General features: G+C 40.4%; 1 protein-coding gene across 1 annotated transcript; it reads left to right on the top strand.

Moving 5' to 3' along the window:
• Positions 1-28,602: 28,602 nt before the first annotated feature.
• ADAMTS18 (ADAM metallopeptidase with thrombospondin type 1 motif 18) lies at positions 28,603-114,951 on the top strand. Its single transcript, XM_081335725.1, has 23 exons — positions 28,603-28,665; positions 28,903-29,002; positions 33,658-33,974; positions 56,366-56,648; positions 59,606-59,805; positions 63,024-63,107; positions 65,190-65,349; positions 66,755-66,860; positions 73,649-73,786; positions 73,896-74,049; positions 75,000-75,095; positions 75,780-75,928; positions 80,365-80,537; positions 81,613-81,743; positions 82,631-82,754; positions 83,696-83,940; positions 92,260-92,401; positions 94,399-94,525; positions 100,661-100,865; positions 104,154-104,345; positions 105,729-105,941; positions 110,714-110,861; positions 114,734-114,951. The coding sequence occupies exons 1-23, from the start codon at positions 28,624-28,626 to the stop codon at positions 114,847-114,849; spliced, it is 3,645 nt and encodes a 1,214-aa protein (XP_081191851.1). The 5' UTR covers positions 28,603-28,623; the 3' UTR covers positions 114,850-114,951.
• The last annotated feature ends 29,228 nt before the right edge of the window (positions 114,952-144,179 follow it).

The following is a 144,179-nucleotide window of genomic DNA, read 5'->3' as shown; positions in this document are numbered from 1 at the left end:
GAAACTTAATCTACTTAGGTAATTGGTATTTCGGTCCAATTCTTTAAGATCCAGTTAATACCAATCTACAATGATATTGAGCTGATGGAGACATGCTCCATATTATTTACTTGTTATTTAAATTAATTTGTCTTTTCTTTCCCCAGCTATGTATCCAAATCAGCTAAAATAAGAATGTAAAAAAGCACAAAAGTTGAGAGATTACCACCGCATGTCAAATAGTCGATTTAGAATCATCACTCACCACCAACTGTAGAAGAAATCAGTCTATTGTCTATGCAAGTCCATTTTTGTTTAGGAAGGGAAATCCGAGGTGAAATCAATGCAAAATCACTTTTGCTTCATTCTTAATAGACATATTTCTAACACTGATAAGATCAGAGAAGGCCCTGCTCTGATGGTTAAATACCTAGAGACAGGTTTCTCTCAGATTGAAGCCGGAACTAGATGTCTTGCATCAAAAGATCCAAGGATATAAAGCTAGTTTTATTACATTAGAAAAGCTCTTAATATAGAAATCTAGCAACTGTGAAGTGTTAAAAAAACACAAAGTTACTTTCTCTTCCCTCTGCATCACATATGAAGGTTATCCTAACCTTCTTCTTAGGATAACAATAACACTTGACACCAGTGTATTTTTATTGTAATGGACCGGTCTGGTCTTTGCCTCTTTGGACCTGACTTTCCGTTATCTAGTCCTCATACTTACTTTGGTTTATATTGAAGAAAGCACTTCCATTCTTCCATAGGCTATTCTACTTCACTAGAAATTTGCCTAAAAAACAAGGAAATTGTCTTTGGTAAAGCTATTTCTTCACTGAGAACTCTACAGAAAGTTTTCAAGGCAGCAGGTCTAGTGAGATATTTCCCAATCTAAAATCTTTCTCAAGAAGTGGAAACAAGAGTAAGATGGACAACAGATTCTTTATAAAGGAAAAAAAAATTGTTCGTCATTTTGTCCAATGATATTGATCAGAACTATTCTACAATTTTGAGTTGCCCAGAAAGGATAAAGACTTAAAATGGAATTTGGACTGTATTTTCTTTTAAAAGAGCGAACCATCTTGGTTGTTTTTCTTTGATGTTTAACTTCAGGACTCAATTAATAATGAACCCTGGGACTTATGTGAACTTGGACCTTGAAGGCAGCATGTTGTTTTCTGCTCAGAACTGGAATACAAATAGGGTAGAGGTCTTTACTTAGATCATGGTTAGTTCTTGTTCTGGATTACTTGGGGCCTGATAGGTTAAAGTCAGAGTTTTTACACAGGGCTACAAGTGCAACTGCATAATTGCTTCATGAAAACATTTTATGTTCTTTTTTGGCAAAATTAGAAAGCCATCATGATGCAGATGTCAAGCTATAATTCAAATAAACAAGGAGCAGAATGACACATATAAATAGTGCTATCCTTTCCTTTTATATGTAAAATCGTGCACAAACAAATGAGTTCCCTCCTGCCCAGGGGATGGATCAGACTTGATAGATTCTGTCATCCCTATCAGAAATAAAGCACCATCAATAGTATTTGTTAAAAAAATAATGCAGTATGATCCCAATGAATAATGCAATGATGCTAGTGTTGTTAACAAAGATGGCTATTTAATTCCAACAGTGTGAGAATAAACCTTCTGAACTGAATTGTGCAGACCGTCAGTGTCTATCAAAGAGTTCTCAGACATTTCCAAAACTGATCAAGGACTGCTGTAATTTCTGTGTGAATATAGATGTCTCTACAAGGGCATGTGCATCCATTGAAACCAATGGGACTGAAACACAATTAGCTCAAAGAGCCTTGGTGGAGCAGTGGGCTAATGCCTCCTTAAGTAACACCAGCTGCCTGCAATTAGTGCAGGTTCGAGTCCCACCAGGCTCAAGGTTGACTCAGCCTTCCATCCTTCCGAGGTAGGTAAAATGAGGGCCCAGATTGTTGGGGGCAATTAAGCTGACTTTGTAATAATGCCGCTTGGGGTGTGTGTGAAAGCCCTAATAAGCAGGCATATACATAGAATGAAGGCTACTGCTAAGCTTGTAAGCCGCCCTGAGTCTTCGGAGAAGGGCGGGATATAAATGGAATTAAAATAAATAAATAAATAAATAAAATGGGACGAGAACTGTTGTCAAAAGGATCTCACCAGTCTCTTAGACTGAAGTGTTGCTGATGAAGTACTCGATACATTTATATTTAGTCTCTGCAAGAAAATGATGGGTGGGGAAAAAAAATTGCAAAAAGCTCTGAATCAGCAAAAGCTCTTCCACCCCCCCACCTTCCCAAACAAACCTTGCCCTAAATGCATTGTTTATTTAACTGTCAACAGTAGACATCTCTTTTATGTATTTGGCAAAAGGTTACTGTTTTCTAAAATTCACTTTGACTTGATTAATTAGACCACAATGAAGACATTGAAAGGAGTAGATCCGCACCGGTGGCTTGTCTCTCTTTTGTTTGAAAAATAAACATGCTCTTTGAGACCACCACATTCTTCTATGTGAGCACAAAAGATTACATTTTCATGGGCTTTGATTTTTTTAAAAAATAAATGCTAAAGGGAGGTAAAATCCAATATGGTTCTGATTAACTTTCTTGGGTTAGGATTTTCTTTTCATTAACCTATATTTTTAAATCATCACTTCTTTTCAAAGGGGTCCAGGATACGAGGGATGGTGCAGAGGTGAAGGAGAAGGAGATGGTTCTCCTCCCTCTCTGTATGTATAGGTGCCAATTGAGGAGGCAATTGAATTTGACTTCAACCGTCTCCTCCACCAGGCCAGAGGGGGAACCAGTGATTCACAACCTTTTGGGATTAAAGACTGGATTTGAACTTTGAGTAATGGTCCAGAGGCCACACTCCCCAAAGTGGGCAAAGCTAAGTAAAAGAAGGGGGAGGGGGGGAGAAAAGATCAAAACTGCATTTCATTTAAGATAAATAAATTCAATCCAGTTGCAATAATAATACGGGTTGACAGATGCTATGCAAGCGCCCTTATACTGTCTAGAACACATTTTCCCCTTCAAAACTTAAGTGCTGTACGTAAGCACTTGTATTTATTTTCCATATATTTAATTGTTTTATTTCTGATAGAACAATTATTTTAATAGCATGTTTTAGAGGTTCACATCCCTGGCTTTAGTGGGCTACATGAGGCCCTAGTCCTCATTTTATATAAAGTTAACGCATTTTCTACCTCACCCACTGTTATTCACCTCCTTGGTCTTTTTCACTTTTCTCCCTGGCTGACCTTTTCTGAGCTCAGATGCTAAGGAGGACCTGACTTTGTATAGGTGTGGAAGGCTGCCATGAAACAGTAGGATTGTGCAGGATTGTGAGAAACAGCCTGGAAACCATGAAGAAGTGGGAGAGAAACAGCCCGGGTATGAAGAACTGCGCTTTGCTTATAGAAAGATCATCAGAAAATAGTATGAGTGTTGCTAGATTGGAAAGAAAAAACTTCTATAATATGCTTCTTGTGATGAAAGCCACAGACATATTTTGAGACCCAACCTTGATTTACATGTCACATCTCACAAAATCATTTTTTTGCAATCTACATTAGCCTTCGCTTTATCGTACCACAGCTAACCACGCCACCTAAACCTCAAGTTGTGTTCTTCCAACCACAATAACCTTCTATTTCTCAGTATTCCTCTTTCATCCAAACTAAACAACAAACTGCAAATTATAACTTCAAATCAGGTAAACGCAAATATCCTTTTTGTTTAGCGTCTTGTGACATGTAACATATTTGACTTGTGATTCCCCCCCCCCCCGGCCACATAAATTTAGATATGTCTTCTTCCCATTATTTAATTGGTATTAAACTATCCAATATCAAAACTGATATTCTCAGAAGCAAAGTTGATGTTCTAGGCAAAATATTCAACTTAATCACAGAAATCACAGAATACTGCATCCAGTTTTGGTCACTGTGATGTAAAAAAGATGTTGAGACTCTAGAAAGAGTGCAGAGAAGAGCAACAAAGATGATTGGGGGACTGGAGGCTAAAACATATAGGGAACGGTTGCTGGAATTGGGAATGTCTAGTCTAATGAAGAGAAGGACGAGGGGGGACATGATAGCAGTGTTCCAATATCTCAGGGGCTGCCACAAAGAAGAGGGAGTCAACCTATTTTCCAAAGTGCCTGAAGGCACGACAAGAAGCAATGGATGGAAACTAATCAAGGAGAGAAGCAACCTGGAACTAAGGAGAAACTTCCTGACAGTTAGAACAATTAACCAGTGGAACAACCTGCCTCCAGAAGTGTTGAATGCTCCAACACTGGAAGTTTTTAAGAAGAGACTGGACAGCCATTTGTCTGAAAATGCTATAGGGTTTCCTGCCTGAGCAGGGGGTTGGACTAGATGGCCTCCAAAGTCCCTTCCAACTTGTTATTATTATTATTACCAGATTTAAGGTTCTGGTACTTACCTTTAAAGCCCTACATGGCTTAGGCCCGGGATATTTGCAGGACCATCTGCTGCCAGGAACAATCTTTCATCGCCCAGTATGCTCACACAGAGAGAGCCTCCTCAGGGTACCGTCAGCTAGACAATGTCGGCTGGCGACCCCCAGGGGGAGGGCCTTCTCTGTGGGAGTGCCAGCCCTATGGAACCAACTTCCCCTTGAGCTCTGGATGGCTCCGGATCTCCGGTCCTTTCGCCGTGGCCTTAACTTCTTTTCCATCAGGCTGACCTGGACTGACAACAGGGATTTTAAAATGTTTTTTTAATTTTTAACTCCAATTTTAATTTACTCTATTGGGGCTGTTAATTTAATTCTTTTTATCTTTTTTATTGTTGTATTTTATTGTTGTTAGCCGCCCTGAGTCCTTCGGGAGATAGGGCGGCATATACGTCCCAATAATAAATAAATAATATTAAATTCTCCTCAACAATAACGTCAGAAAACTTCTGAAGAAAATGTTAACTGCTATGAAAATTTGCAAGCATCTTGAGAAGGGGTCAACATTGCGAAAACGATGAATCCAGGCACTGAGATTATGCTCCACCCCTTTCGTTTGCATGCAACGCATACATGTTATAAAGTGATGGAGTGTTTACATCACTCAGTTGCACTTGCCAATTTGAAACTGTTCAAGCCCTTCCCCTCAAGCTTACGTAGAAGGAGCCTCCAAGTTCTGAAGGCCCATTATTGGGAGGTTTTCTCAAATTTTACCTTGTTGTTTGATTATATGGAACATAAGATTTTTGTTTAAAAAAGCTTTCTGTCTAAAGGATAAAGCATACACAGTTCAGACATTTCTCAATACTGTAAAATAAATCCAGCTTAGTTGATTTTGAAAAAGATCAGCAGAGTTGAATTTGATCAGTATCTGAATGGAGGGATCACTGGAAAAATCCTCCAACTTGAGAAGGAAGGAAGGAAGGAAGGAAGGAAGGAAGGAAGGAAGGAAGGAAGGAAGGAAGGAAGGAAGGAAGGAAGGAAGGAAGGAAGGAAGGAAGGAAGGAAGGATAAACCAACTCTAGAAGAAAGCAGTAACAAATCACTTCCATGAAATCACTAGCAGTCAAGCTCAGTTTGAGAATGTATTTACAATTTTACTGTAAGTTTTGAATTTATTAGGGTGATTTTAAAAAAAAAACAATTAAGAGCTCTTAAAGCATCTTTTTAAAAACAAAAACATATTAAGCCCTGATAATCCAGTAGTTAATTACATGAATTGTATGTTTGAGAAAATAAATCTGAGCAGGAAGGTTTCAGGAAGAAGTGCTAAACTGTCTTTCTTCTTGTTGTTTTTCTTTCTTAATTCTTAATTTGTCATGCTGATTCTCAGAGATTCCTTCATTATTCTGGCAATGGAGGCCACAAACAATAACAAGAATCTTTCTTTGTCTTGGAGATTTGCCAGATTCATAAAGTACATCTCTCATTTGCCTAGACAGTTTGAGACTCTCTTAATCTTAACTTGCAAGCTTAGCATCTCAAACTCTAGCAATTTATTGCAAATCACTATTGCAAAAGGAAAACATTAAATAAATAAAAATAAAAAGAGGCTTTCTGAGATTTATGGTAGTTTGTTGAACAAATGTGATACGAAAGGATGTCACTGATAATTCTTTTCAGATTGAAGACCTTTGGACAATTATGGATTGTCCTACTTTGGAAAACTGCAGATTTTTCTCAACATTCACCTAGTTGTCATTGTTTCTTATTTTATTTTCATCTCTCCCATAATTTTTCCTGTTCATTTGGTTGTTCTATATGAAAATAAGAAAGTAGAATATTGATTCCCCCCCAAGAGGCTTTCTCTTTTAATGTATAGAGTTGAACATTCATTGGTTGCTAGATATCCTACATTAGAGATTATGATAAGACCAGACTGTCCATATAACTGCAAATATCGTGTTTTCCCCAAAATAAGACCCAGTCTTACATATTTTATTTTCTCTGAAAGGCACATTAGGGCTTATTTGTGGGGAAACACAGTATCTGGGTGATCAGACTGGCCCAGCGCCCCATCCCCCGAGCTTATTTTGGGGGTAGGGCTATATTAGGTGCACCCTAAAAAAATCAGGCTAGTGCTTGTTTTCTGGGTGGGTCTTATATTCGGGGAAACACAGTACTGTCAAAAGATTATGTTATGGCAAAATTCCAGACTTCCTCAATTCTCTAGAAAATAAATTTCCAAATGATATCAGTTGTAGTATCTCCTTAAAAACTGAAGATTTTCTATGTTCAAAGAGGCTTACTGTGTAATTTAATAAGACCTAATAAGTACTTTCATGTTGTATCAGCCATCTGAAATCAGCCTTAACATTACATTGGTTTAGTCTTTTCATCTTTGACTCGTGTGGCTACAAGATCTGCTAAAATAGGTTTGTACACAAGGATGCAATTAAGTTAAGTACACTTAGGTGAGTATAATACTTTTGCAACTGTGCTGACATCTCTTAACTGGAATCTAATTTCTTTGCAAAAATTAAAATAATTGTAAGATGCTTCTGTTTTATTAGTGAGGCTAAGTATGTTCATCGTTCTGTCTGGTTCTTATGATGTCATGTATTTTGCATGTGGCTTCATTCATCATTTAATAGTTTAACTATGCAATTCTTTAATTTTATTATACTTCAATCAAGCTGGCTTGCTTTCATTCAGTCCTCCACCTTTTAAGAAGAAAAGGGCATCCATAATTGATCAGACCAAAAGTCTGATCAAGAATAAAAACAGCTTTCAAATTCATCTACTTCATGTTCAACTTTTAATAATGGAAAGCAAAAAAGCTTTTTTTCCCTTAAAAACATTGATTGCCATTGTGAATTGTTTTTCTCTCCTTGATTGATGAGAAAATATAGAAAATAGCAGCCTTCTTTCCTGATTTGAGGACCCTTGCTTGAATTATTCCATTACTCTTTTGGAGGAAAAAAATGAATTTAGCCATAAAGCCATATAATTTTGGCCTGGTCCATCCTAATAGTCCAACTACCCAATCAGGTAGACAAATGTTACATCTGCTTGAAGTGGTTGCGTTTCCTGAACCAAGCTGAAATTCTATTTCCCCAATATTTTGTCAATTCACACCAGCAGAGAATATGGGCTTCTTACTCCAGGCAAAAAGGCTGAGAGAAATCTAAGATCCAGATGCCTTTGTAACATAATACCTATGGCTGCTACACATATCTTAGCTGAAAAGTGAGGACATATGATTGTACTTCCTTAAAAAATGTTAGAGATGTGTGTCTCTGTGTGGGCGTCCATACCCCTGGGCATCCTCATTCCTCAAATTATTTTGTAGTCCTCAGTGTATTAAAACTGGGTGATGGTGAAGTTTATGAACAAAATGAAAGCTTTATTATTAATTTATTAAATTTACATGCCTCCCATCTTGTCCAGAGATGACTCTGGGCAGCTTACCAACATTAAAACTGATACACATTAAAATAAAGCAAACAATAACAACAGTAATAAATTCTGTTAAAAGATGGGGTGGAGGAGAACATGAAGTACATAGGGAGAAATAGGGGCAGTGGTGGGATGCAGCCAGTTCGCACCACTTTGGCAGAACCGGTAGCTAATTTTTTGTCGCCCAGGCCCACAATGGACTTCCGGAAGCAGCATCCACACAGAGAACCAGTTGTTCACATATCTGAATCCCACCACTGGATAGGGGTCCTTCCTAATCTGAATGGTGCATCTACAGTCCAACCTGTAGATCCAGTCCTTCAGGCTCTTACAGAGGGTCGAAAGAGTGAATGTAGATCTCACCTTGGAAGGTATGATGTTCCAAAAGGCAGGAGCCACAGCAGAAAAGGCTCTTCTGCTGGATCCCATCAAACCAAATTCCTTGACTGACAAGTTCCTCAGCATGCTCCCTCTGGCAGCACAGGTGGGGCAGGCCAATCCTATTGGGGTGAGATAGTTGGTTAACTCTTTAGTTACAGATGTCCATGAGAAGGAGCATCAGTGGTGGATATGGTGGACATTCTCAGAAGAATTTGCCAGAAATGATCCTCCTCTAATTTCTCAGAAGAATCCCAATTTTTGCTACATGGCTCCTCTTGCAAAAAACAAAACAAAAAACCTTTTGCTGGATGCCATCTTCTTAAATGTTAGACTCTTTAGAGCTTATTGTCCTGGAGGAGTCAAGTCTTCACACCGAAGTCTGTACTGTACTATTGAGTGAAGTTCAGGATTTCATGGCCTTGATAGCAATAACAATAACTTTATAGGGGTTGTAGAATAGAATGGAAATGCTGTTACCTGTCAGCTTCTATATCCTTAGTTGTTATAATTAGCTATCTGATCCCATGGGGATACAGAAGCACAGCAGATTTTTGTTGCGAGACTGTGAAAAAATGTATAACTAAGTTATTCTCTAATTCCTCTCAGAAAGCAAATGATAAATGCAAAATGTACCTGTGGGAACTAAATATTGTTTTATAAAGGCTGAATTGGTCTTAGCTGCTCTCATGGCAATCTCAGACATACAATCTCAGACATACAATCTGGGGATAACTTCCATGAAAGTTATACCTGCATCAATAAAATCTTGTGGAATGACTAGCAAGGAGTTAATTTTTAAGTTGTATTTATTTACTCATTTATCTTTCAAGCCCGTGCTGTGAAATCTTCAGATAAATTATTTCCTGGATCTAACGTGGCCATGTCAGGGCAACGAATGTGGTAGGAAGCTGGATCAAGAGGATGGAATCGTGTAGGTAGACAAGCCTTCAGATTCCAAACATCTTTCAGTGAAGCCTTAGCTTGAAAAAAGATGTACAACAATAAGCCATGGAAGAGGTCTCCAGACACCATAACTCAAGTAATAGAATCTGATATAAAATTGGCAGGCGTCCAAAGTCGAGGCAGGTGTTTCATTTGGCAACAGTTCAAGTGGCCTGCAGCCACCAACAAAGCTTTCAGGAAAAACCAGGAAGCTACTCACCTCAGTATGCCCTCCTCCCATTCTATTTCAGGTACGTGCGAAGGGTTCCCAGATGGCTGGCTGCTATCCAAACTAGGATGCTTTCACATCACATCATCGTTCTTCGAGAAGAATGTATCTAGGAAAAGTCTAGGACCATGGTGGCGAACCCATGGCATGGGTGCCACAGGTGGCATGCAGAGCCCTTTCTGCGGGCACGCATGTCGTCGCCCCAGTCCTAGGCCTTCAGCTGGGTTTTATAAAACCTTTTCACTTTAGGCCTCCGCCACCGTGTACAAAAAAAAGATCAATCAATCAATCAATCAATTTCAACTTCTCGCGGGGAAAAAAAGTTCTCGCAAAGTTGGAATTGATTGATTGAACTTTTTAGTCCCACCCAGTCTGCCGTTACCACTGCAGCCATGCCCACCCAATGGGCTACATCCACCCAATTGGCCACACCTGTCGGGCCGAGCGCGCCCGACATTCGGACGGGCCGCGGGGTGACCCACCAGGCTGCCAGGCTCCCGCAGAGCACCCCGTCAGGCCCCGAAGCCTCCCGCCGGCGACCGTCGTCTCCCGGAGGGCCAGGACGGCATTCGGCCCTCCCCAGCACTCCGGAAGCCGCAGCAAACCCCCAGGCCCCAAAGCCTCCCGCCGTCGCCCGTCGTCATCCGGAGGGCCGGGTCAGCACGCGGCCCTCCCCAGCGACCCGGTAACCGCCCGGAGTAACTTACCAGGCCGCAGGGCCGTTCGCAGGCCTCCTTGTCTCGTCGCCATGCTGCCGGGTTCCAGAAACGGATGGCCACGCCCACGCAACTCCAACGGATCGGGGACTGGGACAGCGAGAGGAACGGCGCAGCGGCGGGCCGCCTGTCAGCTGGGGAGGCCGCGGACCAGCCAGCCGGGCTCCAGAAGCTGCTTACAGGCCGGGAAGGGGCTGTACGAAGAACGAGGCGGTGGCTGCCCAGCGCCCGAGCCGCAGGGCAAGAATGGGTGCCTGGGTGGGTCAGGGGGTGATGGAGACAACCGGTGGGCCGGGAAGGGGTTTAGCGAGCAGCTCGCGGCGGTCTGGGGTGGTGAAGGTGGTGAAGGGAATGAAGAGTCAAGGCAGTACTCTGGGGAAAAGGAGGGAGGTTTAGGCTGGGGGGTAACTTACCGGCTGCATTGGTGGTGGGACGGGAGCCAAAAGGAGGGAACCATGGGAGGTGGGGTTTAAGTAGGGTGGGGGCGTGGTGGTGTAATTAAGGGTGTGGTGGTGGGAGTTAGCCTTGTCGGTTATTTAACAGCGTTGACTGTGCTGTAAAGTCAACGCTGACTTCATTTGTCTTTGAGCGAACGTTTATGCGGATAATAAACACAGCTTGGAAGAACCAGCTCCCGTTCCGGTTTCAATCTTTGGGTGATTCTTTGGGTGATTCGTCGGACGGGGTCTGATAGTAAGTCAGCGTTCCTTTTCCTTTCTTTGCGGGGAGCTCTTTCCTCAGAAGTTGCTATGGCAGAGGGCACGGAGGATGCTGCACCACTGGCCGAGGGGCAGGAGGAAGCTGGAGCAGCGGCTGGGCTCTTGGAGTCGGTGGAAGTGGGGGAGGAGGCGTTGCCCTCGGTGCGGCGGAAGGAAAAACCCCCTCCACTCGAAGGCCCTGGTTCGGGGCTTCAGGAGGCTGCGGTGCGGGGTCGCAGCAGTGATCGGTGGACGTATTCTGATGGGGATCATCGAGGACTCGGCCAAGGCTTGATGAACCGGCCTAAAGGTGCGTCTACTGAGTGGAGGGAGCGGTGTTTCATGGAGGACAGCGGTGAAGAATGGAGTTACTCCACCGTTCCGGGCAACCGTACTATGGAGGTTCTCAGAGAGCGGTTCGGGGAAGTGAGGGGTCGGGAGCCTGGGCTTTGGTCTGTTCCAGATGAGTCTGACCAGGGGCAGTGGTCCCTCCCAGGTGGCCTTGCTCGGCGGTCTAGCCCACCCCGCTTCCGTATGGACAGCCCAAGGTACCAGGGAGCAGCTCGCCAGCCTGAGGTTCCCAGAGGTCCCGGGGTTTCAGCTCCCACTACGGCGGTACCAAGCGGCACGACTCCCTGGGACAGCGTAACCGGAAGACCAAGACAGCAGCCGTTACGACCAGATGGGGGGGTTCCAGCCCAGGGGATGCCGTTGGGTCCCTGGGGTCAAGGGCTGGCGTGGGGTCCTCCGCCCCTGACCGTGGTCTATGATGGTCATCCAGACCGCCTGGCAATGTTTTTGGGGCAGGTGATTAATCACATGGACCAATACGGCCCGGCCTATACGTCCCAGTGGGCGATGGTGGTGGCTGTCACAGCGTGTCTACAAGGGGAGGCTGCGGCCTGGGCGGCTGACCTATACGGCGATCATGCCTGTGAGCTCGGGGACCTTGGTCTTTTCCTGGAGGCTTTACGGGCCCGTTTTGAGGATATCTCACGGGTGCTCCGTGCCGAGGCCGAAGTGTTGGATCTGCGCCAACAAGGAAGACCGGCAGTACGTTACGTTGGGGAGTTCCGGAAGGTGGCCGGGAGGCTACGGTCATGGCCTGAACGCCTTCTTGTGCACCACTTTAAGGCTGGACTGGATAGTGCTTTGCGACGAGCTTGTGTGGTAAGAGGGGTTCCGGCCCGTCTGCAGGACTGGTTCCGGGTGGCTATTGAGCTGGACATTGGCTTGCAGGATACTCGAGGAAGGTCTGAGGGGGTGACCGGGGGCCGGCGGCCGGCTGAAAAGGTGAAGGTGGAGGAGCGGCCCGGCTTGCCGGTGGCCAAGGCCAACCCTGTACCACCACCACGTCCGGGTATTAGGTGTTTCCGATGTGACCAGCCGGGTCACCGGGCGGCTGAATGCCCGCTCCCGCCAGCCCGGATGGTTCCTCCAGCAACTTCGACACGGGCTTTGCCTGCTAGGAAGACCTCGGAGCGGTCCCGAACTGCATATCAAGCCGCTGACGACAGCCGTCGGGACACGACACCTCCTTTGGCAACCGGGCCCGTTACTACCCACACCATGCCGACGGAAGACCTTGAGGATCTGGAGCTGGAGGATGATCCGATGGTAAGCGCTCCGGTGTGCCCTTTTGTGTTCCCCGTGGTGTTGGTGAGCCCCGTGTCTGGGCAAAGGCGGGCGGTTAGGGCTTTGGTCGATTCGGGGAGCACCCGGTGTCTTATCAACCGGAAAACGGTGGCTGCAGTCGGTATCCGGTTGCAACGACTGGTAACCCCTCTGCGTTTCCAACAAGTGGATGGGTCGCTCCTTGGGGGGGCTCCTATCACCCACGTCACCGAACCTGTCCGGCTGGAATTGGGGGCCCACTGGGAAGTTTTGCGTTTTGTTGTGGTGCCCTCTATGACTGAAGCTCTTATTCTGGGCCTTACGTGGCTTGATAAATGGGGCCCCACGATTTGGTGGGAGGGGGGTAGTCGTCATCTTCGGGTGGGTCTGGGCCCCGAGCCCCCTCTCCACCATTCCTTCCTGGGGCCGGAGGACACGGGGACGCGGGAGAAGGTTTGCGGGGTCACGGATGATTCGAAGGTGCACGTACCCCGGGACTACTCGGATTTAATGGACGTCTTCGATGAGCGGGAGTGCGATTCGTTACCACCCCATCGGCCGACGGATTGTGCTATTGAGTTCGAACCTGGGGCCAGACTACCTAAGCCCCGTATGTACGCCATGTCTCCAAAAGAGATGCAGGAGTTACGGCGGTACATAGATAAGAACTTGGAAAGAGGATTTATTCAACCAGCACGATCCCGGGTGGCGGCGCCAGTTCTTTTTCGTGAAAAGAAGGATGGGGGCTTGCGCTTGTGTGTGGACTACCGGGGGGTTAATGCGGTGTGCGTGGAGCACCTCTATCCCCTTCCTTTGATGAAGGACATGCTGGCCCATTTGGCGACAGGCCGGGTATTCACCAAGTTGGACCTCAGGGAAGCCTATTACCGGGTGAGGATCAAAGCCGGGGACGAATGGAAGACCACATTTAATTGTCCTCTTGGCAGTTTTCAGTTCCGCGTGATGCCATTTGGCCTACAGGGAGCTCCCGCTGTGTTCATGCAATTGATCAATCAGGTCCTGCATGAGTTCCTGTATCGGGGTGTTTTGGTATACTTAGACGACATCCTGATTTACTCGGACACATTGGAGGAGCATGTGCTCCTTGTGCGGCAGGTGTTGTCAAGACTGCTGGAAGCGCAGCTCTATGTTAAACTGTCCAAGTGTGAGTTCCATAAGGCCCAGCTGGACTACCTTGGGTATCGTATATCGGCGGCGGGGGTGGAGATGGACCCTAAAAAGGTACAGGCCATTCAACAGTGGCAGGCTCCGCAGACTCGGCGACAGTTGCAAAGTTTCCTTGGCTTTGCCAACTTCTATAGACAATTCATCCCACGTTTCGCAGCTATCGCCCTGCCGTTAACAGATCTACTGCGCACACGACAGTTGAAGACACGCCCGCGTCCGGGGTTGAAATTGGAGTGGTCCATCGCGTGTCAGCGGGCGTTCGAGGAACTGAAGTCCATCTTTGCTAAAGAGCCCGTTCTGAGACATCCTGACCCCAAGCTGGCTTATGTTGTACAGGCGGATGCGAGCGATGTTGCTCTTGGGGCCGTCCTCCTTCAGCGGAACGGTGCTGGGGTCCTGCAGCCGTGTGCTTATGCCTCTAAGAAACTGACTCCCACCGAACGGGCCTGGGCGGTGTGGGAGAAGGAGGCGTATGCGGTCCGTTGGGCTTTGGAAACCTGGCGACATCTTCTGGAGGGGGCCTCCCGTCCGTTCGAACTGTGGACGGACCATAAAAACCTGGAAGCCCTACAAACTCCTCGTCGCTTGTCGCCTAAACATGTCCGATGGGCCTTATACTTCCGTCGCTTCCGTTTTGTGCTGAAGTATGTGCCGGGGGGTCGGAACTTTCTGGCAGATGCCTTGTCGCGCATGCCTCAGTTTGACAGCAAGAGGGAGGAGGTGGTGCAGGCACTCATCCCGACACTGGCAACCGAGGGGATTGGTTCGGAGAGTGCTAGACAGGTATCGGGGGAGAATTTGAACCAGGCCATCCAAAGGACATTGCAGGAGGATGCCTGGTTGCGGAGTAACCCGGGACTATTGACTATGCGGGACGGTTTAGCGTGGCATGGAACACGACTGTATGTGCCCGAAACCGTGCGGCCACGCGTTCTGCATGGGTGTCACGACGCCAAACAGGCGGGACATTTCGGGTTTGTGAAAACCTTACATCTGGCACGTCGTCAATTCTGGTGGCCTCGCATGAAAAGTGACATCGAGCAGTACGTACGGCGGTGCCATATTTGTGCCACTACAAAGCCCCAAGTTGGGAAGCCTTTGGGGTTGTTGCAACAGGTAGCTGACCCAACCCGGCCTTGGCAGGACGTCGCCATGGACTTCGTTGTGGACCTCCCGGAGAGTAAGGGTCACACCGTTATCTGGACAGTGGTTGACCTGTTTTCTAAACAGGCACACTTTGTCCCGTGTAAGGGGTTACCATCAGCCCGTCGCTTAGCTTGGTTGTTCCTCACGCAAGTATACCGACTGCATGGAGTGCCGCGGCGTGTGATTTCGGATAGAGGGGTGCAATTCACAGCCCGGTTTTGGAGAGAGTTCCTGCGTCATATTGGCTCGTCCCAGGGATTGAGTACCGCCTATCATCCCAGCACCAACGGGGCTGCAGAACGAGCCAACGCTGCTGTTGAACGCTACTTACGGAGCTATGTTTCTTTCCGGCAGACGGACTGGGTAGACCTGATAGCGCTTGCTGAAGTCGCATACAATAACGCAGTTCACAGTAGTACTGGCTTCTCTCCATATCGGGTGGTCACTGGTCACGAGTTCGTTCCCTTCAGTGAATGCCCTCAGGAAGAGGCGTCTTCGTGCTCACCGCTTGACTGGATGCGTCAAATCACGGCTGCCTGGGGGGCGGCGAAGGAAGCGTTGGATCGGTCCGCCGTGGCGACCAAAGCACAGGCGGACAAAAAACGAAAACCCTTCGCTACACCGCGGGTGGGGGACCTGGTTTACTTGTCCACCAAGTATTTACGGTTACAGGTCCCGTGCCGTAAGCTAGGACCCAAATACCTCGGGCCGTTCCGGGTGGTGCAGGTGGTAAACCCGGTAACGGTGCGGCTGCGGTTGCCTAAGTTTTTGGGTAAGGTCCACCCGGTGTTCCATAGTAGCCTGCTGAAACCTGCTCCAGCGGCTACCGCGGCAGCAGGGGAGGGGGGTCCCGGACCGGTTCACGCCGACCAATATGAGGTGCAGGAGGTCTTGGACTCCAGAGTGCGGAGGGGCGCCCTACAATATCTCCTTCGGTGGAAGGGGTACCCGGTGGAGGAGGCGACGTGGGTGTCGCGGGAGGATGTCCATGCTCCACGTTTGATCCGGGCATTCCACCGAGCCCACCCTGGCAGGCCGGGGGGTGGGGGTCATGGGGGTGTGTGCACAGTGAATGATGCTATAACCCTGTTTTCTACATCTGCAGGAGGACCCTTGGTAGGGGGGGCGGCATGTCGGGCCGAGCGCGCCCGACATTTGGACGGGCCGCGGGGTGACCCACCAGGCTGCCAGGCTCCCGCAGAGCACCCCGTCAGGCCCCGAAGCCTCCCGCCGGCGACCGTCGTCTCCCGGAGGGCCAGGACGGCATTCGGCCCTCCCCAGCACTCCGGAAGCCGCAGCAAACCCCCAGGCCCCAAAGCCTCCCGCCGTCGCCCGTCGTCATCCGGAGGGCCGGGTCAGCACGCGGCCCTCCCCAGCGACCCGGTAACCGCCCGGAGTAACTTACCAGGCCGCAGGGCCGTTCGCAGGCCTCCTTGTCTCGTCGCCATGCTGCCGGGTTCCAGAGACGGATGGCCACGCCCACGCAACTCCAATGGATCGGGGACTGGGACAGCGAGAGGAACGGCGCAGCGGCGGGCCGCCTGTCAGCTGGGGAGGCCGCGGACCAGCCAGCCGGGCTCCAGAAGCTGCTTACAGGCCGGGAAGGGGCTGTACGAAGAACGAGGCGGTGGCTGCCCAGCGCCCGAGCCGCAGGGCAAGAATGGGTGCCTGGGTGGGTCAGGGGGTGATGGAGACAACCGGTGGGCCGGGAAGGGGTTTAGCGAGCAGCTCGCGGCGGTCTGGGGTGGTGAAGGTGGTGAAGGGAATGAAGAGTCAAGGCAGTACTCTGGGGAAAAGGAGGGAGGTTTAGGCTGGGGGGTAACTTACCGGCTGCATTGGTGGTGGGACGGGAGCCAAAAGGAGGGAACCATGGGAGGTGGGGTTTAAGTAGGGTGGGGGCGTGGTGGTGTAATTAAGGGTGTGGTGGTGGGAGTTAGCCTTGTCGGTTATTTAACAGCGTTGACTGTGCTGTAAAGTCAACGCTGACTTCATTTGTCTTTGAGCGAACGTTTATGCGGATAATAAACACAGCTTGGAAGAACCAGCTCCCGTTCCGGTTTCAATCTTTGGGTGATTCTTTGGGTGATTCGTCGGACGGGGTCTGATAACACCCACCCAAAGGGCCACACCCACCCGGCACCCGATAATACATAAGTGGGTTTTGGGTTGCAGTTTGGGCACTCGGTCTCTAAAAGGTTCGCCATCACTGGTCTAGGAAAAGAATACTTTTCGTACCACTCAATTACCTTTTTTGAGTCCGCAGAATGGTAGAATTCACACATGAATCACACACATGCTGATGTCTCCTAGTGATGGATGCTGAGATCTGGGGATAAGGAAAGAAAATACAGAGTTATTGTGGGTTATAGATGGCATATAACAGGAAGAGATAGGGAGGGTGGGTGGAGATAGTTTTCAGTCTTTGATTTTGCTTCACATAATTCATCACAGTATCAACCCAGGCGAGGGGTCTAAAGTAAATATAACATTCCCCCCCCGCCTTAATTTGGTTTACACAGCAACCACAACAGATATTTTTAAGTTCATAGGCAAATTCTGTTACATTTTCTCTTCTGCACTTTTCTAATATTTTTGTATGCCTATGCAAGCAACGTGCATTGTTTTTGCAAACTACTTCTTTTGATACAATTTATTTTCGTATGTAGTTTTCATGTTGAAGAGACTTCAGATAGTAGTATAAGCAATTGGATGCAGGCAATTAGTTGTCAGATTTCCAGCTTGCTCATTACTCTGCATTATTTCTAATTTTTCATAATATTAACACTATTTGTTTATTTATTAAATTTGTTTGCCGCCCATCTCACTGCTTGTTAATTCCACTGTTTTGAATTTAGCTCTACCCATATCACATTGACAGTGTCATGATGTTTTCTTTTAAACCAGCTGCTTAAAGGAAGTGAAGGAAGAGTTAATTCTATAACTTGCATAATATAACTAGCTGCACCTTCAGTAGTGTTACCCTTTAGTTATCCAAACCGAACTGCAGTGAACTATACACTACGATCTTCCTTTGTAATGCATAGTGTCTGTTTCTAATTTTCAGTTCTTGATTTCTCAATTAACCACACTGTTTTCCCTGTTTGGAAATAAAATTCTTTGTATGCCACAAAACTGACAACTGACTCTTTTGTGTGCAATCCCAGAGTAAAACATTTTGCCATGCTGAAGAAGTTATTTTACAAACCATTGTTTTTAGAGGCTGCTGTAACAGCACTTACTTAATTTCTTATTGTGTCTGCATTCGGTGGAATGTGTTTGGATTTGCATACCTCAGCAACTGGGAGATTTGAAATTTCACAAGCGCCAAATTTCAATCAGGAAATGAAATTATGTTCCTGTTCTGAAAACAGACTGATTATTCCAATGCAGGGATCAACCTCAGTTTTCCAGCTGCATTCAATGGCATTACAACCAAGATTTGCAAATAGGATTTAAAATGCATTTGTAAATAGTTACATTCCTCTATGGAATAATATATATACAGTATTGTAAAACAGAGCAAGGTTCCATCTGGTTCCTCCTGTCCCTCAACTGTCATTTACTGTCAGCATTTCCATCTTGTTGCAATCATGGGAGGAATGAACTAGCAGAGTTCATTCTCTAATAAAAGAGAACATCTGTAGTTCAGGGTTGAATGGTGGAGCATCTTTGGTGCTCTCTGAGCTTGGCTGTTTGTTTGCAGGAGTAACATCATCGGTCCATTATGATGCACTATTGCCTTCTGACTCTCGTTGACTCTCCACTCTCTTGATTCTCATCAATGAAGAAAGTCTACGGTAATTATTTTGTGTGGAATGAAGGAGACTAAGGGGAGACACGATCGAGCTATTACATCATACATGGCACAGATATCATGGTGCAGAAAGATGTTCTCCCTGTCTCACAGGTTCGGGTCTCAAAACTGAAAGTCAGTCATTGAATCTCAATGCAGAAAGATTCAGGACCAGCTGAAGGAAGGAAATACTTGTTCCCTGTAGGAAATGCACAGTTTGATCCCAACCACTAGAATGGTTTTAGATGTTTTAAAATTACCTGGATTTAAATGCTTTTAAAGCTCTGCTGTCCTAGATGGGAGTTGTGCTTGAAATCATCCAGAAGACATCAAGAGGACATAACTGCATGCATCAGATAGCACCATACATGTGTGCTATTCAGTCCCATTAGGAAAAAAAAGCCTTTTGAATTTCAGAAATGGTTGCCTACAGTATATCTTAGCTACTCTGAATAATCTTTTCAGCGTAAAAAGAGGATTTAAAAATGAAAAAAGGATTCAACAATAACACCTTGTATTTATTTATTTATTTGTTGATTCCAGAAGTCTTAATTGGAAAACCATGGACATTTCTGTATAGAAATAAAGTTCTGATCTCTGATCATAATTCAAGGTGTGTCATTCTAACATTCTCTCTCTCTTTTTTTTTAAAGAGAGAGTGAAATAGAGATGGGTTTTACAAATTCAAAGTTATTTTTTTTTAAAAAAAATCCTGGGCAAGCTTCCAGAAACACTTCTAAAATATAACCCTTTAAAAATATAAATTTGACCACCCACTGTCAAACTCCCTTCCTCACATTTATCTGCTAAATAATGAGAATTTTATCATGATACTCATCATTATTAATTTTTCTGTTGTGGACAAAAGGCAAAAGTCTGTCACAGCTTCTTTCTTGCTCATTTTTCTGGTGCATGACAACAGAAGATCATGATATCTGGAAACTGTCCAGATGAATTGTATGTATTTGTGCATTTTAAAGGTGTTCTGCTTTGGTTTCCATACTTGGAATTCCCCTTTCTAGTCATTTTTCCCCCCTTCAATTTCTTTAATGCCTTTTTGGTGACGCTAGGGGAGAAAAATGGTCTGTTATAAGCTCTTTTCAAATTCAAGCATTGCTTTTAGCAAAGACAGATTGAAAATGTTTCCAAGGAACAGAATACAGGTTCTAAAGCACTCAGCATGGAAATGCAGCATTTGTTTCTGTCCTGAAACCTAGATGAGGCAGCCAAGGATAATAAAATAAAAATACAATTAGATACAATGCAATACAATGCATTGTGCAGTGCAGTACAGTGCAATACAAGAAAAATAGTGATGTGTTGGAATATCCAGTTAGATTGAAGGAAGGAGTTAAAAGGGGGTTGAGCTTAGAGTACTTGTATTGCAGAAAGCACCCAGAATCCCCGAAACCTTATTGGTCCATTCCCAAATGAATGCAACAGTCTGGTGAGATTCTTGTAATATAGGTGACTAGCAATAAAACTTCTGCCTGAGGCTATTCCAAAGTGGTTCTGGCTGGTTGTGGCTGACAGCAATGTCAGCAGGAACTTCATTTGTGGTACCCCAGAGAGAGGATATTAAACAATATCTAGAGAGTAAATCTTATCAAATCAGAATGGCATTGGAAAATCACGTTAGCAGAAAATTGCTATTTAAATATCAGTAATCAAAAGCATCTCTTGCTCAGACAAGTTGGGTTTTGCTGTAGGTTTTTTTCTTCTTCTCTGAAATGGATTTTCAGTTTGGGATCCTTTGTTCCATCATGATTAAAAAGTTTTGCAAATTTTTTTCAATACTGTCATAAAACTATGGCAAACATGTGGGGGGGAAACAGTTCTACTGAGATACTCTTTTATTGCTTGGCACTTGCCAGCAATTTATGAGTCTTGGTAATGTGTAAATATTAATACTCTTCAGAGAAAACATCTCCATTCCAATTGCAAATGGTTTAATGCTTCTCAGAACGTAGAATTTAATCCAGAGACTGGGGTTTCATTTTAGCAGTTTTCTTCACTTAGAAAAAAAAACAAAAACAAGAAGAAACATTCAGGCCTTTACAGTAGTCCCTCTTTCCTATGTAATAGGAATATTTCTATCAGGTGGCACAGTGGTTAGAATGCAGTATTGCAGGCTTATTCAGCTGACTGCCAGGGGTTCGATCCTGACCGGCTCAAAGTGACTCAACCTTCCATCCTTGTGAGATTGGTAAAATAAGGAGCCAGATTGTTGGGGGCAACATGCTGACTCTGTAAACTGCTTAGAGAAGGCTATAAAGCTCTGTGAAGCAGTATATAAGTCTAAGTGCTATTGTTGTTCACCTTCCTTATTCTCTGCACCAATTTACCATTTAGATATTCCATGATTAGGAAGAATGACTGTACCTTGATATCTTATTATGATTATCATTACTCTGTTGCTGTTTCTGCACCAGAGACAAATTCCTTGGGTGTCTAGTCACACTTGACCAAATAAAGCAGTGCTTTTTTTGTAAAAGAAAAAGGTGCCGGAACTCACACATGTCATACAACCCGCCTTGCCTACCCTACAAGGTTCTATCCAAAAAAGGTGCCGGAACTCCATTCTGAGCATTCTATGAGAAAAAAAGCCCTGAAATAAAGTATTCTTCTATATAGGTCTGAAGGCATAAATCCAGCATTTGTGAACTCCTGCTCTAAGTTCCAGTCCGTTTCTTTCAAAGAAGAGAACAGTGGTGAAATTCTCACGAGTGGAGCAGGGTCTTCTTACATTTCTGTAGTTCCTAAGTGATCCAAGGAATTTTTTTTTAAAGAATGTCCTTATCTTTCAAAACACAATATTCTTTCCAGGGGTCTGTAACACATTTCCATTAAATCTCAAAGTAAGATATGAAGATGAAACTCCTCCCAAGGGCCTTTTTTCAGTACAGGCAACCTGGGAGGCTTCAGAATTATTGGAAAATATAGAAAGGGGAAAAAAATAATAACCTGGATTATGCAGCCGTCTGGATTCAAGGGGGAAAAAACTGATTTGGAAAAATGTGTGGGTGTGCACGTTTTACCTGTCAGCAGCTCCTTAAATCAAAGTTGTCTTTTCCTGGGACTGTGATGCTGTTGCTGTGCTCTGCATCACATTTTCCCTTTCTAATGTAGCCCTAGGGACGCGGTGGCTCAGCGGGTTAGGATGCTGAGCTTGTCGATCAGAAGGTCGGCAGTTTGGCGGGTCAAATCCCAAGTGCCACGTAACAGAGTGAGCGCCTGTTACTTGTCCAAGCTTCTGCCAACCTAGCAGTTTGAAAGCACGTAAAAATGCAAGTAGAAAAATAGGGACAACTACGGTGGGAAGGGAACAGCGTTCCGTGCGCCTTTGCCGTCTAGTCATGCCGGCCACATGACCACGGAGACATCCTCGGACAAGCGCTGGCTCTTCGGTTTTGAAACGGAGATGAGCACCGGCCCCTAGACTTGGAAATGACTAGCATGCATGTGCAGGGGAGCCTTTACCTTTTTTTAATGTAGCCCTAGAAATAGACCAGGAACTGACACCTCCAGCATCTCCAATAAGGAAGGGAGTGAACAGATCCACGAGTGATTTCCTAGCACTCTAATTTTAATAAGCAGCATCTCTTCTAAGCCAAATTTCTACTCATGCAGCTAAAAACCAGCGTTAAAATGGGAATGTTTTGATGATCATCTTTTAACATCTTTCCTTTCCTTTCCTTTCCTTTCCTTTCCTTTCCTTTCCTTCCTTCTTCCCTTCCCTTCCCTTTCCTTTCCTTTCCTTTCCTTTCCTTATCTCCCCATTTCTCCCATCCACCCTCCCTTCCTTGTGCTGAGTCCTAGATTAGTCCCTGCAGTTTTCTTCACTGAGAGACAAGCACTGGCCCAAGGTTACCCATCAGGTTTGTCTGCAAGATGAAAGTAGAAATAAAAGTCTCCCAGTGCCTTAACCACTGCAACAAACGTACTCCCCTAATTATTCTTAAATTAGATACATCTCAATGCAACCTTGATGCATGGACCTCAATAAGCAGGCAATATACTTAGAAGCTGAATAATTCACCCCACTCAATGCTGATGATATCACTACTCTAGGCCCCTTGTGGTGCTCAGTGGGTTAAAATTATAACAGAAGCCAAGAAAAGGACCAAAATTATCCATCACTTTTCTCCTCCATCCTGGTTTGTTTTGGTAGTTGTTTTTGTATTTGATCTTAGCCTGCTATTTCTCAAGGACATGCTATCAGATGAAGTTGCAGCTCTTGAACAATAAACATACATGTGTAAACTCAGCCTTTATTCACTTTATATAGGCTAACAAAAAAGTATCCTCAAAGTTGTATATTAGACACAAACAGAGAATAGGTGTAATTTTATGGCAGATCTCTCAGCAACCTGTGATAGATAGGGAAGAATTTCTGTCTCCTGATTTTTTGTAATAATAGTAGTAACTTCCTAGTACTGTGAATTATATTGCTAAAATGAAGCAGGCTATGATCTCCATTCATTTAAAGTAGTCCACTAAATGAATGGAGGTACTAAGTACTTTCCTGAATTGCAAATTCTCAGCTCTAAATATACATGTTTGGAACCAGACCCTGATTGGTGAATATTGGAATTGTCTTAAAAGGCAAATTCAATCCTACAAGGCTGGTATCTGCCCTGTTTGGTTTACACCAATTAATCTAAATAAAAGCTAATAATATAATCAAATCTACTGCAGATGCTAGTTCCCTAACTTTAAGCATCTTACCATCTTACCAAATAACAGGTAAAGATTAATGAGGATGCCTAGTAGATATTGGTGTTAATTCTGGTTAACACATAAAGCAACAAGACTCACAACTTTGACCCATAAAAATTTGGTTTCAGGAAATCTTTGTATGGGGAAGAATGTGCTCATGAAAATCAAGTAATCATATGAGCAGATATTTAGACAGAAGATGTGATTATTTTGATCTTTGTCAGTCCAGCCAATTTTCATATGAAAATGGCTTATGGAAAAAAAATCAGGAAGGCAGAAAAAGTGATTATGCAGCACACTTCTAAAGCCTAACTGAAGAGTCTGGAAGGAAAATGAAGTGAATTTCTTCTTTGCCTAAATATCTTGTTTATTTGATGCTTAGGTTCAGAGTCGCTAAATGATATCACCAATAGAACAAAAGAGACCAAACATGTTGGGAATTTGCAAAAACTATGTAAATTTGTATCCTGTTTTGCTGATATATTTGCTTCTCTCTCCCTCCCTCCCTCCCTCTCCCTCTCTCCCTCTCTCTCTCTCTCTCTCTCTCTCTCTCTCTCTCTCTCTCTCTCTCTCTCTCTCCCCCCCCCTCTCTCTCTCTCTCACACACACACACACACAAACAAACATCCCCTACCTGGCCATCTTATCTCAAACAGATCTCTTCTGAAGGATCTACAAAGAGAAATGACCTTTCCTCCAACAAGAATTTACTAAATGTTTATGGTCAGGAAACAGGGTGGACTGACTAAATTTGCTTGATTTGTTTCTGTAATATCCCACTGTAAACCAATTTCAGATAAACTGCAAATGGGCATTGTTTTTTTTACTCCATGAGGTTCCCCCCCCCCCCCACACACACACATCTAGGCAGAGTTGCTGGCAATTTGCTCACCTCTGCTTTAACTTTCTAGTGAGTGGAAGAGTCCATCTTCACGGCTGCCAAATTTCCCAAACTTTCTCTCTGCCAAAATAACTAGATAAAGGACATTACCCTTGAAAATTCCAAATGCAAGCTATACACCACCAAGAATATCAGAACTTTCCTAAAGTCAGCCAAAAAAAGAGACCTAACAAAGGTTTGAACTACTTTCAGTCAAATGCTTATCAGATTCATTTCACAGATCGATCTGTCTATCCATCCATCCATCCATCCATCCATCCATCCATCCAAGAAAGATTTTGGCAATATTCATTCATTTCTACAAGAAGCAGATGATGTGTGCTCTGCTAGGAGGAACTTTAGGATAGGAAGTAGGAACAATTTAAAAACAGAATCTGGGAGGATGGAGGGACTCTTGGTGTTCCAGCAGAAGCAGGAGCGCTACTTGTTTGGTGCAGTCTTTCCCCATTAAGGGAAGATGTTGCTGAGTATACACATTATCCTAAACCATCCTTGTTATGCTGTGTGAATCTACCCATTGTGTTTTCTAAGCCATAATTTATGGCTCAGCACAGTGGGCTACTGTAACTGTACAAACTCATTCATCTTCGGACTTCATTTTAAACTGAAGTAATCATTTATAGATTTTTACCTGCACAAATACCTGCAAATTTAAGGGAATATTATAGGATGACTTGTTTCCTTATTTCTGATGATTACTGATGGTCATGAAACAAAAGTGTTTGTAGCTGTCTGTGTGAGCCTGCTCATTTTTTGGGGGTAGGAAAGATTTAAGTTTTTTTTTAAAAAAAATTGTTTACCTGTATCTGTTTTTTTTTAAAAAAAAAACGTTTACCATAAAAAAAAATCAGGGTGATTTTTATGGTAAATAAACATAGGTTGAAAATGTTCTTTCTTTGTTGACTCTAGCAGTAGAGCAAGCTCTCCAGGCATGATGGCTGAAATGCATTGCTTACCACCTCGGTGAGAATTAGGCTCACCTCAGTGGTAATGTTGACAAGGACTTCTCAGATTTATGAGAAGCACATAACACTTTTTGACAATATGATCAAAGAGACATTTTCTAGCAAGGAGGACTAAGCTTAAAAGGTTATAGAAGGCATTGTTCCAAATCGACAACTCCGTTGGGAAGTAACAGGCATGCCGGCCAAGAATTGCATTTCAGACAAACTGGATCTGTGGTTCACGGGTGAATGCAAAGATGCCCACAGGGTAAAACACAGTTTGTACCCACACTTCTTTGAGTGGGCATCCTCCATTTAGAAGCCTGATGCAAACTCATCTGAGACCACAGTTTCTTTTTATTCTTTGAACAAGCACAGCACTGTATGAAATTCAGCAGAGATACAAAACTAGTGAGAAAGGACAGGGGACTGTTTGCATGGGGTGTGTGTGTGGTAAAATAATTGGAGAATATGCTTGGTTCACCTATGATTAAGCCAGGATTTTTTTTTAAGGATCATGACGTGTTGAAGAAGGACTGGTCTGGCTTCTACACCATACAAACTCCAGGGTGGTTAATTTGATTTTGTCTTAGATTTACAATTTTGGGTCCTGTGTGATCCCATCTATTTGTGTTTTTACAATAAACCAATGACAGATTATGATTTACCCAAGAGGGAGTTTTTTATTGCACAGAAAGATTGTAATCTGGGGATTCCAGTTATAATTTAGCATCATAAATATTGGAGATTGTATCATTGCTTTATATTGTTTGTTTAGTTTTGATTTTATCACACATCTTTACTGTTTCTAAAATAACCCAAGGCAGGGAACATACCCAATACCCCTTCCTCCTCCTATTTTCCCAACAACAACAACAACAACCCAGTGAGGTGGTTTGGACTGAGAGAATGACTGGCCCAAAGTCACTTTGTCGGCTTTCATTGCTAAGGCAGGACTAGAACTCACAGTCTCTTGGTTTCTAGCCTGGTGCTTTAACCACTAGGCTAAATCAGCCCACGTTTTGACCCATTGAAGGAACTGGCAACAGATAGATCAGGGAAAATGACTTTGTATCTTCTTGAATTGGTTTATCTCCATGCCTAATATTAGTTAAAGGAGTTTTCTGTCTTTCTTCTGCTTTTCTCTTCAAGATTTAGCTTAGGGTTTGGCAAAAAGAAGAAGGAGACCGTTATTAGGGCCAATTATGACTATAACTCAACCCAAATTTTTTGTTGCTAAGTGAAACATTTGTTAAGTGAGTTTTGCTTCATTTTACGACCTTTCTTGCCACAGTTGCTGTAAAGTGAATCACTGCAGTTGTTAAATTAGTAACACGTTTGTTAAGTGCATCTGGGCTTCCGTACTGACTTTGCTTGTCAGGTCACAAAAGGTGATCCTATGGCCCCGGCACAAATACGAGTCAGTTGCCAAGCGTCTGAATTTTAATCACTTGATCATGGAGATGTTGCAAGGGCCCTAAGTGTGAAAAACCGTCATAAGTGACTTTTTTCAGTGCCATTGTAACTTCAATCAGTCACTGAAAGAATTGAGGATTACCTGGATTATTCTGTATTTCGTTTTAGTCTGTTCGCCTCTCCCTCTATCTCACACATAAGCTCAATATGTAAGCAGGCTACAATTAGCGCTTGGATTTCTCACTGGTTCTTAGCAGCGACTCCACCATCCTTCCAGTAACATGAAATAATAGAATAGAATAGAATAGAATAGAATAGAATAGAATAGAATAGAATAGAATAGAATAGAATAGAATAGAATAGAATAGAATAGAATAGAATAGAATAGGCACAGGCACAGGCATAGGAGCAGATTAACAGAATAGAAAATAGAATAGAATAGAATGCAGAATAGAATAGAATAGACCAGAGTAATAGAATAGAATAGAATAGAATAGAATAGAATAGAATAGAATAGAATAAGGAATAGGAATAAGCATAGGAGCAGAGTAACATAATAGAATAGAAAATAGAATAGAATAGAAAAGAACTGGAAGGGACCATGGAGGTCATCTAGCCCAACCCCCTCCTCAGGCAGGAAACCCTACACCATTTCAGACAAATGGTTGCCCGATCTCTTCTTAAAAACCTCCAGTGTTGGAGCATTCACCCCTTCCGGAGGCAAGCGGATTAATTTTTTTTTAACTGTCTGCTGGTATCATTTTATTCTCGGCCCGCCTTGAAAGAACCCCTGGGGGGAAACGCCGGCGAGGGGGGGGCTCTCTGAATTTCTGACCTCGCCTGGTTCCTGGAGACTCCCCCCGCCCCACCTGGGAGCCGGCACTCCTTTCCAGCCACCACCTCCCGGTAGCATCGCACCTGCTGCCCCCCCCCTCGTGATTGGCTGGGGGGCTTCACCCTGGCTCACTGAGGTGGGGGGGAGAACCAAGAGAAGGAGCTCTGCTGCCAGGCGCAGACGGGGCTACAGCGGGACGAGCGGCTTGGCTTTGCCGTCCGGCCGAGCTGGCCAAGCGCGTGCCCTCTCGCCCAACCTGAGGGAAGGCACCCTTCTGAAGAGCCTTGGTGGAGCAGTGGGCTAATGCCTCCTTAAGTAACACCAGCTGCCTGCAATTAGTGCAGGTTCGCATCCCACCAGGCTCAAGGTTGACTCAGCCTTCCATCCTTCCGAGGTAGGTAAAATGAGGACCCAGATGGTTGGGGGCAATTAAGCTGACTTTGTACTAATGCCGCTTGGGGTGTGTGTGAAAAGCCCTAATAAGCAGGCATATACATAGAATGAAGGCTACTGCTAAAGCTTGTGAGCCGCCCTGAGTCTTCGGAGAAGGGCGGGATAGAAATGGAATTAAAATAATAATAATAATAATTCTCTCTCTCTCTTTTGCGCGCGGGCGCGCGCTTCCTGATTGGCGGCTCCCCCCTGCCCTCCCCTCTCCGCCTTCCCCCACCCGTGTCGCCCCCCCCAGTCGGTGCGTGTGTGCATGCGTGCGTGCGTGTGTGTGTGTGGTTGTGGTGGTGGGGGGGGGGCGGAGGCTCGGCGCGCCTCATCGCTATTCAGTCAGCCGGGCGGCAGCCGCGCCGCGCGCCTCGCCTTTTTCCCCGCGCCTTTCCGCGGGAGGGGCGCGCTGGCCAGGGCGGAGGCGGGGAAGGGGGCTGCCCCGCGCCGCGCCGCGTCTCTCTCTCTCTCTCTCTGGGTCGGGATGGGCTGCCCCGCGCCGGTGCCCGCCGCTGGGGGCGTTGCAGCGGGGGGATGCCAAGGCGGGCTGCCCCCGGCGCTGTAAGAAGCCATGTGGTGGGGAGTGGAGCTCCCGCCGCACGGCTCGGCTGCTGCTGCTGCTGGTGCTGGTGCTGCTGCTGCCGCTGCTGCCGGTGGCGGCGGCGGTGACGGAGGAGGCGGCAGGTAGAGCCGTCCTCCCCCGCCCTCCGCACCCCACCCCGATGTCCCGCGGAGACAGCCAGGCGTTGCTTCCAGCTCTCCCCGTCGGCTTGGCCCGTGGCGGTTGGCAAGAGCCCCTCCATGCACGCGCTCACCCTCCTCTGGCTGGGCAGCGTTGCGCAGGTAAGACGGGCACCTCGGCTGCCAGGTGGGGTGGGCGATCCGGCCGGGTCTCCCCGTTGTCCCTGGGCTAAGAGAGCAAAGCCCTCCTTAGGTTTTTTTTCTCTCTTTCTCTCTCTTTTGCCTCTGTGTGTGTGTGTGTGTGTGTGTGTGTGTGTGTGTTTCTTCCTTCCTTTCTTTCCCCCCCTTTCTCTCTCTCCCTCTCCCTCTCTCCCTCTCTCTCTCTCTCTCTTTCTGCAGATTCTCCCGTTGTGCTGCCTCTCTTGCAGCGTTGTGGCGGCAGCGTTGCCCGGTGACAGCGGCGGTGTTGGCGGCGGTGGTCTCGGCGCCTTCAACCAGGGTTGGTATATTTTTGTCCTTCAACTCCCAAATTTCAAAAAGAAGGGCATCCGAAGGCATCTCCCCTTCTCCCCTTGCTCTGGGCTCAGAGGGGGAATGGCAGAGGCAGAGGCAAATTCCGGCTTGGAAGCTGACAGGTGTGCCCTGGCCAAGTTTCCCATTTCAACCTGGCATGATTGAGCCAGGTGGGTCCTGGATACATGAGATCTTCAGTATAACTCATCTATTTATTATTATTTTTTTAAAAAAACGGGGCTTTTCCAGTGAAGCATTGCCTTGAGGTGCTGAAATGGAGAAGACCCACTTCTAAAAGCGCAGACCAGGCTAAACTTGGCAGACCAGGTGTGTGAAAGTGTTGCAGTACTGGGTATTATTGGGTTATGGAGTGTTCCTATCTCAAGTTATCAGATGCAGAGATTTAGCCAAGGATGGGAGGCTGCTCTTAAGGCACAATCCCTTAATCCCCCTGTCTGTCCTTCCTGAAATAAAATCTAAAGACACGTAAATGAAAGGACAATATACTCAGGTCTTTACCCCTGCTTGTATTTCCTTCCTCTCCCTCTGCTGTAAGCTCCCTGGGGTGTAAACTCTCTTCTTTATTTCCGTCAATGAGAAGAGCATTGATGCTACACTTTGAGGAATGCCCCAGAGGTGCTTTTTGCCTTGGAAAATCCAGTTGCCTTTTGGAAAAAGAAAAAAAAAAGCAATTTTGGGACAACAAGGATCTGGATGACTGAGAATCTTCATAGACGTTTTGAGTAACGAGCATTATTCTACTTGTGTGCTTCCTGGGAACAGAGAGATGCTTAGAAGCAGAGGCGTTTTGGTCTGCCTCTCTGTTGGACTCAGGATGTTACAGAAATGCAACTGTTATATTCTTAATCCTAATGGGAAAATAGCCGTGAGAACTGCAAACGTGCACCCACATCACAGGCTTACTTTATGTAGATGTGAAGGAAAGTCAGGTTAAGTGGTGTGTGAGAATGCCCTCGGGAGCCAGGAGGAAGAGCCTCAGACTGGACAGCCATGATCAGGTAAATATAGCTGAGCCCACAGAAGAGAGGAAATGGAGAAGCAGCTAGTTGTCCAGAGAGCAAAAGGAGAAGAAGGGAGAAATAACTCTAGGCTTGCAAGATTGTGTTAATTCATCTTACAGTAAACATAAAATAGAATTAGCACTCATAGCTGTGCTTCCTGTATGGACTACCTTGAACAGTCAACTACTTTGAATAGGGCCACTTGTTCCCACCCTGAGTTTCAAAGATCTCTTTGAAACAAGTGTCCTTAATCCTTGATTAAACTTTCTTCCTGGAGCTTTAAGGGGATGTACGTAACACTCCCTTTTCCGGTGTTCCCTCCACAACAAATCTGCACGGTGGGCTAAGAGAAGACACCTGGCGACTCATCTCAGACCAGATTTGAACCCAGGCCTCCCTAGTCCGTAATCCAAGACTGCAACCGCAACCGCTCTCATTACAAGGGTTATTCAGAATAGAGAGAGAGAGAAAGAAAAAGTACTTCCATAGGAACAAGAGGCAGGGGGAAATAATTATAGATCAATACGAAGACAAGATCTGTCTCAGTCCCTCCTCCTAATACGGATGTGAAGAAAGGAATACAGAGAAAGACCTTAAGAAAAAAAAAGGGGGGGGGGGAGAAAGGAAAAAAAAAAGGTTAATCTCACTTAAAAAAAAAAAAGTTAAAGCATAGCACCAGAAAGAATTACTTGAAAATCCAGCATTTCTAACCCTTCGCGTAGGTTGAGAATGAGAATTGGGCGGGGGAGGGGGAAGCTAGCGAGAAGTCGCACTCTAGGAAAACGTGTGTGAACAGGCAAAGAAGGATTCCTAGATTTCAAAGAGAGCTGGAGATGCGGGGGGGGGGGGCTGGAAGCCATCATTGATTGAAAGTGCATCTCCTTTTAATAAATAAATAAATAAATAAATAAATAAATAAATAAATAAATAAATAAATAAATATAATAAATAAATAAATAAATAAATAAATAAATAAATAAATAAATAAATAAATAAATAAATAAATAACAAAAACAAACAGGCAGAGGCTTCCAAGCGCTTGTTGCATTCCAATGCGGGCCGCAGTGAAGAATTTTAAACTGGCAGCATTATGTGCTGCTTGAAGATATCCATGCGGGGCTGCCGATAGATACCCCAGTTAGCTCAGGAAGAAAGTATGATACTTTTCACTAGGCATGCTAATGAGCCCCTTTTCGTGGAGAAAAGGCCTGCTGGTGTGCGGAGCTGTTTGCTCTGGAGCGCTGGAGCCCCTTTGCTCACTGGGGGGGAATTCCCTTCTCATGCAGCTGCTTGTATTTTTGGCTACCAGCCTTGCTTAGCATCCTGAAATTCTGATTAGCGCTGCTGGTGAAAAGTGAGATGCTCTCAACAAGAACATTTCCCCTCTCTCTCTCTCTACGAGGGGGGGGGGAAGCAAGCAAGGATGCTTCCCTTTGCAAGCTTGTGAAGATGAGGAGATAATAAAAGCTCCATTCAAAAATATCTTTGTTTCTCCATGCAAGGGTGTGTGTGTGGGGTGTGTGGGGGGGTGGAGGTGGAAGGAAAGAGTAGCTTTTCTTCCCCGGTTTATGAAATGGAGAAAAGCAGCACAGCTTTCTTGGTTGCCTTGGTTTCTTGGATTTCTTTTTCAGGGTTCAAAAAGTCCCACGCGAGGAGGAATTTAAAATCCATTGTTAATAAATGCAAACGAAGGATGGATGAATAGTTTATTAGTCTTGTAACCATATCAAAAGGAAAAAAAAAACCCAATGAAAACTGAAAAGAATCTGATAACGGCCCTCTAAAAATAGCTGACTTAAACCCCTAAGAAGCTTACAAACTTAAAATACAAGCTGTTATCAGAGATCAGAAAACCGTAGGAGGTTCTGCTGAGTGCTTCGGCGTAAGAGGTGCTTGTACCTTGAAGCTGGGATCTAGAACTTAAAAGATGTGATACCATGCCTATCTCCTGCGTGAGCAGGGAGCTGGACTAGAAGATCTCCAAGGTCCCTTCCAACGCTATTATTCTGTTATCCTTTTTTTGCTTCGGATACTGCTTCTCAAATGCTGTCTTGTTGATAACACACAACCAGTGTATCTATGGCACTATGAAAAACAAACCAGAATAACGGGACTTTCTAAGTCCTCATGGCCAGAGTTTTATGAAAGAGCAGAGGGATGTAGAAATGGAAGCAGGTGCAGTCAGAATAGAATAGAGCTGGAAGGGACCTTGGAGGTCTTCTAGTCCAGCCCTCCTATACCATCTCAGACAAGTGACTCTCTAGCCTCTTCTTAAGAATCTCCAGTGATGGAGTGCCCATGATTTCTGGAGGCAAGCTGGTCCACTGGTTAATGGTCTTCACTGTCAGGAATGTCCTCCTTAATTCTAGGTTGCTTCTCTCTTTGTTCAATTTCCAACCATTGTTTTTTGTCCTACCCTCTGGTGCTTTGGTGAACAACCTGGCCTCCTCTGCCTCGTGGCAGCCCTCAGATACTGGAAGACTGCTATCATGTTGCCCCTGTTTTTCTTTTCTTTAGACTAGCCGAACCCAAGTCCTGCAGCCGGTCTTCATATATTTTAGTCTCCAGGCCTTTGATCATCTTAGCTGTTCTTCTCTGAATTTTTTTCAAACTCTCAACGTCTTTTTTGTGATATGATGACCAAAATTGGCTGCAGTACTCCAGGTGTGGTCTTACTAGGGTTTTATAAAGTGGTACTAATACTTTGCATGATCTTGATTCTATGCCTCTGTTTACACAACCCAGGATTGTATTAGCTTTTTTGATTGCTGCTGCACACTGCTGGCTCATGGTCAAGTGATTGTCCACTAGGATGGATGACGTTTTATAGCTTGATGGCAGAATAGGAGAGCCAGCAAAAGACTCTGCAGCCAGAAATCTTGAAGCCCAAAGTGAGAGCGGTAATCTTATTATGAGTTTCATTATTTAATATATTTCCTGCAGGAGCTCAACAGGGCATATAAAGTACCCAAGCGTTTCCCACTAGAACACATTGGGGGTGGTGGAAACGAAGCTAAGAAGACTGTCTAGCAGAGTTATATAGTTGGTTTCCAATAAGGGTGATTCTTTGTCATCAAGTAAATGACAAATGGATGAGTTAAGAGTAACCAGGGAAGTTTGCAGCTGCAGTATTCTGTCTTTCCTGGAAGGACTGTTCCAAGAGTAGGAAAGGAATAAACCCAGATTTTATAATTTTTGCAATTGCCCTGGGAAGGGATGGGGGAAGGGGAGCTTGGACCCAAACTATTTATTTTACTGGCTTCAATTTATAAGCTGCTCTAATTCAAACATGAACATAAGTGACTTATAAGGTAATGCACATGGAATACCACATTAAAACCAATAGCAACCCCAAAGGACTGTGCTCCCAGGAACAGCCAGCAGCCTCCAAGCCCGTATTTTAAAAGAATCTGTGAATTGATAAGTGAAAGACTCCCAATAGCAGCCCAAGGAATGGTAGCGGCAGCCTTGTCCCTCTAAAAGTTTGGTCCCATCAATGTATCTCATTGGAAGTTAATTTTCAAAGGAAGCAGGCTAAACCCTTAGACCCAGAAAGGCACCCAAATGCTGGTAGGGAGATGAAGCCTGGTGGCTAACCCCATTCTCAACCTTCTTCCAGATTACACCTTTGTTATCCCCGTTGAGGTGGACTCCAGTGGATCCTATCTCTCGCATGACATTTTGCACAGCACGAGGAGGAAGCGGTCCACCCTAAGCGCGAATGCTTCCTTGCACTATAGGTTCGCAGCATTTGGACGGGAACTGCACCTTGAGCTGAAGCCCTCGAACTTCCTGAGCCAGGATGTGACTGTCCAAGTGCTTGGGAAAGATGGCATTGACGATTCTCAGGTTCGCGGTGTTGAACAGTGTTTCTATCAGGGATTTATAAGGAACTACAGTTCTTCCTCTGTTGCCATTTCCACGTGCGCAGGTTTGGTAAGTGTTACACCTTGTTGCCTGGTTTTCAAACTCTTCCCCTTCTACTACATTGGTTCTCATCTGTTGGCTTAAGGCTGATTTAAAGCTGCCTGCAGCTGTCCCACGATCACACAACTTTTTTTTAGTTGAGGGTAGCAGTGGGACATGTTGGAAGGGCCTTGTTTCAAAACGTGACAAAAATCAACAAAGGTTGACCAAATTAAATCTAAACATAATTCAGTCTGATGAAGGCCTGTATATTCAATACTTTGGTTTTTTCTTTCTTTCTGTGCAATTAAATCTTTTGGACAATTTCTGTAACTGCTTTCAAAGCTTTGGGTTGGCATATGATGCACCAATCCACAATCAGTCCAGTCCATCTTAGCTGATCTCTAAAAATTAGGATTGGAATCGATTAGTTCTTAGATAGGGATGAACAGGCAATCTCAGGACTATAGGTTAGATTGGAAAATTGGGGAAAAAATCAGTATAAGGTAATGTAATAATACTGTGGTGAAATGTGGTCTGGAGTCACGGGAAGGAGGGGATCCTTCCCAGAGAGCAAAGAGACAGTGAATCTTGGAATAATATCAAGTGAGCAGGAAGAGAGCAAAGATGAACCCTCCCTAGCAATTCACAGAGTTTATCTATAATTATGCAGATCACTGTTTTAATCTGGCAAGATTCTGTATGTAGATAAACAACAATAAAGTGACTACTCAGAAGTCTTCCCCCCCATGCCATTCTTGGTTCTTTGGGCCTGACAAATACTTTTGTATTGTTGCCAAGAAAATGGCATTATTTGTATTCATGGAATCAACCAATCTTGGTTTAAGGGAGGATTTACCTTTATTTAGCCTTCAGAGATCTCCTCTTTAAAGAAAAACCTACAGTTGATTGGGTTAAACAGTAAGTTCACTTGCCATGGAATAAGGATATCTCCTCTACTAGAGGAGATCCGTTTGAACTCCATCACCATCAGGCTGTAAAAAGCTCTTTGGGTAGAGAATCGCTAGTTGTTCCAATACAATTCAATGGGGTGAAGACAGCAGAAAATATAAGTGGTGAGGTAAAGCAATGTAATAAAGTGTGAATGCTCTAAGGAGGCTTTCAATATGGGCTAAAAAATTCAGACAACCACTAGGTGGCAGCAAAGGATTTCAATCCCACTTTGCTGCCCTCTATTGGTATTGGAGAGCAGATTGGTAATGTAGTAGTTAAGGCACCTGGCTGGAAACCAAAAGTCTGTGAGTTCTAGTCCTGCTTTAGGTACAAAGCCACAGTGGCGTAGCGTGGGTTGTCAGCACCCGGGTCAAGGCAAGTAATTTGCGCCCCCTAACCCGTGGATTTTAGCACTCGAGTCTCTTCCACTAGCTCAGGAATTCTGGGAGTTGAAGTCCATGAGTCATAAAAGAGCCAAGGTTGCCTACCCTTGAGTTAGGTTCAAGGCAAAAAAGGGTCTCTGGAGAAGAGGGAAAATGCTAGTTTAAAACTGAAACAAGGCAACTTTAAGGTGCCTCAGCTGTGATTTAGGATGAGACAAAGAGAGGACATGGCGTTGAAAATGGTTAATGGGGCATGTTTGTTCCACTCTTAGTGGATGTCAAGATAAACCCCACGAGAGAATGACCTTACAACAGATGTGAATAGGCTTGGACTACGTTTGTAGATTGAGTGCATACATCACATGGAGCGATGATGGGCTTCATCAAGATTTATGATCCCACAATTGGCTAGTTTTCTCCATCTTGTCCTAAACCCTGGATACCAACCACGGTTTATGGCTTAGTATGTGGTGTGGGGTGACCCAACATGTTAGGCAACAATGACTTCCAACTTACAATGCCTCAGCTTCCCAAGGTTATTCCAAAGCCGGAAAAGCCAACCAACCCACCCTGCAGCTTTGCCTGCTTAGGCTGAACCCCAGGAGTTCATACTTGCTGTGGCGCCTGACCTATTTTCTGCCCAGACGCTGCTTATCCAAGCCAAGCCGCCTCCTTCTCTTTGGCACCTCGCCCCAAAGATTCGCCGGACTGGCTGGAAACTCTCGCTGCTGGCGACGTGTGTCGGGGGGGCGTCCTGATCGCCTCCTGCAGGGGGAACCGAGTGGCCACAGAGAGTCAATACGGCAGGAGGAGGAGGAGAAGGAGGAGGAGGAGGAGCAGCAAGCAGCCGCAGGTGCGGCGGCTGCAGTTGTTACCTTTACCTCCGGGAAAGGAGGAGACGGGGGCGGGAGCTGGGTCGGGGGGGCGGGCTTGCAGGTTGAGAGCCAAGCGGAGGAGAGCCGCGGCGGGAGAAAGAGAGGGAGGCGAGACGCCGCCAAGCCTCCCCACCCCCACCCGAGAAAGGAGGCGATCCGCAGCCGCGAGAGGACGGGATCCCGCTCTAGCTGGGCGCAGCGAATGCGGTTGCTTTCTATGCTCCGCCCACTCGCTCGCTCCTCCGATCCTCGGTGAAGCAGAATCGTCCCCCTCCGGCGAGCTTAATGGGCGCCCCCCCAGATGTTGCGCCCGGTGCGGCCGGCCCCCCCTGCACCCCCCACGCTACGCCACTGCAAAGCCAGTTGGGTGGCCTTAAGCCAGTCACTTTCTCTCAGTAAACCACTTCTCTAAAACCTGCCAAGAAAACCTCAGGATCTTGTCGAGGCAGTCTCTGAGAATTTGACATGATTGAATGGAAAGAGAAAAAATGGTGGTTTAAGGTTTGTTTTTTTGGTGCATATTTGGTGATCATTGTTGCAAGATATTGTCAATGATTCTTGGATGAGGCATGAGTTTTGTGGTAGATAACGTCTTTGCATTTAGGTCTTAGGTTCCATTCTTGTACATCTGTATGCTCAAGGTTTTTGACTTGTAGGTATCCAGTCAATCATTGCTCAGTAACCAAATGAACTATACCTTGATGTGATGTGTGAAGCCAAGCTCTCATATCAATGTGGTTCCTGTAACTACCACCATCCATACCCCCTCCCTTTTCCACAATTAGGTTGCCCTTCTTTCCTATTCATTTTAGTCCTGGCAATTAAATGGACAGTTGCATTGCTCTACATGGATGGCAGCGCTAATCATTCCATTGTTCCTTTCATTAGCAGTAGCTTCCCCACAATGCAAGTGCAGTGGCCTATTCTTTCAAGCCCGAAACATCACGTTGGGATTTGGAAGCAATGGCGTTTTAATGGACTGCAGGGTTTCTTTGATCTTGCTCGCTTTGGAGTGTATGTGTGAGCAATTCAGAAAACCCAGTCTCTCGGCTGCTGCTTTGCTATTCTTGCCTGTGTAGAAAATTTATCTGGAGAGACCAAAGACAGAACACAGCTATGTAATGTCACTAGAAATGAAGAATTAAGGAATAGCAGCTTTCTTGAAATCCTACTTATGAGGTCATTACTGAGACTAAGATAGAACATCTATTTAGGACAGAGTTGTATTTGACCAACAGACAAAAAAACAAATGTTATGATGGCCATCTGTGATTCCTTGAAAAGAAAATTCCTACTGTCATCAAGAAAGACCTCATAATAATGAGATAATACGGTCACTGTAAAGTATGATCTTGGGAGACTTCAGGAGCTTAGACTGAAAAACCTGCATTTATTTAATTGGTCAGCAATATCTTAGCCTCCGTTTTTTTGGGGACTTTTATTGCCTCATTACTCCCCTACTACAGATCAAGTCAGTGCTGCTGTGTCAACATAATGAAAGTCCTTGGCCAACTAGCAGCCTGGTGTATGTGCAAATGAAGTAACAATTGTATAGATATGACCTAGTTAGAGAATCCTTGGATAAGAAATTTGCTGATGATATTACTGTCTGCCTTTCAGTGTGGAAAAGGGGTCTTGCTTCTTCCTTGCCAAATTCTTTTTTTGGCAGGCCTACTGTAGGTTTGAAGTGCACAGCAGACAAACTGTGCAGATAATCCTGACCTTGGTTTGACTAACTCTGCTCAGAACTGCTGGAAGCAAAATTAGTTTGGGTTTTAAACAGTAGGGTATGTGTTTTAAGTCATATATATGCTGCATGTATATGGAAGTCATCTGGATGTAGAACAAGTCAAATGGGAATTGCATTTGAGGTTTCAGCTGATAAGAACAAATCTCAGACTTTCATTGATGACATGGTAGAGATATATTTTCTGCCCTTATGTGATTTGTCTAGGTGATATCAGTGCTAAATATCAGTACCATTTGACAGCATTGACCTGCCTTATCTTTATAAGTGGTGCAGTGATTAGAATGCGGTACTGCAGGCTACTTCTGCTGACTCCTGGCTGCCAGCAGTTTGGCAGTTCGAGTGTCATCTGCTCAAGGTTGTCTCAGCCTCCCATCATTCTGAGGTTGGTAAAATGAGGACTCACATTGTTGGTGACAATATACTGACTGTAAACTGCTTAGAGAGGGCTGTAAAGCACTGTGAAGCAGTATATAAATCTAAGTGCTATTGCTATTATCTTGAAAAGGGTTTTGACAAGGGCTCAAAACTGCTATGAATTCTTAGCGCTCAGTATGATTTCCTTGAAATCCACCTGCATTCTTGTCCCAAAGGTGCTTTTCCTTTTTTTTATTGAAAAGTTTTACAAAATTTAAAAAACATATAAATTGAACCCCCCTCCCCATCACCCCTCCCCCCCAGACTTCCCAAAGCAGAATACAGGGTATTGTGTATAACAATCTTATACAAACATATGCTAAATATCTATTAAAACATTAACAAACCTTCCACTCTTTAACTCCCTTATAACAAAACTATAATAACTATAATAACACATCTTTTTAATTACTAAAAATTATTCATAAGCTATTTGAAACTTTTTAGTCCCATATTTATTTTGAATATAATCCATCCATCTTCTCCATTCCAAAATATATTTTTCTTGCGATTGCTCTTTCAAATATGCTGAAACTTTTGCCATTTCAGCCATGTCCATTACTTTAAATGTCCATTGTTCTATTGTAGGCAAATCTTCTTTCTTCCAATATAGCGCCACCAGAAGTCTGGCTGCCGTTATTAAATGTAACACAAATTTGGTTTCTATGGCAGAACAGTCCAAGATAATACCCAGTAGAAATAACTGTGGAGTAAATCTTAGCTTTTTCTTAAAAACTTTCTGAAGAATCCACCATATTTTTATCCAAAACCAAAGGTGCTTTTCCAAAAGGCAACTGTATTTTCTTCTTCTTTTCCTTGAAAATGTTTTGCTTCTCATCCAAGTAGCTTCTTCAAAGTCACTGCACAACACTTGCACCATTATGGTCCAAGATGTGTAATTTATTATATAATGATATATGGAAAGTTTGTTGTGCATCTTTGAACACATGTTTGGAACCGTGGAGCTTTCCTTCTTAATCCCCCACATGGACATCTCTGGTCATACAGCCATGTTTGCAATTTCTGCATTTCCCCCCCATTTTCAAAGAATGCAGCTGAATAGAATGTTGTTTCCCATGCCTTATGTTTTCAATTAGCCTAGTCCAAATAGCAGGAACTGTTTAAAGTTAATATTATAATTGAAAATGTTTCTGGAAGGTAATTTTTTTTAAAAAAAAATCACAATTGGGGGGAAGTGTGCCAATATTTGTAACAGATAAGAAGGCTTGGAAAGATTCCTTAGTTAAGAAGGCACCTGTTATGCTCAAGAAATTTCTTTTGGGGAGTTTATACAGGAGGAAAAGCAATTTTTTTCTTCAACTAACCAATACTGCTTGATAAATGGCCTTGATATTAATATATAGAACTCTTATTTTATTCTCATGAATCAACATATTTCACAATATAACCTATAACTTATATACAGTATAACTTCTTGAATTCCTCACACCTTACAAAACTGACTACATATTTCCATTGTACTATGTACCATGGTATCATGTGGTCCTTTCATGCATCTTTACTACTATTATCCATGTACTTTATGCCATACAGTAAATAACTAAATAAATACATTTCTTTTGGTGGAAAGTTAAAGATAACAGGGCAAAACAGGGCACTAAATAGTTGGTGAAGCATTAAGTAGAATTTTTACAGAGAATGGAAGATATAGAGGGATTTCTTCTTGGACTGTTGTGTTAGGAAGCTGTACAATTTAACTTCTTGCCTTTCAATCCCGCTGTGTTGGAACTATTTAAAATTGAACTATGACTTACAAAACAGATCCTGCAATTTATGGGGTGAATCTGCCAGCTGAAGCCTAAATGTTTGCATATCATTTTGCAGAGGTCAGAAATACAGCATCTGTAGCTGAGCTGCTCAAACTTTTGTAACACTTTGACTGTGGAATCTTTAATTTAACTTTATAAAAGTTACAATATATTTTGTTGCCCTTGACTGATATATTTCAAAGTTTTGAGGTTCATCAAGATGTAGATGTGTTTAATTACTTGTTGCAACAAGTCCAATATAAATAAAGAGTTGTTGATGTCTGATCTCACAATGACTCTTTAAGAAAATAAAAAGAATGAAGAAGACTACCTTTGAATGAAGAAGCCACTCAGAGATGGTTTGGATGTGGGTTGGCATCTGAATCTAATGAAATAATAATAATAATAATAATAATAATAATAATAATAATAATAATAATAATAATAATAATTTGTAAGCGATAGATTTCAACCTCACCAGAGGATTTATTCCTTTTGCCAATTGGTAAAGAAAACATATTTAATCTTTTGGGCTTTGGAGGAGTGAGAAAATAATTTATGATTATCTATCATCTCTGAACTGGTGAGATAATGTAATTTCAGGCACCCTTAAAGGCCATAGTTTATACTGCCAAAATAAATCATAATTAAGAAAGTGTGAATATGAAAACTGTCTAAACCCACCACAAGATCCAACTGATGGGAGCAATCTTGGAAGGTCAAGGAGCTGTATTAGTTCTGCTTGAAATGATTCTTTTTGATATATCATTACCACAGTTTGCATGTCTTGGATAAGTGCTGGTACTTTTCACCAATGGTTTTCAGAAAATGATCCATAGCCTATAAATGGAGCCTTACTAGAGTCTCTCCTGTACAAATGTTGCTATTAACTCTTTATCTGGCCTGATGAAAGACCTTTGTACCACAGTACAAATGTAGTACAAATGTGCCATGTTACTACTAGAAAGAGAGGACAACCTGAATTAGGAAGTTCTTGTATTCAGGTGGAATAAATCCTGCTGAAGAATACGTGTCATCAGATCTGAGCAAATGGAAGTATGAATTTCAAACTTGCCACTTGATTTTATTGAAGAAATATTCTGGGACTATTCCCTTGATTAGCTACTGTGGGGGACATGACCTTGGGTCAAATGATAGGTCTTCCATAAGGGTATGACCTTTATTTTCACCTATTTACTTTTTAGCATTGCTATGAGACTTTGGGGGCTCAAGAACATGGTTGCTATTAAAAAGATGCTACAGGTTGATCCTTGAATTAATTATCTGCTGTGGAGGAACAGAAGGCTGGGTAATATCAGCTGCTAGCTTAATCCAGCAAAGTCATTCTTATGTAATAATAATATGAACCTTACTGAACATAGATTTCTAATGTGCCTTTATGCCTTAGTTGCAGTCTTTATTAAGTCATGAATTCAATGACAAATAAAAACAGCTTGAAGAATAGACAAAATAATTTCATGCCATTAACATCATTTTCACCAAATATAGAATGTAGGTGGAAGGTCAGACCAACATACTCAAACAACCAGCTGTTGCACATATGGCACACCCATCTGGTATTGTCAGTTGTCAGTTATTTTCTTGCAAGAATCGACTGGTTTTGCTATATGTTTATAATAATATAAAATACATGGCTAGGGCCATTCTTATTGTTGAATTGTTGGATAAGAAAACAGTGTGTCCTTTGACCAAACGATGCACAAGGCAGTGAAATTCTTTGGTACCTTCTAGGTGTTTTGACATCTTATTTTTTAAAATCTCAGTAGACTTTCAAATACAATTTATCCTTTCATATAGTATGATGCCTTTGCACATGTGGACATAATTCCAACATAGAAAAGCAAAGTTGGTCTAATAAGCAATGAGACTACTGTTGTTCTCCAGATGACTGCCTAAATGTGTGGAGAGCAGGCAGAGAAAAGAGTGGGCTACCTCAATTTCTTCTGCAGGCTGTTTCTTTAGATCAGGAGAAGACATGCAACTCTGAGATCAGTGTGTGGCTCATTCCCAAAAAAATTGCCATAGTAGACTGAAAAATACTTATTTATCAGAAGGCCAAATAGATTCCAAGCTACAAGTGGAGCAATGAAATTGGTACTCACCAAAAGACAATTCTGGGAGCATATTTATACTTCTGGGTCTCACGTTTCTCTGCTTTTCTAATATTTGAGGAGAATTTCAAACTCTTGTTGCCTTCTATAACTATGCGTTGAATCCAGATAAAACATTGAAATGATGAATCCTGTAAAAAAAATACAATTTTTTTTTAGCTAGAAACAGTGGAATTCATATTAATACAGTTATGTGGTTTCTTGTACTGCAAATTCTGAAGGATTTTTATAACAAATGTTGTGGAGCTTATAACTAAGTAAGACTTTGTTTCGTTGGCCAGATATGAACGTAGGATGTTTTCTGACAAGTCTCAGACTGACAATTTTTCTTTTCCCTAGAGTGCCACTTGTTTAACTTCCACACTGTGTTGCTTATTGCAGAGAATTCCATGCTGTGACATACTCACTCAACCAGATGTCATGCTCAAATCTGCCAAATCATGGCTCTGAGTGAAATCTGTGGCTCTTCAGATGTTGCAGAACTCCCAACGGTCATAGTCAACATGATAAAGAGTGAAGGCTACTTAGTTGTACATTGACAGTATCTAGAAGACCACAGGTTAAGCTCTTTTCAGGCACACAAGGGGGCACATCTTTTAGTTCAGAGTGCCCTGTCTCCTCTGACATTCTCGTTTTGCCTGACCAAATCTGATTTAAAACCAAATAATTATAAGGAGTGAGAATAGCATTTGAAGTTCATATGAAAAATGAGCAGCTCGGCTTAACTAATTACCGAATTCTTTCCAAATCTGCATCTAATGTATATAAATAAGCAAATGTGCATTACATACAGATCTTTTTGTCCATTTTACAAATATTTCCCTACATTTTCCTATCACTTTTGAGATGGATTCCCTTTTCTCTATTTCTGATTTATAGTAGTTGTGTTTTGCTGTATGTCTGAATTGCACAAAATAACAGTAGTGTGGGTCTCAGACACAGCTGGCTGGCCACTCCTTGTCCCATAACACACCTCTCAGTTAACCTTTGACCTCATGCTTCATTATTCATATAAATTCTATTCCCATGTAGTACATCCCATATTCTTAGGTATCTTTGCACATCCTCATCATAGTTGAAGGTATGGTTAGGATAGGATTCTGCTTCGCCAGGGACCAAAACTATGAAGCAGTTTGCCACTGGAGGCAAGGTGGTCCCATTCTGTACAGTTCAGAGCTGTAATTTGTAGTTTAAATCTGTCATGAATTTAAGTTGATAAATTGATAAATTGAAAAAATACTCAGAACATCCTTAAGTGACTCTTCTTGTTGCCATGATCTTTTCTAGGCTAATGAAAGGACATGCCAGTTTATTGGTGGTCCTTGAGACCATCTTTGGGAACATGCTGTTCTAGGCAGCAAACTTTGGAGATCTTCCATTCAGCAAAGGTTTTCATCATAAGCTTGAAACCAAACAAGCAAAATCTAATACATGCCTGCCATATGGCACGAAAATGTGAACGATATTAGTTCTCTTTGCCTTTTCTTTGACTTTCCAGCCCAGGCTTGTTTATAAACATCTGAAAAAAAAGTATTTGGGGGTAGAGATGGGAGTGCTTCCTCGTTCCCATGTAACTCTTTTAATTTCCTCTATGACGGCAACCTTTAAGTTTCTGCCAGACAGCCAGTGTTGGATCTGTTTTGCAGATGACAAATGATCTCCATACAGTGAGCAGTTTGCAAGACAGCCTTCCTCAACCAGATGCATGTGCCTGTATTCACAGCATGTAGCTGATTTTATAGGAGATGCTGGAATTGGAAGCACATCACGTGCGGTGCTGAAGGGAGCATTTTTCTTTTGGGGGAAAAAAGAGTCTGGAATGCTTAAAGAAGCTGCACTTGAACAATGGAAAAGCTCATTCAGAGCAACCTCATTTATGGTCAGTACCAGATAAAAGTGCCCAGGAATAGGAAGAGAATGTATTTTCTTCAACACTGAGCGCTCATGAGAGATTTTACCCCGTATGGAATGGGCAGAGAGCATTTGCAAGTGGTAGGGCCACAGATGCTATGTCAGGCCTGAAGAATCAAGACCATACTTTAAGTTGCAGTTAAGAAGACAGACAATGAGGGGGCTGGATGGAGTCACTGAAGCAGTAGGCGTGAGCCTAAATGGACTCCAGAAGATGGTGGAGGACAGGAAGGCCTGGAGGAACGTTGTCCATGGGGTCGCGATGGGTCGGACATGACTTCGCAACTAACAACAACAACAAGAAGAAGATTTATTGCTCAAGCCTATTCACAAGAATCTAGTCAACTAACAGTCAGCACTAAATTGGGCAGCATAAAATTGGTGCTAAATAAGAGTCAACAGAATTCAAGGGAGGCTGGACTGGGAGCATTTTTGAACAGTAATGATTCTAGACTGAGTCCTCTCTTGACTCCACCCTCAGTCTCCACCTCTTCTCCTAAATTCCTCACATATTGTTTTTATAACTTGAGATAATTCATGATGTCAGAGGAAGTAATTTCATAATCTTTCAGATTTATTTGTCTAGAATAGCCTAGTATTTCTGCTGACCAGCCACTTCTCAAAACACTTTGGATTCTCCTTGATTTGTTGATACAGGGGTTGTCAGGTTCTTTTAGTAATGACATAGACTTCTCAATGTGGTGGTGGGGGAAAACAACAACTTGTAGATAAAAAAGAAATCTTGATGTTTACAGCTCTTCTGCAATTCAGAGTTGACAAAACTTGTAACTGTAGCCAAGGAGGAATTAAATTGAATGCTTTATCACCCTTTATATCAGAATGGGATTCAGATGGGTCCAAGAATTTCTTAAATGGGAAGTTGATGCTAAAGGACATTTTCTATCTCTTCCTGTGCTGACAAACTTGCCAAATAGATTTATTTTGGTGAAAGAATTGGGTGAAGGTGAAGAAGAGATGCTATAAATGTCCCCTATTTTTTTTAAAAAAAACATACAATAAGTATTTTTGGAAGGATTACAATGTTATAAGGGACAACAGAGATCACCATTTGTCTATGGCATCTATGGGGGAGCAGATTTCAGAATATCAATGCCCTTTGCGTCTGATCTGTGACTGTTGATCTGAAGATTTGAGTAGAGATCAAAAGTGGATTAACCAGTGGTGACCATGGAGTTCGCCATTTTCAAAATTTGCAAAGCATGATGAAAGAGAGGACAGAATTGCTCCTTATGGTAAAATTGAGACAGGATAGAATTGTGTCATTCTTCCCCTTGTTGTATAAGACCTTAGTGCCTGATTTCATGGTCCCCCTTGGTAGGTTCTCTGATCTTGGGAGCTCATGATTAATGCCATTCTTCACATGTGGGAAATGCAGTTCCTCGAACTTTCTGAATTAGTAGCAAAACAGAAAGATAACCAATAACCCTATGGAAGTGAAATGGAGTTTATTTCTTCTGCTGCTGAGGTTAATTTTCTTGGGCACTACCCCTTCTGTTTTCTGTTTACCTTTGCATCTCTCTCTCTGTGTGTATGTGTGTGTGTATGTGTGTGTGTGAGAGAGAGAGAGAGAAAGAGAGAGAGAAAGAGAGAGAGAGAGAGAGAGAGAGAGAGAGAGAGAGGAGGATAAATTTCTGCAAACTGTAATTTCCCCAAGCAATTCCTCTTATTACTCAACAGACTATGTCTATCAGCCTTATCATCTGTCTTCATTGTTTGAGGAAATAATATTACTGATTAAAGAGATTTCCTGCTATTTGCACTAACTTTACATTTATTTTGCAAATGACTTGATTAGCCATTTGATTTTCCTTTGTGTGACTGCCCCTCTCCCACTTCTGACAAAATTTTCCTATCACTCACCTATATTTTAACCTTTCATCAGCTACTTGTTGGTGCATGAGTTGCAGTTCAAACATAGGAAAAGTACAGCGCTGCCTTCTTTCACGGTAAAACAAGCGAAGCATTAGGGAATTCCTCTCCTAATCCCGTGGCTTCCCGTTTGCTTTGCAATGTAGGGTGAAACTGTCACTGCGAATAAAGTATTTAGACTGTTATCCTGAATTTGCAGAAATCTTGCTTGACTTGGACCGTAGATTTGATGGCCTGATGCAGAAAGGTGCATGTTTTGGGGGAAAAAAATCATACTGTCATTCCAGTGGTCATAAAAACAGCTAAAAACACATTTCTGATGAGAAGTCAGTGAAGTAACATTTCTTCTGAACTAGAACTGGACTGGACTCCTTCAGACTTTGGAAATATTCCAGTATTTTTCTTTGGAACAGTATAGAAGTGGGATTGCCATTGCTTTTTTTCTGGATGTTTTTGACTTCTTAATCTAATTTACAGCTCTGCCATTTTTTGGTGTCATCTTCTCAAGTGCTCACCAGACCCAACTATGCTTAGCTTTATTAGAACAGCCTACTTTGAGAGGATGGTTATAGTTAACATCTGGTTTTCTGTAGTGCTGTTGGTAAATCTGTAATGTGGAGAAGATGGGCAAGGGATTTTAAAAACATTTTAAAAGGAGGGAAAATATTATATGAGGAGAAACTTGAATTCTTTATTTCTGCATTTTACGTTATAATGAGATCTCATGAAATGGTGCATATCAATGATTTGGTTAAATGCTTACAAACCAATGGGAACAATGTATGCTTTAACCATTTTTTTAAAAAAAAATCCAGGTAATGAATGAAACAACTACATCATCATAGAATGAAATCAAATATTCTGGAGGTGTTTTCCAAAGATTCGCTAAATTGTCAAAACACAAAAATTCTATATAGCGTCCCTTGTACTTTCTATTGTTATCTGTGCAACTTGTAGAGGAACAAGCTGTCTTACATAATGAAATTCTATAGGAGAGGTCTTTCAAAATATGGGATATGTAATCCTGAAGAATGATTTTCATTTTCCTGACCTAGACCTTTGACACCAATCCAGTCATTGTTCATTAGCTATGGGTGGTAGAGAGAGGAGCAGCAAGTCTCATAACTGGCCTGCCAAAATCCAGACCATTAAATGGCAGCAATTCTGGTTGTCCAGATACTTGATACCTTCCCCTCTCAACCTAAAGCCATAGAAGGTCAGAGCTATAGGGCTTGCTTTTCAGTTCAGAACTATTGACATCTCTTGTCAGAGTGAGTGAGCAATTGTTGGATTTGCTCTGCTCAAGACAATTGAATGAGATGACAATGAGGCTTTCAAACATTGCTCCTGTTTCTGACAGCTTAATGTATAGGAAGTAGGAAAATAATCAGCCGGAGACTGAATACTTCCTTCCCTTTGATGATGTTCATACTTTCATCCCGGCAGTTTAAATGGCAACGCTGTTTTTTCTTCAATGAATGCAGGCATTTTAACAGAGACTAAATGTTGCTTTGCAGTTAGCTAAGCGTTCCTCTTCACCACAAAATTAATGTATAAGTGGAACCTTTTTGCAATCATGTATAAATACCATTAGGTTAAATGCCCCTATTCTAGCTTCGTGTAAGTTTTCAGTCCTGCCCTATAAACGTATTTGTGATATCTTATCAATTGATATTGCAATGTATGGCAGTGAAAGTTGGACCATAAGAAAGGCCGAGCGCCAAAGAATTGAGTCCTTAACTATGGTGCTGGAGAAGACTCCTGCAAGTCCCTTGGACTGCAAGGCGATCAAACCGGTCAGTCCTAGAGGAGATCAACCCTGACTACTCTTTAGAAGGCCAGATCCTGAAGTTGAAACTCAAATACTTTGACCACCTAATGAGAAGGAAGGACTCACTGGAGAAGAGCCTAATGCTGGGAAAGGTTGAGGGCAAGAGAAGAAGGGGACGACAGAGAATGAGGTGGCTGGATGGAGTCACTGAAGCAGTAGGTGTGAGCTTAAATGGACTCCAGAAGATGGTAGAGGACAGGAAGGCCTGGAGGTACATTGTCCATGGGGTCACGATGGGTCGGACACGACTTCGCAGCTAACAACAACAACGATTAATTGATAATTTTCCCTTAATGACTTCCCTTCCTAATGTAATTTTTAAAGCCAGTATTAACTCTTTGGAGTATAAAATATCTTTTGAGCCTATATAACACAAAAGAAATGTATTTCCTGGGCACATGAGTTTTGACCTTCAACAGTTACTGTTAAACCCTACCCACTGAGAAAAAAAAACCCCAATAGTAGCATGTAGAAGAAGCAATTTAAATGGGACAGTGATGGAACTCTGGTTTCATCCATGCAACATCCTTGATCCAGCTTGTCCCTTTAGAGCTGCTTTGAAAAATAAAGGGAACTTCAGGGTAGAACTGATTATACAACTCCCACGTTTTCTGGTTTAGTTATTGGCTTCCCTTAGGTTGGGATTTAATGCAGTTTAGGATAGATTCATTGCTAAAGCTCAAAGCTAATTATCTTGATTTGTTTAGCCTAGAGCCCACACCATTGGTCTGATTGTCTTCTTCTGTCCTGAATATGGAATTTCATCTTGTTCCAAACTGTAAGTCAGGATTTGCATCCGGATTGACCATTTCTGTTCAGTCCTAATTGCATTTTGATGAGCTGTTCCTCACAATTTTATTACTGTGCCATGAAACTAAGGCTCACAGGAATGAAATCCATGCATGCATGGTGTAATAGGGAGAGGAGTTTTTTTTTTAATGCAACGTGGGCAAGTTATTTGTTAATAAGTTATAATTTCTTATATAAGTTAATTGAGATATGAATTCTTCAGCTGCTTTCGAATATTACATACTCTAATAACAGACACACCCCTATTATACGCTCATGTAACATTGTAGTAAAAAAATATCTACCTTTGGCCAAGTTGCTCAATCTGATGGAAAGAAAATTTACTATCTTTCCAAAAAACAAGGGAATTTCAGCGAAACTCTCTTGTGTACACTATGCTTATAATTAGCATGTGACCAGATGGTTAAGAGGTGAAAGCATGTGGCTGTGCGTATATGAATGTTTTTTTTCCTTCCCTAGTACATTCCTTTTTCCAGCAATTAGCGGCTTCCCAGATGTACTCAAGGGACGCGGTGGCTCAGTGGGTTAGGACGCTGAGCTTGTCGATCAGAAGGTCGGCAGTTTGGCAGGTTGAATCCCAAGTGCCGTGTAGCAGAGTGAGCGCCTGTTACTCGTCCCAGCTTCTGCCAACCTAGCAGTTCGAAAGCACATCAAAATGCAAGTAGAAAAATAGGGACCACTACGGTGGGAAGGTAACAGCGTTCCGTGCGCCTATGGCGTCTAGTCACGCCGGCCACATGACCACGGAGATGTCCTCGGACAACCACTGGCTCTTCGGCTTTGAAACGGAGATGAGCACTGGCCCCTAGAGTTGGAAACGACTAGCACACATGTGCGGGGGAACCTTTACCTTTAGATGTACTCAGTGCTTTTTTTGTAAAAGAAAAAGGTGCCGCAACTCACACATGTCATACAACCCACCTTGCCTACCCTATATGGTTCCATCCCAAAAAGGTGCCGGAACTCCGTTCTGAGCGTTCTATGACAAAAAAAGCCCTGGATGTACTCAAGTGCAAAGTCTGTTCCAAGCTTAGTTCAACTGCTGATGACTTTATGCACACGTCCATGAAGTTCTCTTGACAAGCCTACCAAAGTGGATGGATGCTGCCTTCAAAAGTCTTAATTAGGCTTTGCAGACTAAGTGGGAGAAATATAAAGAGTTGGGGAAGGGCAATTCCTTCTCTATGTGTCCAGTAGTGTCACTGCTTGTATGCTCAATATTAGCAACAACATGTCTGTAAGTAATTAATTGTTGATGTATCAACAGAGATCAATTTCACTCAGCAAGGACAAATTTTAGAACCAGGTTTCCAGCTTTGTCAGGACTGTAATTTTGTCAAGTTAATGCAATGGTGCTAAGATTCATGTAGGACATTCATTTATTTATATTAAATGTATATCTTCCCTACTCCCAACCTAAAGACTTTGGTCATTTGTGCAGTAAAACTAATCTTAATATGCAATTAAAACTCCAAACATCTGGAGGAAGAACAATCATTTGAAAACAATGAAACCTTGGGGAAAAGCCAAATACTGGAAAATTGCAATAAGTTTAAGTTTAAGTTTAAGTTTTATTTAATTTGTATACCGCCCTTCTCCTTGGTAGGGACTCAGGGCGGTTCACAGGGCATATATAAAAAAGACAATACAAAAATTAAAAAAGATTAAACCCATGCCCAATTAAAACAGTAATACAAATCTAAAACAACAGATTAAAACCCATAATCCCCCGTCAGGCCAGACCAGCCATTTCAAATAGGTGGGTCTTCAGGCCACGACGGAAAGTTCGGAGGTCTGATGCCGCTGTATGTTAAAAAGTTTCTCCTTTTCCACATCTCAAACATGTACTTAAACTGAGCTATTGGTAATATGTAGATTATTAATAATAGGTAAATATAAATCAGCTAAACGTTTTTTTTTAAAAATTGCTGATCAGCCCTAACCAGGACAACTTTCCTAATACATTTCTGAAAATCTTTGCCTACCAATATGACTTGCGATAGCAAAATTACAGTTAAGGGTCCTCCATGGATTGATTTTTAAAAAGGAGACACAGGATATTCTTTTCCAGATGGTTCAAATCAGTGATGAAATGAATCCTATAGGAATAATTTCAGATGTTGGAAATCCTTTAAATGGCAAAATCTAAAACAGATTTATTGCTTTCTTTTTGAATGTTTTTTTATTAATCTCATTAAGACATAGGCAAATCAGTAAACAAACTGTTATTGCAAAATACTGGATACCAAGGTGAGATCCCTGTTACTGCATGTGATGGTGTCATCTTTTCCTGATGACTTAAATAACAAATACTAATACACACACACACACCCACACACACACCACAAACACATACATATATATACACATATACATATATATAAGATATTCCTATATGGGGATATCTTTGACTCTATTGTAAAATGTTGATGGTTCAAAGGCTACTGGTATATTCAGTAGTTATCTAGAAGGGGAGGTAATTATTTAGATGAGCAACATTCTTAACAGTGTCACTTGACATAACAAAATTAATCTGGAATAAAAAAAATGTGGTTGCGAGGTTTATTTGAGTTCTTCTAAAAAAGAGACATTATTTATTTGAATTTCATTAAAGAAGTGGATAACCTGCAATCTCTTATGTGGGTCTTGTTGCCCTTTTTGGCTCCCTGGTTCTTAGAGATCAGTGGCCCTAACACTGGGTGGCAAAACTTCCCAGTTTTGACCTTGTGACCCTTTCCAGTCTCAAATATGGATTAGAATGAGAAGGGGAGACTCTAGAACAGGGATGTCCAATCTTGGCAGCTGTCAGACTTGTGACCTCAACTTGGGGACTTCAACTCCCATTATTCCTCGGCCAGCCATGGTCTTAAAGTTGTCAAAGTTGGACACCCTTATTCTTGAAGATAAAATTCTCTAGTTCCTAATCTTAATGACTTTCCCAAAATCATCCAAATGTTTTCCCTTTTGAAACTATGGTGGGCATGGAAACAGGAAGCCTCAGGAAGGCAAATGTATTCATTCTCACCCTTAGATCTCTACCAAACTCATCCAAATATGTACATACTTACATACATATATACATACATACCGTATTTTCTGGCGTATAAGAGGACTTTTTAACCCATGAAAATCTTCTCAAAAGTCAGGGGTCGTCTTATACGCTGGGTGCTGAAACTTTAGGGACAGGGCTGGCTGGAAAACCCGGAGCGGATCTCCCATTTGGTCTGCGCAGGGAAAGCGGGACCAATTGGAGAAGAAGCTTCAGTCTGTGATTTTTTACAGGCTGGGGTCTGGGCGTCTTTCCTTCTAAAGTTGAATAGCAGCTGCAGTCTATCCCAACCTGAAAGGCAGGTGGGGAATGCAGCAGCCAGAGCAGCTGCTTAGCTCTAAGGACACATTTGACTCAGGAACTGGGCTGGCTGGCTGGAAAACCTGGAGCGGATCTCCCATTTGGTCTGCGCAGGGAAAGCTTTAGAGTGAATTAGGAAAAGTTTAATCCACTTGCACTGTTTTATGTTTACATGTTTGATGACAAACAGCCTTATGTTTATAAGTGACAGTTTTCCTACTAAGTACCTGCATGTCATAAGCATTTGAATTAAAATTACCATATTAAAACCAAATCTGATGTTTTTTTTAATTTTTATTTGGTGTGCGTTGGAAGAGGGGTAGTCTTATACGGCGAGTATAGCCCAAACCCTATAATTTAACAGGAAATGTAGGGGGTCGTCTTATACGCCCAGTCGTCTTATACGCCGGAAAATACGGTACATATGGTGCCCATGGTTTTATCGTCAGGGATCCCTGTTAAGCTTGCTTGGCTAAGTCACAGAGGACATAGGTGTCTGTCTTTCATTTTTTCCACAGAATTCTACCACCTTCTGCTTCAGAGGGATGGTGGTTAATTGGAAGGTTGCTAGATAGTAGCAGAGTCTCCCTGAAATAGCAAAAATAAATGAAGGAGGATTCAGGTTAGGCATCAACAGTAGATTCTTTCAGAGCACTGAGGTCTGGACCGTTGTCCAAGAACACTGTATGCTGATGCAAATTCTAACTATAGGTATCACATCATCACTCATTTAAAAATGTAAAGTCAGCCCTTTGGATGAGATTTATCCTTTATCCTATTCCAAATAGCCCTGCTTGAAAGCCTGCAGGAAAGGTCGGGTGTTGTTGTTGGCCAAGAATCTACATCAGCATAATATCTATATAAATATACCATGCTACTTTTTATTGAATCAGGCCAGTATTTTATAGAGGCCAGTATTATGTAGTTTTCCTTCCTTCCTTCCTTCCTTCCTTCCTTCCTTCCTTCCTTCCTTCCTTCCTTCCTTCCTTCCTTCCTTCCTTCCTTCCTTCCTTCCTTCCTTCTACTGGAGATGTTTAGCAGAAAACCTGGATCTTCTTCACACATCTGGTTTGAATGAAATAGCAGAATTGCAAACCAGAGAAGCTGATAAGTGATTAACAGAAGCTGACCTTGATAAAGATCATGTCAGCTCTTTGAAGTCAAGGAAGCTGGATGTACTAATACCAGTAAGGACATAGCTCTCTCTCTCTCTCCCTCCTTCTCTCTCTCTCTCTCTCTCTCTCTCTCTCTCTCTCTCTCTCTCTCTCTCTCTCTCTCTCTCTCTCTCTCTCTCTCTCTCTCTCTCTCCTCCTCCCTCTCTTTCTCTCTCTCTTTAAAAATACAAGCAATAAATGTTTATAGCTTTGATTAAATTTCAAAGAAAAGAACTGTCATTGGAATTCTTTAGAATGGGAAAGTGGGGCAGCTAGTAAGGCTTCAGAAGGATGAAAAGGTATCTACTAGAAAACCATTTCAATAGCAGGCCCTGTAGTAAAATTATGTATATCATACAACAATCATCAGCAAATTTCTCAAATTGACTGATAAACAAATACCAAGAGAAAGATGAAAACAATTTTCCAGCATTCTGAGAATAAATTAGAAAACCATTAAACTTTTGTATCAGGGGAAAAATTACATGGTACCACATTAGTCATGATGGCTGTTGTATGAGTTTAATACATGGCACTGCACAAGATCAGTATCTTCCTTTTTTAAAGAAAAAATAAATAAACAGGATTAGCAGAATGTTTGTTTAGCAATGAGAAAAACAGAAGCAACTTTAGAGCAGGAATCAAAATATTAGCATTGAAAATTTGCGAGGCACACTTTGGCACACTCATTTGCAAAAACTGGGAGTGAATATGAGAGCCAGTTCATTATTTTGGATTTATTTGCACAGAGGCTAAATCTGTTAGCTTTGTTATTCCCAGACTCAAATGCATGCACACTATTTCATTCATGCCTCTCTTCTGATCTTCCTTTATCTCTTTGGGTATGGTCTAAAAGTAGACCTTGAGAAGCTAGACCAGTGTTTCTCAGCCTTGGCAACTTTAAAACTTCAACTCCAAGAATTCCCCAGCTAGTATGATAAACCAAGAGTCTTCAGTTTCAACCCAGGAAAAGAGAATCTATTGGTTGAAGATGACCGATAAGACTTCCTTGTCAAGCTGTATGGAATGAATGAATGAATGAGGAGTTTGAAAAGGACAGTTTGGCTGGCAACTGCTTTCATTTACGGTTTTATGCAATAGACTTTCCTTTCCTCTAAGGTCTTCTAAGGGACGCGGTGGCTCAGTGGGTTAGGACGCTGAGCTTGTCGATCAGATGGTCGGCAGTTTGGCGGGTCGAATCCTGAGTGCCGTGTGGCAGAGTGAGCACCTGTTACTCGTCCCAGCTTCTGCCAACCTAGCAGTTCGAAAGCACATAAAAATGCAAGTAGAAAAACAGGGACCATTACGGTGGGAAGGTAACAGCGTTCCGTGCGCCTTTGGCGTCTAGTCATGCCGGCCACATGACCACGGAGACTGATCACTGGCCCCTAGAGTTGGAAACGACTAGCACTTGTGTGTGGGGGAACCTTTACCTTTACCTTTAAGGTCTTCTAACTAAAGGCACAAAAAGTGTGCTCTCCTACTTGAATAAAAAAAGCCAAGACTTCAGGCTTCCTTTAAACAAAAGGAGGAATATAATACTGTTGCTTGCATGCAACATTTTTTAAAATGTAGAATCTACTAGCGGCTGTGCACTTAGATGTACTAGTATGCACTAAATTATTTCAGCCTGCCTTGGTTTGGGCAGAGGTTCAAGTAGAGTTCCATTGATTTTCTATCTAAGGCAGGGTAGTTGAAACTGCAGATACTGAACGTAACGGAAGCATTTCGTATGTATAATTAAACATTTATGTTGGTGGGTGCAGTGCCTCTCAAACTGGCCTTTAGCTGTGGTTTGGCAGATGAGGCTATGTAGTAGGAACAGGGTCTTAATCAGACCTATTGGTTTGGGAGAATACTAGATGGCCCCAGATGGAAGAATGTAGATCTCATGTGGTTCTGAAGCAGAGGTGAAACTACCATCCACTAAGGACATAATGACATAGATGTGCTTCGGTTTGCTCATCTTATTGCTTCTGGAAAAAGTTGTGATGGAAACTCCTACTGACTTTTTCTGCTGCTGGTTGAAAGGCTTTCTGGTAATGTGGCTTGAAATAAACTTACAATCTGTAATGATGGTAGTCAGGTTGGAAGTCATCCTATAGATGCTGAAAAGACTCTTAAGTTGGTACCTTAAGTGTCATCCACAGCGTACATTAAAGAGGCTCTAGATTCACTATCTCCCAGGAGTGCTTTGAAATTTCCTGTGGGCATCCCAACTTGGAAGCCTTCTTCGTATGTTTTCTCTAAGAAGTCTCTCTAGCACATATTTCCATGGTTTCCTGGAGACCTGTATGGAGCCACGTGGATGTAAGATTTTTCAGCCAAGACTGCAGGACAAGTCTCCCACCCTCGTATGATAGCATAGGCTCTGCAGGAGAAAGTGTTATGAAGATTGAAGTAAAACAATATGGATCCCATCTTCAGGTTTAGAAGCTTAGAAGCCAGAATCCCATTATTGAAATCCTAACTTTCGTTGTTTGAAAGGATGCTTTGTTTGAAGCTTCATCACAATGAAGTATTTGCACATCTGTAGAACAAAGGCACAAGAGGATTCAGGTTGAGTTAACTCGAGTGAAATAGTGGTAGATTAGGATAATAAAGGCAGAATTCCTTATCAGAAAAAAATATGTATTTTCTCATGCATACAGTCTTTCTAGTAAGCAAGAACTTTCTAAAAGTATTTTAGATGGATGAAATTTCTAGACTGGGATCTAAGAGGGAGGAGGAGGAGGAGCAGCTACTTTTTCCATGCCAAGGAGAATAAATATACACATCCTATTACTTCATTTCTCTTCCAACTTACTGGCTTCTTTTGGCATTCCTTTGGAGATTTCTCCTGAAAAATGTTGGAGCCTTTTCAAATCTTCCTCCAAGTAGTCTTTAATGATACCCACTTATTTTGACTTTGAAGAGGCGTGTGCCACTTCCTAATAGGTCCATGTCTGGGAAAGCCTTCACACCTAGAGTAAGCTTGAGTAGCTATTGGAGAAACTTAGCACTGCAAAGTTGCAGACCACACACTGACTCCAGTAGTGGTTTGTGGGGTGTTTAGAGGTATTAGAGGATGGTTGTTTCATTCCCATGGACAGGTGCCTCAAAGAAGGACCAAAACTGATAATTTGTGACTGCATTTGAGAAACCTGCGTTTAGTGAAACTGTTTATAACCAATACTTTCCTTTATATTTCTGTCTTTAGTCAGGTTTGATAAGGACACAGGAGAATGACTTCCTTATATCACCATTACCTCAACACCTAGCGCAGGAACTTCACTATTTGCCACCTGCTGGACACCACCCTCATGTATTGTATAAACGGACAGCTGAAGAGAAAGTGCACCGGTACAAAGTAGATCCAAATCCTTACCACTTTTCCCCTGACCATCACAGCAATCTCACTGCCCACAACTATCATATTCCAGCTAACGATTATCACCATGGAAGGTTTCAAAAGCAGCATTTTTGTGGACGGCGCAAGAAATGTATGTAAGGAAACTTTCTCTTTCTCTCTCTCTCTCTCTCTCTCTCTCTCTTTGACCTAGTAGTCCTAAGAATATAAGGTTCTTATTGTCGTTCTCAAGGTTTACAGGCTTGATTTGGATGCCGAGGTGTCCAAAAAGCCCGTCACAGAATTTACCATCTTGGAATGGACCATTCCAAGCCCTTCAGAAGGGATCTAAATCTGAAGTGCTTCACACCCTACATGGGCCATTTGAAATAGTCCATTTTGATAGTCAGTCATTTCTGGAATATTCAGTATTCAGTCATCTTAAGAACAGGTGTCAGTGGATACATGTGAGCATCTAATGGGTACATGGAGAACTAAATAATTTGGGTTCTTTTTTTTGAGGATGCTAATGGGTTCATACACTCATAATTGGTATTATGTCAGACTTCCCAACCTAATGTGCTTGGCACATGTTGGACTCCAGTTGCCATCATTTTCCAACCAGAATGTCAGCATCTGTCTCCTATGCTGAAGAAACACTCCAAAAGTTTATGGTGTTATCACATTCAGTATCATACTTATCTTGTTCGGTCCTATTAAATATTTTTGAAGTAGTGACTTTTCTATTTCATTTTCATAAGATTGTGCTGAATTCCCTACAACACATAAAAGTTTACTACCCCTCCCCCCATGACTTTCAGCAGTAAGTTGCAAGTTGTGTAATTTTAGTTGTTCTAAAGCATGATCTGACTGCATATAATCAGATGTTTTCATACAGGCAATCTACAACTACAGAAGGCTGACATTTTCCCTGTAGAGATGCTTTCATACAGCAGCAGGTTATTTGCTTATCAGGTGTTCTATATCTTATGAATTTTTTTCTTGATGAGATTTACAGTGACATAGAGAAAAGTATATGCTTAATGTAGATTGCAACCTCAGAATTCCTCCTTATATTCCTAAAATCCCTGAGTTATTCGTGTATTCCTGTATAGAAATGAAATCATGATTCAGGGTCATATCAGTTGGTTCTACTTCAGCCTTTATTGGATAAAACTATATGGATAATCTTTTATATGTACAGTCTAGAGTTCTGGACAAATGACAGTTATGGATCAAGAATATCGGATCATATGGGTTTGGGGCACATACATGGAGGCCAAGATATGAGGCAGGATACCTAACATTTCTCTCAGTTGAATCTATAAACGGAATTTCAGTGTTTGCTTTAGGATAGAGACTGTTTTTATTGCTGCTATGAATTCCACAGATGGATGCTTCTAAAATGTGATTATGAAAACTAGGTTGTCAAATGTGAAATGAATTTCCCCAACAATTTAGTAAAGGTAGCTTTTCCTAGATGTTAAGATTCTCAGTATAAAACTAATAAAACCTTTTTATTTTCCTTCCTTCCTTCCTTCTTTCCTTCCTTCCTTCCTTCCTTCCTTCCTTCCTTCCTTCCTTCCTTCCTTCCTTCCTTCCTTCCTTCATTTCTTATATAAAACAGGCAGGTATAAAGAGATATGTTCACAGTATATGGTTTGATATTACTATTTTCTATTTTAATCATTTCTTTTTCTTTTCTTTTTTACTTCTTCATAGCAAAGACAAGTCTAATCTCAAGAGATGGTGGCCTGGAAAATTTGTTAATAAATTATTAATAAAATAATAAAATCACACCTTTTTCCTGATCTTATATATTTCCAGCTGAAGAGAGCTTTAAGCGTATGCCTTGAAAAGAAGCCATAGGGCTAGTTTTAAAAGCTGTGAGAGTAGAAGGTCACCTCTATGCTTTTTCTCCCATCATTCTTCCCTTTGCTTTTTTCTGTGCCTCCCTAGAAGACTTGGGATATGTGTGTGTGTGTGTTTAGTTTCATTTATTATATTTTTTTGTAGTTCTGTTTAGGGATATGACTGTTAATACAAATTCAATAGATGTCTGCATCTTTACATATAGAGCCCCCCTCTTGAAGAAACAGGATTTGCAAACTTTTGCAGGCTTTCAGAAATCTGTTTCACAAAAGCACTTATAGGGGTGACAGTAAAGAGCCTTGTCCTATGGAAATAAAGTCTTGTAGGTCCTACTCTGGAGCCTGATCAGATTTCTTTAGAAAAATACACAGTCTACAGGAGATTCATCCTGCAGCGTTGGTGGTTTTGATGCTGATTTAGAATATGATGTTGGATACAGGTTTGCAAAACCTGCCTCTAGACAGGGTTGTCAAACTTCCAGCCGGCGGACCAGTTGCATCATACGGAGGCTGCACCCACCCCAGCTCTGGCAATGCAAAAAAAAAAAAAAGTTACGATACGGCGTGACGTGGCGAGTTTGACACCTGAGCTCTAGAACATTAGGGTCCATTTCCATGAATGTTTTGCATTTCTATCCATTTGGCCCAGATGGGTTTTATTTTGTAGCAAAATATGTTTCCAGCATTATTCTATAACTACAGTATCTGTTGTGGAGTTGTTGCTTCTCAGGTTGGTCTGAAATCCAACTGAGAAGAAAAGGACTGGACGCACACACAACACCATCATTTGAACTGTTGTTTTTAGATACAGTAGAACAGTATTTCTCAATATCATCAACTTTAAGATATGTGGACTTCAGTTCTCAATATTCTGGCTAGAGAATTCTGGGAGTTGAAGTCCACGCATCCTAAAGTTGCTGAGATTGAAAAGCACTGCGTAGACAAAAGAGAAGGCAATGATTGGAGGTTGATGAATGCATGTTTCCTGTAGGCCAATAATAATAAAAAACCATTAGGCAAAAATACTGATTTCAAGATTGTTCACCTTTCTTTGTGTTAACAAAACTGAGCAAACATCTTGAAAAGGACTCTGAAGATAACTTTTGCTTGGCATTTAGCCTTGTTTGTAATCTCCTAGATTTATTCAAGGTTTTAGCCCCTCCACACCTTAGGACAGAACAACAGCAACAACAAAATCAGTTCTGAGTCTTTTCCAAATCTTGGCTCTGTTTCATTTCAGATAGTCCTAAGCCACCCACTGAAGACAGATTCCTCTTATCTGACGAATATGGGAGCCAAGCAAGGTTGAAAAGATCCCCCGTTAAAAATCAGAAGGGTGGAAGTTTGAATGTTGAAACGCTAGTTGTGGCAGATAGGAAAATGCTGGAGAAACACAGCAAGGAGAACGTTACCACCTATATCTTAACGGTGATGAACATGGTAAGGCAAGACTTCGACAAATAAACCGTGGCTCTTGGAGTGGGTTCGAGGTTACAAGGGTGGTGAAGTTCGGCAGCATCTGGATTGCAGGGAAATGCAGTGTACATTTTGAAATGCAATGTATTTGAATTATGTAAATGCTAGTTTAAAAATGCACACTAGGATTGTTCAGTGTTTCAAGAGAATTCTTTGCTTTGAGAAAATTTCATAGGAAACACCAGTTCTCATCTGCGTGGACCCTTCTGTTTCTAGAAACAGAGCAGAGTGTCTGTTTTACATTGCTTTAGATTGCTCAGGCTTAAATGATTCATCCAGCATTTCTTTCTTATTTTATAACCAGTCCTAGACTACTATGCACATCAAAGTAAAGTCCAAAACAATATAGTAAAGTGATATAAGAACAATATGAAAACTTGGTACCCCCCTCCCTTTAATGGAAGTACTAATCAGTCCCACGCTAATTTATGGTTAACAAAGCCAGAGTTTTGTAAGATACAAATGCAAATGCAGCCTTAGCTAGTGTTGTTTTAGACTCTTTGTCTGCCAAGAGAAGCTTCATGTAAAATTAATCTGGTCTTTGACAGAATGGCCTAATGAGGGGTGTTAGCAGCTTACTATGAGTATCTCTATGTGGGTCAATGATTCACTATTGCCAGACTGACAAGGGCAATTTCTTTCTCCATAAATTTTCTGGAATCAGTCCTTCAGTACAACTGAATGTAGAAAGGGAATAGTATGAAAGTAAGGGTTTTTCCCCCCCAAGATACAATCAATCGATCCAACCATCCAGTGCTGGCAGGAACTGCAAGAGATTTCTGTTGTTGAATATTACATGCCTAAAATCTCTTCCAGCTAATGAAAGTACTATTACTTTGAAGCCAAGCACTTAAATGAAGCAAATTGGGTTGCCCCTGTGCCTCAGCCAGGAGAATGATTTCATTCTGTGGCACAGAATGAGCATCCTGCTGAGAGGAGCCTCAGCTGCCTTGCACATCCCAATGCACTTGCAGTTGGAGATGTGCTGCCAGAAAATGGTTTGCAACTTGCACTATTGATAAGAGAATCAATACCTCTGCCCGTTTGAACAGGATAGAGCCAATCTGGCTGGGCCTAAAGACTTATTTAGTCCAGGATTCCACTCTTATGGTGATCAGGCATTCCCTAATGGAAGCTCACAACGACATAGGTATTTATGCATATGCAAATTGCAGATGAGGATGAAACTTAACAGAGATGATGGGTCTCAAGAAACTATAACATCAGAGTACTCAACAAAGGGATGCTGAGAATAATTATAGTCTTATAATGTCGATTTCTCTCTCTCTCTCTCTCTCTCTCCCTCTCTCCCTCCCTCTGTCCCTCTGTGTCTCCTTACCATCCTACCTACCTACCCATCTCACATAGTGACTATGGGTGGCAGATATAAAACAAAACACATAAAACAGAATAAAAAGACAAGGATGTAGCCATCCAACATGCTCCACTCTATCATGGGGTACATGAGCTTATTACTGGAAGGCTAACTGGGTTGGCCCAGCTTCACCTCTGGGAGAACGATGCTCATCAGGGCAGAGGTTATAGCAAGAAGATTTTCCTGCTAGAATTCTCCCCGTGAAAGTCCCAGGCTGACTGCACCTGTAACACGCCTCTTCTGCTGGACCTGATGGGATGGGTAGATGTCACTGGGGAGAGGTGGTCCCTCAAAAAAATAAATAAATCTCCCATGCCACGTAGGTCTTTAAAAGTCATAACCAGGACCTTGAATTGGATCTGGAAGCAACTTGGTAACCAGTGCAGCTTGGGAAGCAGAGGTGTAATGCATGCAGCTCTTGAAGTGCCCATGCCACTACATTTTGCATCAGATGCACCTGATCAAAAGCAGCTCATTTAAAGTGTATTACAGCAGTCCATCTCGGAGGTGACCAGGGCATAGTGCCTATGAGCATTGTTATTAATTGTAATAATAGTTATTTGTCTGTTTCAAATAGACAGCTTTTCAAGAAGGGGGGGGCGGGCTCTTTGAAAGAGGCTCAGTTAACATTTACCTGATGATCTTGCAGCAACAAAGGTGGGTAAAAGATAATGCTTAGAGCTTTCATAGGCCATTTCTTTCTGCAAGAGGACTCGACTGGGTACATGCCCAGCATTGATACAAACAAGCCACATTGTCATGTTAGATTAAATCGCACAATGCCATCAATGCTGTGGCCTTGCTTGAGTGTTTACGCTTTGCTTCAAAGTGAGGAAGGAAATGAGGTTATGAACTTGCTCCCTTTCCCCCCTCCTGACCTTTCTCCTCGCTTGTGTTAGCAGGAGTGGGAGTGCATGTTTGCTTCTTCGGCAGTAGACACAGCTACTTGTACCCTTCATTAATCAGTAGGGTGCATAAAGCCTGAAGTTCAGTACAGAAGAGATCCCAAGGTATATTATTTCCTGGCTCCTAGACTGTTTGCAGGAGGAATTTAAAGATCTGGTCTTAGGCTATAACACTCTTGCTGACTTCTGAAGGATCACTGTCTTGTCTTATGAACTTACCTGTTCAAGATCATCTTCTGCAGCTGATTCCTTCTTTTGCAGTGGCTTTCTAAGATTCAGAAACGGCATTGAGCCATATTGCTCTATGAAGCCATGACTTGTTTAATTGTCAACCACAATTGGTTAGATAATTTACATGATAACCAAAACTCTAAAGCTGGATAGTCAAATGCAATAGTTGGGGCATCCATAACATGTTAAATCAAAATCAAATGTGCAGTAGGAACCAGGCTAAGGCAATTATTTTAATTAACCACTCTAATTTGCAAAACTGAGAGGAAAGTTTTTTTGTGATTCCAGGCCCTTTTTCTCCCGTAATAGTTGTCCTGCATTGTCCATATTTACATGGTCTGTTAAAGCTTTGCTAATGTGTCAATCTTGCTTCTATTTGATTAGATTCATTAGAATATACTGTTGAGATATTTTCACATTTTCTCACTAATGCCCTCATGTTTACCAAAGTGTCTTTGAAATATACTGGTTTACCACACAATTTTTCCTGCACAATTTTTGATGGGGCCCAAACAAACAGAGGATGTGTTCCGTGTGACCCTCAAGCCTTCAGTTGTCCATTTCTATTTTAATCTCATAGTTGGGTCAGGAGTGAATTTGATCTTCCTATCAGTATTGCTTGCCAACCATTTTTCCCCCTTATCTTCTTTGCCATGCTAATCTTTTCACAGGTCTCAAGTCTTTTCAAGGATGGTACAATTGGAAGCGACATCAATATCATTGTTGTGAGCCTTCTTCTTTTGGAGCAAGAACCTGTAAGTCAGTTTTGGTCAGAATGTGTTTTACATAAAACTAAGGGTTAGGGCTTTGAGGCTCATACACAAGCCCATTATATAAGAAATTGCTCTGAAGAATTTATTTTCATGGTGATTCTCTTGAGTTTATGAACCATATGCAATAACACCGTGACTGTCAAATTCATAACAGTAACCCAGAAAACTAGTTTCTAACAAAATTTTGTTTAGCCAGAATTATTACAAGGAAAAAATTGCAAGGGATAAAGTTATAGAATGGATCTGTACATATTTTAGTTCTTCCTTTATCAGGAGTACACTAAAACGGGCCCTTCTTAATTCTCTTTCTAACACTACCTTGCTTTAAGAGGAAACTTGCCTCCCTGTTTAGAAATGGAAGGGAATATTTATGTGTATTTCCTCTATGATATTTGCAAGTGTTCTTTCTTTTTCTTAGGCTTTTTAATGGGAATCCATTGATTGTTGAGAGTATGTTCCCATGTGCTGTTGTCCCTCCTTTTCCTCATCTTCCTTTCCCCCTGGTCTTATTCCTCAAACTGAATATGAAAAATGGGGTTGTATTATGCTATGATAGGCTAATGGTCTTCCTCAAAATCAAATCAATAAAGGGTTCCAGAAAGGTAAAAGCACTTGATGTCTGAGAGAAAGATAGATAGATAGATAGATAGATAGATAGATAGATAGATAGATAGATAGACAGACAGACAGATAGATAGATAGATAGATACATACATAGACAGACAGATAGGTTCCCCCGCACATGCATGCTAGTCGTTTCCGACTCTAGGGGCCGGTGCTCATTTCCGTTTCAAAGCCGAAGAGCCAGCGCTTGTCCGAGGACGTCTCCGTGGTCATGTGGCCGGCATGACTAGACGCCAAAGGCGCACGGAACGCTGTTACCCTCCCACTGCAGTGGTCCCTATTTTTCTACTTGCATTTTTACGTGCTTTAGAACTGCTAGGTTGGCAGAAGCTGGGACGAGTAACAGGCGCTCACTCTGCTACACAGCACTCGGGATTCGACCCGCCAAACTGCCGACCTTCCGATCGACAAGCTCAGCGTCCTAACCCACTGAGCCACCGCGTCCCTTAGACAGACAGATAGACAGATAGATAAAGATGTATATAGAGAGAACTTGTTTGTTTGAGAGAGACCTTGTTTGTGTGATGTTGTTCCTTATTTAAGTAAGATATCAAATATATATTTTTCTCTGCAGTGGTTGAAGACCATGTTTCATTTAGCTTTACTCAACAATTTGCCTTTAAAGGTTACATGCCTTTAAAAAAAAGTTGCCCATGCTCTCTTATCTAAGGGCTGCTACTGGTTTCTGCTATATTTTCATAAGGTTTTTAAACTAATACTAAAAATACTAGACAGAAAAGATTTCTCATCAGAATGCTAAAGTAGCAAGCCCTTTTTCTATCTAATTTAATAAAAGAGAGATGCGTGTATGTTCTGGCTTCATGCCTTGTTATTATATACATATAATTGAATTTGACTGTCGTAATAGGTGACTGAGGTAGCAGTTGATAATTAATTTGACAGCCTTTCAAGTATGGTTTTTGATAGATAAAAAAAATGACAAGTATAAACTAAATATCAACAAATGAAAAGAGAAAATGTGGTTGAATTACAGTATTCTCCAAAGCACCAGAGAGTAGTACAAGAAATAATGGGTGGAAGCTTGTTAAAGGGAAATCCAACTTAGAAGTAAGGAGAAATTTCCTGACATTGAGATCAATTAAACAATGGAACAGCTTGCCTCCTGGATTTGTGGGTACTCCATCGCTGGAGCTTTTGAAGAAGAGATTGGACAACAATTTGTCTGGCATGGTATAAAGTCTTCTGCCTTCAGCAAGGGGTTGGACTAGATGACCTTGGAGATCCCTTCCAGCCTTATGATTCTATGTTTGAAAAAGGTGGCCTTCAGAATGCTGAATCCTCAATGGCGTTGTACTTAACAGTGAAAAGCAAGTGCAAATGCGTGCTGTTCTCTGTCTACTTTTCATTGCCTCCCTAGAATTTCTCCTTTCGCTTGTTACTGGGGTTTGAGTTTTGTGATCATCTGTAATTTTTCCATAGGGGGGACTAGTGATCAACCACCATGCAGACCAGTCCCTGAACAGTTTTTGCCAATGGCAGTCAGCTTTGGTTGGAAAGAATGGGAAGAGGCATGATCATGCTATCTTGCTTACTGGATTTGATATTTGCTCCTGGAAGAATGAGCCTTGTGACACTTTAGGTAAGAGAGAGAAAACGTCTCATGGGAACATGGGTGGCAAATGAACTGTTGATGGAAGGGAATATTTGTAGCTCACGGTTCAACTGTGGGATCCTTAGTGCTCCCTGAGCCTGGTGGTTTTTCTGCAGACATTTCATTACCAAGCTAATACATTGTTGATATTAGCTAGTTTGGTAATGAAACGTCTGCAGGAAAGCCACCAAGCTCAGAAAGCACCAAGGACCCCAAAATGATTCTCCTGCTTGAGCAGGGGGCAGGACTAGAAGACCTCTAGGGTCCCTTCCAGTCCTCTCCTCTCCTCTCCTCTCCTCTCCTCTCCTCTCCTCTCCTATCCTATCCTATCCTATCCTATCCTGTAACCTATTGGCTTCAGAATTCATCAGCCAAAATCTTGTTTTACTGAACACTGAAATATAATTGGTAGATTAACAGGAGTTGCTGTTGCAGTTAACCAATCAATACCAAACATGCATAATAGTTTGAAGAAGGAGAAATGTGATTGGCTTAGTTGGTACTAAGATTTGTTGTTCTGGATAACTTTCTGTCCATCTATTCTGGACAGTCCTTTACATCTACGCTGCTATAGATAGTCTCAAGCTCATGTTCAAAACCATACATGATATTAATGTCAATATTTTTATTAATTTTAATATTATTTTATTAATAATAATTCACTTTAATATTCGAGTTCACCTATTGTTTCAATATTTTAAATATTCTGAATATAGACAGGAGAAGGAGTATTAGACTGAGGACTACGTGAGATGGGATTATATAAATTTTTATAACTATAGTAGCATGAGGTAACATTAAACCTCTCTATGCATGTCTAATCAAAACCCTAAGGCAAACCAAGAGGAAAATACAGATGATTAAAAAAAATCAAACTGATCTCCAACTTTTATTTTTTTCCTTCGATATTAACAGTAGGATTTGGGGCAACATAAATGAGATCCCCAAAGAAGAATTATCTGAGCAAGAGAAACATCCCGTTTTAAGGGCCCTTGTGCTTAGGAAGCTTCCCAGTTCTGTTGTTTTAGATTTTGGAAATATCGCTAGCCAATCATTCTTAATTCCTCTTGGCTGACTTTCAGAAAAGACTTGGCATCTCTTTTTGAAACCGTTTTCCCAGCTGACCTAGATTGATGTTGAGTCAGCAGAGAAAATGAGCTTGTGTTAGTTTTGCAGGCCAGCTGTTGCAGACAAGATAAATTTATCTTGGATTGGCCCCCTTATTTCCATGTCTGTCGGTTGCTTTTACGCGGGGAAACGAAATATGCCGTGAATGTTCAGCCTCTAAAACGTGGCCTTAATTTCCATAAAGTTATGCAGCAGAATGCAGTGCTTTTTATAATCTCATTCTTTTCCTCCACTGTGTTTCCTATTTCCTATAATTTCTTGGCAGGCTTTGCTCCAATCAGTGGAATGTGCAGCAAATACCGCAGCTGCACCATCAATGAAGATACTGGCCTTGGTTTGGCATTCACCATTGCCCATGAATCTGGACACAAGTAAGCAATTTCTCACACGTTTTTATCCCTACCAAATGTATCAAAAATAAATGCTTTTCATTCATTGTAATCTTGGTATCTCAACATGGTGCTCTAGGCTATTAGTGCTCAGTTTGATGTAAATTTTGGTACTGAAGATCTGGTCATAGGGTTTTATTGCCTCTTATAATGACATTATAAGAGAAGGAGAAAGCAAAATCTTTAATCACCAAAGAATACAGAGAAATGTAGTAACATCACCACGGTTACAATTTTCTGCCCTTGATTGGGAGAGGATAGTTAAAACTCAAAATTGGTATCTGAAAGTCTAGCACAGGGGTAGGCAACCTCGGCTCTTTTATGACTCGTGGACTTCAACTACCAGAATTCCTGAGCCAGCCAGTTGAAGTCCACGAGTCATAAAAGAGCCGAGGTTGCCTACCCCTGGTCTAGCATAATATTTAGGTAGGGGCTGCCCAAAAGAGGCACTTTGCCTCCAAATATTGACATGACTTTGGGGGAAGCATCAACATTTGGAAAAAATATGATCTGAAAGTCATGGACATGTGTCCCCCAATTTTAAAGAAAAGTCAGTTGGGACTTTCTCACAAATGCAATGGTCTTTTCACTATGAATTTGATTCTCTAGCAGCATAGAGAATGCATTTGATATGCATTCTCTTGGTTTGCCAAGCATTTGATAAGAATAAAATTGTGAATTATAGACTTGATGATCGAAGGGACGCGGTGGCTCAGTGGGTTAGGACGCTGAACTTGTCGATCGGAAGGTCGGCAGTTTGGCGGGTCGAATCCCGAGTGCCGCGTAGCAGAGTGAGCGCCTGTTACTCGTCCCAGCTTCTGCCAACCTAGCAGTTCAAAAGCACGTAAAAATGCAAGTAGAAAAATAGGGACCACTCCGGTGGGAAGGTAACAGCGTTCTGTGCGCCTTTGGCGTCTAGTCATGCCGGCCACATGACCACGGAGACGTCCTTGGACAAGTGCTGGCTCTTCGGCTTTGAAATGGAGATGAGCACTGCCCCCTAGAGTCGGAAACAACTAGCACGCATGTGCGGGGGAACCTTTACCTTTACCTTTACCTAGACTTGATGATCAGATCTGAATTTAGCTTACAGCATACATGTTTACTGAGAGATTTGTTATATAATTCAGAATATTGGAATATTTGTTTGACTGTTTTTCTAAAAGGCTTTTCTGAATATACCCTGGTTATTTTTTTTTTTAAAAAATCTATTATCTTTGATGGTTGGAGTTGATGGAAATTTATTTAACAAAGATTAATCAATGATTATCAGTCTTATCTGAAGATGCTGGATTAAATCTTCCTTCATTGGAAGGGTTGTGTTGTAGTCCTTGCAGCTGCATGGCTATTTTGAATGCAGTTTATTACACATTTTAGATTTTAATATCTATTGTTTTCCACTTAGTGTTTATGATAAGGACTAGCAAGGGACACATTCAGACAAGTGAAGGTTCTTCATACCTTTGCATTCCCATGGGTTCTGTAGCATCTAACCATGGCTTTGAGCATGGTTTCAAGATTAAACCCAAATGTCCTTTTGTGAGGAGGCTCTATGGAAATGCCTCCCACACAGAAACTCTCCTTTGTTGCTTGACAGCTCCATTCAGCTCATCCTTTTTTTTTATCAACAGCCAAGCTGCAGTCTTCACATGCTAGGTGAATCCTCAATTCTGCATGAGCTGTTCCAAGCTATTCAGTCCTGACTGTGTAAATACAGAGTGGAAAACTGGCTCTGACCTCATGTTTGCATGAGTGGCCCTTTGACTATTTCTCTTCATATGAAAGGAAATGAGGAATTAAAAGGCTAATCCTAACCCAGTGCTAGTTTTTGCCAGGCGTGGATGGGTGGGAGGCGAACCATAAACAATGAGCGTCAGAATCCAGTCCTTCGACCTTTTGAATTGAGATGTGTGCTGTTTTGTGAGGGGGGAGGGTAGGGAGAGGGGCAGAATTATGGAGGACCCACACTCGTTATGACTGGAGCGTGTCCACAACTTTCTCCTCAGAATCATTTTTTTTCCATTTCAAAGCTCTGCTTAATCAGCGCTGATTGGTTAATCCTGTTGTGATATAATTCTACCCTTCTTTTCTCAGAGTAAGATTATGATAACAGTGATTGGTGGGTCCCTTCATGGGTCTGTGGATCAGATCACCAAGTAGATAAGTGACAAAACAAACTTGACAGGCCAAAACCATGAGACACAATCACAAAAAAGCTACAGGGTGAGAGAAACTGAAGAGAGATGTTAATCCAGAGGCAAGGTCAGAAAAAACAGGGATTATCCAGAGATTCAGTCATGTATTTCTCTATGTATCCAATTTGTACACTGTTAAAGGAATGGCCTACTTAGCAATGAGACCGGGACATTTTTATATGTATTTTTCTTTAACTCATATTCCTTTTTTATAGTTTGATTGAGCTCCAGTTTTTACACAATTGTAGTACATAAAAAGAAAGGTTAGCAATTGAATGCCTAAGGACATAACTTGCCCTAATAGAACTGGTGGGAATGTTGTTATCTCCTTAGTGGTTCTTTGATTAGTCTGTTGTTTACTCATTGTTTGTCTGGTGTTAATCCCTGCTTATATGGGTGTGAATTGCCGGAGAGGAAGTGTTCTGGTCTTTTTGTTTCCTTTTTAGACTTTTTGTTATCTATTTTGAATGTTATGTAAATGTTGTTTATTTCTATGTGCCTATAGATGGCTGATTTGTCTGTACCAAGTTCCCAGGACTTCCCTAGGTTTGTTTGTTTGTTTGTTTGTTTGTTTGTTTATTTATTTATTTATTTATTTATTTATTTATTTATTTATTTATTTATTTAGTAGGATGCTCTCAGTTTCTCAGTTGATACTATTCTTAAATCTGTCCATATGTTGTGAAATTAAGAATTTGTCTTCTGACTCTTAGCTGGTGTTCATGGATGTGCTCTGCTAGTCTTCTGTTTGTTATAGTCTTTTTGCTATATGTTTTAGATGACTCGTGTTTTTTTTTTCTTCTGGGGCTAGTGGCTCTCTTGATTTGCTTGAGGTGTTATGGAGGGCCTCAGTTGGTTTGTGTGCTTTGGTGATGTGATGGTAATAGACTGTCAGTTGTTTTTGAAATGGTTCTGCTGTCTGGCAATGTTAACATTTTCATAGCTTGTGTTAGTTGAGCTATAATGGACTGAATATTCAATGAATTTGTATGGATATCCACCTTGTTAGAAGATGTCTATGGAGATTCTCATGTCATCCAGGTCATGGTTGTCTTCAAAGGTGTTGGTTTTTCCCCCCAAAAGTCAACTGGACTTGAGGAAGAAGACATTTTGCTACTCATCTAAGAAGCTTCATCAGTTCTGATTGGATGGGGGTGGGGGCGGAAGGATTATATTCCTTTGCAGTCATGCTTCTTTGCAATCATATTTTTTGCAGATATTATATAGGTGGTCTGCTGCCTTTTTTTTGAGACATACTGTTAATGATTGCTTACACCTCACATCATTCAATTCTGTGTACAGAATGGTGCATTGTTTTTCATCCCCAGCATTGAAGTATGTTGGCTTTAAAAGATTTAAAAGCTTTCTCTAGCTTTTCTCCAGAAGATCAAGTCACTGTCCATCATATTCCCTTCTCCATTTTTCCCCTGGACTGAGGGAGAATCACTGGTCCAAAGCCATCCAGAAGGTGCCATTTTGGCCTGAGCATATAATGTTATTATCCTTCAACACCCTTATTAAAATTAATGAGAGTTACCTAGTAGACCGAGTTCAGTGAGAATAAAAAAGAATTGTGCAATAGATTTTTCATGATTTTGCATTATAATCTTCTGTTTTGATGGGTGCACTGTAAATAACATTCTTTCTGGGATTTTTGTTCTCCTTTTCCTCCTTTTCCTAAATTTCTCTTTCATATAATTGTTGATATCCGGACAGGAAGCATTTATGAAATGCCTTCCAAAAAAAAAAGTGGTTTGGAAAGACTGAAGTTCATTCATTTGCCAATAACTGCTAGGAAATTCCCCCATTGTCGTTTGTCCAAGCGTGCGCCTTTTCAGCTGAATAATATGGGAAATTGGCAACCACGCACTTCAGTTGCCTAGAGGCAGACAGTCCTTTAGAAGTGCTGCCTAATGATCCTATTAGCAGTCAGACAGTAATTATGGAGGGGAGAGAACATTTGAAACAATTATAGGTAGGTTTTTTTTTCTTTAAATAAATCATGTAAGTTTTATTAGAGCATCCTTCTTTGGAAATTCAGCCAATGAGGTTGAATTCAATTATGGAAGCCAGAGGCTTAAAAATGGAAAAACTGGAGGGAGGCACCGGTAATATTCTCTATCGAACTTGTGGGGTGGATAACAGTGATGGAGATTCCATAGTTAAAATGGTTTATTCTCTTAGAAAATGGCAGAAACTGTGGCTATATTTGTATAAACGAGGCCACCTTCCCTTCTCTTAGATCGGTATTTCTCAACCTCAACAATTTTAAGATGGCTGGACTTCAACTCTTGGAATTCCCAAACCAGCATGAAAATTTGGAGCGTTGAAGTCCACCTATCTTAAAATTGATGCAGTTGAGAAACACCAGCTTTGGTAACACTACTCCATATGCAAACCATGCATGATTGGAGATGGATGAGGCTGTCATTTCCTTCAGTCATACAAGCTGTTGTCAGGGACACAATTTTATCACCACGTCCTCTCTTTTGTTTTCATTTCTGGTGGGTCAGTGTCACTGTGGAGAGTCCTGGAAAAGAGTCATTCTATCTCCCATGACTTTGTCATGGGACGAAGTAAAAAAAGCATTTCTCCCTAGGGAGTTCCCATTTAACCAACAACAGAGAAAATATTTAGCTCAGGACTGTACTGTGGGGTTAGTGGTATTTTCTGAGTTTGGTGGTTTTCTTGCAGATGCTTCATTACCAAACTTGGCAACATCAGCATGGATGATGTTACCGTATTTTCCGGCGTATAAGACGACTGGGCGTATAAGACGACCCCCCAACTTTTGAGATGATTTTCAAGATTTTTCGTGTGCAGGACTCCTTAGGAGCCGGGGAGCGATGCTGCCTCAAGAGGGAAGAGCGTCGGGCGGGAGCCGGCAGGGCAGTCCTGCACACGCGCGCACTCCCCGGCTGCTAAGGAGTGCTTCTTAACAGCCGGGGAGCACGCGTGTGCGCAGGACTGCCCTGCCAGCTCCCGCCAGATGCCAGCCTGCCCTGCTTCCTCCACAGTGAGAGGGGAGGGCGTGCGTTCCCGGGCTCACTGATTTTCCGGTGTATAAGACGACTGGGCGTATAAGACGACCCCCCAACTTTTGAGATGATTTTCATGGGTTAAAAAGTCGTCTTATACGCCGGAAAATACAGTACCTAGTTTGGTAATGAAATGTCTGCAAGAAAACCACCAAGCTCTGAGAGCACCAAGGGCCCCACAGATCCTTCTTTTAAGTCACTGAACTATAGATGTAGCAACATTCAGAAGAAGGCAGATGATTTAAAAAAAATCAAAATCATTCATTTATTCTCCTTTTTCCAACTTTTCCATCTCTAAGACATTGAAAAGGCTGTTTGGGGGAAAAGGAGAAGATACAGAATAGCACTAAAAAAATGTGAGCATTGCATTAACAACAGTAGGACTCTAATTCTCTAAGCCAATTGATCTCAAGTCTCAAATACCTTTTGCAGCAGTGAGGTCTTGCCCTGTTAATGGCTTTAGATGGCAAAAGATTAATGGGGCAAGCAGATCTTCTTTGAAAAGACATGCTAAAGTCCAGATTCCATCCCCGAGATGGCTGTTTTGTGTCAATAGCCACCACTGGCTTTGCAAAATAATATGGAGTATTTAAAGATAAATAAATGCTTAGTCTTCTGCTCAGCATTTATTTAACTTCACACATCACTCCTCTTTCAACAAATTTGACTGTGGCTGGCACTACCCCAATATTTTTGAAACATCAAGGATGGTTGAATCGAACTTCAGTTTTTCCACAATCATTTCAAAGGCCTAACTAATAGATCATTCTGGTGCTTTAAGTAAGTAAGTTAGTTCACAAGACAGAATGTTGGTCTTAAATTATTGTGATCTTAGATCACCCAGAGAAGCTTCTAAAAGATGGTGCCCTCCAGATGTATCTGGGTTCCAACATTTAACTTACTAATACATGTTAAATTCCTTTCTCTCTACCTTGTTTTTCTAGCCATTGATAAAAGGTGTCCCATGTTCTAAAATAAACTGAATCTTCTTTCTCTTTCCTTTTCAATGCCAATCTATCCATTTCTGCACAATCTAACTTTTTTTTAATCAACTCTTCCTCCATTGGTAAATCTTCATTTTTCCAATGTTGAGCGAATACAATTCTCGCTGCAGTTAATACATGTAAAATTAGATGTATACACTCTTTCTCATAATTTCCTATAATTATGCCTAACAAAAATAGTTCTGGCTTAAAATCTATATGTTTTTAGTCATTTTCTCTAACTATGTGTGAATAGTAAGTTTTTATTACAGATTGCTGTATCTAGTGAGTGCTATCTTCTTCCAAGTTGCCCAGTTTTGTGCTACCATCCCTACAGTACTCTGCACCATTAAGTTTGAAACTTCATATAGTTGTATTTTTCTTCTGTTTATTTTATTATATCGGTTCTTAATTATTTCTTAGATCTGACTATAGTTATCTTTTTATTCAACATATATACAAGTAGGTAGTAGTTCTACTATTAAATATTCTACTGTATCTGGCCGTGGTGCTGTAATAAATTGATTTCTTTTCTTTTTTTCTGGTGTGCCCAGTTTTGGCATGATTCACGACGGAGAAGGAAACCCATGTCGAAAAGCTGAAGGTAACATCATGTCTCCCACTCTCATAGGCAACAATGGAGTGTTTTCATGGTCAGTGTGTAGCCGGCAGTACCTTAATAAGTTTCTCAGGTAAGTCCAAGCCTAGAGAATTGCATTTTTTAAATCTGAAATCTGGGACCAGTTTTTTTGGGGGGGGGGTAAGAGCAAAGGTTTAGGTGGTTGCTGCTCTTTTTCACAGCACTGCTCAGGCAGCTTGTCTAATAGATGAGCCCAAACAAGCTGGACAATACAAGTATCCTGATAAACTCCCAGGACAGATCTATGATGCCGACACACAATGCAAATGGCAATTTGGATCAAAAGCAAAACTCTGCAACTTGAGTTTCGTGAAGGTACTTATCATTGTGGTTTTTTTTTTTTTAAATTGCAGTTTCCTGACACTGTTAGAACTTGCACCGCAGAAGAACAATGAGATCTTAGCAAGAGGTTTATGAATGAATGGAGGGGTTCCAAGCAGCTCCAGGGTCTTCACTGTTTCTAAATCTTAAAATTGTTGGGCAAAGCCATAGCTTGCTTTGAAGGCATAGCTTTGGTTGGAAGTCAAGATGGTCCACTATAGCTGCAGGAAAAGGATTGGGCTTACAGGAAACAAATTGTAATTGTCGAGAATACACAATGTCTGTGTGTCCTTGTGTTGTGGAGGAAGATGAGGATTGGGGAATAGGAGTGCCTCAGTTTCCCATGGCATCTGTGAATCATGGGAATAGAGCTCAGTTTTGAGGTTAAGTAGATACAACTTGAAGGTCAAGATGAAGATCCATTCAGTCCAACGTGACTCCTGGTCAGGGCATTTGGGCAGCTTTCTTAACAAAATTACAGATGTTTGTGTCAACTCTTGGTCTAACCATCAACAGATTCTCAGGAAGTCTCTCACCCAAGGGCTAATGAGTTTTGATCCTGTTTAGCTTCTGAGATCAGCCAAGGTCAGCTAGGTGGTGCCACCTGCTGAGCCATTTTGAAAAGTTATAACCTTACAACCTATTAAAAAGAGAAGAACAAAACAGTAGAAATAGTAAAACGCTTTACAATATATATTGCATGCATACTGCATACTGCTAAGCTTGTAAGCCGCCCTGAGTCTTCGGAGAAGGGCGGGATATAAATGGAATTAAAATAAAAAATAAATAAAATAAATCATACAGTTTGTAAAAGAATGGAACTCTTGGAATGAAAATGCTGCTTTACTTTGAATATGGAAAGTAATAAGAGAATAAGAGCTCTCTCTCTCTCTCTCTGTCTCTCACTTTCTCTTTCTTTCTTTCTTTTACAAAAATATTCTCAGGATATATGCAAATCACTCTGGTGCCATAAAGTAGGTCATCGATGCGAGACAAAGTTTATGCCGGCTGCAGAAGGGACACTGTGTGGAATAAACATGGTAAGTTACAGAAACTGCAATAGAACGCACACCTCTTTTGGGCTGAAATGCATGCTTTTGGGGTAGTAGACAGTTACTTTTTTTGAACATGGAATCTAACAGATAGATCTGGTATACTTTTAAAGAATGCATTTGCATCTCAGGATCAAAGTCCAGGCTCCGGATCCTTCTTAGTGGATGTGGGAGACATATCAGATGGGGCAGAAGCAAGCAGCGCCAGCATCAGTATCACAGATAGTATATACGTAGCTGTGTTTAAGGACAGATGCCTCCATTCACTTACGGAAGTTGTGAACTCCTTTCTGATTTTAGGATGTATGCGTACAATATCTGTAATGTGAAAGTGCTCATACTTAAATATTTATGTTTAAAATCAGAGCTGACAAGCAGACCCTCCCTCCCTCCTCCTCCCCCTCCCCCTCCCCCTCCTCCTCCTCCTGGTATGGGGAATGAGTAGAGATAATGAAAGTCTGCAATTTACTACTGTGCCACTTCTCATCCTTAATTGTCATTGCCTATTTGCATCAGACACCACTGACTTGTCTTTTCCACCCCTTCCAACCCCCGCCTTCCCTTCCCCTGAAAAATGCATGCATGTCTGCTTCTAACTCAGGCTTGGATTCATTGCTAGCCATAGTCAATCCTCCTGACAAAACATGTTTTGTCTATTCTTCTTTCCTTCAGTGGTGCCGAAGGGGCCAGTGTGTACCATTTGGAGACCACGGCCCCACACCTGTGAATGGCCAGTGGTCAGCTTGGTCTATGTGGTCAGACTGTTCTCGGACTTGTGGGGGAGGAGTCACATACCAAGAGAGACATTGCAACAATCCCAAGTAAGGCTCTGCTAGGAAGAGATCTTAAGTTTCTGTCAATATTCGCAATCTGTAGGTGACAATGGAATTCTTTGCATTCGGTATGTATATATGTATATATGTATGTATGTGTTTGTGTATATATGTATGTGTACGTATATATACACACACAGTATACAGTAAGTGTTTTCTGGTGAAACCGGTCCAATAGAACACCTTGGTCTACTGCTATGATTACTTTTGCCTTTCAGTCCCAATCTAGGAGCGTTTTGCAGGCTCAAGTCGCTACTGCGATAAACTATTGTTGTAAATTTAGTTTTTGCTGACAAAGAGTTAAAGAGAGACTAGTATAGTTATTTCGAGCTGTAGCTATGGCTGGCTGATGAGAGCTAAATAGCCTGAAATAGCTATACTAGTCTCCCTTTAACTCTTTATCAACAAAATCTAAATTCACAACAGTATACAGAATATATATGTGCAATACACACACACACACACACACACACACACACAGAGAATTTTTAATAAAATTCTTTGCATTATGCACACACACACACAAACTGAATACAAAGAACTTTATTAAAAATTAATCACCCCTTTTAATAACTATGTTCTTCTAAGCATTTCTGAAAACTCATTTTTAATAAGTCATTCGTGGAAGCATGTTAAAAATAATATTAATCTTCTATTGTATAAATTTAGATTTGTGCTTTTTATACAGTTGGCTTTGATTTAAATGTGTTGCTTACAGTACGTTTAGATTTTGCCTGAGCTCAGTTGAGTTCAACCACCTGTTTCCTGCAGCAGTTCAACAGCAGCTCTTGGGAAGTCCATAATCAGTGCAGGAAACCTGCGGCCTCCACTTATATTAATTACTTGCAGAACTTTGTACTCAGTAGTGTCCTGTAACCTGGATAAACACTGAGCAAATCTTCCCTCCATAAATTATTATGAAAAATAACTGTGTGTTGTGATTCAGGGTCAGCCTGTGGGTTCGGCAGTTGGGTCGGACGAATCAGAGGAGGAGGGGGGTGTTGAAGACCTTGCTGAGGGGGTTGAAGATCTTGCTGATGATAGCCCTCAGGCAGGCCCCTCCCACTTGGTCACCATGGAGACCCAGCTGTGTGAGCCTGACAGTGTGGATGAAGATGACCCACAGCTGGCCCTGTTCAAGGATGCCCGACGCAGGAGGCAGTCAAGTAGGAGTAAACAGAGGAAGGCTGTGGGGCTTCTCGGAAGGAGGCAGAGAGAGGCCACGCCCTGAACTCTTTATAAAGGGAATGTGTGGGGAGGGCTGGTTTGCTAAAAGCAACCGCTCAGATAGTGTTTCAAAGCTCCTGTATCTTGGTTCGTGTCTTGTTTGTTTTTTGTAGTAATAAATTTGGCAGACGTCATTCCAGCCTCTTGCCGTTTATAAAGGGGTTGCCTTTTCTGCAGGGCCGGTAGCAGGCTGGTACAGAACACTGTGTTAGCCACTGCTGCAAAAGCTAGCATGCCTTGTGGCATCTTAAAATATATATTAATCACAAAAAGGGCCCTGAGGCTACATCAGGTCACGTCGATCATTTCCATCCACTGTGGTCAGCCAGGTGCGTTTGCAAAGTTCACAGCAGTTTTACTTCTCTTCTGCTGTTCTCCAACCGTTGATACGTAAAATAGGCTGGCCCCGATTCAGGATACAACCCTCAAAAACTAATTAAAACTTGTGGCTAAACCTGATTCTCCTTTTTTCTTCTTATTCTCTCTTTTCCTTCTTCTCCAACTAGTAGCTGACACCACATTTAAAGGCAGTGAATTCACAGACTAATTTTATGTTATTTAAAGAGGTGGCTCCTTTTAACCACTCCTGAATTTTCTGCATTCAGTGCATTAGAAATCAGAGAATGCCCTATTTCTAATATTGCGTCCATGTATAAAATACTTCTACCATATCTTCACTTAACTTCACTCTAACTTAAACAGCCTTAAATGTTGCTTTTATTCTAGCTACAGCTTCCTGATCAATTTGGTTGTCCTTTTCTGGTACATTTTTCAGCTATACAGTGTCTTTTTGGATATACAGTAGATTTATGACAGAAGGATATATTCTGGGATATTAGAGTCAATCTTCTTTGAATACCAGCTATAATTAACTTGTCCAGGAAGTTTAAGACTGGACTATTTAGTTGAAGATTACTGTGCTCCCAAAGAGTCCACAATTTCTACCCCAAAAAACCTAAATTCATTGTTTCAGATCACTTGTCTAGGGAAAGCATACTTTCCCAAATTCTTCAGCAATAGGAGGAAGGTTTCTTTTCTCTTGAACAAACCAGTGTTTTAGCATTAAACTCCTGGAAAACAGGGCAACAAGTTCCATCATGTTTTGCAAATAGATGGCACCTGGGTTCCTATCTTGCATATGTTAGCAAGTTATTTCCATGATGGATTTAACTGAATAGCATATTGTGAGATGATGGCAAGTGGTTTGTAATAGGCTTAGCTTCTGGTGATGACTAACAATATAAGGATTTAGGCATCATTTCTCAGATAAGTATTATGTGTCGATCTGAACGTTTCTTTATAATGTATCCGTGCAATTTTATACAAGGAAAGAAATCCTGGATCAACTCAACCAAACCTAGCCCACGGGGTAACTTCATGGCATGTACATCGAGGAGTTGTGTGCAGGTGAAAAATGACGTAGCTCTAAAATCTGAAACATTCTTATTTGCTGAATAAAGTATCAGTGATACGGGGCCATTAACCATGACTCAGTTTTGTTCAATCTAGAACCTCTTATGGGACAAGTAGAAATCCAATACAGATGCCTCATTATCATTTGTTTAATGACTTGTTGAAGTTAAAAAGGAACTTATGACTGATCCTCACACTTATGTTCATCATAGCATCCTCGTGTGATCAAAATTTGCATGTAACAAAACAGGTCATAAACTCACTCAACTGCCTTGCTTAACAATCAAAATTCTTGCCCCAATTGCTTGTAAACATCGGATTTTACAATGCCTTGTCCTTAACGAAAACTCATACAAAACACTTTTACAGCCCCCCCCTCCCTAAAAGAGCTGCTGGGCTTTCTAAATATATGCAGTAGGATGATGTACATATAGAAGTTAAATTTATCCTCAGGTGATTTTTTGGGTTAAATTAGGAGTACGACCCGGGAGATTCTCCAGGCTAGTGTATTTCATCAATAATAATAATAATAATAATAATAATAATAATAATAATAATAATAATAATAATAATAATAATAATAATAATAATAATAATCATCTCTTCCATTATATAAGTTTATTGTGCTGGGAAGAGAATTCACTTCTGAAATTTCTTTCAGAGCAGAAAAGAAACTCACTGAAATGCTTATGGGTGGAGTGTGCTGTTTTGTTGTTTGATTTTACACATTTTCACCAGTAGGTAGCCAAGGGGCATGGGGGACCCTCCTGTGCATTATTATATTAGTCATATCGCTATAAGTCTACATTCTCCTTGGTTCAACAACATCTCAACAGATGATATCAGAAAAGAGATTCCCCCATGGGGCCTTTTCTGATTTGGAAGTCTAAGCACCCAAGAAAGTTTCAGCATGATGGCAAGACTATACCTGTAGTAGCAGCTTCCATCATCTCCATTAATAAAAAATAGCAGCAAGATAAATTCGGAAGCTGTCTTTGAGTACCCTGACAATAAGTAGAAAAACATCCTAGGGGGGTAAAATATCTTTAAAAAAAGAATCTAAAGCAGTTCTGGCATAGACATTTTCCAGATATTGTTACAGGATGACTCTGGAATTGTGAGAGATGCTAAAAATGTTATCTCCTGCTGAGCTAAATTATATCCCAGTTTAAAAAAACATTATTTTTCACAACAGGTCAAATACATGATGTTCTGCCTAGCAAGGCAGCTATGGGAAAATTTTGATGGAAGACAATGACAGGCCAGGAACTCAATTTAAGCCCCGGTCAAACGGAGACCTGCCACCGGGTGATGCTTTTAAGTTAAAAAGAAAGGGAAGAGAAGGGAAGGGAAGGGAAGGAAAGGAAAGGAAAGGAAAGGAAAGGAAAGGAAAGGAAAGGAAAGGAAAGGAAAGGAAAGGAAAGGAAAGGAAAGGAGAGAGAGATGCATACATTCAATGGCCCCTTTCTATCATAGACAAAGAAGATAAGATAAATTAACCCAATGTAAAAATGCCTGATAAATGAGAATGTTTCTGGTTGATCAAGCAATTTTATTGCACAAGCAATCAGGTATTGAATAGCAGATTGTTCTTGTTATGCTACCTTAAAATATACTAGATTCATTGTGTAGGCAAATGAAACAAACCCCCATTTCATGCAAGTCACCATAGATTTTTTTAAACTTTTTAAATTTATATTTATATTAAACAATAGAAACTGCATCCAGCAGTTAATTAGCTATTCTATATTTGTTATTGCAAATGGACTTTTTTTTCTTTGCAGACCTCAGCATGGTGGAAAGTTTTGCCAAGGCTCAAGTCGCATTTATCAGCTTTGCAACACTCAGCTCTGTGCGTCAAACAGTCCAGACTTCCGAGCCCAGCAGTGTGCTGAGTATAATAGCAAACCTTTCCGCGGATGGTACTACAAATGGAAACCCTACACCAAAGTAGAAGGTGAACCAGATCAAATAAGGATCAATTTTGGCACATGTTGATTTAAAGCCATTATAACAGACCTTAATTAACAACAGGTCAATAAAATCTGCAGTAATATTCCATCACTTAAACAAAAAGAGAATACTTAACAACCATTTCTTTGGTGACTGATATTACCATAGCACTGAAAAAAGTGACTTATGACCATTTTTCACACTTACAGCCATTATAGCACACCCAAACTTAACGTGATCAAAATTCAGACATTTGGCAACCGGTTCATATTTATGATGGTTGCATGTGATCACTTTTTGTTTCAGAGCAAAATCTCATGAGCAAAATTTTGTTTCTCATGAGCAAAATCAATGGAGGAGTAAGATTCATTTAACAATCATGTTACCAACTTAACTGCTGCGATCTGCAGTTTTGACTTTTCCTTTGTATTGCTTTGTGAAGCAGCTTTTTAGGTGGGCCTTCAGATCAAAGCACCACCTTGAAAACATGCACCACTTCTAAAAGATGTTAAAAATCAGGCTGATGTCAGCTTATTGGTGATTTTGTACAGTGAATATCTGGACCAGGGGTCTTCAAACTTGGCCCTTTTATGACTTGTGGACTTCAATTCCCAGAATTCCTTAGCCAGGCATGCGTACCTGGCTGAGAAATTCTGGGAGTTGAAGTCCACAAGTCATAAAAGGGCCAAGTTTGAAGACCTCTGATCTAGACAGAAGATCTGTCCTTGATAATTTTCCTTGATAATATCTGTCCTTGATAATTGCATGCTTACCGCCCAACTTTGTAAGACAGCTGCCTCGGCCAAGTGATCTTCATCTAAGTACTTATCTTGAAAAAGATGGTCCCAGATACTCGCTTTCAATCTGGGGAGGGATAAATAAAACAAATTTGCAGTTTTGGTGGAAGTAAAAGTCAAAAAAGCTGTTTCAACCCATATTAAAAGATATTGCAGTCTACCAAGTAGTTCAAAGGAGTATGAATACAGCATAGGGCTTTTGCTTCTTCCATTGTATTGGTGTCTGGTCAGCAAGTCAAGTAAGTTCAGAATATTTTATTGGACATTTTCGTATCTTTTCAGAGGAAGATCGTTGCAAACTCTACTGTACAGCAGAAGATTTTGACTTTTTCTTTGCCATGTCGAACCGCGTAAAGGACGGGACCCTCTGCTCACTGTACAAAGAAGATGTGTGCATTGATGGGGTTTGTGAAGTAAGATGAAAGTCGGCATTCTGTTCCGTATAAATTGTTTTAGCTCAGCTGTAAAGCATATACTTTGCTTGTAAACATCATCATGTGAAAGAGTCTGTTGCAAATGTTGTTGGCCTATATAGTAAGCAATTCTCTGTTGAACATCTTATAGAGCTGCTTCTGAGTAAAGTCAGAATGATTAGCAGAATAGGAATGGCCAGCATTATAAAGGTAAAGGTAAAGGTTCCCCCGCACATGCGTGCTAGTCGCTTCCAACTCTAGGGGCCAGTGCTCATCTCCGTTTCAAAGCCGAAGAGCCAGCGCTTGTCCGAGGACGTCTCTGTGGTCATATGGCCGGCATGACTAGACGCCAAAGGCGCACGGAACGCTGTTACCTTCCCACCGTAGTGGTCCCTATTTTTCTGCTTGCATTTTTACATGCTTTCGAACTGCTAGGTTGGCAGAAGCTGGGACGAGTAACAGGCGCTCACTCTGTTACGCGGCACTCGGGATTCGACCTGCCAAACTGCCGAACTTCTGATCGACAAGCTCAGCGTCCTAACCCACTGAGCCACTGCGTCCCTTGGCCAGCATGATAGGCTCACTTAAAACAAGGTTGGGTAATTTAAGGATCATCATGTCATCATTATATATAACTCAGCCAATGTGTTAAGAAGTTGTGTGATCCAAGTCATAATGTCATGTGTGTTTTGGGGCAGTATATACTAGGTAAGATTTAAACAGCCATTATTTAGGCTGTTTAGATGTTGAATGAACCCATTAGTTTCTTTTTCAAGTAAAGGAGCAGTAGACCTTCATAAATGGATGGACAGATAGATGGACAGAAAGACAAGCAACAGCTTTCTTCTACCTGTTGCTCTTTCACTCATTCTCTGTTATTGTTGCAGCAAGTGGGGTGTGATTATCGCCTTGGATCCAAAGCTGCTTTGGATGCTTGTGGAGTTTGCAAAGGAGACAATTCTTCATGTACATTCTACTCAGGCCATTATTTAACTCAGCATAAAACTAACAGTAAGAACATAATTTCCCTGTGTAATTAAGTCAATGTTTTTCATAACTTTTCCCCTTGCATTACTGTGACAGTCTTAGTATGTTTACAACCAAATATATAATTGGAAAACCCAAGCTTGGAGGGAGACTGGCATAGTAGCTACCATCCCAGATATCCTGCAGATCAAGCAAATGTTGCCCCAATAAGTATTGTAGATGCTTGCCGGGGAAAAAAACCACACACAACCCTTTGCATGTACAGTTGAAGGTCTTAGAATGATAGAATCATAAAATTGAATGTTTAACCATGCAGTCCCTTGTACAGTGAAGGCATCAGTTTAACATTTTTCTAACTAATGCTGTTTGGCCATGCTTCTTCTAAAAGATATCCAGCAAAGGGCAATTCACTGTTTCTTTGGGAAATGGGTTCCACTATTGAACTAGCAATAGCACTTAGACTTATATACCACTCCACAGTGCTTTACAGCCCTCTCTAAGTGGTTTAGAGTCAGCATACTGCCCCCAGCAATCTGGGTCCTCATTTTACTGACCTCAGAAGGATGGAAGGCTGAGTCAATCTTGAGTCGCTGAGGATTGAACTGCTGCCAATCAGCAGAGTTAGCCTGCAATACTACATTCTTACCACTGTGCCACCACAGCTCTTATTAGAGTTGTGCCAAAATCTATTCATTCATTTCTCTGTTCTTTCTCTTCAAATAAGTGTTCTGATGTGTTACTAATTTATGCTCAGACCATTTGAAAAGGTCTTTTGAGCTGCCCATGATGGGATTTGTGAATCTTTTCGCCTGCTGCAGTAAGGGGAAGGTTAGGATACAACTCAAATTATTAACCACTATAAATATTAACATTACAGGGGTAAAATGATGATAGAAACCTGCTTTTCATTAAAAAGGAAAAGTTTCTGACACAGCTGTAACCAACCGATCTTTTTCTGTTTCTAGATTATTATCCCATTGTTACAATTCCTGCAGGAGCTCGCAGTATTGAAATTCAAGAATTGCTAATCTCTAGCAGCTACCTTGCAGTCCGCAATTTGAATAAGAAATATTACCTAACCAAGGACTGGACAGTTGACTGGCCTGGAAAATTTTACTTTGCTGGAACAATGTTTGATTATCAACGGCCTTTTAGCCATCCAGAGAAGCTGTCAGCATCTGGCCCAACTAATGAGACACTCATCTTTGAAGTAAGTGTACTACACTTTATTTTCTTCTTGACGTTTGTTTTAGAAATACCCCTGACAAATCTAGTTTGGTGTAGCCGCTGTCCACCAAAGTAAATTGTCATAAATGAAAGTGAATGTATGTGTCCCAGGATAATGTTCCAGGGTTCAATCTGGGTCAGGACCAGAAGTTTAGTTTTCTGAGCTTTCGGACTTGTGCTGGAGCCCATGCTGAGGGAACTTCTCCCTAGCAGAGTGTTAGACACACACACTGCACCCTCAACCCAGATTGTATCCTGCAGAGTAAATTGTCTGCAGAAAAAAAATCCTAATCCTCTTTTGGATGTAACAGAAAATCAAGCAGCTCTTTTTTAAAAAATTGACAATGGGCAAGCTCTATTAACTTATCTCTGATCTTGCAGGGATTTCAGATATATCAATTAAGCTTCAAAAAGATGGTTGACATCTTCTGGTTACCAGATGAAAAAAAAAAAAGATAGTACCTTGTAAGTCTTACAATTTCGGTCAAGGAGCTTTCTGAACCTGTACTGACCCTGAGATTTTGTGTCTTGGTCCTTCTCATGAAATAACAAACATGACTTGCTTTTGTTGTTGCTGTCTATTCATTTCTTTCTACCTGCCTGAGAAGTTTCATACATTGCAGGTTACCGAGAGCCATTTGGATAATTGGAGCAGCTTGTAGGTTGAGCAAATAAAATGTAATAAAATCAATCAAGTCAATTATCTCATGAAACACTGAAGAGCACTGGTATAGTTTTCTGTAGTCTTCATCCCAAGGCCTCCCTGACTTCTCTAGATTTCTCACTAGAAAAAGCCTGATGGGAGGGATTCTCTTGTGATATTTTGCTTTGAGATTAATCAAAGCATAGGAGACCTGGGAAGTATCCAACACTGGAAAATTAACTCACCTCCCAGGCTTGTTGTGTGTGGGGAAAAAATTAGGAAAGACTTCCATGCAAGCCACCTTAATCTCACAGAGGAAAAGTTGGATGTAAACAGCAATAGCACATAGACTTATATACCGCTTTATAGCACTTTACAGCCCTTTCTAAGCAGTTTACAGAGTCAGCATATTGACCTCAACAGTCTAGGTCCTCATTTTACCCACTTCAGAAGGATGAAAAGTTGAGTCAACCTCGAGCCTCTCAAAATCGAACTCCTGGAGTGAGCAGTGAGTTAGGCTGCCATACTGCATTCTAACTACTGCACCACCAAATAGAATAAATAAACCCAGGAAACAATTTTCTTGCCCATCATGCCTAAAGAGGCAAACGCGCAGACAATATGAGTTTACTAAAGATGGGAAACTGATATATAGCTTCTTTCTAAAACTCTTAAATCCATGATTATGACTGGAGGAGAAAATAGTAGTAGTAGTGTTATGGATATGTGCTAAATTATAGCAGCTATAATCTGGCACTGTAAGTAATATCAGTCTTTGGCATATGGTTTTGGTAATATAGTTGTGTCTTCTTAAGTGAAGACATGCGAAATACTTCTATTATTATTGCAATCCAGTTAAGTGCTTTTTTGGGGGGGGATTCTGGTGGTGGAAATTTAAGGTCATTTGGTTTTAATTTTTAGTACTTGTTCTAAAAATTGTGGGCTAGAGGTTGGCTGGATAGGAAGTTATTATTGTTTGTACTACAATCCAGCTTTCAAAAGTAACGTCTTAGGAAGAAGAAAAGATAATAACTCAACTTATTGAGCAGACTGTCTCACCCTGCTTTAGATGAGAACACAATCAGAGAAAGAATTATGGAAATGAAATTTATGTCAGAGCCCCTTTTGAACCATATGGTACTGCCTATATCATATGTCTTTATACTGAATATTCAATTTCTGCAGGCACTGCAGAGGTAAGAATAAGGCTGATTTACTCAAACCATCTGTTTCTATCTTTCTGGATGTTGCTACCATATGCAGAAGCAGCTGGATTGTTTTTTTTTTTAAGATGATGACATCTCACAGAATTAATATACGCATCACAGCTTCAAAAAAACCCTGTCCAATATTGAAGAAGAAAATTACAAATCCCACCATAAAATAAGTATGTTCTCTACTGTAACCTCTAAGAGATGGATGGAACACTTAAAGTGGCAATCTGTCAACAGAAAGAGAATTTACTTTCTGACTGGGAAAGGTTGGCTAATTAAAATCAATAAATCATTCTGACTGCTTCTCCTTTTGTCAAGGGAAGAAGGAAACCTGAGAGAAGGACGTTTTTGATAGTGTACCAATTACTAAGTAATATGCAATGTGGGCTTTCAAAGCTCTATTTGTATGATTAGCTACTGGTTTGACAAGTTACTTTTGATTTTCCCTAAAGAAAATGGTGAGCGCAAAAGCCTATTTATGAGATACAGATGTAAATTCATTGTAAGGGATAAAAATGTTCTGACTCACTGAAAGAGGTTAGATATGCTCCATGCCTTAAGCAAATATATTTACCACGTCCTTATAAAAAGGAAGACGGGGTGATAAATGCATTTCATGAGAATGAAAAAAGGAAACCATGGAGGGAAACTTTTAAAAAGTTTACTTTTTTCTTCACCCATTGTACAGTACAGGCTTGTGTGAATTCTCAGTTGTTCATGTTATTTTTAAAGTTTGGACCTAAAGGTCTTCCCAACAAATCAAGGAGCACAACCTCCTTCTTACTTTGAGATTTCAAGAAATCTTTTCGGATAGAAATCCTTTTAAAGCATCTGAATCTGCTTTCATAAAAAAAATATTTGATGTAGATTGGAGGGAAATATTGTACCGTTTTCTTTTCTTTTTTTCCCTTTTTTTTACTTCTGGTTAGCTGACCTCCCACTCCGCTCTAGAAACAATGATTCAGCTTTCCCGGCAAGTATTATCTGTGATTCAAATTCAGTGGATAAAAGCAAGATAACATGGGCTGATGCTGACATCCTATTTGCTACCTAACATACATACAGGTTCAGAAAGATTCTTGGCAAATTTCACTGTCGTACTGTCTGACTTCTGGAAACCATCACCATCCAAAATGTTTTCTTTTTCCTGTCACAGTGGGATGGGGTGAAGGGCCTGTCGTTTTGACTTTTTGACCTTGATCTGTTACAGCATTACCTGGGTCACTAGAAAGTATTTAAAATGCAGCAGTTCGCAGCCATCCCAGCTGTGAAAGTATAAACAGCACTAGGCCACTCAGGAAGGGGAACAGGTGACCCCCATCCCTATCACTAAGGGCCCTACAGTACCTGTTAGATGATGCAATATGCATGCTCCAGATGAGATACAGAATCCTCTCTCCCATCAGCCATCAGCAAGGAAGTGTGCATATGTATAATTTCAACTTTGTATGCCCTTAAACTTTTTTATGTGACTCCCTTACCCTCTAGCAACCTAGGTATGCATTAGAGGATAACTGGTTTTTTTTTTGTTTGGAAATAAACATTTGGAAGTTCAACCCCATAATACAACTCCAAAAAAATATGTTTCACTCTTTTTGAGTAGGCCTGAGTTCCTTATGGATGCATACTATACCTCTTTCTGCTCACTTTGCAAACAGATTCTCCTACTTTGAAGTCAGCTTGCAATTGTCCAAAATCTGCACCAAAATCAGTTTGGGCAAAACCTATAACATGTTCAGTTGTTTCTTCCCTCCGTCAACTTCCTTCCTTCCTTCCTTCCTTCCTTCCTTCCTTCCTTCCTTCCTTCCTTCCTTCCTTCCTCCCTCCCTCCCTCCCTCCCTCCCTCCCTCCCTCCCTCCCTTCCATATGCTTCAACCTGACTATAATTCTGCTATTCTCCCATCCAGTGGCTTTGTTTGTGGGATGTGAAAAATCATTCCTCATGCCCATAATTGCTCTGTAGTTTAATTCTGTATTTGCTGATGCAGCAAATCTCAAAACATGCATTCATAACATATATTCAATGTAATGCTGGCAGGTCAGATCCAGCTGCATAATTCTAACTAAAATCTCTATAAGAAGTTGACATACTAAAGAAAGTGTTGACATACGTGTTAAAAGAATTGCTCAACTGGCTTGCCAATGTACATATCTATTTGTACATTGGTAAATATTGAGGAAGAGAAAAGAAATAGATACCTATTTGGTCAAGGATATTTATGGCCTGAAGTCTCAAAACAAATCAAAATTGGCAGGAAAAGGGGAAAAGAAAGCATTTAATTAAGAGATTTTGGAGAGCTTAGAGAACATCAAGGACCTCACAGTTCAACTCTGAGCTACAAATATTCTATTGGTAAGAGATTTCAGTTTGTCCATTGTCTAAGCTTCCTGAAGCCCTGAGCAAAAGATGTATTCTTATGAACAGGTTTGGCAAATTCTTAGCTGTCAAGTCTGTGGTTTTGAATGTATAAAGCCCTGTGGTCAGAGCTGTTGAGCATTGTGCCTGAAGTCAGGTGGTGGTGTATTAAAGGTAGACATTAAACAGTTGTGTAGAAAACCTGGAAATGTTTAAAGAGATTGTTTGCCAGCTGCAAATGTAAGAACTAATGCCAGTTGGCTGGGATGTTTCTACCTGGAATCTCTCCAGGTAAGTAGATGGAAGTGCTTGGAAGCCTTTCCAAAATTGTCATTTTTTTGTCACACGGCAGTATGTGCTAACCTCTGGTATTGTATTACCAGAAAGGGGATTGTTTTGGAACTTGAACATTTCACACTGTTGTAGCCAGAGTTATTTTATCTAATGCTGTGATGAAATCGACCTTGCAACCAACAGAAGTGTTTCCTTTTTCTCCTGAGAAAGAGGCATCTGTTTCTAAAGCTTCTTCTAATTTGGAGCAATTCTTTTGCATTTTTCTTGATATTTTTTTTTTGGTAAGCTGCTTTGCTGTGTTGGAATTTTGGTTTTTCTGGGATGCATCTTCCCTTTTGAAATATTTCAGATCACCCACAATTCAGAATCTTGGAAAAAAAAGGGGAGCTTTGGGAATAGATTTCATAGATGACTTCCCTTGGGATTTAATGGATTCCTAGGAAGCCAAAGAAGCTTCAGAACCCTGGAGAGATGCTTGTATAATGAAAGACAGGATGTTTCCCTTTCTGGCCTTTGGGCACTTGGTCAGTAAATAAGTACAAGAACACTATGTTCCAGCCCTGAAAATTTCACTGAAATTCTCTTCTCCTTCAATAAATATTTCAAAAGCAAATGTGCTTGTGTCACAGTGAATGGCAACATGTGCGATGTATGCCAAGCATTAGTTTGATATATTCTGCAGTCATTCATTTCTGTTTAGAAGGCAGCTTGACGGTAGTTTTGTCTTAATAAAGGAACATGGATATGATGTGCTTTGTAGTTTCACGGCCATTCAGGCTAAAACCAGGATGAAAAAGCAATAGATGGAAACTAACAAGAAGCAACCTAGAACTAAGGAGAAATTTCCTAAGAATGGAGGACAATTAACCAATGCCTTCAGAAGCTATGAATGCTCCAACACTGGACGTTTTTAAGAAGAGATTGGACAACCACTTGTCTGAAATGGTATAGGGTTTCCTGCCTGAGCAGGGGGTTGGACTGGAAGACCTCCAAGGTCCCTTTCCAAGGCTGTTATTCTGTTATTTGTGTCATAGCCATGCAAACTTTGCCTACCTGCAACTGGGCTTTTCTGTCTTCTTGCTGAAGCTTGGAAGACTAAAAAAAATATATTGGGTTTTTAGAAGAGCTTGATAATGTGTTTCTGTGACAATCTTCAAATTAGTTTTCTATTTTTTTAATTGCTGTGACCTAAATATTGCTCAATGATATCCACCATGCTCTGAACATGAAGGGCAGATCTTAAACAATAGGACCAGCAAATAAAATCAGAACCATATGAAAATAACAGATTTCCTGAAGATGTTTTTACCAGCCAAATTAAAGGTTAGCTACTCCTAGCAGGAGACTCCCGACAGAGGTTTTCCTGCCACATTTTGAACCCACTCCCCAATGAGGAGTCTCCTACAAATCTAAATAGTGAGTAAACAATATACGGAAAAGACTTAGCCTTTAGAGACAGGGTGTAGTTGGAAATCATGTACAAATGTTTATAACTGTTCTTGGCCACCACCCCTACTCTGAGTGTTCAGGAACAGCACAGAATCTCAGATCCTTCTCATCCAGAACTCCCTTCACCAAATACTTAGATGTCTGGATTCAATTTTAATCATTTAGATTTCATTTAGATTGCAATCTAGTATCAGACAGTGACAGTCAGGGCAACGGCATGGGATGAAGATAAAAAGAGAAATCTAGTTGAATGTCATCCATATACTGTGTAACGTTTTGACCCAGCCCTGTACAATTCCTGTTCCTATCAACAATCATGCTAAGACATAGAATAACAGAATAACAGAATTGAAAGAGGTGTTGGAGTTCCTCTAGTAGTCCAATTCAAGCTTTGATACTGACATGGTTGCCCAAGATTACTGCCCTTCGGTATGCTACTATTTGAGTAATAGGAATAAAGCCAAATAATAAATAAAGTCAAACCCCAAACTCTTGGCTTTCAAAATGGATTATATTAAAAGCCACTGAGATATCCAAACTGCTTCTTCATGTTTCTATTTAATCTACCTCTATCTTTGTATCATCTAAACCTATATTCCACAATCTTGAAATATAACTAATAATCAACCATTTTTGAATGGTTTAGAGTTGGTATTGTCACGTAGGCTAACCTTTATAAGAGAGGATGTGGATGAGAAGCTGACTACATCTCTTTTAAAAAATTTTTTTTAAAAAAAACTTCATATGTTACATTACATCTGCCTGATTTCTCAATACTAAAACTTGCAATAAATCAGAAAGCCAAGCTATTAGTTTTTTTCAATGGATATACAGTATACTGTTGGACTAGGTCATGAATTTCCATGTTGGTGCACTCCCAGAATTCATGGACTGAAATAGAACTGGAAAATGTATCATTCTTCCAATTTTTCCTTTTCCTTTTACCATCCCAAACCACACAATTTGCTGTACAAGTAGTCAATAGCAAACTACTCAGATGTTATAGGTTCAGTGTCTCTGGACTTGGACACCCCCCATTTTTGAAGTAACATTTGACATTGTTTACATCATTTTCCATCCATGTGATCTCCATCTCCACCTACATACAGAAGTCTGAATGTCTTGTCCTTAAAAATGTTAATTAATCTTAATTTTTATTTTTTCCCCATGAAACATTTCCTTATTAGTTCTCTTTTACATTCTACATCCCTCCATAGATTTAGTCCAGTTGATATTGGCAGTGTACTGTGTTTCTGTCCATTGAATCCATCTTTAAAACAAAGACATAATTGGAATTCACCTTGCACAGATTAATCAAATGGGGAGGTTTAATATTAAATATATTGATATTACAGCTTTTATTTTTCTTGAAGAAGCAGCTAAGTCCTATGGCTTTATAAAGTAATTAAAAAGAAAAATAGAATATACATAAATTATATTTGCATGTAAAGCTTTACCTAGGAGTTAGGGGATTTTTTTGCCGATTAATTCATGAATAATAGAAACAAGAATTATGAACGAACATATGTGAAAGAGATATGGATGAGAAAGAGACTTGTCCCTAATTTAAAGTGATTGTGTTTACAAAATCTTTCATTGTTTGCAGGTAGATTATTATGCAGAATCTTGTTGTTGATGCTTGATGTGGCTTTTTTCTAGTCTGTTGTACCAATGCATGCCATTAAACATTCTTAATGCATTAATTTCAAACTTATTATCAACAAAATCTTGTTTTCTTCAGTTCTTCTATATCACCCGAGATGGACAAGAGTGAATAAAAAGAGGTCTTACTCTAAAGCAGGGATGTATAATACTCCATATACTGAATGAAATTATAGTAACACGTCAAGACTGAGACCACAATTTTCATTGACAGGAAAATAGTCTGCTGCAGCTCCCTATAGAGTTTATTGCAGTAATTTAATCAGAAGGCAATAAGGACAGTTTTACTGATGCCAGAGCCCGTCTCCAGGAAAAGCCACAAGTGAAAATGGATAGACCCCCTGCCCCCTATTATTTGTCCAATATGTTCACTATTGACATCTCCGTCTAATTATATGGCCATTATGAAAAGACAGATGTGTGTATTGTATCTATGAGCAGAGGGTAAGTGAGCAAAGGCAGGCAAAAGGCTGTGCTTCCTTTTTCGTTTGTACCAAATTCCTAGGATGAAAGTTCAATAGGAACCCAACCACAGGAGATGGAAGCAGTGGGTGGAAGCTCATTAAAGAGAGCCAACTAGAATTAAGAAGTAATTTCCTATCAGTGAGAACAACTAATCAGTAGAATGACTTGCCTTCAGAAGTTATGGGTGCTCCAACATTTTCTTCCTCTTATGATAATTAGGTGCTGTTACAAGGGAAAAATCCTGGCATTTCGTGGCGGTATACCTTATCTAAGGTGAATAATGAGAACAAGATATTCACAAAAAGGCATAGCTACTCATGGGTGATGGTGCAGTCAGATTGCTCAGTGACTTGTGGTGGGGGTGAGTATGTCAAATTTACCCAAAATTTGTCTTCCCTTTTTCTATTTATTTAGGACTGTCTTTAAGTTGCAGAATCTAACACTGAAATCTATTGTGTATTAATTTGAACTTAGTAAATTATTGGCACTCAATTCATTTCTTTCCAGTTAAATTCCATGTTTTCTAATGATTGATTACTTCGATAATTTTTCTTCCCGTGGAAAACTCTGTTGTTAAGGGCAGTGTCGCATCACCATTTTCTACCTCCTGCAGGTTTCCTCTTTGATTTGGTTTATTGGAAGCCAGCAGTGAAGTTTGCGAATTGTAATTATCTGAGGGTTATCTGAGGGAACACCTGCTGCCGGCATCAAGCTCCCTTCGTCCCGTGCGCTCCCACAGGGAGGGCCTTCTCAGGGTGCCGCCGGTTAGGGAATGCCGGCGGGTTATTCCTAGGGGAAGAGCATTCTCTGTGGGCGCGCCTGCCCTCTGGAATGATCTACCCGTGGAACTTAGGACCGCCCCCGATCTGCGTTCGTTTCGCCGGGACCTGAAAACCTGGTTTTTCGATCTATCAGGCCTGGACTGAAGGGGTTTTAGCTTTTTAAATGCTTTTTAAATGTTTTAATTGGGCTTAATTAATTTAATGTATTTTAATTCTATATTATTTTTATATTGTATTTTATGCTGCCCTGTAAACTGCCCTGAGTCCTTCGGGAATAGGGCGGTATAGAAATTTAATTAATTAAATAAATAAATAAATAAATGATTCTATGACTGTTGAGATGGTGCAACCATTGCAGTTGTGAACTGGACACCGAGCACTCAGACTGTGATCACACGACCATGGGGGACACTGCAATGGCTGCAAAATGAGGACTTGTTCAGCACCATCATAACGGTCTCTGAATGAGGAGACATTAAGGGCCACTTGTATTTCAGCCACACAATCCTTCCTGTATGTAGTTCAACTCTTTATACCGAGAGACAAAATTCTAATATTTCTAGTTCTGGAATTTGCAGACTGCTTCTTTTCCCCCCTTCCTGCCTCTTGGTCTTCTGTTTTTGAATTCCTTCTGACAAATCTGATTTCCTCAGTCAGTTAACTCCCCTCCTGTTAGCTCATAAAATCAGGAGTTTCAAGAATGTCTATTGTTAGTAATATTAAAAAGAGTTCCCTGTGAGAAAGCCCATAACTGTTGGCATTGGGTTTACAGCCAAAGACCACATTAAAGAAACTTTCTGGGATGGCTAGTATTGTTTTTATCTTGGAGATAGGCATTTTGTATCTTTGGCTCCGTCACTCTTTGTTCCCCATGTAACTTTTCTATTGCTTTCTTGTATTAAAAGATTATTTTAATGAAAAGGCAGGCATGCGTCAACACTTCCTCCTACTTGATGGGGAGAGACACTTTTATGACTAGATATTGGATACAATTATGAGGTCAGGTTGTGTTTCTCACAAAATGGTTATCATGTGGGAGCTTGCCTCTTCATAAAATTGATCCATGATAGATATGACCAATTACAACATCTCCATTTACAAGAAGACAAATTAATGAGATTGCTCCTCAGGGTTCCCTCTTGCCCTGTAGGATACTTGTAGCCACTCTAGCCTATCTGTATACTGTAACTTTTCTGAACAGGTAATCAGAAACCTACTATTTATAGTTTTTTTTTAAGAATGCCTCTGGGGCATCTCAGAAGCATTGCGGGAAGTGCCAGTTGGCTTGGCTTTGTACCGTGGGATCTGTGTTGGTGTAACCTTTTGATATTAGAAGAACAAAAATAAAGAGTTGAAGAAGGGACAAGAGCCTTGCAAGCTTAAGAATGGGATCCATGAGGACAATGTTATCTACCCCCTCTAAATAATGAGAGAGGGGGAAAAACTACGAAGGTGAAGAACTAGACCAATGGCATCAGAACATTATACGTCTTTATATTTTTGTGAGAATTATTTAGTATCTTCTATATTTTTTTTAATTGTCTTTTTTATATTTTTTTTACAAAATTCCTTGCAGGGCATTTGATAGCCAAAGCTGTGTGCTTACAGGATCATCAAACTCGTGTAAATTCTTCATTCTGTGGCCCAAGGACAAAACCCTTAACAGAAACAATGATGTGCAATGCAATTCCTTGCCCAGCCTAGTAAGTATAGACTTTTACTTTAGCTGATATGCCCCAAATAGGGACTAAGGATTAAGGTTGACTATGAAGGAATTCTGAAGATTTAACTGTGCTGCTTGCACAGATAAGCAGGGGAGCAAAAAGCTTGAATTCTGACTCAGATTATAAACGCTGAATCTCAGCAGGTGTAGCCTGGGCAATCTTACCTTCCTAGATTCTCAGAGTCTCTGCATTAAAGAAACTGAAGGCACAATACAATACAATGCAATGCAATGCAGTACAATACAATACAATACAAGTAAGATGTTGAGACTCTAGAAAGAGTGAAGAGAAGAGCAACAAAGATGATAAAGGTTCTGAAGACTAAAACATACGATGAATAGAATAGATTATATTTATGGTCATTGTGTATCTCACAACAAAATTAAGTGCTGTCCACAATGCACATTACACACAAGTAAAAACCACAAGTAAAAGCATAATTATATACACACAGCCTTCACATTTATCCACCATTGCAGGAACTGGGTTTGTCTAGTCCAGGGGTAGGCAACCTCGGCTCTTTTATGACTCATGGACTTCAACTCCCAGAATTCCTGAGTCAGCATAGCTGACTCAGGAATTCTGGGAGTTGAAGTCCATGAGTCATAAAAGAGCCGAGGTTGCCTACCCCTGGACTAGTCTAATGAAGAGAATGACTATGGGTGACATGATAGTAGTCTTCCAATATCTGAGATGCTGTCACAGAGACAAGGGGGTTGACCTATATTCTGAGGGCAGAGCAACATGTAACAGGTGGAAACTTATCAAGGAGAGATCCCATCTAGAACTAAAGAGAATTTTTTTAAAGTGAGAAAAATTAGCCAGTGAAGTAGCTTGCCTTCAGAAGTTGTAGACGCTCCATCCCTGGAGGTATTCGAGGAGAAACTGGTCATCCATTTGTCTGGAATGGTATAGAGTAAGAGGTTGGACTAAAAGACTTCCATGGCTCCTTCTAATGCTGTTATTCTGCATTCTGTGTTCGTAAGGGATTGTAAGCAACAAGAGGCAAACTTGAGTAGCAAAAATGCTTTTCTTGAAATTCAGTATTCCTAAAACCATAGTAATTTAGAAAGGGATCTTTGGTCTAGATAAGAGCAAGGAATTGATAACATGTTTAACTTGAGCAATAAACAGGTCCCAATCAGCAGAAATTAAGCCATATCTTATTCACAGTTGAAACTTGATATGATTAACAACGGCATGCAGAGAACAGACCTTTTTGAGGATTACATTTCTAGATAATGAGCATCTTGTGTTGATTGGTTTCAGTGAATGTGGACAATTGCAGGCCAGACAGAGAAAACTCTGAATTATTAAAGAGGTGCTTCTATATTTAAAGTTTTGAGGTGGTTTTGGAGAAAGACCCATTGCTTCAAGATACCCAACAAAGAGAAGCAAGGGAGCTAGCTGTTCTACTATTTGTAAATTTGGTGTCACTGTACAGTTTGCTGTGAAGGAATACTTTAGCTCAAGCACTCAACAGAGCAAAGCACTATGTGAAGATTTGCCCAGCCCTATTTATGTGGTAATTGTTTTGCTTCTGTGATGGATCTTCCATGACCGTTCCTTGAGAGTCTCCACCTCTGGTGGTTCTACACTGCACACAAATTCCTAGTCACAATGCTTCTTCCTGTCATCATGATCCACACTTTCTGAGCCATATTGGGCCTTTGAGTGACTTTCCAGAGGGTGTCCTCCAAAACCAATCAGAAGAAAGCAAGAATAGGTGTACAGAGTGATGGAGATTATTGTTAATACTTAACAATAACATTAAAACAAATTAATGTAATGACTTCCAATTCTGGGGCCCCAACCTAGGGCTCACTGGCATTCTTATTTTCTGTTCCTCTGTAATAAGGAGTCTGGAGCTGACACATAAGCACACATACACACACACACACACACACACACACACACATGCACTCTGCAGGAGATCCAGAGAAAACTGTAAGAGAATCACAAAAAGGCAGAGATAAGGTTTAATTAGGGTAACGTATCATGAGATAGTTTTAGCAATTGTATTGCCCTGCCATTGTCTGACAACTAATTTGAGATAATCTCCCTAGTCAAGGATGCTGTGTGGGTATGACTAATCTTCTGCCAAAGGCTTATTTCTGTACCCTGGGCTCTGCTTTCTCTAAAGAGAGAAAAGTCTTCCATTAAGGTTTCTTCAGCCTTCCTTGTAAATGTTTGTGTTTGCTTTTTAATTATGGCTGGAAGCTTCTAAAGCATAGCATTTATTTTAATTGGTGAAAGAACCACACAAGTAGCTATTGTGACATGCCTTGGATATGGTGCAAATACAAGCTGCTGCACTTTGCAGCTGGTGTATGAATCTTAAAATGGTCCATTAGAAGAAACTGTTTTCCATCTGTCATTCTTTTGGTGACAAGGCTGGGTGTCCAGTGCTGTTGGCCACAGAAAGGGAAGCAAGTCAAGGAAAAGCTTGAGTTAGAACTAAATCATTTTACAACCTTTGAAATCCATGAACTATATCTACTGCATCTCTGCCATTTGCGTTTCATAAGTTTAGAATAGAATAGAATAGAATAGAATAGAATAGAATAGAATAGAATAGAATAGAATAGAATAGAATAGAATAGAATAGAATAGAATAGAATAGAATAGAATAGAATAGAATAGAGCTGGAAGGGACCTTGGAGATCTTCTAGTCCAGCCCCCTGCTCAAACAGGAGGACCTATACCATCTCAGACAGATGATTGTCCAGTCTTTTTTAAAAAATTTACAGCGATGGAGCGCCCATGATTTCTGGAGGCAGGCTGTTCCACTGGTTGATTGTCCTCACTGTCAGGAAATTTCTCCTTAATTCCGATTGATTTTCTTCCATGTAATTAACACATCAGGGAGGCAGCTTCCCTTCCTGCTTTCAAAGGCATAATATAGCTGTGGTTCATGCTGATTGCATGCTGGTTTCTATTTGAAAAATGGTGCCAGAAAAGTTCCTGTTGGCATACATAGGACCATCAATCTCTTTTCAGTTAACTATTAATAATTTGCTAATTAAAATGGGCAGAAAGGGCTAAAGTATCTCCTCTCACCTTTGTCATGCTACAGTATGAGTGGTGTTTGCTAAATAAACATCTGCTCCACAGGGTGGCTTGATTTGCTGTTTTTAGTTTTGTTTGTTAGATTGCAATGAGTGCAAATAGATCAGTGTTATCAGAAAAAAACAAATGTGGCTTGAGAGAAGTGAGTATGGATCTGTACAGATCTGCTAAATATTGGTATTCTTATAAAAACACTTTTGCCTCTAAGTTTGGATAAGAATTTCCTGAAACAAAAACATGACAATTACTGATTTTTTTTAAAAAAAATTATATCCTAAAACTCATTATTAATTGCATGGAATCTCTTTCAGATTCCTTGGCATCCCCCAAACTATCAAGAGAGGGGAATCGTAGCTTAATTTTGCTCTGAATTTTACTTTAACTGAACTTGAGATTTATACTAAAGACTTATGTATGCTATTGAACTATTGATTAACCCAGTCATCACATTGCTTTTTAAATACCTAATTGTAAAATGAAAAAATAATAAAATATTATAAAAAAGTGCATAAGAGAATTAAATAGGCATTTTTTGATGAATCGTAGCATACTTAGTGAAATCTTAACTTCCATTTGGGAGTTCAGATATTAAACCTGACATCTGCCTTATTTTCTGCTTTCTTACCCATTTTAAATGGTACTGTATAGTGTGGTAAGGATATCAGAATTAGACTAAGGATGGTTGAAAATGGCCTGAAGCTCATAAGACATTAGCCCAAATTTTAGGCAAGCAATAGCCAAGACTGAGAAATTCCACTCACAAATTGCCAAACCATTTAGATTGTCCATCTAGACCAGGGGTAGGCAACCTCGGCTCTTTTATGAGTCATGGACTTCAACTCTCAGAATTCCTGAGTCAGCATAGCTGACTCAGGAATTCTGGGAGTTGAAGTCCATGACTCATAAAAGAGCCGAGGTTGCCTACCCGTGATCTAGACCCATGCATAATTAGATTGTCACAGATTGCCCTGCCTGGTCTAATTTATATTGTAAAATTGCTGTGGGGATTGTAAATTGAAGGGGGAAAAATGGAGATGGTGCTCAACACCTTTCGAAAGAAAGATGGAATAAAACGAGCAAAGGAAGTAATGTCCCCTTTTATGAACCTTCAGTCTCAAAGGAAAGTCCATCTGTGGAGGATGACAGTAGAGATTTCTGCAGTAGAGGCTCACTGGCTGATGGCGGGAACATGAACAAAGTTGGAACCTATTTGAACAGCCAATCATATCTTCCATCCTAAGCTGCCCTTCCCAGGACATTTTTCAAACTATGTCAGCCTAAGAATTGCTGCACGAACTTCTTTCCTATCAGATTCAGTGAAAGAGGATGGAGGTGGGGAATGGCTATAGGCCATGACTTGTAATAGGACTGAAGAAGTCATGCAGGGATGAGCAGTTTAAAGGAACTTTGGGAAGAATTTTTCCAAGGCAATCTCATTTTTAGTAGTCTCTTAATTCTGACGAATGTCAGGTTAAGCAATGTTAGTAATGTAAGGATTCAATTTTAATTGCCTTAACTTTCTTGTTTTGCCCTGGGATTAAAAAAAATCCTAACATTTTAAGCATCCATACATGAAATACTCATACCAGAATCCTTAGGCTAATATGGAACAATCAATGTCACTGTCCAAATATTTTAACTTAGCAGCCATAGAGGGAATCTCTAGTAAGAATCACAATTCATGCAAACTGAATGAAATGAGAGAGAGAGACTGTGAAGTAAAATAATACAAATAAGAATTTGAGTGGGATGGGTGCAGCCCAATTTATGTAATTACTATATTATTTGTTCTCCTAATTTGCTTTATCCTCCACTCCATTCTCAACCCACTGTTTCACAACAATTATAAAAAAATAAACAAATACAAACCATTTAGAATTGGAAATAGTTTGAATTCAAAACATTTTGCATATCTTTAAAATAGGTAATTTTTACATCGTATTTCTAATATGGTTCAAGTAAATGTTTGACTGAGAGCAAAATTCTAAAGCAGTGGAACTAAGACAACAATGATCACATTTAAAGTAAAAAAAGGCATTTCAAGTAAAACCTCAATTTAATAACCTTTTAATGGACTTTGAATGAAACAGGCCAAATTTGCATTTAAAATTTACTCCCACAAAGTAACGAAGTCCTTTGTTTCTGAAGTCTATTCAAACAATTAATGTTATTTACATCACTTCTGTAATGACCTAATTGGTGTTTTCATCATTTGCACCAATTATCTTAACTGTGTAATGACATAATTGATGTTTTATCCAATTTTCATCAGATGTTACTTCATTTGATGCAAGTGGCATAAATATATAAAAACATCAAGCGTGTCATTATGCCAATGACATGCACTGCTTGACTTACATACATTCAGATTGAAGAAGCATTTCAACTTAATGGACATTTCCTCCCCCCCCAAAAAATTGCTTGTTAAATTATAGTTAATGTGTAGTTTAATGAAGAGAAGAGTGAGGGGCAGTGTTCCAATATCTCAGGGGCTGCCACAAAGAAGAGGGAGTCAAGCTATTCTCCAAAGCACCTGAAAGCAGGACAAGAAGCAACAGATTGAAATTAATCAAGGAGAGAAGCAACCTAGAACTAAGGAGAACAATTAACCAGTGGAACAACCTGCCTCCAGAAGTGGTGAATGCTCCAACACTGGATGTTTTTAAGAAGAGACTGGCCAGCCATTTGCCTGAAATGGTATAGGGTTTCCTGCCTGAGCAGGGGGTTTGACTAGATGATCTCCAAGGTCCCTTCCAACTTTGTTGTTGTTGTTGTTGTTGTTGTTATTATTGTTGTTGTTGTTGTTGTTGTTGTTATTATTATTATTATTATTATTATTATTATTATTATTATTATTATTATTATTATTATTAACATCAAGGCTCTCTATCCAGTAACATGCAGCATTAGGAATAGTAAAGATTCTGCACGGAACCCTCAAACCTCCAGACCTCTGGCGGAGGAGCTGTGATTCAGGAAGATTTATATTGCTAATAAGGATCATAAGGGTGTCATATGTCATATATATGTCTATATATTTTTCAGTTGGTCAACAAGTGAATGGAGCATTTGCAGCCAGTCCTGTGGTGGGGGACAGCAAAGCCGTCATATCCAGTGTGTCCAGAAAAAGGCTTTTCATAAGGAAGAGGTTGTGGCCCATGCTCTCTGCCCAGTAACCACTCCAGCACAAATACAAGCATGTAATAACCAGGACTGCCCACCAGAATGGAATCCTGGGCCTTGGTCACAGGTAATTTTTTTAAAAAAAAAAAAACTTGCCATAATCTTCTATTGCAGAGGTCCCCAATCTTTTGGGCACCAGGGAGAAAGGTTTTCCCGCGAACGGAGAGTGCATGGTTTTATGTGCTGCCTGCATCCCATGGATGGGACTTCGCTTGTTTGTGAGGCCCAGTTGCCGGCATGCCACAGCCCAGTACCAGTCCACAGACCGGGTGTTGGGGACCCCTTTTCTATGGATATGGGAGCCTGAAGAAAAATTGTGGGCAGCCAGTCAGTGGTCCATCTAATCTAGCAAGAATGGACTGTCTGTTTTTGATTATGAACATCATCCTATATGTGTCTTCCATTACTTTTGGTTGGTTTGAACAGAAACATTTATTTAAATTATAAACATACTATCAGGATATTTACATCTACATATATTTACATTTCCAAAATTCCTCAGATCTCAATATATTTATATTAGAGAAATGTCCCTGTGTGTGCACACAGCTACAGAATAGCTATATAGTACCTGTCCACTGGAGTTGAAGAAATACAATAAACCGGAGGTCTTTGACAACTTGGACAGAAATGTAGAAAGTTCATCTCCAATGGTTAACTGGAGTTTGGAATTTGGGGAGTTGAAGTTCAGGTACTTGGAAAGCAGCCAGATAATTTAAGTGTACCATGAATGGTTGCAGGAACTACAGCAGGTTTGTCTAGTGTAACGAAGAGAAGAAATAGGGTTGAGATGATAGTAATCTTGTGATACTTTAGGGACTATCACAGAGAAAATGGGGTCAAGCTATTCTCCAAAGCATCTGAAGACTGGACAAGAAGTAACAAGTGAAAAATCATTAAAGAGAAATCCAACCTAGAACTTCAACCTTCTGATCTTTAAACACATGGAGATCACTGGATGGATGCAGAAATCAATTTGCTATTGGGGGCAGAATCAGTTTATACAATTTTTAATCTGTTCAGTGTACCTCGAACAAAACTTAAAAAAATAAGTGAATCTCGTTTTTCAAGATTAGTTAGTGGGTTTGTTTACTGATTTTATTGAAAGGACTTTTGGCACTTTATAGAGTGTCCGTAAAATAGTACAGTGAATTATCCATAGCCTAGTAAATTAAGACAGAATTAAAAAGGTAAAACAAATCTCAACAACCACATGCATGCACAGAGAAATAAACCATCGGTGTCCCATCATACTTCAAAGAGTCTCTAATTTGGCACAGTTTTTAATAGTGTGAGTTAACAATGTGACGCTTGATTGAAATCTGTGGTTAGGCTATTCCAGGTGCACAAAAGAGAAGCATAATTGGTGAACCTCTATCTCCCTTAATTGGTGGAAATGAGAAACCACCAGCAGGTTCTCCTGAGATACATACGTTGGGTGGCTCAAAATTAGATCAGAATGCCTCAATGTCAAACCAATAGTTTGACATCAGGGCAAAACCAGCACCCTGAATTGTACTCAGAAACCTACAGAAAGCCACTGAAGGCTTGAAGCATGTGGCCATATTCCATCTAGTTTTCAATTGGGTTGTGGCACTTTGTGGTTCCAGATGATCTTCATAGGTAGCTTCAGATGATCTTCATAGGTAGTTCCATACAGAGCTCATGCAGCAGTCCATGCAGCAGTCCAGGCAAGTGGTGATAAGAGTTTGTGCTACCTTCACAATTCCTGCATACTCCAGGTAATGGAATGGGACAACATGGTGCTGCCATCTTGCTGCAGCCAACTCCCTGTGGCCAACTCTCAGCAGCCAAACTTGCTGCAGGACAACTTATCATGGCCAACTCACCATGGGACAACTCTCTGCGGGACAATTTGACAATTCAATTTAAGTATTTTAAACAAATAATTATTTTAATTTTTGTCATTCACATTTCATTTTGTCCATGGCAAGTTGGCTGTGGCAAGTTAGCCATGCTGAGTTGTCCTAGACCAGGGGTCTGCAACCTTGACAACTTTAAGACTTGTGGACTTCAGCCAGTGCAGGCACTAGACGCCCAGGTAGGGCGACAAATGACACACCAGCTGAAGCTGGGGAAAATTAAACATTCCGTAGCAGAGTACTAAGAAGTAATACAAAAAACCCTGAATAAGGTAGAGACAGCTACTATTAATTACTTCACTAAGTACATTTAAATTCATTTTTCCAACTAGGCATTAAATGTTCAGTGATGATCAGCAGCACCAGCAAAATGAACGATGTTTTTCCCCCCCCTTTAGATAATGTATCATTTCAAGCAACCTAATATCATAATATAGTAAAAACCTGCTCTTAAAAGCATAGTTGGTAGCATAGGGCCTCAGGCAAATTCCAATATGTATACACACACCCCTTTTCTGAAAGATATGAAATGTCTAGCAGCTTTTTCACTGGAGTGAAACAAAGTCTTGCTGTTTTGTACACTTGCCAAGACAGACATATCACAGATTTCATTTAAGCGAATATGCTGTTGCAAAAATCTTTCAGCCTCTTCTGAAAGAGGAGCGGGGGGGGGGCGCTCCAGCTATGAAAGCCCCCCCTGTCAAATTCTTTCTCTTAATGAGCATTCTTTAAGACAGAGTATTATCTTACTTTTCTGAAACATATTGTTTCATCTATCATTAGCCCGAGTTAAAAAATAGGTTAGAAATGACTAGCGAAAAAAGATGATGTTTGGTGTTTGGGATACAGTAAGGCAAAGATGAAGTGGGTTTTTTTTGCAAAATGCAATCAAAAGTCAGCTTTCAGAGGGCTTAATGTATGAATCTGAGAACTTTTGGTGGCTCTAACTGAGAGCTAATTCCTGCCAAATACTGGCAGAAGCTGTCTAATTGGTGGAGTATATTAAGCGGGGCGGAAATGGTTGACACTCTCCTTGTTTCAGAAAAGCCTAAGAAATGATGACTAGGGATATATAATTTGATCCGGCCCCATAGATAACTAAATATACAATTTAAACATAGCTTTAAGGCCCGTGATGAAGTTAAAGGAGCCTGGTTTAGGTCATTGTAAACTACTACAATTGTTAAGAAACTGGAAAGCAGGATGGAAATAAAATAAATAAATAGCTGCACTTGAAATCTTTCTGGGAACCTTATATGTTGGATTTTCTCCTAGAGGGAAGGTGGGAGTTATATATTTATTTGTTTATTTAAATTAATTTGTATACCGCCCTTCTCCCGAAGGACTCAGGGTTATATGCAGTATATAACCCAGAATGGGATAGAATTTATTTGCTTTATTGTCCTATGACAGTAGAACGGGCTCAGTTTTTAAGATCACTAACACCAGACTTTTTTCCCAATCCCATAAAGTGTTCCAAAACCTGTGGACGAGGCATAATGAAACGTGAAGTTTTCTGCAAAAGTGTAGGAATATCCATCCTAAAAGTTGTGCCAGAGAGCTTGTGCAACAGTGAAACAAAGCCAGAAATGCAACAGACTTGCGTGTTGGGACGATGCCCTAAAAACGAGCGTCTTCAATGGGTGATCTCTGCTTGGAGTGAGGTAAACCAAGTCATGGAATGAGGCCTGTCAACAAAACACGACGTGAAAAATATACAATAATACATAATCTGTTGTTAAAAATGTCCCATCCACCCTTTTATATATTTAAGAACCTTGGAACTTTGCTGCTCTAACTTAAAATTAGGAGTGATCAAGAAGACCTCTGGGGTTTATTTTCCTACTTCTCATAATTCTTTCAGTAAGAAGCTTTTTACTGCCTAATAGATAAAGGCAAAGGGAAACAATATTAAATTGAGAGGAATAAAGAGCTGAAGCAAATGAATGCAAAACATGCAAAATGCAACTTGCTATCATCAGTAATCATCAGTATTATCATCAAAGGACAGGAAGGCCTGGAGGAACATTGTCCATGGGGGTCGCGATGGGTCGGACGCAACTTCGCAATTAACAACAATCATCAGTAAAGACATCAAGTAGGATGTTTTAGAGCAGGGGTCTTCAAACGTGGCCCTTTTATGACTTGTGGACTTCAACTCCCAGAATTCCTCAGCCAGGCACGCTGGCTGAGGAATTCTGGGAGTTGAAGTCCACAAGTCATAAAAGGGCCAAGTTTGAAGACCCCTGTTTTAGAGAGCCATTTGGGATAGTGATTAAAACCACTGGGCTAATGAGTTCTAATCCTGCCATGGGATAGTGTCTGGCCACCGGGATAGCTTTGGACCAGTGATACTGTCTCAGTCCTGCAAAGAAGGCAATGAAAAACCACTTCTGAAAAATGTCACCAAAATGCCCGGCAAGGACTTGTCTGGATAAGACTGACCAGAAGGCACACATGAGCATCTTGTCCAAACTTTTAAGACTAATCTACAGAAGTATCCAAATATAGAATTATTTTTAGAAAAAGAGAGGGGGGAAAAAGGCAAGTATTGGTCAAAGAAGCCATGATTACTGTATCTGCAAAACTGTTAGAGGTGTGATAGTGATTTATTTAACAAATTGGAACTTGCCATGTGAATGAAGTTTGTGTAGATAAAACGGGTCCGACTGGATAAATAGTATGACCTGATGTGAGGTATTTGAAGATGTCCAGTGGTCTTAAACACCAGAGATTGACATACCTTTGGAATCAGACACATGCCCCATTGGGCAGCTGAAGAGCCATTGTGGGCTTTATTTAACCTATTAAGAGCCACCTTCCAAAAACTGATGAGGCCAGAACCCAAAGTGAGCCTTTTTTTATAAGGATAAAATAGGTCGTCCAAGGTTCTGAAAGGCTCAAAGTACTCATATTCCCATTTATCTCCAAAAGCACAAAAAGTCCAATTTTGGGAAGATCTGGAGCCTGCAGTGTGTCTGGTGGTGGGCTATCTATTTTGCAAACCAGCTTTAAATGAACCTCTGTATGTCTCTTATCTCCCCCAGTGTTCTGCTACCTGTGGGCCAGGTATTCGGAGGCGAGAAATGCAGTGCATTGAGAAAAGTATTGGTGGCAAATTGATCACTTTCCCGTTGCGCCGCTGTCGAAATCTTAAGAAGCCGAGCATTGATTTGGAAGAAGTGTGCCAGCAAGGACCATGTCCTATGCATCCTCTGTACAATAGGATATCTGGGTGGTATTCTTCACCTTGGCAGCCGGTAAGGAAGTTCAGGTGCAGACTAAGTGGCTATGAATAAGCAAGTCCTTTTTTCATAGCACCTTGAACTTATTGGGGAATAAAGAGCGAAATGGGTCATCATTGTGTAAGAGCCGACAAATAGGCACCTATAATTATGCTAGCTTCTTCATTGCGAATACTGGGTTGCGTGTAGCTATTTGGAAAAAGGAGCCAGGGATGCTTCCCTATCCAGAAAGGGAGTAATAATGAGGACCCAGGTTGTTGGGGGCAATTAAGCTGACTTTGTAATAATGCCGCTTGGGGTGTGTGTGAAAGCCCTAATAAGCAGGCATATACATAGAATGAAGGCTACTGCTAAGCTTGTAAGCCGCCCTGAGTCTTCAGAGAAGGGCGGGATATAAATGGAATTAAAATAATAAAATAAAATAAAATAATACATTAAAAACAAACATATAAGATGATACATAAGAATCAACTAAATGTCCATTTGGATCAGTCTAACAACAACAACAGTAATAGTAATAGTGATAATAATAACCTTGGAGGTCATCTAGTCCAACCCCTTGCTCAGGCAGGAAACCCTATACCATTTCAGACAAATGGCTGTCCAGTCTCTTCTTAAAAACTTCCAGTGTTGGAGCATTCACAACTTCTGTAGGCAGTTTTCCATCCGTTGCTTCTTGTCCTGCCTTCAGGGACTTTGGAGAATAGCTTGACTGCCTCTTCTTTGTGGCAACTCCTAAGAGATTGGAACACTGCTATCATGTCCTTCTCTTCATTAAAGGACTAGGAGTGACATGATAGCAACCTTCCAATATCTCAGGGGTTGCCACAAAGAAGAGGGAGTCAAGCTATTCTCCAAAGCACCTGAAGGCAGCTTTGTCTTTCCTAAAACCACCAGGAGATGTTAGATCTGGAGACAAGACTTTTTTCATCATTATTAACTTCTATCTACAGACAGCATTTTCATGAACAATATTTCTGTGCAAGGAAATTCCATATAGCTGTTGTAATGAATAGCATTAGTACTGTACTGTAATAGTGCCTTGCCTTTTAAGAATCATTCTTCAATCTGAGGAAAAGCAACAACTTTCATGTTGTTTTTCAAAATGGAAAATGTTATTTTGCTGGGATGTTCAGAGTCTGGCTTGAGATTTTGACACTCTTACACTCAGGTGTAAGTATTCTACGGTCCATTGCACAGAATGCAGCTTCTCTAGCTTCCTACAATGAAAGCACAAAGAATTAGGCCATTAGGGGAGACTGCAGAGTAATGCTGAGGTGAAAAACTCAAGAAAACAAGGACAGCACTAGCATCTTTAGTGATAATATCAGCACAGAGAAATCCTAAATGAGCCTGAGAATGTAAAATGAAAGCAGGAACCATCTTTTGGTAAACGAAAGGCCATTTCCGGTGATGAAATTATTAATAGAGACCAATATTATTAGCAAACAGGTAGTCCTTGACTGACAATCATTTAGTGACTATGTAAACTGAGTATTTACAAGTCAGTTTCAAAATTCTGACTGCCAATGCCCCCAGATCACATGATCACATTTTAGGCAATTGGTCCACATTTACAGCTGTTTACCGCATCCCACAGTAACATGACCATTTTTTTTACATTTTTGCAGAAAAGCAATTTCTTCTTCTTCTTCTTCTTCTTCTTCTTCTTCTTCTTCTTCTTCTTCTTCTTCTTCTTCTCCTCCTCCTCCTCCTCCTCCTCCTCCTCCTCCTCCTCCTCCTCCTCCTCCTCATTCTTCTTCTTCTTCTTCTTCTTCTTCTTCTTCTTCTTCTTCTTCTTCTTCTTCTTCTTCTTCTTCTTCTTCTTCTTCTTCTTCTTCTTCTTCTTCTTCTTCTTCCTTCTCCCTTCTCCCTTCTCCCTTCTCCTTCTGCAAAAACACCCCATAGAATAAAAGATAATAAAATCAGGCCAGTCTCATGATGTCCTTCTTTACAACCATCACAACTTATGACCATGGTGGTCATGCCCCATTACACTCATAATTTGTGGATTACCTGTAATTATACTAGTGCAGCTAAGTCCACCACAGCCTTGGTGGAGCAGTGGGCTAATGCCTCCTTAAGTAACACCAGCTGCCTGCAATTAGTGCAGGTTCGCATCCTACCAGGCTCAAGGTTGACTCAGCCTTCCATCCTTCCGAGGTAGGTAAAATGAGGACCCAGATTGTTGGGGGCAATAAGCTGACTTTGTAATAATGCTGCTTGCCCCCCCCCCCGAAAACCCTATTAAGCAGGCATATACATAGAATGAAGGCTATTGCTAAGCACATTGATTTGTGCTTTAAATTGTAAGCCGCCCTGAGTCTTCGGAGAAGGGTGGGATATAAATGGAATTAAAATAAATAAATAAAAAGTTGTTGCAGCTGAAGATTGTCTCTCAGTTCATCAAATCCCTACAGTTGTAATCCTGTGCATTTTGTGCTTTTTTCCAACTCATTCTTCAAAGACTTGCACTGTAGTTTATTTTTATTTTAATCCCATTTATATCCTGCCCTTCTCCGAAGACTCAGGGCAGCTTACAATTTAAGCACAAACCAATGTGCTTAGTTGAACCATTTAAGGTTTTGGGGCATAATGCATGTATCCAAGGACCAACAAAGGCTGTCTGGATTTTTCTTACTACTGTGATGTCTGGATTCGAGTGTTGCCTTGCAAACACATTTCTGTGTTTTGGAACGTATTCTATTGCATGGGTCACATGTCTCTAAGATTCATTTGACAGCTCACAGAGGATGCTCAGGTTGAATAATCTGATGGAGATGATTGTCTTTGTCTTGTGGACACAGCGTTGGTAGACAAATTCACATACATCACCAGCGCTTCAGGGAATTTCTTCTAGGCAGACTTGTAATAACTCATTATTTGTTCCTGCATAGAATAGCAGGCAGGTTCCTCAAATTTCCTAACTGCCCATGGCAATATAAATTCCAAAAAAGAAGCAAAGAAGGAATAATTTAAAGTGTGCTTATCTCTCAGCACCTCTGTACAAGTTCAGCCTAGTTGATGGGTTTTCAGATTTGGCAGTGAGCAAAAGCAGATGAGAAGTTTTGGGACAGCAGACAATTTGCCTACAAAAGGCTATTCTCTGCTATCAAGTGACTCTAGATGAAAGAAGTGAAAAATGTTAAAAGGCCATTTGCTGTATTTCTGTATATTTAGAGTTCTGAGGTCAAGAGAGAAGATAATATTGAATCAGATTGAACAAAACTCTGGTGCTTAAGCAGCTGTCACACAGAAGATTAGGTCAAGCTATTCCACAAAGCACTTGAGGTGCAGGCAAAAAGTAACAAGGTGGAAGATCATTAAAGAGAAATCTAAGCTAGAACTATGGAGCAATCAATGAGAACAATTAATCATTGGAATGGCTTAGCTCCAGAAGTTGTGATTCATATCTGGAGGTTTTCAAGAAAAGATTGGACAGCCATTTGTCTGGAATGATATAGGGTCTCCTGCTTGAACAGTTGGTTGGAATAGAAGACCTCAAAGGTCCCTTCCAACTCTACTACTACTACTACTACTACTACTACTACTACTACTACTTCCAAGGTCCCTTTCAGCCCTATTATTAACTCTATGTTGTATGTTCTAGAGATGGAGTGATGTTCCAGTGAGAGCAAGTGTCGTATAATGTTGGATTTGGATCACTAAAATCAAAATTGGAGTCTCTACTTAATAGAAACTATGTTAACTAGGAAGTAAATTTGAGCCAGTTAATCTCACTTATAATAATCAAGCCCTTAGGGGGAAAAATGAGTACTAATGCCAAAGTAGGTATATCTTACTAAATAACTTCATATTGAAAAATATCAATTATAGAGCACAACATCTACAACCTAAAACAAACTATTAATGAACTAGAATTAACTTTAATATGAACTGAAATCACTATATCCTATAAATAGATATAGGAATGGAGAGTAACTTCTATGGCAACTATTTGTTTTTTAAAAAAATAAACATTGAAATGATCCTGAGTTCAGCCAAAATACTTTTTTGATAGCTTTGAGATGGTCATAATCTCTATAAAGAGATCATCAAAAAGAGAAGAATTTATTAAAGTATTAATTATATATAAATCGTAGCTTTTCCTTGGAGAAAGTCAAAATGACTTAAGTGGGTCTTCTTTCACTTTCATTTTCATAACAGCCACTCTATAGAGTTTATGAGCATAGAGAAACTAAATGATCCAAATTCATCCCATGAACTCAACAGCCGTATAGGGAACTTTAAATCATGCAGTATCTGCTTAGTCCCAGGTCAAAACTGCAGCTTTATGCATAAAGATTATAGGTAGTCCTCAATTTACAAGCATTTGTTTTGTGACCGTTTAAAATGACAACGGCGCTGAAAAAAAGTGACTTATGACCGTGTTTCACACTTACAACCATTGCAGCATCCCCGAGGTCATGTGATCAAAATTCAGGCAACTTGGCAACTGACATGTATTTCTGACAATTGCACTATTCCAGGATCCATGTGATCACCATTTGTAATCTTCCCAGAGGGCTTTCAACCAGCCAAGTCAACAGGGGAAGCCAGATTTTCTTGAACAACTGCATGATTAATTTAACAACTGCAGTGATTCGCTCAACAATTGTGGCAAAAAAATGTTGTAAAAGAGGAAGCAACTCATTTAACAACTGCCTTGCTTAGCAGTGGAAATGTTGGACTCAGTTGTGCTCCTAAATCATAAGTCATAGAAAATAGGAAATGGGTGAAGATTTAATGGACCTTTTTGACTTCTTATTCCTGTATTCCACCTATAGTGCACAGTGACATGTGGTGGGGGAGTACAAACACGGAGTGTGCAGTGTCTCTTTCAAGGCCAGCCAGCAACTGGGTGTCTATTTCATCAGAAACCGACAATGTCACAAGCCTGCAATACTAATTTCTGCCTTGCTCCAGAGAAGAAAGGTAAAAATGATCTTACAAAACACTGATTGGATCAATTACAGATCCAAAATTGTGATTTCATTAAGCTTACTTAATGTTAACCTTGGCTAAGTTTTTTTGGCTGAACATATTATGTGAATCTAACCTGCTTAGTTTGTTTCAATGCAGTGATATCTGGGACAACAACAACAACAACAACAAAACAATTTAACATAATAAATGAACTAAGTGTATTGTGTAAACTCAGCCAATTGCTGTCCAAAAGAGATGGCTGAGACCAGGTCAAAAACTAGAATAGAATAGAATAGAATAGAATAGAATAGAATAGAATAGAATAGAATAGAATAGAATAGAATAGAATAGAATAGAATAGAAGCTGGAAGGGACCTTGGAGGTCTTCTAGTCCAGCCCCTGCTCAAGCAGAAGAACCTATACCATCTCAGATAGACTGATACAGACTAAATTGGGTTTTATTTCTTTTATAATTAACTGTAGTTCATATGAGTGCTTTCCAGTCATGTTTTCCCTTCTGTCCTGTACAAATTGCAATATGCTGGTCTTCAGGGGCCAGAGATAACTGCAGGCCTGCAGGTGGCACCTGTTTTAAATGAAGATGAACATCCCCGCCTTTGGATTGTCTGCATGCAAAGCAGGTGTCCTTCATCTGAGCTACAGTTTATCCCCCAAGGCATCCACAGAGTTGCCTGATACATACCAAGTTGCTAAAATGTGGCCACCTCAGTAGACTTGATTGGAAGTATAGGCAATTTAATGTAGTTATCCAAGAGACAATGGATGACAGGGGAGCCTGGTGTGGTACAGTCCATGGGCGAAGAGTCCAACTGGTTGCAGGGATTGGGTATGTCTAGTAAGTTTAATGAAAAGAAGGTGATTTAATGGCAGTGTTCCAATTTCTTAAGGGGCTGCCAGAAATTAAAGGGGATCAACCTATTCTCCAAAGCATCTGAAGGCAGAACAAGAAGCAGTGGATGGAAACTTGGATGGATGGATGGATCCAACCTAGAATTAAGGAGAAAAAATTTCTGACAGTTAGAACTATTAAACAGTGGAATGCCTTGCCTCCAGAGGTTGTGGGTGTACCAACACTGGAAGTTCTTAAGAAGAGACTGGACAACCATTTGTCTGAAATGGTATAGGGTCTACTGCTTGAGCAGGGGGTTGAACTAGAAGACCTCCAAGGTCCCTTCCAGCTCTGTTATTCTGTTATCATGTTATTGTGACAATAATTCCTATGAAGATGAATATTTTAAAGCTTCTGCAAAGGAAACAAAAGTATCTCTGACCATTGCAACTACCATCCAGTGGAATGAGGTCTTTCTCACTCATCTTGTCTCTGCAGGAACAGAAAGACTCTCAGAGAAAAGCCTCTGTGCATGACCAATTTCTTGCACATGCTGACTGTAACCAATTTGAAGGGTGGGGTTACCATCTTTGTAGACCTCAGTCTGGCTTTTGAAGGGTGGGCTTGTCAGAACCTCCTCTGAGCCATCAAAACTTGCTGCATCCTAGCAAAGAAAGAAGGAAAAAAATTCTGTCCAAAATCATGGCTTTCCAATTCCTTCCAGAACATATTTCCTTCTAGAGCTCCTGACTGATTCCTTCCAGAACATAACCTTTCTGGAATATGCATGGAAACCTGGATCTCTGAAAAAGTATTATTCCAGTAAATTAATGTGGCTCCTTTTACCCATTTTTAGTTTTGCCCTATCCACACAGACCCAATTTCTGTCTAATGCGAGGAAGCAAAGTAGAATGAAACTCCTCTAACTGGATCCTATTACTCATTTTTTTGTTTAGCCTTCTCTTTTAGAGATAGAAACCTCTTTTTTGCTTTCTCACAACTAGATGACTGGGCTCTGGAGATCAGTTATTTCCTCACTGGTTTTAATCTGTCTCCATCAGCGAACAGGGCCAGCTGCACTGAAGCCAAACACTTTCATTGACTCACCACATTGCTCAGTGAAGCATTGGGGAGAGATGACGGGGGCAAAAAGAGAGAGAGAAAAAGAGCTTTTTAGGGCAAATGAACATGCTTCTCTAGACAAGCTGATCTGCTCCACTGGTCATTCTGAGTATCCTGTAAAGTCCTGTAAACTACGAACTATAAGTCAATTTAGTTTTCTTGGAGGAAAACCATGCATGCTGTAGCTGGCTGGGCTATTGACAAAAAAACCCCAAGTTTCACAATCTGCTTCTCCAGAACTGGAAAAATAGCAAACAGTTTTGGGTGCAAAATGGTTCGATTTTCTAGTCTTATAGAGTGCTCCTACATGGAAGATGAGTTGCAATGAATTCAGAACGTCAGGCTTTTCCCCCTGGAGACGCTGTATCAGCCAAGTGTTTTTATTCTCTTTCTCTAAACAAAAGATGGAAAGTTATATAGCTATGTTACCTCCACTTTGTCCACAAAAGTTCCCAGGGTCAATGACAGTCTTGATAAGGCTGATTTTTTTTAATCTGCAACTATGGAGAACTGCAATTGGTTACTGGAAAGCAGAAATTGACATCATGTGGCCCCAGGAAAGCAAACCACCATGTGCTTGGAGCCACGTCACATTTTTTAAAACTACATTTTGCTAAAAATCAATACCATTTGGGGATTGGAAGTGCATGAAAAGAGAGCTAAGAAGGAAAATGGTCAAACATACTCTAAATGCTCAGGAAAAGGGGCTGTGTGGGATTTGATTGAAGTGCCCTAACTGCTATATATCATCATCATCACCATCACCATCATTATCATTCTGGGGCTCTTTCATTCCCATAACTGTGGGGTATCTCTCAGTCCAGAAGATCCCCCATCTCTCGCATAGACAATACTAAATGTTCTGATATGTACTGGCAATTTCCTCTGCCTTTTTGCTATGAGCTATTAAGAATAAACTAAAAGGTTGTTATTTTTTATTTCAGAATCAGCTGACTTTTGCTACAGTCTTTCCTAATTCATTTCAGTACTTTAATGCTCAGGTAGTTTGTGTCATGGTTCTGAAAGATGAAACTCTTCAAAGAAGTTTGAGGCATTGTTTACCTTAAAGAATCTTTATTCGAGTAGCATAACATCAGCGCTGACATAGTCAAAGCCAAAATCTGAATTCCCCTCCCCTGAGCACATAGTATCAAGCACAATTCCCTCCTCCGATTAACAGTCATAAATCACATTCTCCAATTAATCTGAAATGCAGGCTCTCCCTCCAGTTCTCCAGCCCGCCAATTCTTATCATCTCTTATTTCAAAAATCCTTGGTTCTCACACTGTTACAATAGTGTTATGTCTAACTAACTCCCATGCACATTTCTCCTCCTCCCCCCCAGTATCATCTAATTCTAACTCTAAGAGTAAAGCATAAGAAGGAAAATGTCTGCATCTCCACATGTTGTCAAAGCAAGAACATCCGATGTTAGCAGCGTCGACAGTTTGTTTTTTAATGTAGAGGACCTACATGATTACGTGCTTTAAGAAGGAAACGTGAACCACAAATCAATTATTTGGCTGTGCCGTGTCTTAAAACAACTGATTTGATCTGAAAAGATAATTTATAAAATAAATACAATCTATGGGCATCCTTTTTGTGCATGTGGAGATCCTTTTCTCTCCATTCCTCAACTGGATCAGCACTACTCTGCTAAATACTGTATCATGCAAAATACTAATTTCACAAACTGTTAGCTGATAGCTTCTTTCTAGCAAATAAGTCCACAGAAAACAGCCTGGTTGCATATTCAAAGGCTAAGTCCCTGAAACATTCTCTTAACAGTTCTCATCAAATGTTTAACCTGATAGGATGTGAAAGGCTATACAATACACAGAGTGAAATGTTAATTGTGCTTAATTCGAATTGTAAACTAAATATACTGTCTATAATTTCATCAAAACAGACGATCCTTCTTGTGTGGACTTCTTTGCTTGGTGCCACCTGGTTCCTCAACATGGCGTCTGCAATCATAAATTTTATGGCAAACAGTGCTGCAAATCGTGCACATGGAAGAATTGATTTGATCCTTTCAGGCTGCCACTCCAACAGGTTGATCCTCCTTTGTCAAAGTTACTTGTGAGCCAAATGTTAACCTAAATTGCCAAGGAAAACAGTGACATTCTTAACACATGGAGCAGTAATGGCGGTGGTAAACCTTATGATGAATCTTCAAGGACTGGATTTTGAACGTAGGATGGAATAAGATTGAGTAATCTTCACTCTTCATGGCCAAAACTGATCCCAACTACACTGGATTGGCATAGTGGTCCATTTTTTTTCCACTACAGAGTCAATACAGAGAACCTAAAATAGGGAAGTAGAACATACTATGGAGACATGTTAGCTAATATGGTGTTTGTCAGCTGAGCCCTTCGTAAGAAGGAGAATGTTGTTTAGGTTCATTACAATGATGGCTGCTGTGAATTGCTATACACAACAAAGGTGTGATATCTAGACAAAGACAGTGCTGCACTATCAAGACTAAAGGTGCTTTTCTGTTTTCTAAAGGTGCTGCTGGGAAATTAAGAGCTGTATCAAAATGGAATTCCTTGCTTTATTGTGTTCCTTTTCCCAGGATAAGCAATAAATCAGTCATAGTTTACTAGCCACTTGAATGGGCTGGCATGCCTTGGGATGATCCTCCAAGAAAAGCCCATTGAGATTTTTTAAAATAGCATTTCTGCGTTGGATGAGCAAAGTAAAGTTTCATTCTATGTGAACCTCTTAGATATGGGGCTATGCCTCATTATCATTCGAAAATTCCACCATCTTCTTGTTTACATTAAACATTGAAATTGATTTCGCTGTTTCAGAATTTGAGTGTTACTTGTGAAAACCAGATCTTTTTCTATTCAAACATTAAATGAAATGAGAAGGAAATTGCAACTATTGCCAAAATAGTAGGAATTGCATGAAATTCATTAATCCGTTTCAGGCAGTGGCAGAGATTGATCTTGCTGAATTCAAACTTAAATGCAAAATGCTATGAATATGACTTGAAAGTTTATGCAAACAAATAGCTATATTTCTTTTCTCCATTCCATCTGCAAACCACTTGAAAGACATTTCTTTCTTTATGGAATCATTTATATGAACTGGGCCAGGAAATGAACCTGCATTTCCAGGTATATCAGTCATGCTAAATACAAGCATGGATTTATAGGCTCAAGGATTAAATGCACTGGCTAGTTTTGTATAATATTTTGAACAGGTTATTTAAAGATCTACCAACTGCATTCAGATAACATGCTACATCTGGTTAATTTTACCCTTGTCTTGTGTTCTTTTTATTATTTGCCATATAATACATATCCAACCTCTTTATGGAACACTTTAAGCCAGGGGTCTTCAAACTTGGCCCTTTTATGACTTGTGGACTTCAACTCCCATAATTCCTCAGCCCGCATGTCTGGCTGAGGAATTATGGGAGTTGAAGTCCACAAGTCATAAAAGGGCCAAGTTTGAAGACCCCTGCTTTAAGCCATAAACTAACCACACCATACAGTCATCTGGTTGTTGTGCAAATACAGCTATTAAGTGTGCCATGGTAAGTCAAAAACCTGTTCTTAAAGGATGTTGATGAACATGACAATTGAGCCAAGGATAGCTGACTAGTTTGTTTTTTTAAGTTCTCTGTGTTTTCTTTATCAGAAAAAGAAGCATATTATGTATAGTTCTCTGTTAGTCAAACTGCTGGTCCTGTACACTTGTGTTTCTCTGCTGGAAAATATTTCATCTAGACAGTTGGCACACAAATACAGCCCATTTTTGGATATTTGTGGATTCACCATTCATGGAATAAGTAGAAAAACAACTTGTATCCAATAGAGAAATAATAGATTTTGAATGCTCAGATGGTGAACTAGAATACACGATCTTTTGGTAAAACCAATATGGCTAAAGAAGCTTATATTTTGATGTAATTTTCTGGGGCATTTCTGGACATTTTTGTCTTTCAAGCCAGTCCCACATCATCCTTGGATGAATGAAGTTCAGCTTTATGGCAATCTAAACTATCATTTCTGATCTAAAATTAGACACATCAACATTAATGTCAGAAAGTGGTCGGTCAAAATTAGCAGTTTCTTTTTTGCAAGGAACAACATGAAATGTGATGCATTAAGAAATGATTATTCCAACAATCTTGAGTAGACTATCCTTGAACATTTTAAAATGAGAGATCTTTCTCTCCAACAAGGTGTTCTACAACTGTCATATTTTATTATTTGATGTAAAAATATTAATTTATTAATGCATAGCTCTCCCTTCTTTTTAATTTCATCACTGGCTTCCCAAGTAAGTGATGGCAATGCAAATAAGTGTTGCATAGAAATATAGATTGTGATGTAAAAGGAAAAAAAAGAAGAAACTTAAAGCATAAATTGTATTATTTAATTGTTTTATAAGTTGTAATAAAAATACTCTATTTCATTATGTTTTGGTACCTGTACAAGTCTTGAATAAACTACGGAAGCTGTACTCAATGATATTTGCATATCTATGATCTTGTGCTTTTTCAGACTTATTGGTTATTTCATAGAGTATCAAATCATGGCACTTGTTTCGTGTTGCAATCCCATGTCACACCGGATGCAAATTAATGAGCCATATTTTAAACCAGTTGGAAAAGAGATACTTTACCTACTATATCAGACTAGAGACTATGCCTCAATGGCAAAATTGATAGTATATATCCACAACAGATTTTTTAACCAAATTGAAGCAGGATTGGGTCTCTTGTATAACATATATCACAGAGCAAGGCAGATTTAGACATCTGCAATATGGTTTCTAAGACTTAAATAGAAACTAGCAATCATTACTAAGGTTTAATGCATAGCTTAAATATTTAAAGAATGGCTAGAGGTTGGCAATATAAATGGAAGGGAGTGACTGAAGTATCATCAGAAAGCAATTTCTTTTTTTTTAGTATTTTTCTAAATCTAAATGTAGTCTTTTTTGTTTTATGGTGCTTTTTTCCTATCTTTTTTTGTATTTCAGTCTGCTAACAATAACACATATATTATGAAAGTGGGTGAAGAATGCATGGCTTGTTCAAGCATCTTCACTATTGTAATGACAACCAAAGTTGTCTGGAGACCAGGTTGCTGTTAAAGCAAACCCTGATTTAACTCCCTGTAGTCCGTCTTGTTCCTCTGTGGTTCCATCAATTAAGGTATGTGTCTTACTTCCTCCCCCCCCCCCGTGCCTCTTAAAGTCTTTACTAGGGTTTGCAAGGTGGTTTTGGACCTATTCAGATTAGACCAATGGTTTGATTTAGATCATCACTTGGATTGATCATTCCAACTTGCTTCAAAAAATTGAGTCATTCCATTTTTCTCAGGTCAAAAGCCTTTCCAAATCATCAAAGGATATGAAGGCATCTGGTTTAATAATTCAGGCCAAATCATCAGTCTAACTGAAAAATGTGAGTCAGTGAAAAAAAATAATAAGTTTGTTAATTGGATCCCTTTTGTATCAGGTTTTGACCCATTTTGGGTGCACTGCTTCAGGACAGGTAGTCCTTGATTTACAACAGTTCATTTAAAGGTAAAGGTTCCCCCGCACATGCGTGCTAGTCGTTTCCGACTCTAGGGACCGGTGCTCATCTCTGTTTCAAAGCCGAAGAGCCAGCGCTTGTCCAAGGACGTCTCCGTGGTCATGTGGCCGGCATGACTAGATGCCAAAGGCACACGGAACGCTGTTACCTTCCCACCGTAGTGGTCCCTATTTTTCTACTTGCATTTTTACGTGCTTTCGAACTGCTAGGTTGGCAGAAGCTGGGACGAGTAACAGGCGCTCACTCTGTTACGCGGCACTCGGGATTTGACCCGCCAAACTGCCGACCTTCTGATCGACAAGTTCAGCGTCCTAACCCACTGAGCCACCGTGTCCCTTAAAGTTCATTTAGTGACCATTTAAAGTTACAATGGCACTGAAAACAGTGACTTATGAATATTTTCTACAGTTGCAATCTTTGCAGCATCCCATGATCATGTGATCAAAATTCAGACACTTGGCTACTGATTCATATTTATGATGGTTGCACTGTCCCAGGGTCATCCATTGCAACCTTCTGACAAGCAAAGTGAAGCCAGATTCACTTAACAACCGTGTTACTAACTTAACCACTGCAGTGTTTCACTCCACAACTGTGGCAAGAAAGGTTGTAAAATGGGGCAAAACTCACAACAAATGTTTCACCTACCAACCTAAATTTTGGGCTCAATTGTGGTTGCAAGTTGAGGGCTATCTGTATTAAAACCTGCTCATTTGTGAGCACATTTTAAAAAATTTAATGAGATTTTTAATAGTGTCCCCCATTGACACCTAGGCAAAGAATAATTCATTTCCAGACATTGATGTTTTTTGAGTTCTCTGCTGATATAGTCGTTCCAATATCATGATGAGTTGCATATTTTTTTTTTTTGGCCTCACAACATGGTCAGGAAACCACAGCCCTGGAGAAGCCATGCCCTTCCTTCCTTCTTTATTTAGCCTCCAACCATATTGGTTTATAGACAAAGCTATTTATTACTGGCCACCAAAAAAGGTTATAATTTAGCTTATGAAAAATGTATGCTAAACAAACTTAACCAATTTCTCTAATCAGGGTTACTTAGTGCTCCTTTCCGCATTCAAGCCTACTGTGTGCAGTTAATCAATTATCACTACACGGAGCAAATAAACTCTTTTGATTTCTTAGATCCTATCTAAAGTTAAAAGGGGGAATGATAAAATTCCACTTTGGGTTGACACGACAGTTTTGAAGCCAAACACAGTGGGAGGTTAACTGCTATATTCTGAGCAGAACCTTAGCAGACCTTTGGGAGGAAAAGTTCATCATTTTTTCCTCATTCACTATCCTGATTAAAATTTTCATTCGAAACTGCCATTTGCATTTCATAGAAAACTCCCAGTGGCTTCAGGGAAGCTTTGTTTAACAGCAGTTTCAGAAACATATATTTTTTTTTATTAAAATGCAGGAAAAGAAAGGAGACATTAAATTCCCCTTAACTCATTTCTTTGGCCCAGAAACTACTATAGTATGCGGCTCTCTTGCTTCATGCACAAAAAAAAAGGTATACTGTGATTGCATAAACACAATTAAGGTTCAGTTTAATCTTTAGCCAATGTGCATTCAAGTAAACAGCTCTTTAAGTGCAGTTTAAAAAAAGTATTATTGGGCATAAATGAGTTGGTTCCCCAAATAATTATCTTTAAATTGGGAGGGGGACTGGGGAGTGGGAGAGAGGGTTATTTTACATCTTAGAAATAACTTGTTAAAAACAAAAGAATTGGCCGGAAGTGCCATGGATTGCAAACATCACTGCTGTTGAAAGACCTGATTTTCTTTGAAGATGAGTCTTAAGATTAGTATTTTTTTAGAATAACATGCATTTTATGAATATAACTCTTTGCTTTTATTTTTCTATCCCTTTTTTAAATCCCCAGACTTTCTTCTCTAGGAAGTTATCCTTTACTTAACCCTTTTATTCCCTGCTTTTCCTCCCTTATTTTTAACTCTGTTGATTGGAAGGAAGCTAAGAGTAAATGTATTTGTTAGTATCTATATATTTTTATATTTTTGAACATGAGAGAAAGATTGGCATATACAGATGGGATGAATTTTTTTTAATAAATTGGGTATCTGGTTTTAGAGGGACGCGGTGGCTCAGTGGGTTAGGACGCTGAGCTTGTCGATCAGAAGGTCAGCAGTTTGGCGGGTCGAATCCCAAGTGCCGCGTAACAGAGCGAGCCCCTGTTACTCGTCCCAGCTTCTGCCAACCTAGCAGTTCGAAAGCACGTAAAAATGCAAGTAGAAAAATAGGGACCACTACAGTGGGAAGGTAACAGCGTTCTGTGCGCCTTTGGCGTCTAGTCATGCCGGCCACATGACCACGGAGATGTCCTCAGACAAGTGCTGGCTCTTCGGCTTTGAAACGGAGATGAGCACCGGCCCCTAGAGTCGGAAACGACTAGCACGCATGTGCGGGGGAACCTTTACCTTTACCTTTATCTGGTTTTAAGGCAATTTTAAGCCGTAATTATTTTGCTTTTGTTCTGCTCCTTCTGCTTCTGAAAGAGAGAGAAAAAGACAGAAATACTTACCTAGGCATCATATATGTGTGTGCACACATACTTAGACCCAAATGTAATATAAGGCCACATTTATTGGAAAGAAGGAAAAATCTTCAGGTCTGGTTCCAATATATCTACAACTTTTACTTTGCAAGGGAAATAAAGTATATTTTGGTGTTTTTCTTTTTTCTGTTCTTTCTTTTGAGGGGAAATTTAGGGTTATCTTCCTTTCAAATAAATGCAGGACTCAAAAAAATCATCTAATCATCTTCAAATGAGCATAGCAAACCACTGTTTTATGTTCCCTTCCATTAATTTTTAAGTTCAGCAGTGTTATATTTTCTACCAATTTAGGAAAGCCAGCTCCTTTTTTCACTCCTGAACTCCATTGGACTTCTCAAGAGGTGAAGAAAGCATATGCCATCATTTGGAAAGCTGGTGATAAATCAAATTGACATGGTACTCTGGATGTTCTTAACCTCCCTCTTATGGTAACTTCTTGAGTGTCTTTGCCACAATTTTTGTTGGAAACTGTATACCTTTAATAAACATGTTCAATGTAAAAAACTCATAAAAAGGGATGGTTTAGACATCCAGTGAGAGAGTATCACTGTTTGATCTTTGGATTACCCACTTCAGGTTACTGATTAGTGGAGGAGAAAAGGGTTAGCTACAAAACTGAGAAATGTTATCTTTATCATGTTTACATGACCCACAAAGAGCACAATGTCTGTTGCATTAACAGAAGCTAAATATGAATGAGTAGCTAATGGCTAATGAAGGTAGATAAGGAAATTGTACCAAAAATACTCTAGGTCACAAATGTTTGAGAGATAGAAACATATTCTAATTTTAAGAAGATTATCATGGTGTTGAGGTCTTGTTGACCTCTATGAGACTAAAGAGGCAGACCAGATTGTAAAGCCAGAAGGCAACCAGATATGAGGGGTCCTTGGTGCTCTCTCATCTTGGTTGTCTTCTTACAGATGCTTTCATTACCCAACTAGGTAACACCATCAGTGCTAGTCTAGCTAAGAACTCAGAGAAACCAAAGACCCCTCATATCCACCCTGTGATACCGATATTCTCCCTTATTGCAGTCATATACCTGTTGCAGCTTCAAGAGACAAAGAGCTTGAGCTGATAAGACCTAATTCAGATAAAGAGGGTGGGATTCTGACAGATTGCCGAGCCCATGAACACACCAGTAGCCATGAAGAACTGAACGAAGATGACTAGCATGTCTTTGTGTGAGGACAGTAACTTCCTTAATCAAGCTTTGCCAGCAGCCAGGGTTATATTAAACCACCTTCCAGTCATTTGTGTCCAACTTTAGATCTTTGTGCCTTTTGCTTTTGCTCTGCATTTGAATCGGTATTTGGAATTCTCTAGTGTTCTGGCCCGTTGCTCTGGAGGGTCTTCCTCTTGATAAACTTTTTAAACTTGCATTGGCCAGCTGTCTGGTTTGTATTAGCTGCAGAAGACAAAAAGGTGTTCTCACCCAAGAGCTGTAATGCTGGGTGTAACCAGTCAAATTTACTACAGGACTGTTGAGACTGCTCCCCAGAATTATCAGATTATCTCTCATCTCTTTTTGGTGGGTGGGAAAGTTGATGGCACTTTTAAAGGAAGAACTAGACGATAGCTGCTCGTAGCATAGTAGAGGAGGAAGTTAAGATTGGAAACTGGCGCATTTCTTTGAAGCCATGAATCTGCGTATATTCTTAAAACTTAAACATTTTAAATAATAGATGAAGCAAGGACATGTGCTCTGGGCTTAACAAATGAAACTTCTGAAGCTTTCGAAGAAGCGGCAATCCGTAGCTTCAACTAAATAAATTGTATTAACACGAGGGAAATAATGATAGAGTATTAGTTTGTGCTTATCGTGTTTTCTTTAGGATGCGAATAGTTTTGTTCTTTCAAGGTAAATAGACATGGGGTTCACCTTAAACCCAAAGAAAAGCAATGCAACATTTTTTGGGGGAAGAACCACATCCTATGAAGGGACGACGTGGACACAAAGTCACAGACTAAGGCAGACAAACAAGTAGTTTGGCCATAAGATCACACAGAGTGAAAAGAACATGGCTATAAAAGGGCTACAAATGGATTCCAAGGGACAAGTGGTCCTGCCTTATACTTTTTTGCATTCCTTTACAAAGCCAAAAACCAAATAAACCACATGATAGCTTTTTGAAGTATATGAACCTTCTCTGTAGCTGCCTGATTTTTTCCGGTACATAGCTGAAAACCCACTGAATCTTCTATGTAGACATGGTGAAATCACAAAAGTGCCATTACCTTTTATACCTTGGTAGAAGGAACCTGAAAACCCATGAATGAAGCTTGAATGAAGCTCATTTGAAATTAAAGACAGACAATGATAGTCTCTTCCGGTACAAATCTTAATTGTTTGGTATTGATAAAATGATTTTGTGTGGCTGTGAAAAGTTATATGTACACTACAGCATATAGTGGGACAAAGAAATCCAATGCAAACCTAAATAGAATTCACAATGCTTGCAAATAACAGCCATTTCTCAATTCTTGAGAATAGGTTCTCTTGCTTGAGCAGGGGGCTGGTCTAGAAGACCTTCAAGGTCCCTTCCAGCTCTATTCTATTCTAGAGGTCCTTCTGGGATCTATCTGTATTTCTGGATCCTTGGTGATATCTCTAGGTTTTTGGGTTGTGTTTTTTTTTGAATTGCCATCCATGAAGGAGAGTTAGTAGAAAGTCACTTTACAGACTAATAGAAATACAGGGTTTGTTTGTTTGTTTTGCAATTCTGACAAAAATATGGAACTTATTACTATGCCTCCTATAATGTCAGCCACAAAGAATCAGGTCCATACATGAAGTTGTGGTTCACAGGATTTATTGCTCAAGCCTACACACAAGAATCTAGTCATCTAACACCCTGTACCAAACTGGCGCTAGATAAGAGTCAGTGGAATTCAAGAGGGACTGTACTTGGATTCTTTGTGGCAACATAATGACTCCAGACTGATGACTCTCTTAGCTCCACTCTCTTCTGCTCCTACATATAGATTATTATTCAGTTTTTTCATAAAATCTATACTGAGGGAGAGCCCACCCCATTCTGAGATTATGTGTTTCATTATCCAATTCATTGTCCCCCCCAATTGTCTTCTTAATGCTGTCTAAATCTCCTTTTTTACAGAAATTGAGATGTGTTCATTTGTGTCTCTGGCTTCTTGAACAACCAAACCCCAATCCCCTCTATCATCTCTGCCACACCCCTCCAGTTTGGGATTCATTAATTGGCATTTAACTTTCAAGGCAACCATTCAAAGAACACCACTGTAATTATATGTCCCACAAAAAGGGATCGTGTCTGGCCTTAAATTGTGAAACCTTACTTTGTGGGCCTGTTTTCTGCAGCTGATGCTGTGTACACATGGAAGGGAGTGTCACTAGTACTTTAAAGAACAAATAACCATGCAAGTTTGTTCTTAAAAATAAAGCACAGCTATTATTTTCAAAACCAACAATGTTTAGTGGAAGTGTAACTGGTATACATGAAACCACACCTAGAGGCTCAGATTTCTTAAATATAGCCATGCATAAAGTGTTCTTCTTCCCACTTTATTATAACTGGCTTTTTTCTGTCAATTTCTAAAATACTATGTTTTATCCTGAAAAAATAATAATCTAAAATTACTCATCTATCAAGGTGGTAAGTTATATTTAACATTTCCAGAGATCTATGTCTTTGACTAGATCACTTTTTCTTTAGCTGTTTCAACGTTAATTCAAATTTGTTGTAGGATTTGATTTATCTTCATTTCTTCTTTGACTCATCACACAGAGTTCTTTAAGGTTTTAACAAGTCTCTTTTGTAAATGCAATAGGATAAAATTGCCCAAGTCACTCTCTTAATTTTGTTATCTGTATTTTCTAGTTTTATCTAGATGTAGAATAGCAGAGTTGGAAAGAACCTTGAAGGTCTTCTAGTCTAACCCTCTGCTAAGGCAGGAGACCCTATACCACGGGTAGGCAACCTTGGCTCTTTTATGACTTGTGGACTTCAACTCCCAGAATTCCTGAGCCAGCATGGCTCAGCTTGGAAACCTCTCCCTTTCCCTTCAGCAAGGTTGCCTACCCCTGCCCTATACCATTTCAGACAAATGACTGTCTAGTCTCTTCTTAAAGACTTCCAGTGATGGAACACCTACAACTTATGAAGGCAGTTTGTTCCACTGATCAATTGTTCTCATTGTCAGGAAACTTCTCCTTAGATCTAGGAAAGTTCTCTCCTTCATTAACTAAAGTCCTCCACTCCAGAATCTTGATAGGAATTTGAAGAACTTTTAAAATTTTAATATTGCCCTTCATGAAGGAGAAAGAATACAATTCTTGAAACCAGAGGTATGAAAAGCTCCACAAATGTAATTCAGTTTGAAGATTCAAATCAATGTGATTTGACCGCTCAGACTGATTCACACAGTTAATCGAATCCAGAAGTCTGAATTGATTTGGACAAATCTCCACCTCTATTCCAGTTCCATCCATTCCAATAATTAAATGCATGCACAGATATATATATATATAGGAAGTGATTGAACTGCTTCACTTCAGTGAATCCAATCAATCCATTCACCAACTTCTTTGAATAAATTCTATAAACCAGTCAAAGATAATTCAGACGGTGGAATATTAATGTAAGCCTAATAACACTTCTAATACATTTCTGAGGGCAGAAATTTGTAAGACAAACCTTAAGTTCCCAGACAAGTAGCAGCAGCTTTGTTTGTGTATGTGAGAAAACAAACAAGATAGTGGTCACAGCATTGTAATCTAAACTCTTGTCTAGCATTGGCAGACAAATAGAAGGGATGAGACTTCAGTCATCAGAACATAAGTAGTGTCCGGTTGGATTGGACTCCTGATTCATCTGGTCTATCATTTCATTTTCACAGTAGCCAACCACCTTTACAAGAAACCTACTCATCTCCTTACATATTATCATTGAAGAGGCAATCACAGTGCCATCAAGGCCAATACTACAGTTTCCCATGGTTTTCATGAATTGATCCAATCCTTTTTCCAAAACCAGCTAGGCTGGTAGCCAGCTCCATATGTTGTGGTAATGAATTCCAAGGTTTAATTATGTGTTGTGTAAAAATACACCCTTTTTTCCTCTGCCCTGATTAGTTTAGAATTCAGTTCATATGCTGATGTCTTGGCCCCCTTCTTTCCTTTTTTTTTCTCCTCGGCAGGCCCTACAGCTTGCAGGCCCAGCAGACAGTCTGTGATTGATGGAGACAACCTGCCCTTAAAAGCCTCTTTGTTCCAGCCTCCAATGGAGGATTTGGACTTCCAGAATCCAATGGAGCTTGGGTGAATGTTAGAGAGAAAGGCATCTCCAGGAATTAAAGTTGTTCTTGAAATCCCTATTCCAATTCCTTTCTTTTTCTTGGCATCCACCTGCCCAAGAAAGAGACTACAGTTCTGGTGCTGAAAAGTAGCAAAAAGGAAAACCAAAAAAAGGAAAGGAGAAAGGAAAGGAAAGGAAAGGAAAGGAAAGGAAAGGAAAGGAAAGGAAAGGAAAGGAAAGGAAAGGAAAGGAAAGGAAAGGAAAGGAAAGGAGGATTGTGAACTCTCAACATCCAACCCTCCCTAGGAATGAGATGTAGAAAACTCTTGCTTCATTAAAATGAGTCTTTTTTTTTTTAAAAAAAGAGAAGAGTTAAGATGCCATGCTCTTATCTCTTTGATAACATCTCATATTTCCCTTCTTCTGAAATTATCTAATTACCCTGCTTTCCCTGATTTTGAGATGGTAACTGTTTCTCATTCCTGGAGTTGGTTAGAGAGTAGCTGAAGAAGTTTGTTATTCTTGAGGCTGATTTTCATACATGTCTCTTCTTGATCTTTTTTGTCTTGAAATTTCCTGAACCAAATGTTGATTGGAATCATGCCAGGCTTTTCAAACACTCTATTTTGCCCACAAGATACACTTGCAAAGGCATAGACTTCCCTTTGGTAGAGTATTTTTTATGATAACACGCACGTGAGCCTAATAAACAGATTTTTCCACTGGGAAATATTTTAAATAGATAGTGAAGCTCTCTTTTGGTTCCTCTCTCTATTTCTTTTGCCTTGTTCCTCCCGGACACATTTTTTTCCTTTCTTTCTTTCTTTCTTGGGAAAGATTTTACTCCCAAGCCTGCATTAATCCCCTTTGACAGGCAAACTCTCCTGCTTCCAAATATATAGCTTTAGAAACAACAATTTAGCCGCTACCTTCTGAACTTCAAGCTCCGTCTAAGTCTTGCTTCGCTTGCTGCTCTTCAGTCATCTTTAATGAAGGAGGAGGAAGATTAAGAACACATTTTAGGACTCCTCTGAGAAAACATTCCCCTCAAGTGATGTCTCAGAAGGGTTTAATCAACTGCAATATCATGGCTTAATTTTTCATATTAATCCACCAGCTTTAGAGCCAAGAACAGCAGTTTTTTTGCCAGTGATGCAACTATTTTTTTAAAGCCAATGTCCAATATCAATGCTATGCAGAAAAATGATCCTACATATTTTTCATACAGGTTTTCATTTGATTTAACAAAAGAGAATTTGCTTTTGAAAATTCTTTTATATGATAAGAGAATTTTCTTTCTTTCTTTCTTTCTTTCTTTCTTTCTTTCTTTCTTTCTTTCTTTCTTTCTTTCTTTCTTTCTTTCTTTCTTTCATGTGGTGACCTTCAATTCAGAAAATAGCAGGATTATGCAGAAGTATATTTTACTGTATTCCTGTTTTCCAGCTGACTGCATCCTCTTTGGTTTTCCATGTTTAAAATCCAACAGAAAGACTTAAGGAAGGAGTTCCTCATTTTGGCATTTTTCAGTGAGGGCAGTTAGACAGGTTTTGGAGTCATGTAAAAATGTTTAACAGAAACTAGTTGCCAATAATGCTCTTGGTCACCTTCAACTGCTAAATAAAGGCTCCTAAGCAACTTTTCAAATACTCTGAGAATAAGGGGCAGTGGGGGGTGGGAGAAGCTGTTGAAAATTCTATAAGAGACTTTAGTTCAAACCTATTTATGGAATATTACTTTCCTGACTGGAGCACACATGCAACAAATGACTATGATCCTCCTCTGAAGATCAACATACAGTATGTATCTAACCAGTTTATAGCATTATGTGGATTGGATGTCCTGCCAACTGGCTTAGACATTCAGCTAATCAGCAAATGGGCCAAAATATGACTTTGTAAGAGATAGTATCCACTTGGTAGATGGGGGCTTAGATGATTATTTAAAATTTGCTTAGTTCAGTTCAACACAATGGCCACAGAGGGCAAATGCAGTACAAATTGGGAGAAAATTCACATCAAACAGGAACATACCCTGAGGATGTTTAATCACTAAAATGTGTGTACCTACTCCTACCAAATTGGCATCCAGCGAGAGGCAGAAGGACAGAATAAGATTTTTTAATCTTTCCAGATCTTGATGAACGGCAACTTCCCATATCCTTCCTTATTGATCGTGCAATCAAATTCAGATTAGTCAACAATATATTTATTGTTTATTAAAAATCTGGTGGTCATTTGATGGAAGTACAGAATGGCAGAGATCTTTTTGCTCCTATTGAGCGATAATCTATGATTTTGCATTTTAGATACAGTAGCTGTTATGTGATTCTTCTTCTCCGAGGAGAGAGGAGAAAAGTCCAAATTAAGAGATTGCACAGACCCAAACTGGATGGGAGAAGAAGAAAGAGGTTCAGGCTGGCCACACCCTAGAATCTCTCAGGATATACAGTATATAGTAGGTTCAAAATTTAGTCCAGCAAGATTCTGTCCACTGATGTAAGCAAATTAATAATTGAATTCCGTTGGATTTTACTGTGCCATCACGGATTGTCACAAGTTTCCTGGCTTAGGAATGGTGGAAAACAGCTAGCTAAAGTGTGGTGTAGCTTTATTCAAAATCTTTCTAGCTTTTTCAGGAAAAGCAATCAAGGACTTCTCCTATACATCCTAGAGATCCGGAGAGAATTAAATGAAATTAACATGGTCACGCTCTCTTCTTAGTTATGACCCAATCCACTATTCATTGAAGGTCCAGACATGACCATCTGCTTAGTATCTGTGTTGCTTAGTGAGACATAAGAAATTATGAAGTTGTATTCTCTGGAGAAATAATTCAATTCAATTATTAATATTCTTAGGAATTTCCCTCTAAATCGCTGATAGTGTAAGAAGTTCTTCCTTAAATTTTGAAACAGGAGTTAATTTTACTGCAGCCTTGGTGGAGCAGTGGGCTAATGCCTCCTTAAGTAACACCAGCTGCCTGCAATTAGTGCAGGTTCGAGTCCCACCAGGCTCAAGGTTGACTCAGCCTTCCATCCTTCCGAGGTAGGTAAAAGGAGGAGCCAGATTGTTGGGGGCAATTAAGCTGACTTTGTAATAATGCCGCTTGGGGTGTGTGTGTGAAAGCCCTAATAAGCAGGCATATACATAGAATGAAGGGCTACTGCTAAGCCTGTAAGCCGCCCTGAGTCTTCGGAGAAGGGCGGGATATAAATGGAATTTAAAAAAACACCTCATTTTAAGAGATCCATAAATGAATTAGCAGGCATATTGAATGGAGCAACTCATTTGTTCCTTCTGAATTTTTATATAAACATACGTGATATGTTCCTGTCACACTGGTGTGCGAACATAAGTATCCTTATGAACTAAAGTTTTATATATTCTGCTTTGATTGCTAAGGTAAAACAGCAATATACAAGCATGTGTATATTAAATAAAGATGTGCACTAATATAGGAAGAGCATATAGGAAGAATTTTGTAGGAGTCCTAAACTATTATTATATTTCAAATTGAAAACATGCTGATTTCCCTCAAATATTTGATTTTGCTTTTTGATTCTCTTCATCTTAGTACAGGTGGTTCTTGACTTGCATTTAGTGGCCATTCAAAGTTCCAACGACACTAAAAAAAGTGACTTATGACCTTTTTTCACACTTAGCACTGTTGCAGCATCCTCATGGTCACGTGATCAAAATTGGCAACTGGCATGTTTTTATGATGGTTGCATGAATGTCATGTGATCAGTTTTTGCAACCTTCTAACGAGCAAAGTCAATGGTAATGCCAGATTTGCTTAACAACCGTGTTACTAACTTAACAAGTGCGGTGATTCACTTAACAACTGTGGCAAAAAAAGATTCGTAAAATGGGGCAAAACTCACTTAAGAAATGTCTCATTTAGCAACAGAAGTTTTGACTACCTGTATGAGTCCATAATATTTCCAGTCCATTCATTTGCTGCCCTCTACCGTACAAATGGAAAAAACAAAAGTTAAAACATTCAATTTCATTCCAGCTTAGGATAAAAAGTCATTGGTTTTCCTAGGCTGCTATCATGTGGTCGTGCTAAGGAATAACAGCAAGGAATTTTCACCTGCAACTGTATTTGGAATGACAAGTCTACTGAGAATTCAATAGGGCCAAAAAATCAACCTTGATCAGAAGTTTTGTCCTAATAAAAGAAAATGTAATTTAGAATCACAGGGAACATCTACCTCTCCCTGACACAATTGTCATAACTAACAAATTAGAATTTCAAATTGTTTCTCACATTTGCGGGCAGAGAAAATGACAGTTTTCTTCGATTTTTTTCAGGAAAACAAAAACTTCTCTGATGATTTCTTAATGACAGAATTCCCCTGAAAACCATTCAGTTATACCTCACCTCTTATTTATTTGCAGGTCCCTAAATAAATTTCAAAATTACTGACCATTGTTCCTGATTGCCTGGGGTACAAATGCACAATGTAATGTAATGTAATGTGATGTGATGTGATGTGCTGTGATGCGATGCGATGCGACGCAACATGACAACACAACACAACACAACACAACACAACACAATACAATACAATACAATACAACAATACAATATAATTGCAAGGTTGACCACCAGACTTAAAAAGGCAACTCTTTATTGCCTTAGATATAGTCATTAATATATTCACAAAATAACCAGATAAAGTAAAATGCTCATAGACCAATTGCATGCAGAATGGCTCTAACCCTGCTATCATTTGAAGATGATTCAGCATTACATTCATATCTACACACACACTGTCTTTGTCACACACTCATTAGAATGTTTTGAGACATAACCTTATATTTGTATTTTTAGAATGCCTGCCATCCCTTTGAGATTATCAAGTATGTATACAGCTTTCATGGTATTTATAGAACTGAAGATGCTGCTTCTGCAACTTTTAGGGACAATAAATAAGTCCTGGGGAATAAGACTATAACAGGTTGCACAATTTTAAAAAGAGACAAGAATTTTGTCTGATGTTCAACTCAAATGGGTAGGTCAAATGTCATTGGGAATCAAAGTTTATGTTTTGAATAAACCTTAAGAGCATCGTTTAGCTCGAAGATCATGGGTTTCTGGTAGTCAACATGGCCAACGTCTTTTAGACAAAGCAAGGGGAACCACAATCCTGGATCTTACATGTGGAGGGAGATTTCCAAGTAAGATTCCACATTTCAAATTGATGAGATACCTGGATTTTTTTTTTCATAGAAGGTAGTAAAATCAAATGCTTCATATGTAATCCCAGGAGTTACTTCAATATTTGGTCTTCATCATTCATTCCTTTATCTATAGTACCACACACTCTCAATGACTGCAGAATCAAGGAAGGAAAACAACAACAAAAATAAACGGATATAGGATGTAAAAAAACGGCTAGTTTTTCCCCCCTGATGTGTGGGCTTTAGCAGCTGTTAATCCTGGACAATAGCCTTCTTTTACAGATAATCCTTGCTTAATAACTGCTTTGTTTGGTGACTGTTCTAAGCTACCACAGTGCTAAAAAGTTACCACAGCACTAAAAAGATTACTCCCTGTACCTATCCTGTCCATGACCATGGATAAGCAAAGGCCAATTTCGACATTACTTTAATATCAGTTCTGTAGCTATGCTATCAAATGTTATCAGATAGTTGGAAGTATTCAAGGCACTAATAATCAGCCTTGGCAAAAGAAAAAATAAGGAAACAAATGTCTTGCCACAAAGCCCCAGCAGTAAAAAGATTAGTGCTACCTTCACCTTCCTTTTTAGTATTTTTGTCTCTTTTCCCAAAGCTGCAAAATACCCCTTGATGTCCCCAGATCCAGTTCTACATGCAATCCATCAAGCTGCAACCGCTAATCTTGTTAGGAATGTCAATTCTCTCTATTCATTCCATTCTTGTGCCTTGGCCTGTCTTTGTGTTACAGCAGATGCTGTTTTATTTTTTGTTTTCCTGATACCAGTGAGAGCAAATCGGAGTTAGATAACAGGTGACATTTCTTTTTCAAGCTCACAACAGCCAGACAGATGTGCTGGCATTTTCATAGGGGACAATGCAAACTTCGTGCATGTTCCAGATTTACCCCTCTATGCAGGCCCAAGATACTTGTGTCCATCTGTTCAATGCTTTTGTGCCAAAAGTTATAACTTAATCAGGCTTTTTTCTCAAGGTTCACTTACAGATTTACAAGGCAAGGTGAACAACGGTTACATGGCAATCACAAACCATCGGCTCGATCCATACATTCACTTGATGTAGAGGCGTTCCCCCACTCCTTTCATTTACTTAAAAGGAAATAAGGTTGTGGTATGAGACAAGGCAGGATAGAGACAAAATACTTCAGCAGTTGAAGAGGAAATGGCTCTCTTTCGATCCATATATAGAAGTTGGATGAATAACTGAATTGTGCTTCAGTGCAGACAATAGGATAGCATCTTTGATTCATTTCCATGAAGTCACATTTATATTTATACTCATTTAATAGATGGCTTAGCCCACATCTTGCCAGAGACTTGTACAGTCCTAAATAAATTTTATTGTTTGTAAGGGCAGGCTAAGGAGATTGATTCACTATTGGATTCTTGGTATTCTCTGGGCTTGGTTGTTTTCCTGCAAATGTTTAGTGACCAGGCTAGGAACCATCATCAACATCTGGAAGTTCACTCTGCCATGTTATCTAGTCCGATAACAAAACATCTGCAGAAAAATAGCCAAGCTCTTGAGAACACCAGTAATTCAGCAAACAGTTCAATCTTGAGCTACAACATATCCACTACCACGGAGATTGATTTGTTTATGTAAGAAAGGCAAATGAAGATTATTTTTTTAGCATAAAACAGATTGCAGGGATCATGGTAGATAAATCAAAAGGGTGAGGGTAAACAGGTTGTTATTTTCAGTTTTTATAACTTGAGAATGTTTAAAAATGTCTAAAAAAGCCACCTCTAAGGGAAATTTCAAAAGTAGGTTCTCTTCCATTAAATTAGATGGGAACTGCTGAAGCACCATTAGAACATTAGTTCCATTTAGTAAAATACATTTAAAGTTACCTTACACTTAGATCTCATAACATGGTTGACACTGTTTGGGTTCACATATTACACTGAAGCATGATTAGCTTAGACATGATATATTGATTAATCTACCATTGGCTGACAAGACAATAGGAAACAAACTGAACAACAACCTAGAACAATTTGTGAATTAGCCATAGACTAGCAGCAGATCAAGGGACGTGGTGGCTCAGTGGGTTAGGACGCTGAGCTTGTCGATCAGAAGGTCGGCAGTTTGGCGGGTCGAATCCCGAGTGCCACGTAGCAGAGTGAGCGCCTGTTACTCATCCCAGCTTCTGCCAACCTAGCAGTTCGAAAGCACATAAAAATGCAAGTAGAAAAATAGGGACCACTACGGTGGGAAGGTAACAGCGTTCCGTGTGCCTCTGGCGTCTAGTCATGCCGGCCACATGACCACGGAGACGTCCTCGGACAAGCGCTGGCTCTTCGGCTTTGAAACGGAGATGAGCACCGGCCCCTAGAGTCGGAAACGACTAGCATGCATGTGCGGGGGAACCTTTACCTTTACCTAGCAGCAGATCTCCAGCATTTACAGCAAGAGCTTTACCAACACTACCACAAAATGTAAAAACTTAAACCAGATGATTTGTATGTGACAATTGAGGCCATACTTCCTTAATGTGGGCATCTTCTAGGATTTCAAAACCCAGAATACTCAGTAATACTTATGGTGGCTAGGAATTGTGATATTGAAATCCAAATATCTGAAGGAGGCTCAGGTTTGGAAAAAAAATGAGATAGTTCAGATACTTTTTCTAAATCTGATACGTGTTGCTACACTCAAAGGGTCTTCTCAAAAGCATCTCCTGAAGATTGATCCAATATAAACTCTGGTAACCTGAAATCTGACCAATTGAGCAATTTCTCAGGATGCCCTGTCTTACAAGATTTCAGCTCTGCTTCAATTCAGAGAAGATTTTTCTTATTTATGTAATGTTTGCACTCCTGGTTAACTTAATTATGATTTATTTAATCCAGTTTTTTTGGGTTTGCACAGTATCCTGAGCTGAATTGATTCACACAATACTTTAGAAAGGCATGAATAATAAATATGTCATGCAGGGCAATCTATACATGTTTACACCATAGGCTTCCTAGGTTCCCCAGAACTGTTTTGTTCATATACTTAGAAATTGAAATTCACCAGCTCCTTTAACAAGTCAGTGCAAAACAATGTAAGGCAAGCACAGTCCTATGCAGAATGATCCTCTGGCATTTAGCAGCGGCACTTAAAGTGACATCTGATACAATCAGGAAGGCACTAAAAGGCAGATGGACTGGAGCAATAAAATGAATGGATGGGTAGACAAAGAGAAACTCTTCTCTGATCTTTTATCTTCAGCCTATATACCCTTTTCTACACCCTGCTCAAGATCATGGTTGGAAGACACAGAACAAAGGTGTAATTGGTTTTTTTTCCCTTCCCCAGCTTAAATGTCATAACGCTGTGGATCTTTCTTCTTCTTTTTAAAAAATTGCACCTGGAAGAAGACTCTGAACAACAGCTCGAGAAGATAAATGAACAAGGGCAGTGCAAATCAATGCTCCTTTTCCTGGAGATTATTTTTGGTTCTGTCTTGTAATACTTTCAATTAAATGGCAAAACAGTTCTACATCAGAGGCACTAAGTTCATTGGGTTCTTTCTGCCTCTATCTGTCATTGCTCTTGGGCTGGAAGAAGTCTGCCTGCAGGAGGCAAAAACACACAGAGAGAAATTGAGCTGAAAGAATGACAACTTTCGGCTTTGCCAAAACTAAGTGGAAAAGAAAAAGAAGGGAGGGAGAGAAAAATAAAAAGGAGAAAAAGAAGAAATAAAGGATGGGTCCAGGAATAAAACACTAAAAGACAAAAGAAAGTATAATGAAACGGATGCCTTTTTCTGCACTAAGAGTGATATGAAAACTTAGTTTCCACCCATAAATGCCATGCTAGTCCAAAATCAATGAAGTTGCAAAACATTCTACATAAGTGACAAAGAGGTTGTTGTTTGAGATAGCACTCAGAGTAGGAATACTAGGATACATTTTGGCAGAAGCTGTAGAACTGACATGGTTCAGAGTTTTGGCTCACCTAGGATATATCAGATCGACTGCACTGGTGTCTCAAAGGTGTTTTTTCAAAAGGCAATGGCTGCTTGAGGAAGAAGAAGAAAAAAAAAACATTTCGCTTCTCTTCCAAGAAGCTGCATCAGTTCTGATGCCACCTGAGATGGAAGTGTAGGAAGAAAAGTCTTCATCATGGTCCAGTCCAAGCTGGGGATAAACAACATGGCGACTGCTTTAGGAAGAAGGTTACAGTTTATTGCAGAGGAGAGCCAGACAGAAAGATGGTTCCAGCAGAAAAAAGGCCTGAGCACATGTAGGGAGTGGGTTTTATACCCCCTGGAGTCTTTTGTTTGGAGTTATTGACTGTTTCAGGCTTTGTATTTTCTGTGTCACGCATTCTGACCTGAGCTTGGGTGTGCCTTTCTCGTATTCTTGATGGTTGTGGGTCAATCCTATTATGTCCAAAGGTCATATCCTGCTTTCCTGGGGCTGGAATATGCAGATGTTAGGTGTCTTTGTCTTCTTAATATTCTAGCTCCAACCTTCCTGATGCTTTACATTTGCATGTCTATTGAACTGGTTTTCTGCTTGGGGGAAGGAGACCTGGGACTATTAAGAAAACTGGGCATGCTTTCCTGGTTCTTCAAAATCTTTTTAGGAAATATATTTTTCTGCCCTTTTAATATTTCCTTCTCTGGGGAGCTGACTTCTCACAGAAGGATAGGTACTGACAGTTGAGACTGGATGGTGGGAGGATGCAAGGATAGGTTCTGATAGGATGGTGGGGACGGGGATGGAAGGATTGTATTCCTTTGCAGAATGTTAGCTCTCTCTGAGAGCTGTTGAGGACCTGGGGGCTTATCTGTACCCTCAAAGTCACCTGAATCAGGGTGCAATTGGTTGTGGAAACGTCTTGGAACTGCTGAAAGGCCTGGCGACAATGGCATAAGATTTTGGTAATTCCTACCTCTTGAAGGCGCTGATGATCGCTTACCTTTAAGCTCTGCACACAGTTGTACATAACTGCATGGAACATAATGAACTGTTATTCCACAATCTCCTCATTCACAGAGTCAAAGAACAGGCCGAGCAGATCAAGTGAAAGACAGAACACAGGGTTCTCTCAAACAACTCCTGATTAGTTCATGGCATCCTCTGCCCATTCTCAGCTTCAGGAATGAAGGCAATTATAACAACCAAATTTGTAACGGTCTGGAGGAATTAGAAATAGGGACTGTGATGTGTTGAAGTACCTTTCTCCTTCAGTAAATTAGAAAGGTGCCACTGTTGTGTCTTCTTTCTTTACAAAAAGGCACATCTTGTAAAGAACAAAACATCTTGCACTTGTTTTGTTTGGGACATTCAAGTGCAAGGATAATGAGTTCTAAAATCAAGGCTATATTTTTGAGAAGGCATTCTGTGCCTGTTTTCCTATTCTCTGTTTCCCTCGTTGCAAGGGGGGAACAAAATAAAAATGAGAAACAAATAATACATTTCATTCTTCTGTACACTCCTCCTGTTTGCATCTTTATAAAAGGGATTGTCAACGAGGAGATCAAATGCTTTATCTTTGCTTTATTGCCCAAAGTCAGTATATAAATTTCAAGCGCTGGATCATTAAATGTGAAGATTTTCTTGTTGCTCTTGTGGTATTTTTTCATCAAAGACTAATTTATTGCCCTTTCATAGAGCTTTTCTGGGCTATTTTGTTATGGTGAACCACTTTGTTTGTTTAGATTACTATTAATAAATGATCTTATCTGAAGATTGAAAACTCTTTAGCACCAAAAAATAAAGCGAGTAAAAGAAAGGGGGGAGAGAAAGGATAACACTGGCTATTTTTTGCTTTTTAAGAAATTCAGGATATCAAATAGCTGTTCTCCTAGATTTATAACTGGAGTGATTAGCATCTTCAGATAGTACACAGATATTTGAAGAAGGAAAATAATTCAAGCATGAATCACAGATCTCTGGATAGAGAGCTGGTTTTTTTTCTTCACAAAATGCAAAATCATTTGAGGAATAGTGTTTTTCTTCTTATTCAAACAATATTCTGCTGCAATCATAAGACTCTATGGAAATATGGAAACATAAGAATAAAACAAATGAAACCCTATCAGGTCCCAGAAGCCATTCACAAAAACTGTCTTCAGAAAGTGGACAGTGTTGGACTCAGATAAATCTCCAAAGGGCTACCTTCCAACATTAGCTGGCTTTGCTACCCCAACCTCATGGCATATGGTATTGTCTATGACCAAACCATGTTCTATTGTGGTTAAGGAAGGGCTTCTTAGACAGTAATCAAAAACATAGTTTATTTACTCACATTAACCATAGAAATTATGCCATCAAAACTGAAGAGTTTGTGTGTGTAAATAAATCTCCTTTTGGGCTCTGGATAGGGAAAATAAAATTGGTGTAACTTCAAAAAGAGGTCAGTCTATTTTTCCCATCACCACAACTCATAGAGAAAGTGAATAGGAACACATTTTGGGTTTGAATCTTAAGCATCAGCTTCTTGCCTTACTTTCATAAGTAACGAAGTAATGCAAATGTCATGGTTCCGACAGATGAAACTCTTCAAAAGAACTTCAAGGCATTGTTTACTTTAAAGAATCTTTTATTCAAATAACAAAGTATGGGCACTACATAGCTGAAACAGAAACTAAATCCCCCTCTCCTGGATACAAAGTAACAAAGTGCAATTTCCTCCTCCAATAAACAGACATAAATCACATTCCCCAATTAGCTTGAAGCACAGGCTTTCTCCCCAGCTCTCCAGCCTGCCAAAGCACAATGTCCTTGGGTTCCCATGACTAAGTTGTTATTGTTATGACTAGCTGGACTCTCATCCACATTCCCCCCCCAAGCAGCAACTAATTCTAAAAACAGTAGAGAAAATGGCTGCATTTCTATCTGTTGTCAAAGCAAGAACATCTGATGTTAGCAGCGTTGACAACTGTTGTACTTGCTTTGCCTTCTCAACTATAGGATGTTCTCCAAAAGGAGATTCATTTGAAAACCATGTTGTTATGATCTGGGAATGTCTTTCTTTGTTCCCAAGGTGTTTCCACTAGAATGTTTCGATCTGACGTTTTTGAATAGTACTCATTATTAAATATTCCCTTTAAAAGTGAAGGATTTGTATAAAATTACCAACGTTTTATTCTCATTGGCTGTCTTGTCTGAGAATTGGCAAGAAATCTTCCTTGTGTATAAATGCCAAAAAAGATAATAAATTGCTCTTTACCAGCAATCTTTATCTTTAAAGAACCAAATCACCACTTTGGGATTTTCACTTCAGTACCTAATCTGAAAAGAGGAGGAGGAGGAGGAGGAGGAGGAGGAGGAAGAGGAGGAGGAGGAGGAGGAGCTGTGCTCCAATGCTTATCAGTTAAATTGACATTCTCTTACAGGAATCCTTCTCCTTAGGAATTCAATCATCTCTAATTAATTGGCCAATCTTTTGATTTTCCCCCAAAAAAGCTTAGAGGGATAGCTTGGTCATGAAGAAGCTTTTATAGATTTACAACCAACCTATACATTTAGCATCAACCATCAGATTTCCATTATATTCATTGTTCAGATTTCCATTATATTCATGATTCTGATAGCTCTAATCTATCTATCTATCTATCTATCTATCTATCTATCTATCTATCTATCTATCTATCTATCTATCTATCTATCTATCTACCTACCTATCTATCTATCTATCTATCAATTCTCTCTCCATATATCTATCTGGTTTGTATGAAGACAGCTGAACCAAAAATTGTTCCTTGACTCTGAAAGTTTTCAACTAGCATTTGTTTCTCTTTCCCCGACCATACACCTAAATTTGGACAAAACTGAATATATTATAATCTCTTTTGGAATGAGATTTTTGAACCCTTGTAGTCAGCAAGCATCAGTGCTTCCCTTTTCCTCCCCCACCCCAGTCTCCAGTGATTCTTTATTTAATTCAGAAAAGAGAGAAAGAACAATATTTCTGCTTTTGCTTTTTTTTGCGTTTTGGATCAATGAAACGGTAATCACAAAGTTTGCTTTCTTTGTAGATGGACATGTTTTTCCCCCACTCCTAACTAGCTGCTTGAGGCCATGGGATAAAAAACTAACATTGCAAAGAAAGATGATTATTAAATGCCTTGACTTGGTGTTAATTCATGTCCCAGGATATGCATGAGGTTTTATTCCCTCATAGTTCCTTTGTTGAGCTGGGATTCTTCTCTATTGCTTAGCGTTAATTTCTGTCAAAAAATACTGCAACAATTCTGTTGGTTGCTTGGTAAAGCTTCTTGCCATCCACTCAGAGTTCTGTCTTGCTTTTTTTTTTAAAAAAAAAAGGTTATTTGCTCTATTAAACCTTTGACTTTTTGTCTTTTGAAGAGAACATTTTACATTTGGTGATGTCAAGACTGTAATTAGATTGGTTAATTAAGCAAAGTCTGAACTTTTTAGAAACTCCACTGTACTCTACATTGATGATAAGTTTGCTTAGGTTGCTTCTGACCTTGCTGTGCATTTGGCCCCTGCTCATTAATAGCTAAATTTTAATTAGGCAAGTTGATGAATGTGCTAGCCTTTGCAATAAATAAAAAAGGATTCCTGTTGCTAGCATTTACATACAAAATTACATAAATGTTATCTGCAGGTTTGTCTACAGTATCACTATTCAGCAGGCTTTTTAAACACACTGGGTGATGTTGACCCCTCCACAAACTGACTGTTTTAAAAATGAATGAATGAGAAATGTAGAAAAACAGAAGGAAATGGGGACAGCTGCTTCTCAAACCTTGCTCCTTTTAAAAAAATACCTGTTACTCAAGAGAACAACTCAGATAACAATGATGGAAAAGGAAGTGGAGGTAATGATTATCTAGGGCATCTTATGCTAGTGAATGCTACAAATGCATTCTGAATTGTTTCAGCCAAGAGTCAATTATGTAAGCTTTAAAGTGCACCATGCTGGCAAGCACCCATCTCTTGTCAAGGATGTATCAGAATCTATTCAATGTTTCATTCCGATTTAATGGCTGGGTTTGCACAAAACACCAGGCTAGGCTAAAATGGGATGAGGCAGTCTGTAGCTCATCATGTTGTGAGAAATCCACTTATTGTCTTAGCATGATATATGAGCTAGGCCATCACAAGAAGTTGAAGCTTTGTTGCTTTGTTCAGCTGTAACCTGTTCAGCAAAGATCACAAGGGGTGTTTCGCTAATCCAGTTTAGCAGGTTAATTAATTTATTCATCAAATTTATATGGCTGCCCATCTCACACAAAAAAGTAATATGGGTGGCGTTCATTAAAACCACTACATATAAAAAAACAATCAGTTGAGAAAAAAAAATTCACAAGCTAAGACAGTACAGCAGATGTTAATAATAATGGAGCCCCTTCAGTAACTTTTTGGTCCCCTGGGATTCCCCAAACTTGATGGCATAACCAGATTTTGCGGGACTTCTGGAAAATGAATAAGGATGGAACCAGCTTCACTTCAGTGTATATGTGTGTGTCATTGTTCCATAAGCTAGAGGCCATGGCAGAGAAGGCCAGCTTCCTTGGACCCACCAAGGGTTGGTAACTAGCAGATGGGACCTTTTTCTGCCAGATCTGAAGGAATAGACATATATAATCATGTTCCTCAAATACAGTGGCACCTCAGTACTCAACTGCTTTGAAACTCATCGAATTTGGTACTCGAAGCATTTTGATGAGAAAATGTCCCGGTACTCATTGTTTGTTTGGTACTTGACATGGAGGCTAGAATTTGTCAGTGACAAGTGACTCACTACTCTTTCCAGCCAAAACAAAGGGTTACACCTTAGTCACATCATTTGTTTGTTACTTGTCATTTTCACTACTTGTTGCGCCTACTGGAACCAATTATCAATGAGTACCAAGGTACCACTGTAACCTGGTTATTTGCCCTGTAGGGCTTTAAAGGTCAAAACCAGCACCTTGATAGGACTTGGAAACATGTTTGCAACCAATGCAACTCACAAAGCAGATTTATAATTTGTGCTGTTCTACAAGCACATATAACTGCTCGTACTGCTGCATTTTGCACCAGCTGAAGCTTCTAGATAGGACAGCACCATCTAAAGCACCTTAGAGTAATCCAGTCGAGAGATGACTAGGGCACGAGTGACCTTGCTCCAATATTGGAACCAATTTTAATCACATCTCACAGGATGCAATGATCTGAGAATTAGTCTCCCCCCCCCTTTTTTGAGGCAGAAAAATAGAGACTGTACACATATCTTCTTAATAAAGGTCTCCTCAGATCTATCTGAGTGAGTTGGGAGCCCTAAATTACAGACAAGGAGAATCTTTTCTCCTTGAACTCAGAATAGCAACTTGCCGGAGCTGTAATAGAATGTTATTTTACGAGAAGTAAATAATGTAATAGAGTCACCATGAATGTCGGCAGGAGAGTTAGAACTGTCATCTTGTAATCCTGATTTGAGCAACAATGTGTGAAAAGTGTTGCCTGCAGCAATTTTTCCTCCAGTACTTGAATAATTTCCACTCACTCTCTTTGCTTTTTATTTACTCTCTCTGTGTTTTCAAAGGCATGTTTTAATCTGCTGTTAATAATGATAATGATAATAATAATAATAATAATAATAATAATAATAATAATAATAATAATAATAATAATAATAATAATAATAATAATAATAATAATAATAATAATAATTTTTTAAAAAAAAATCAAAAGAAGTGACATCCAGGAAAACCTGAATGTCTGGGGTTTGCATACTGTATCTCTAGTTTTTGGTAAATGATGGCTGCCAATAAAGAGAAGTGAACTTTCCACACAAATCAAAATACAAGAAGTAGTAAACCGATGCACACACAAAAAAAGCACTCAGTGATAACTCTTTCCACCCACCCCTCTCACCTGTAGATCTTCTCTGTTTCTCAACCACACACAGATTTTTATGTATTCCTTTTAATTCAATAAATGGATGGAGTTATGCTTCATGTTTCTTTTGAGTAAGCGGTAACTGTTCCAAATGACGCTTTCAACAAAACTCAGGAGGGTCATGAAGCCATAGAGCTCTTGTTACTAGAGCACAGTGACATATTTCATGACATTGCAAATGCTTCTTTATGAAGAGTGAGCCCAACAATGATGTTCAGCTTGCCCCTTCTTTCTTTATTGAGAATTTCACTCAAGGGCTCTTCTCTGCTCATAAGTGACTTTGTGGGTATTATCACTAAACACCTGTTTTTTTTTGTCCAGGTCTGACTGTGGGTTTCAAAGGAAGACAAATAGCTTTTTACTGTGGGCCCTTCATGATATTAGGTAGGCCCTCAAACCTCTTGAGTGTTTGTAACAGTGTGGCCTGTTAACTATGACAGTTAACTATGATAGTGTCCCCTCAAATAGGGATATGTTGAAGTTAAAAACATCCTTGATTAAACATCGATGATGGTTTTGATGATTTGCAGGCTGGGACATTGATGATTTGCAGGCTGCTTGCTACCTGGGACATTTCTACCAATACTTTATCTTGTAAAGGTTCTAAAAACTGCAGTGAATTTTTCCAGAGGATGAAAATGTGGTCATTTCATCCTCTATGGGCTCTTCATGACCTAAATGTACCCTCAGTCCTCTTGAGTGTTTGAAAGCAGTGGTTTGTTAATTATGAATTGGTTTGTTTTTTTGTGTGTGAATCCTGATACTTTAATAATTGCAATTAAAATAAGGATTGCTTAAGGCCTTGTTACTTAGACTCAGCAAATTTCCCCCCCTCCTCAGCAAGTCTGGGGAATTATGGGAGTTGAAATATACACCCGGTAGCGTTGTTGAAGCTGAGAAACACAGGGTTATGGTGATCATGAGCTAAAAAGGAGACGGAGAAGGCTATTTTCAATTCAAGACTTGAAAGAATGTAGAAAGAATATAGGAGTATATTTCTCTAATGTTAGATCTGAAACACTAAACAGCGCTCCTGGGGAGATGCAGATCAGGTCTGTTTTCCTATTGGAATACAAAAAAAAATCAAATTTGTTTTCCCCACCTAGATATTGCAAAAAGAGGTTTTAAAGTGATTTTTTTCCTCATCCTTGTTAAAGCTATTTCACTGAAAACCAGTAGGTGGCAGTCTAACCTCACTAGTGTTATTCATTGTAGAAAATGTGGTGCAGAGGGGAACAATTTCTTAAAATACTTGTTAAAATATACATACACGGCAAACTGATGCCTGCTCCAGGAACTATTAGTAATAATTCTAATAATTAGAAAGCTTATATCAGAGAGGAAGGCCTAGAGAACTGGCTGAATATCTTTTGAGTTCAATTTGATAATACTTTAGCTGAGCCACTTCGACAAGATCCTGAGATAGTCAACTACAGTGTGCTATTCAATCTTTCTGCTAGGTTTACTTGCCATGAGGTTGTACAATACTAGAAGACAGAATTATCTCTCAATTACACATAGCTTACTGAAGGAGATGGCAAGGAGAGAGAATTTGTAATACCGTGTCAACGATTGCCTGTTCAACAAACGGGGTTCTATTTTTCCTGGTTGCAAAATCTCATCGAAACACTAGAGGGCAGGAAAGACAGCTTTTTCTATATCCTTTGGCTATTTACCAGTGGCATTCCCAAATGTTTCAGCCCATACATATAATGGTTCATTTGGTTGTGTGAAACCAGAAAATTAGATTGAGCAAACCACATTCAAACCATTTCAAACTGAAGTGAGATCATAACCTGAAAACTGGTTGGGTGACCCATAGGCCATTCACTCTCTCTCTCTCAAACTAACCCACCTCACCT

The sequence above is a fragment of the Vipera berus genome, assembly GCF_964194415.1.
Source record: "Vipera berus genome assembly, chromosome: 10".
Taxonomy (NCBI): domain Eukaryota; kingdom Metazoa; phylum Chordata; class Lepidosauria; order Squamata; family Viperidae; genus Vipera; species Vipera berus.
This window is presented reverse-complemented; position numbering and strand designations above follow the sequence as displayed.

Bases quoted from the DNA above. Each gene is read 5' to 3' on its own strand.
- ADAMTS18 (XM_081335725.1), top strand. From the start codon at position 28,624: ATGCACGCGCTCACCCTCCTCTGGCTGGGCAGCGTTGCGCAG. The intron at 82,755-83,695 runs GTAAGAACATAA...TTCTGTTTCTAG, and splicing joins AACTCAGCATAAAACTAACA to ATTATTATCCCATTGTTACA. The intron at 83,941-92,259 runs GTAAGTGTACTA...TATGATAATTAG, and splicing joins ATGAGACACTCATCTTTGAA to GTGCTGTTACAAGGGAAAAA.